The following is a 143,163-nucleotide window of genomic DNA, read 5'->3' as shown; positions in this document are numbered from 1 at the left end:
CACCTTCTCACGTGAGCCCAAAGAGGACTATGTGACAATAGAATAAGCATGACCCAGTTGTTGTGGTAATACACTGCAGTAAAACCAAGTGAGAGGTCAGTCATTAAATAACATAAAAAGAGCAAATACTTTTGGCCTTAATGTGCTTTACTGAAATGCTGGAATCACAAGCAGGACAGGACAAAGAGGATGCCTGCTGTAGGTGTGAAAAGAACGAGAACGACTGAGCAATGAGGGACTGTCCTAGTGTCTGACCTGATAAAGTAATGACAGACAGCTAGGGTGGAATTACCATCATAGTCTGGCATGTTTCCCCAGCAGAAGGCAGGAGCGTCTGTGCTGTAAATCTTTTACGAGAGAGAGAGAGGGAAGCCATATCTGGGACATTTAGAAAGCTTCAGGGAGCAGACACTGCAAAGGAATTTTCTAGAGCACACAAACAGACACGTTTTTCTGTGTTGGTGCTTCGACTGTAAAAAAAAAATGTACACAGGGAAAAAAAGGACAGTTCTTTAACATCAATCATGTTGGCCATCATTTTGTTTAAAATGAGGAGATTCTGATTACGGATGGATATTTGAAGTATTCCTGGGGCAGCTTGGTCCACCCATGTAATCATCTAGTCATTCCTCCCCCTTTGCTATACGATTAATTATAGAATACAGATGGGGTCGATTATCGTGCTTGAATTATAATTCCAACACCGAAGGCTTCGCATTGACTCAGGATTTAGTCAAAGATCTTAATCAGATTCAACTAATCTCACTTCCTGGACTAATTGCTGATTCATTCACCGGCAGTCATATATTATATTATATTATATTATATTAATATTTGTTGTTTTTGAGGAGGGGGTTTTTGCTTCATAAAAGAATAGTAGAGACAGAGAAGAAAGGTGGGCAAAGAGAATAAATAAACTGGTTAACCTTAGTTCAATGACAAAATAAAGTCATGAAAATGGCTCTATCATTACCATAATAATAATAAATATTACTATTATTCATTTGAACTGTACTGTATGTCAATGTATTTATAAGTTATTCTGTCATAGAGCTGTTGCAGCACAATATGACTAATTTTATGGGGTCAGATTCAGTCTTACTAAAGTGAACCAAAAAACAGGAAACTTGCATGTTGCCGTGTCCAGTGATGATACACTACTAGACTTCCTTTGGCATTTTGTACAAAGATAACTATGAGCTTATGCATCAGCCATAAAATTTTGCCCTTTGCTCACCTTACCAGTTACATTGGAGAACCTTATGAGTTCCTCTCCTGGTAGAGTGCACATGGTAATAACATGTGCCCACAGTCTGCCATTTTTGTTATCTGCAGAAACACAAGAGTACCTTGTATGTTTTCTAGATTTGTTTTAATTCTTACTGATACCTCATATAAATTCATAGAACCCTGGTTACATTTATAACCCTCGTTTCTCTGCCATGGACTCTTCAACACTGTAGATGGGATTGTGACACAGTTGTTGTTGTAATAAAACGAAGCGTTTTTTGAGAAGAAGAAAAAAAGAGCAAATACTATAGGCCTTTGTGTACTTGGCATCATCTAAAGACTTTCTTGCTTGGATGTTTTGTAAATTTTATTTCATTGATACCTGATACCATGTAAATTCACAGAACCTTAGTTACATTCATAACCACTTTTTTTCTGCCAGTTGCTCTACAACACTCCTTGCTAACGCACGTTACTGTCTCAGTCGCTCTTCAGATAAATATATAAAACTAATCACTGTAAATTTTGTCACTACCAGTGTTCTAGCAAAGGAGTGTTGCCAGAGAAAGCAGGTTTAAAACTCTGGGATACTGAAAACAGAGTAGCTTAATCAGCATTGTACAAACTGTGAGACATCACTTTAATACCTGAACTTACCTGACTGATATTTTCAGCGAGGACTCACTGTGCCTTTCCCTCTGTGGACCTCATCCTCCACAGCACGGCAGCTAGCTTGAGGGCGGCGGCGGTAATGGATTGTAGGAGGGCCTTCATCGACCCTGCCTCACATCCATTTACACACACACACACACACACACACACACACACACACACACACACACACACTAACGCACGACGTGCCCTGAGGAGAGGTCAGACTCAGCTAAGTTTGATTCATTATGGTCATTCTCGCTGCAGCCGCTGCCCATCACAGTCCAGAGGAGTACATTGATCGGCCATAATGACTATTTAACCTGGCACATACGTACTCACAACAGATGGCACCCTTAGCTAGAAGACACACAGAGAGACGCTGAGCTAAATCTGTCTATTAAGTAGAATTATTATTATAATATATTTAGAGGGTTGGGGAACTCAAACAAATACGGATGTTATGATTGTGAAACTATATGTAATGCTAAGGTTTACCCCACCATGTCTCAGTGGGTATGTTCCAAATGTAAAACATCTCCATGTGATGCATTAACATTACAGCATCATGAGCATTAGTTGTGATTTGTGTCTGCGCACTCAGTCTTTATGTATAATTTATATTCCCTTGCTATCACAGACGCTTCCATGTCAAAGCATCCAGCGGTTTATCATCGTATTATACAGTATATGCTGGAGGGCCGATCTAGAGTGCACATACTGCGTATGAAGACATGTTTTACGGCATGACGACTATTGCTGTCTGTGCAGAATGGCAGCACTTTACAGTCATGGTACATTTGCTGCAAATTAGTGTTCAGGTTCCAGTCTGGGGATTAAGCTTTTATATAGGCTGCATGTAACCTGGTACATGGAACATCGGGGTTATTTATGTGCCGTCGTACCCTGGTCGGTGCGCGTGCGTGGCATATCTAGGTTTCTCTGCTAAGTGGTTTCTGAGGACGTGTAGTTCAGGTGAACGACAACACACGTGCTCCGAAAGCCTCTGCAGTGAAAAAGGGTCCGTTGTTTACCTACGACCTTAGAGGCAGCGTTCGAAAAGTGCTGAACAAACACAGAACACGTCCATCTGAAAACATCGCCCTTGAAAAGTTCCCCGTTCCCCATCTGCGGGTCGGCCGACTTGTCTTTTAATAGCGCTTCATTAAAATTCATTAATTGCTTCCTTTCTCCTGGGCGCCAGCAGAATCAAAACTGGAACTGTCAGAAATTAGAGCGAGCGTCCTGCGCTCCAGATACACAACCCGTGATGACGCCACGCTGCTGCCGCCGCCGCAAACACCGACACACCCACCACCCGTCCGAACAGAGGCGACGCGGGAGAGAGCCACTTAAAGAAGTAGACGTAAATTTTATTTACTTGTTCTGTACATAAAGGGTCAATACCAGCAGAGGTGTTAACCATGAGAAATATTAACACATGTAAATGGTATAAGAAAAATAAAAGGCACAATTTTCAGTTCTTAAGTAAAAGACACGCTTTTCTAGAATATGAGAGAGAGCACAGTAATACTGTTAATGCCATTACAAAATAACTCAAGCATGAGGAAAGCAAGTTCACCTCAAGAAAGGAAATAACCGGGGCGTATTGCTTAATTAGTAAAATTCATTAAGCTCGACAAGGAAAGCCCGCTCCGGTCTGGTTCCGCAGACAGCAGCGGGGTTAAAATAAAGAGTGACCTTTATTGAATGAAATAAATGACATTAAGCAGCATTTGGCCAAGTTATACCATCTCCCTGGCCAAGAGGTCATGCACAGAGGCAACCAGCAGGCATTTTTCCCTTTTGTAAATGTCACCGTAGGTAATTCTGTTCAACAATATCACTCATTGCACAGAAAAAAAAGAGAAACTAATTGGCTTGAATCAATAGCTGACTACGACTGACCAAAAGAAAAAAGAAAAAAAAAAAAAGAGTAAAAAGAAAGGGATACTGCTAAATACTGAGTGAATGGCTGAGCAATGACATGAACAGAAAGCACTGAGAGGAGGAGAGATCGGTTTAGTTCTACAGCAGAAAGCTCGGGTTCTGCGCAGTTTCGCGCGACCGTTAATGAAATGGCAGCGGCGCAATGTAGCCAAGATTCTTTCCACTCCTTTTGAGTCTTGTTTGCATAAAAACAGACCAGAAATATTGTGCACGGACCAGATACTTGAGGAATAAAGCTGGTTTAAAAACCTACATGGACAGGAGTAACGTCACATTGAAGACATGTTAGAGATGGGATTGCATGCGCTGACAGTAAGACTCGTCTTACTCGGAAAAGGCATTGATGGGATTTCATTGGCTTGCTCAGACATTCATCTCTCCCTGACCTATGCCACCGATTTTCACATCAGTGGAAAAGGCTTCAAAGTTTTTAAGCTGGCCTTGTAGTCAGATCCTTGTGGGTGGGAAGTGCTGGCCGGGGCTACTGCCGTCGCTACTGCTTTTGTCTTTTGAAAAACCCGTTCGAAGCTTGGCGCGCCAATGCAAGAACAAGAAAGAAGTTTTAATATCTTTTTTTTTTTGTTTTTTTTTGTTTTTAGTACTTGGTGCTGTTAGCACTAGAAACCTGCTAATCTCTATGCAATGTCTTTTTTAGTTCAAAATAATGACAGGTACCAAGTGGACACGCAGGCTTTCCCTCCAACATACATCCTCTCCACATCACACACAAAAAAAAAACATTTTGTTCATGTGGCACAAAATAAGAAAAAAAAAAATAATTATCACATATGGCCGTGTCACGTCTTCTAAACACAAGATAAATAAGTCTCCTCAGCCAGCCAGGATGTAGAATAGATGGGACGATGGCACCCGCTACGTCGATTTACGGCCTAGCTCGTCCACAGACCCATCTCTTCCGCTCAATTCAGACGCATACCACACAAAAAAAAAATCTGTCACTCTCGTAGGCAAAGTGTGTGCGCGTGTGTGCTTGTGTACTGGTTAAGGTACGACAGTGACTTGATTGTTTGGAGACATAACATTTGACCGGCTGGTTAGCTTCTCGTTCGCCTCAGTGCTCTCCCAAGTCCGCAGGGATATTGCTCGTCCCTATATCATACGAAAAATCCTCACATCGACGACACAAACGCACACCGGAAGTCTCCGAGACTTCAAGCATGACAAATATTCTGAGAAAACAAAAAGACAATGTAATGTGGTAAATAACACACACACACACGCACACACATGCACCTATACAGACACACACATATACACACACACACACACTCACACTGATGCCCAGTGATCTGGAAATGAAAAGGACACTAATGCAAAAAAACAAACAAACAAAAAAAAAAACACTGCCCAGCCTGGAACCAAGACTTGGGGTAAAGGGGAACTGGGAGAAGGAGGGTCAGGTTTTGTCCAAAGCTGTAAACAGTCAGAAAGCCTTGCAACGGTTGGCAAACAACGGAGGGGTCGCTATCGTGGTACAGCCCCAAGCAGGCAAGCACATAACCGTGACACCGGCGGCTAAGGGTGGAGGCAGCCAGCAGATTCAGGTTCGGCGAGAGGCTCCGGTCCAACTCCGGGGTCAGTCACTCTCGTCCGGATTCTGGGGGTCTAAGATTTTGACGTGGGTGAAGGGGAAGAGACCCCTCCGTCCGTTCACCTCTCCCTCCCACTGGCCGCTGATGTTCATCCTCGTGACCTTGACGATGTCGCCGACCTGCGGAGGAGGAGGAGGAGGAGGAGAAGACGGCGTTAGGGCACGAGCGAACTACTTTCACAACAACACACACGACACGCGCAGGCTTTCAGTGCGCCATAAATAAGGATGACCTCAGTTCTTCAGCACGTCAGGCACACGCATAATAATAGGAGCGACACTTTTTCGTAGCCCGGAGGGAAAAGGCTGATGTTTATTTTAAAACCTGTTCTAAACAACTAACAACTCAGCTGTGAGGTTACACAACATCCAGGCTGATTTCCTCATCCGCGCTTTTTAAAACAAAACCCGAAATGTCAAAACATCTCCGCTTCGACACGCGCAGTTTAAAGAGAAGGCGGAGGAGCTGTCACTTAACGTGACCCCAATCTGTTAAAGCCACGTGTCCTTTATCGGGATTAGAAGGGAAAGTGATTGAAACTTCAGCGTGAGGGAACACGATTTGTAGCATTAACATGAACGAGGCTTCAAGGACGTCCAGTCCGAGGCATTATCTGTAACAATAATCCCTGATGCCACTCTGGAATGATGAGAATGCCATGTAGACGTAAAAAAAATAAATAAATTTAAAAAAAGCTTCCGTGTAATCCGCCTTTCGAAGGAATCACCACAGTCCAATCTGGCAAGATTTTCCCATTACAGCCTCATGAATGTTAAACTGCGCCTCAGTATATTTCAGGGATCTCATCTTCATTCAGAAAAGGCTCTTTGTCAGACAGGAGCAGCATTAAAAAGCAAGTAAGTTTCTGCAAAACAGCAAAGACCAAAAATAACGAGGACGTAACCTGGTTTAATTGGTGAATAAATAATGAGTCATAGCTTCTGCTTCTTGAACCCCAGAGGCCCCGAAATAGCCACAGCGCAAAACTAACCCGACGCATTCGGAGCCAAAAGACAGGCAGAGGAGACATGACGGGACGAGAAACGGTATGTGCTTCACAGCGAGCGCTAGACCAGTAAATCAAAAGTATCCGAGGTCCTTGAAAACGCTTTCGACTAGTTTTCAAACAAGACTTTTATCACTTACTCTGCTTGCTTCTTCATTTCAAACAAAGCGACCGTGAAACTGAATGCTGCATTTTGTCCTTAGTATCAATTTAATCAAGTGAGACGGTTTCTCTTTAGGCCTAACGTCTTGCAGCTCTATAGGACATTTCCAGAGCCGGAGCCAAGGCTGAATTCAGCTACTTAAACACAGTATACAATTAAGCAAAGCTTTGGTGAGCAAGCCAATGTCTCAAGCAGAGGTTTGTCAAAGCCCTGACAAATACAGGAGGTGCTGCAATGCACAAATGATTAATCCTGGTTACGACTTTTCCTTTTTACTTCTGTTTTAGGACAGGTGAACAGAAGCGAGGAACAAATGCCAGAAAAGCAGAAATTGCACCTGCCTCTAGTTGGTGGTTTACAGAGGACCACAGACACCATCTTGATTTCACAACTGAGAGAAAGAGCATCATGTTGAGGATGGTTCTAATTTAAATTTAACTAACGATCTCAGCCTGGCAAAAGTTGTGTCCACCTTTGAGAACCACTACTGACACGCGAGCAAGCGCCGCTCATGGCGGAGAGAAGGATGACAGAGAAGCATACGCAGAGTAAACATCAACACCAAAGACTTGGACACACATTGTCACTTGTTACTTGTGTCCAGTTCACACAAAGTGACACTGTGTGCTGGGTTAAAACTGGCCGCTGCCACAATTTGCAAATTTGCAGCAATTCGCAAAATATGATATGACGACAACTGGAATGAATCAGGGCAACGCAACACTAGACCAAAAACAAAAACAAGGCCCGTCACACTGCACACATGCAGTTATCCTGTGAATCCAGAAAGGTACATTCAGATTCAGGGTTTCTTGAAATTTACTTCCAAACTGAAATGCAGGATTCTTTCTAAACGGATGCCTGGCAGAAAACTGTGATCCAAGATCATATCCTGATTAATGCCCTGATTGGAAAAGCTACTACGAGATCTGAACAGTAGTTTTGTTCACTTGACCCAATATTCTGTATCTGATTTAGAGACTGATAAAAGGTTCAGGAGAACTGAGGACTTTCTGCAAGTGTAGAAGTGCAAGAACAAGCCTGAACTGATTGGTTGAAGTGTTCAAGTACGGGTGATCCGTCAGATCAAACCAAGTTACTGGTTGTAAAGAAAAATAACCAGAACTAATACTGAAACCAAAACTAGATATCATCAAGAGAATGACATCAAAACACGGTTTCATAAATACATGTCTCTGTGATAGGGCTGAGTGGTAAACTGGTTCATACCGGTATTTTTTCTGTTATGATATGAATTTTTAATATAACAGCATACTGGTGTGTTTGATTACACAGTGTTTCAGAGCGGACCATTTTTATTGTGGCGCTTCTTAAAATGCATGGCGAGGCGTGGTGAACGTGGAAAAGTCCGAAAATTTAGTGGAAGAACGAGAAGACCATGAAGACACGGATGAAGCCAAAACAGACACTGTGATGGTTGTTTAGGGTTCTTTTGCTTTTTTAAATAAATAAATAAATAAATAAAATCAGACATCAACCAAAAAAAAGACATTTTTTGCAAGTGTTGTGGGGCTAAAGTTGCAGTGCTAACACAGGGTTTTATTACTAGTGGGGATTCTACAGTATTTACTCATCATGAGAGTAAGATCTACTGCGTTAATTCCTCTCTCAACAAGTAGAAAACGTTGTCGACTTGTGCTTATGCATGAATAACCACCCAGCCCTACTCTGTGATGGAGGATGTACACAAATGAGGTGCCTGAAGCAGGGTTATAAATATTTTTTTTATATGCAGATGCGTTAAGTAAATCCCTACATTTGACTGCTTCACCGTGCGACCGGCGCGCTCAGAACAACGCAAATGTCCTACAACGTTACACTGCGGTTTCAGTTCTTGTGTGCGCTGCCCTTTTCCCCACTTTCCTCTGTCTCGTCTTTTCTCGCGGTGTGAGTCAAATGAACTTTCTTTCTATTAAATGGCAGCTACCGTCTCTTACTCAGTGCTGCTGCTGCTGCTGCCGCCGCCGCTGACAAAAGATGGGGTATGATGAAGGGCACAGACGCTGGAAAGCCAGTGTGTCTTGTTAACCCATTCGACTTGCGGCGGAGTGTCACTTTGAATAAGCTATTCAGTTATTAGCTGTCAAATGTGTCAAAAAGAAGAAGAAGAAGAAGGTGAGAGAGAAAGCAGAAAATACAGAACTGATGTTAGAAAGCACTGCCTAATCTTTCCCATGAATACCATTCACCAGGTTTGGTCATGTTTCAGATTTACAGCCCTTTTCTGAACAGTCACATGGACACAGTGCATTTTCGTAGCTGTCACTTGTGGCCTAGTTTACTTCCTGCAGTGGCCGACAAACTCAGTAACGTCAGTGAATGGCAGCAGGGCTAAGCTAACATGCCTTCCATTTTCATCTCTCCGTTTCTCTCGGGGGGGGGGGGGGGAATCGCTACAGCTCAATTTGCCATCAGAGCGGCGTGTTCCGGAGCCCCATTATATTCCTCAAGCGCGCACCGAGCATTACGCTGCATGTTTCAACAAGTTTGCAGCAGTCGGAGCAGATCTGTATTAGCCAGAGTGAGCCGCGGAGAAATGCAACGCAGCTGTGAAACGCTACCGGGTTGTGGTCAGAGATGCCGCCAGTTCAGCAGCTAGGTGGTTCGGGGGGGGGGGGGAGTGAAACGGAGCCAGCGTGAACTGGAGCTTCAGCCTCCCACCGGTGACAACAACACTGCGGTCGGTCTCACCACAGCGCCCACCTAACCTCAATTTACACGCATCTTGCTTTAATCATTTCCAGAAAAAACACACACTTAAAACGAAACGCAACGCCGACAAATGACCCCCCCCCCCCCCCCCCCCAACCCCGACACTGACGTCCAATCAGATAACATGCGGTCCGTTCACGTTCTGCCGATACTGACGAGAACCACCACCACCATCACCTTGCAGCCGAACGTCAGGGTCCAGAACAACGTGCTGAAGTGAACTAATTCAATAGAAATTAACAAAACACTCGTAGCCTGTGTCTGAGTTCTCCTGACGTAAAAAACGCAACAATACTCCTCTGTACACTAAAAAGTAAACAGCCATGACCGGGCTAACAGCGGGCAGCGAGCGACCAGAGCTGCTGCCATTTGGTTTGAAGTGCTCTGGTGTGACCACACCACAAGTCTTTAATGTTAGAAAATGGAGAGGAGATGCAAGTTATCTTATGACACTTTCACACGTTGAGCTAGCAAAAGGGCTGTGGTAACTGTGTAGGCAGGACTGGTGTTTTTCCCTCGCTGTCATTACCAGATACCGAGTACCACAACTATAGTGTGTAAACGCAAAGCATTACCAGGACTGAGAGAAATACTCCATTTTAAAAACGAAAAACGTTTCTAACGTTTCCATTTATTCTCAGTCGGGTGCCAATTTCCAAAAATAAAAAAAACAAATTGTGCTTTGAGCTTCTGATCCTTAGAGAGTTCTGACAGGAGGTGAACTCATCTGAATAAATGTCTAGTCACGGTTGAGCTGCGTTGCATTTATTTTAAGCACGTTGATAGAAACGTTGAGTCAAAGGATAAGGCAGCTCTCAGCTGAGCAGCCTGTGTTTAGTATACAAAGTGAGTTACCACGCACGGGGATTTACTGCAAAATGCTGCATTAGAAATCTGAGGTGCAGCTGAATTATTCTTATTTAATTGCGTGTGTATGTTTTACAAAATGGCCAGATTTAAACGTAACCTCCTGATGATCAGTCGTGTCCTGTGCGACCCCCTGAACAACCTGAGTCACACGAGAATAAGGAGGAGATGATGATAATAATAATAATAATAGAAAAGGAAACAGACACAGATAAAACAGGAGACAAAGTGAAATCCTATGTCACAATACCTCTAGAGCCAGAGCCGTCTTGTCATAGGCACAGGGAACTCGTTTCTGGATGGCCTTCGCCATGACAGGGCCGTTCTGTATGGACGGTAGAGGAGTGATGACCGCCCCGGGCGTTCCGGGGGGCAGCGGGGAAGGCGTCTGCGGCTGGGCGTAGGCGTGGACCAGGGCGTGGGAGGGCTCAGGGATGCCGTAGCTGTTGGAGTTGCGAGATCCGTGGGAAGGCTGGCCGGGGTGGGGCGAAGGTCGTACCAATTTCTCCACGTAGGGCACGGGGATCATCCCGACGCGTCCCTCTTTGCTCTTGGCGCTCCACCACTGCTCCTCCGGCTTCTCCAGGATGATGAGGATTTCTCCTTTCTTGAAGGGAAGGTCCTCGGCGTCGCTGCCGGTGAAGTCGTATAGAGTCCGCACGTACTCCAGGTTCTCGTCCGGGCCGACCGCGGGCTGGATGGGCCCGCCCACTGTGCTTGGATACCTGGAAAGATCATAAAGATGAGGCGATGGGGACACAAAATGTGGCTGTCAGTCAAAGTAGGCTAGTGTCACTAGTAACACAAAACAGCGATAGGTTACTTAGATTCTATTGGTCACATAATATGATCTAGATGTGCCTTTCCAGTGAATGCAAACTTGGGATGAAAAATTCCAAATATAAACGCTGTGCTCAAGTATGTAAATGCAATATCATGTTAGGGTTGGGCTTCCTACAAGTCCAGCATCTTGGCTGATGTTTATGTTCCCAATAACCTGGTGACTTAGCTCACAACACTTAAAAAAAAAAAAAAAAAAAAAAAAGCAGATGGATGGATGTGAGCGGCGATGGTGCCAGCGAGTCCCACAATCTCAAACTGGTTGCATTATGACATAACTGTCTGAAAGTGGGTTAGCTGCGATAAAAATAGACAGTCCGCCTAAATAATTGGTGCAGAGGTATTGGCTGACTTCCCTACCTGGGGGCCGGCTCTATGAGCGTGGTGGTGTCCAGGTAGTGGATTTTGTAGAAGTCCAGGAGGGCAGGGAGGTGATCAAACTCTTGGTCGCCTATCTTAAACCTCTTGCTGGGCAAAGAGTTGATGATATAGTGAGACACTTTGGAGTTTTCCGACACCGACAGCACGTAGTCGCCGGGACAGGTCGACGAGTCCCGGACCAGAAACATGCCGTGTCTCTGTCCTTGTAACCTGTTCTGTGCCTCTTGTCGCGACACGGGTCCAAAATACCAGGCGGACCGATCCGACGATTCAAACCGTGCAGTTGACATTTCTATTCAAAAATAAGTTAATATAAGTCTACGAATAAAAATTAGAAGAAAAAAAAAAGAAGAAACAGACTAGATAATAAGTTAAAAGAGGTGTATGTGTGGTTGGAATCGGCCAATCACAGCAAACTGGAGGGTTTGGAAGATGCAGGGCAGGGCATTCGAGTGATTTCTGCACAAACGCTGCAGGCTCCGATTCAATTTTTTTTTTCAAACCCCAAAAAAACAAAAACAACCTGACGTTTTCAGAAGCAGACTGCGACCGACTTCATCCAACTTTGGAGCATAATGTGGTTCCCGTGTTCAGCAGTCGGTGGCTGAGCAATGGTCGAGAACGACCAAAGTAGAAACAAAAAACAAGCTTACGAGTGTGAAAACATCGACCGAGGCCGAAGCAACAAATGATCAATGAAGCTTCCCCTTTTCGTTCCGCCTTCCGAGAAAACACCAGGCTTCTCTTCTAATAATTCATCTCCTCCAGTCACTGTCAGTTATGAGAACGGAAAAGGTGGCCTCGGCTTTACATCTGATAAATCCTCATGCCTGCACAAAAAGGCAGCCCGGTACTAACGGGTAGGAGAATAAATGATTAGTTTCTTGGTCTTACGGTAAGGCACACGTCATGGAAATGCGCTTCTGAGTCTCCTTTCTCGAGTCGGAGCAGACTTTTTGAGGCAACACAGCAAAAAAATGGCGGCCCGCAACACGTCTTCACACAGGAGATGATTTCAAGGCAGCGGCTCGTGTCCTGCGCGTGCATCTCAGGGTCTGGGACCGTGCGCTGGCGCTGTCGCGTGCATTCCCGGCCACTCACGAGGGATCCTGCCGCAAAGATTGTATGTGTTATACTTTCCCTTCTTTTTGCTCGTCCCCCCCTCACCCGAGCCACCAGAAGTGCGAGTACGAGACCGAAAAATGGCGACGGGAGGGCAGGTCCCGCTTTCTATCCGCACGTCACTGACGCCCGGAGGGGGAGGAGGAGGAAGGGAGTAGGCGGGTGACGAGGACCCGGACAGCCCCTCAGCGCCGTGCTGAGAGCTAGGTGTCAGTCATGTTTCCACCGTGCAGCTACAGAACATGATGACAGGAGATAAAGAAGTGATGCCATAAGATGCAGGCCTCCATTTAAAACGACGTCTCTGTTTCCTGCTCTCTCTCTCTCTTTCTCTCTCGCTCTCTCTTTTGTTTCACAAAAAAAAAAAAAAAAAAAAAAAAAAAAAAAAGCTTTAGAAAACTGCAATGAATGAATTTGAATTCCCTTTCTTAAAATACCGCATTTTCCTGTTGTAACTGTAATTTCACAGAACTTAGTTCGACCTTCCGTGTCTTAAAAGTATGTTCAGACTTTGGATACATATAATAAAAATAATGTATGTATAAAAAAATGCAAAAAAAAACTGCATTAGAATAAAATATCCACATCTATCTACATATTATGGGCTGTATGTTACGGAGGAAAATGAATACCCTACAGGTACAGTATTATTTGATAATTTATAACATTTCTATGACTTAGTTCAGTTCAATTAAATTTTATTTATATACCGTCAATAAAAATACAAACTGGCCTGAAACCTCCAGAGCAAGCCTGAAGGTGGCATTTAAAAACCTTGTCCCTGACTATGTAAGACCAGCCAGGTAGAAACAAAGAAGAGGAGGAGAACAGTTGCACCTTGTAGTTAGTTCTGTTAAACCCACTTTTAACTACGTCATACTCCCATTCCAAAACAGCATGTATATATATTCAACTGTACGATGAAGGGGTGGAGGGTGAAGTCTGTGCATAGTAGAATACGAACATGTCAGTCAAACACAATTCAAATCAATAGTGTTACAAGCCACAGCCTCCGAGACGAAAACACTGTCGAATCAACAGCTCTATTTAAAGCAAATGCTGACGACTGTTGTATTTATAATCCATTTGTTTTCACTAGTGTACCTCGTAAACTGACAAGTGAGTGTCTGGCTGTGGCTTAGTTCAGCTCATCTAAAATGCGAGTGACCCCATGTCAGTTTAGACATACCGTACACTGACTCAGTCGACAACTCTTTCAAGCCGCCAGTAGAGACTTTTACATATTTCCCTATTTTCATTTCCTGTTGTTCTTCAACTTCCCCTTCATTCAATCGTATGATAAGTATAATCTGGCGCAGCGCTCGCTGTGGCACATCGATTTAGAGCTCCCCAGCCTACTCAACACATAACACAATATGCTGAAAGGGAGAGAGTGAATTTGAATGCAGGAGGCTGTGCCTCCAAAGCAAACCTAATAAAATACAAACAAAACACTGCGGTGGAATACGCTAGCTGAGCGCGGCAAGCTATTTAATGTAGCGGGCCTACTTCTGCTCTGTGATGAAAGTAAAATATATAAAGAAGTAGCTCTGTTCCTGTGGGGACTGAGGTTTCACTGACCAAGTCTTGTTAGTCTACAGCTGGCACAGAGCAGCTCTCATCACCGCAACACTGCCTGAATGTTAATAGATATGCACCAAGCCTTAACGGCCGAAGCCTGCCAATTTCCACAAAGCTGCAGTGATGCAACAAACTGCGAAATAAAAAACAACAACAACAATAATGACGATAAAACATATTGTTACCAAAAAGGTGATGACAGAAATTCATAAGAGTTTCTAATTTTGACATGTAGTGACGGTCTCCATCTTGCATGAAAAAGTTTCATCCGGAGCAAAAAAAAAAACAAAAAAAAACATTTCTTTAGAATTCATGAAATGAAGCTGTGGTGAGTCATAACATACATGTGTAGGGCTGTCAAACTATTTAACTGGGTAGGTGATCGCTGATGGGTTTCTTCAGAAACACCTCCATCTAGTGGATGCACACAACAGGCAATGTTTGTTGAGGCAACAGTCAAAGGGTCAGCGTGAAGGACTCATGAGTCTCTCTGAGCAGAAATAGTATAATGATTATATAATGCGTGCAATTGTACAATATGTATTTACCTTAGCCCACAATGAGTCCTTCACATCCACAGAGACCGCCATGCCGTGTCGCCATGTTTCTACAGCCGACTGAGACTTTTTAAATCTCTGTGATCCTGCGGTGTGGTTTTAAAGCTAAGCGCGGTGTCTACAACCATTGACATCTCGGCAGACTCCACCTGGCTAAAGAGAAAATGGGCTAACAGGGTGGATACTGAGCGGAGCCGAGGTAGATGGGCGATGCCTTCAGGCGGAGAGGTGGTGACCTGTGACAGCACCCAGCTGTCACTCAAAGCAGCCACAAATTTAATTATTCATATTTTTTTATATTATTTTGTTCCCTTTATTGATAACTGATGAGCAAATTCTTTCTCACACAGAGACTGACTTGCATCTACAGCCAGCCTCAAGTAGCCATTTGAACAGTTCTGCGTTGGCTTCATTTCTCAGCCCCAGACGTGGGCGCTTGGGGACCCCGCGCCCCCAGGTGCAAAAAAGAGAGGTTTGCAGTCTCAGGTACTGATCCTTTAAGTGTGACATTAATTTTACACTCAGATTCAGACAGTTACCGGGAGATGAGCTATTTGACACACCGACGGACAGAGGAGCTGTCGAGCCCTGCTGCAGCCTTGACTGCATCTGCCTGAGCACAAATGACAGTTCCTGCCAAGAGTCATAAGCTCACTCCCACTGTACACGGTCCCTATAGCAGCAAAATCAGAGCCTGAGCTCAGGCTGAGGATTGCGTTTCTAATCATCACCCCCTGGCTGTCATTAAGAACGCGCCTTCTGGCCTGAGTTACATGAGGTCACTAACTACCATCAGTAATTACACGACCTCTCCAGGAATACAGCGATGCATTTATCCGCATTTAAAACCGCTTTCTTGGAAGGAGTAGACCATTAGCGTCACAACTATTCTCTTATCTATGATTGTGTTATAGCGCATTGCTTTGTTCACAATCTTAGAGCTATTCTGCATTTTTCCGAAGGGACTAGCAGTGGCAGCGAACGTGACAGATGTAGGGTCTTTAACGCTACGACCATCCCTCGCTGATGTAAAAGCAGCTAAACTTGAACAGGCCACGTAAGGAATGGGATTAGAAATGTAGCCAGAGCTGGGCATTAATGCTAGGCTTGCACCTTGTGGGGGCTTGGTGATATAGATTTGTATAATGTGTTTGGAAGCCGAGCATTGAACAGTGCTGCTGAGTGGTCATTTTTAAGCCTGCTGGTTCAGCCGTCCTCTGAATCTATTGTTGTGAAGGCCGACGCTCACAGTTGCCGCATGAGATGCTGCCGGCAAAAGTGTGAACGCATTCTCAGGTTAGGGCGAGCATTTTAATATCTGGGCCTTGCATGAAGCAGCACTCATTCAAGTAAACGGATAGGAGGATTAGCCCACCAACTTACAATGTAACAATTTGATTATGAATATTTTAAGCCGTGTGCTAAGCCCTGTTCGTGCTGGGAATTGCCCGCCCTGCGCGGTTGCGTGCAGTTCTTAACCTGCCCCACGCTGTTGCACAATTACAGTGTAGGTTTTGAATCGTGTTGTGAAATTGCTCTTAAATGTTTTGACTTACACACACCTGGCTCCACATTAGTGGAATGGTAATCAATTAATTTGATTAAATTATCGACTGGATTTTAATCTGGTTTCTGACATGTCAAAACTATATGATATGTTGTCGGTCCAGATTATTATGTAATGTATGTAACGATCTTTAATTTTAGTGGTTCATGAGCCACGGTAACATAAATAGGTGTCGGCAATTAGAATAGCAGGCAAACATTTTATTCATCTGTCACAACGGATGTTTTTCAAAGGGCCTTCGCCCTCTTCATTTCTTCCTCGTATTACAGCTCATCATGTCTGCTGTTTACCACTTCCCCAAAGTTGTAGCTGCAAACCTTAAGAAACCTATAAGGGTTTAGACTTGTTCGGTAGCATGTAGCACTTTCTGTAGCACATGTGATTGTGTGTTCACAGGTCTTCACCAGGCTTGTATTATAGCTATTATAATTAACTATTCTGAAACTCTATGGCTGAGAGTTAACACAGGGTTACGAGGAAGAAGGGACAGTTCACTTTCATTTTTTATCTTTTTGCCATTAAAACACTCATGCGACGTGCTGGTTTAAGAAGGATTTATCTGTGAGTTCTGTGAAATTCACGTTCTAGTCAAGGTTGTGCAGTATTTGTGCCACGCAGAGCATGTGCGCAACATGTACGAGATGACCGCAACACGCGCCGCACGAGTCCTCCTCAAAGGGACGGAACAGAGCGTGAGTCAAAAAATACTGACTCACATGATGCCATATAAGCACGAGCAGAATTAGCCTCAGATAAACAGACGCGTATGCGTCAAATGCTCATAAATAAAACGAGCAGCTCATGTTGTTTTCGCTAATTATCACAGTGAAGGGCATGGCCCTGTTTAAAGATGTAGAGAGAGATGTTTTCACTTCCCTGAACCCCAGTGGCAGACGAACTAAGACAAACTTCTAACTTAAACTGGCACACATACTTGAGTTACTTAAGGGAGGGTAAGCTGCCATTTCGTGTCATGTTTTGGTAGGCTATATATTACACACAGCCTCACATAGACTAATAATAAAACATGCACATCATTTGCTTGCTAAAAACAAATGAAGTGTGCTCTGTGAAGCGAAAAGAACAGGAAGAGGCGCTCCCCGCCCTGACACAAAATAACAACACAAAAACAGCGCTGCTTTAAGTTCAGACAATTTATTCATTTTGTATTAATCTTGATTTCCACTTAAACTGCAAGTTCGTGTAACAAGCATGAATCTGCTCCACAGTGCTTGGGAAATAAGTTTCTCCTGTGTCAATATATGCAAATGGGTTGTTTCTTTTCCACTTTAAACGGCCTGAATACTGATTTGTGACTGACAATTTGTCTTATATAGTTGTATGGAATGCAACAATTCCATGTCGTCTTGGCAGGATTACAACAACTGTGCAGTGAAAATTAGTTTACATGTCGTAATCTATAGTGTTTGATAAAAATATAAAATAAATTTACCATCGTCATTATAAAGATAGAATAGTGTGCAAAGATTCCAGACTAATTTATTTCCTATATATATATATTACATTTACAGCTTGTAGGTCATTAGCAACAGGCACTTTGACAAGGTCATAGCAGGATGAGGACACGTTTATCTATGATGGCAGCTCCATTCAAACCTTCAGTGCAGTGACCAGCTTCCAACAGAATGCTGTGGCAGAAAGTTGGCAGAAACCGTCTGTTGGCAAATGATTAAGCTCCAGGAAAGATCTGCCCGGCCGATCAAATAGCTCACATGAGGGCTTTATGCAGCGATCAAAAGAAGAGCGACAGCGATGTGGTCGTACACATCGTCCGAGCGCCATGAAATCCAATTTGTTTACAGCAAAGTAGCTGCTGTCAGGGGAATGAGCTGTTTAAAGTCCACTATCAGGTCTGTTTTAAAAATATACTGACAGTGAAATAAGTCTGAAAGACTAATGTTTAACAGGCATTTGTCAAGAATGTCACATAGACAGATACGTTCACTATATTAAAGCCCTGGTCATAGAAGTTCACACAGTTCTGATTATATGGGGGTTTTAAATGTGGACTCTGTGGCAACATTCCCCTGCTGTTGATGGGTAACAATGTCCTTATCGTCAGAAAAAGCTGAGTATGACTGTGAGCATGGTGGCCTTCTAGCAGACAAACCTACGAAATGTGCAAGAAAGTTATCCAGGTAAGTAAAAAAAGAATAAAAAAAATCTATCTAAGAGAGAACAGATGCTACATAACTCTACTAGTACTACTAGCTCTGGAAAGCTCAGGCTTGTACCCAGACCCAGTTACAGGTAGAGTACTCCAAATATATTACCAACATGTCCAAGAGTGGCAAGAACGCAACAACGTCTGACTTGATACGCTAGTTGGGTTGTTCCAAAAAACCATTTGAGTCAGCTGATTGGATTGGACAGAGATACAAATCACACTTTGAAAGCTAGCGAGCAGCAGTCAGTGTAGTTACTAATTACTTTACTGCATATGTCACCAGTTCATTTTCAAACGGACATGACAACAATCAGAAGGTGCTCGTCAACACTTGAACTGGCTGACAGTGTAGCTTGTAATGTGTTAGCGAGTGTCATTTGTTGTTTTTTAAGGAAAGATGATGGTTACACAAAGACTCTGGGGTATAGACCGATCATGCATCCCTCTCAGTAGTCCTCTTATGTCCAAGCTGCGTTAGCTTTGCTCTTAGTTCACGGGCTGAGCCACGGACTGTCCTGACTTCACACCATATTCCCCTGCATACACTGCACGCATGTGCTCACAGTGTTTGTGTAATTACTGTCACTACCAGAAGAGGAAAACATTCTTCGCTGTCATGCTTACTGTGACACTTTTCTACACAGTCTATGGATGGAACTGAGCCGTCATAAATGTTTTTCATTCCGTCTGCTGTGTGACATGTCAAAATGTCTGCTGCAAAGGTCTATCATGGTCATCTTTAAAACACCACAAAACATCTAATTATAGACCTGAAACTCTTCGCATTGATATCCATTGCTGAGGATTTATTTTACAGAGCACATTTAGTCGTTCGTGACTGAGGTTTGTTGGGTTTTGATTCTGTCACTGCACCGTCCTTTTGAAGCGGTCTCTCTGAACAGCACGGGTCCGCCTCTGTCTTTCTGCAATGGTGGAGCTGAGGCTCTGCTTGAGGGCTGGGAGGACGACCCCGGACTGAGAGGGTCCAGACCTGAAAGTATATGAGCATTTTACTTGATTCAAAAGACTCTGGCTTGGTTACAAATTGTCGACTTTTATGGCTATTATGCAACCAACTTTTGTAAAAAGTAGTATTATGGCGGTTTGATTAATCTGATGCACACACAGAAGATCATATAGATTCATATAAAATCACATAGCAGCATAGCTACACAGCATTACATACGTTTTTTCTGGAAACGACTGAAGACCAAGTTTTGGAAATTTCCTTTCTTCTAAAGATTTGCTAAAATATATAAATGGAACAAATCATTAACGCAACATGTGCAGTTTCTTCACAGGATTATATGTTGTTGATTATGAATATGATAATGGTGATTTACCGAGTTCCGTCAACAAGGTAGGCCTTGGTCAGAATGTAGTTTTCTGGGGTGATTTTCTTGCTCAAAACAATATCTCTCAGCAGAGCCTTCACGCGTAGAATCTACAGGACACGGAGTCGTAAATACTGTGGTCATCAGATATATGTACTGTATATATTTTCACATTCCACAACACTGGATAGCGGATGCGTTTAAGGATGGGTACTTACTTCCTGAGACTGTAAACTGTTAGCATTGTAAAGCTGCCGGATGATGACCTCACACTCGTGCAGGGTGGGAGCGCGCGGTGGACGGGAGGGGCTGCTGTGAATTCGTAGCGGCTGTAGCGAAGTGATGAGACCCCCCTTCATCTCTGTGCCGTGGTCCTGCCTGGCTGAGCGCGCCGTTTCGCTACTTTCTCCAAAGCTTCACCCAAATCAGATAATATAAATGAACAGCATGACATCAGCAACATACAGCCTAGACAGTTTTTGTTCAGGTAAAAAAAAAAAAAAAGCTCAAGGTGAGAGCTGAAACCACCGATGCTGGGGGGAGGATCATTTATTAGGTGCAAAACGATAATAGGTGCAGGATGAGTCATCGAGGGCTTTTTAAATAGCTTTCAAAGATTATAATCCACTAGGTTATTAGCAAGGTAGGGGACGTACTGAATGAGGACTATGTGTAGCTGGATGGAAATTCACCTATGAGCCTGGTCTTGGACGGGTCGTGTGTCTTGCAGCGGCTCCTCGAGGTAGAGGCTGGTATGGGCTTCACTGCCCTGAGTGGGAGGTCTAACGCCCGGTCGACTCTGTGTGTATCCTAGAAGAAACACATTGGGATGCTTAAATGAAACCACCATCAGTCTAGCATGAGATTAGAAGTACAAGAAATTAAACCCTGCATTCATAAGTACTAGGGCTGAGCTGTCATGATATAAAGGGATTTCAGAGAAATTTGTTACATGACATTGTTTTTTTCCCATGGTTTGGTTGTGTTAAGTAATTGCAGTTACTCAACAGTCAGCACAGAGGAGCTTTGAATAATTGTGATTAGATATTCAAGGCGATGGTATTCAACAGATAGGCCAATCCCACAGTGACTGACATGGTCGTGATATAGCTTTTCTACATCTCAGCATACACATCAGTACTGTATGGTCTCCCTACACCCTGCAGGAACATTGGCTGTGCACGGCGGGGCACAGTGAAAACAAGAATAAATCACAAACACATCTTACCTTTCCTACTGGACTTGTGCGGCTCCATTATCAGCTTATACTGCAACTCTGCAACATCCACAACAAAAGAACTTGAGCGCACTAAAACTCTGCAGGGGAGGCTCGGTCCCAGCAAACAGCACATGGGTTGACGGGGGTCTGACATGCTCTGATGGCGCAACGACAGACGACTACAGAGTCTCCTGGTGGGTGGCGAGATACCGTTATGTGGAACAGCTTGCTGCCTGCTCCGCGCAGTGACACCGGATCTCTGTCCGCCTCCCACTGAGCAACCATCAAAAACCCCAGAGTTGCTATGCGACCACCGTACCTGGATTGAATGTCTCTCCTGTCAGGGCGCTATCGTTACATAAAGAGTAACAGACTTCACCTGTTGTCAGTGGTAAATATTTTTAGGAATAAATTGCTTCCCCTTCTGGGTGTTGAAGTCACCTGATTCCCTGATGGATGCTGCAACACTGAATCTTTCCACTAGACATAAGCTCTCTATCTGTCTAGGAATCTGTCCCTGAGAGGCTAAACATACTATCTTTTATACAAAACTTATTATATGCATATTTTTTCTCAGTATTCCTACTGTGCACTGAGACGAAATTTCATTTTGATGTAAATCTTAATGACAAATAAAGCCTAAGTCTAAATCAGAGCGTTATTTAAAAACATCTCAAAACTAACTTTTTACTTTTTCGTGATGTTGCAACTTAATATGTCGTACACACATACCATAAAGCACAATCCGTCTAAACTGTTTAATCTGACTCATCTACAATCATTAAAGGTTTTACCTGAGTATGGTTTACTCATTCTGTCACTCTAATTTGACAAATAAATATAAAGGTTACGCATTCAAGCAACCTCCTTGACAAACAGTGCACCTGACACCGGTTCCTTCACCTTTGTTCTCCCGTCTGAGGGTCTCTATCTCCGCATGGAGCTTCTCCAGAGTGCCCTTGTGCTGCTGCTGCAGGAACTGGATGTTCCTCTGCAGGGATGCGACGCGGGGGTCCGTGTGGCTCTGACCGGGCGCCCCCGTCGGTGCCCCCGCCGCTGCCCTGTCCGTCGGCGGGGCGGCGGGAAGAGGCTGCAGGCGGTTCGCCGGTAAGCGTCGAGGTGAGCAGGGCTTCCCGAGGCCGCCGACTCTGGTCCAGTGTGGCAAATGGCGCACAGGTGGGAGGTTGCTGCTTGACATTGCTTTGGTTCACTCGACTTACAAACCGTCTAGGAGCCCTCTTTTACTACACGACAGCGGCGACTTTTTTTCCACACGAACTAGCTTGCAACATAGCAACATTAGCTGGCTATATCTTTTCTTCTCATTATATTCCAATTATTCAACGCTGTTGTCCTGCAACAGCGAACTACTTAGCTTAAGTGTGGTGTTGTAAACAGCTCCTGTGAGAAGGCCTTCCCTGAGTTACTGTAACACTCACTTGACATGCGCTGCCTCACTCATACACAACGTTGCCGTAGCAACTAACCACTTTTTTTTTTACCCTCACGAGGGGGACGGCTTCCAGGTAAGGCCCGCCCCCTTCTAGTTAGAATTGACAGACCCAACCTCCAATCAAAATCGTGCAAACGTTTAAAAAAATAAATAGCATTTGATAGGTGGATGTTGTCGGGGGCGGGACCGAACGGTTCAAAGGCTTTAAAACCACAGTCTATGATTAAAACGAGCTGCCATCAAGGCAACTTGTTCCTGTAAATGAGTTGCTTACCTATTTTAAAGAACGGAACTGTTTTCTATATATTAAAGGAGAAATAAAACAGTCCCATCTATCCTTCAAAAAGGGCCAAAGGTATAGTAATACTACAAAATTAAATTATGTTGTTGGGCAATGAAATGAATGGAAGCCACTCTCTTTATGGAATATGAACAAATATTTTAAAACTGTTGTGGAAAATAATGATTGATCACAATGATCAGCTGTAATGTTAAGCCAATGTGACTAATTATTAATTTGTCATGCCAAAATACTGGTATGTTTTTGGACAGTGTTAATGTATAATCACTAATATCCACTTTAATTGAATCTTAGCAGGGACCTGATTAGAATGAAACAGGGGGGAAAAAAGTTATTAAACTTTAATCTAGGGGAAAGATTTATGACAAAGGAGAATTTTTGAAAATGATTGGTCGTATGCAAAACTGAACCTCCATATCAAAGTGAGACAACAGCAGAAGAAACATCTCGAGACCAACGACCTTTCCTTTTACTTTTATTCTTGGTGCAGCTCCCCAACAGTAAAGGTTACATCACACATGGGGGGGACATTGAGATAGTGTGTGCTATGAATATGACGGCATTAAAATGCATTTGCAACAGTAAGAGACAATATGGAAGCTGAAGGCCTAGTCTTTGGAAATACATAGATGGTATGTTACTGTTCTCTCCATGCCTGCAGTGTCATATATACAATAACAATAACTTAATTTACAATATTTACAGGGAATACAGAATTAGTGATGTGAAAATGAAATGTTTTTTTTTTTAATCTCTGTGTTAAATTTAAAACAGCAGATGATCTCAGCTTACATACAAACTGTGTTTGACTCTAAGTATAACCTTAATTAGGATGGCCTTTAACGATGATTGTGTGGAACAATTAAAAAGTGACACTTTTCTAAAGAGATCTTCTGCTACCTGTTTCCTTTGAGACATCGTCATCGTACACTGACTGAGCAGAGCAGCGTAGAGCCAGAGAGCCTGTTGGTGAACTGACATTAGGAATGTACACTCAAACACAAATATACACACACTAAGAAAAATTCAGTTGTCTGACAAAAGACAAAAGGCAACAAAGCAAAAACACACAAACTATATTTAGATACATATTTCCTCCATTCGGTTCTGCTGACAGTGCTACTGTACTGGCTTCATTGTAAACTATCTTCGGTTGTGACCACACACCAGTGCAGTATTATAAAAACATGCACTTTTTCCACCATCTTAATTAATGGGAAAATTACACCTTCGGAAAAATAAAGTGGGCCTGACAGCGGAGGAGCCCTACATCGTCAGTGGGCGTTTCAGTTTCATACGTTAAAGAGGAATCCGATCACACACTGCATTAACATCTCAAACAGCACCACTTCCTACATGCATGCACACGAACTCCTCTTTTTTAAAATGCCAAATTGGCCCACGCAGATCATTTTTGGATGCATCAACATCAACTATTACGCAAATGTTTCATTTAAAATGCACACTCCAAATCAACATGGTCACTTTACAAAGTCGAACACAATTGTCACCCACTGATTACTCTAATGTAAAACACAAAACCACCAAATCGTTTTTTTTTTTTTTGTTGTTTTTTTGTTTTCAGTGTATAGAAATCTTTCTAAGGTCTCCTAGCTTATACCATCTCTTTGTCAACATTCTCGCATCTAACACACGTCACCTTTTGACAGTGACTGTAACACAGCAAAAAGTCCACTACAAGTACGCAAGCAAAACTCTCTCTCTAAGAAAAAAGAAACAAAAAAAAAGAATCTATGTATGTACAGAAACTGGGCGTGTTCAGTTCGTTCCATTCACGATCTTTCTATACAGTACTTCAAACAGTGCAAAATCATTCAGACTTAAGCCCCAAGAACAGCCCAAATGTTGAACGCGAAGTCGAGTACAAAGGCTGTTTCTCTCAGCGCAGCCCTACATTCAAATTTGATTATACTTGCTAAACACCGACATGATTGATAGATAAAATATAAAAAGAGTGAATGTGGAATGAAGGAATTACCAGCGGACGCAGCACCGAAGCTTCTGTATACCCGATGAATCAAACATCAAGTTATTGCAGCATTGTGATCGAAGACGCTAACAGATCGTGTTCAGGCTACTTTGAAATAAAAGCTATATGCCACGTGTAGCGGTGGGCTGGAAAATGGACCCAACGTCTTCCTGGTGCTTTAATACCAGCCACCACTTAGGACACGACAAATGAATCCATTCGACACTACATGGACACAGTCTTTGATATTAAGCAAGTATAGAATCAATAAAGTGTCAAACTAGTATAGCCTAAAACTGAAATATACCATAAAACAGAACCACCTTACTTTGGCAACAGGTTTGTAATAGTGCTTGTGTGCACAACTGGCCACCGACTGTAGCAATGCTGTAGACTTCCCGTCAGCAAGCAAGAACTAACCCGGGGTCAAGCACGAGGAGCAAAACCAACATTTAAGAATGAACCTTGCCCTTTCTCTGCCGTTATCAGTCCATGTGTGCACTCAAATTCCAACTTGGTAAAAGAAATCATATTTTATCTGCAGAGTTGACTGTTGCAGTTGAATGTTAAAAAGCTGTGTTTTATGTGTAGATAATCACTATATGTGGCTACTTGGCTATGATTGCTCCTGCACATATTCGTGACCTGACCCCTAACACCAGTCCAGGTTTAGTGTCGGGGGTCCTAAAAACCGATGAAAGGACAGCGAAGACTCCTCAGTGGAAACAGATTCGTTGCGGTTTTCTAGTGAGAACCAATTGAAAACCATGATGCACGGATGGATGATTTCCTTTTGTTAGTAATGTGTGAATGACTGACATCGTGTCCACACTTCCAAGACAAAGTGAAGGGCTTTTCAGACACAGAGCCCAGACTGCAAAGCTGTGAGGCGCCGTTCAATGCACTCCTTACCTGCAGACACAGAGTGAAAGGGAAAGAGGAAAAAAAAAGAAAAAGGAAGCAGGGGGTGGTTCAGTGTAGCAAGTCCATGCTGTGTTAGGGTTTCCCTTTAGGTGCTCTGGTCTAGTCTGGACACATGCAGCTTAGTCATATCATTACTACACACTAGCCCTGTGATTAATAGGCTAAACATCCAGACTTTTCTTTTAACTGTAACATCACATTATAGGTTCAAATGAAGGTGCTAGGCGCTAGTGCTGAGCAGAGACATTACCTTTTTTTTTTTTTTTCGTGAGCTGAGCTGACACATATACTTACATTTACTAACGCTGAGGATGTCGTCCTGCTCAGTGAGCAGCTGAGACAAGCCCTCCATCAGCAGCAGAGCCTTGTGGTAGCGCAGGGCCGATGCTTCCCCCTGGTGGAACATCTCGTCCAGCGCAGCATCCTTAACCTGAGACCGAATCATGACGTTAACGCAGGTCATGCGTGCATCGTTAACAAATAGAGTTACATTTTATCCATTTAAAGAGCACTATTCTGCAGCCTTAACAACGAGCAAGTTCTAGAACATTTGCTTAAAAAGGAACCGCATTCAAATGCCAGTCTTACACGAAGTAGTTTAGACAAATTGTAACAAATGCTACGACCTGCCAGTCTCTGCCCCTTGACTCATTCTCTACTCTACAGTTTTCTTTCGGTTTACCATCTGCACAGTGTGGCTGAACAGCAGCCGCTCCGCCGTGATGGAGCTGATTTGGTCCATTAGACGGTGCTTCCTGGAAAAGAAGTGCTCCAGGCGGGTGCTGAGCGACCGGCAGGACGCCACACACGACTTGTACAGCTCATTCAGCTTCTTCACTACTGTGTGTGGACAAGAAAAAAAAGTAATCAATATCATCACTAGGAAACACGGCACTTCCTCCATTAACATGTTTCCAGTTTTAGTTATTTTCCAATGAAACGGCTTAAATGGACTGTGCGTCTTGAGATGGCCACTACCTTGTTTGACAGTAGCAGATGGGTAGAGTTTGCCCTGTTTAACTCGCTCCATTGCCGTGTGTAAGGAAGTGGACAAGAGCTCTGCAGTCTTCAGGTAGAGAACCAGCTGTTCTGCGTAACTGAGGAGACAACAACACGCAAAAACTGCAATTAAGAAGAATTACGCAGCAAAACAGTCAACGAGAATCTCGAGAAAACAATTTAAGGCGCTGGCAGGTGGTTAGCTACAGGAGTGTTAAACTTATGTCTTTTTGTCTTTCAGTTTTCAGAAATCACAATCAAATGTATTTTCAGCCTGTGCTCCCGAACGCCAGTTAAGAGTGTCAGAAATCTCACCCTGTGGTGTGGCTCTGTGCACACAACAACATAATTAACTTCCACACACGAGCGCAGAAAACACAACGAGTGATTCTGTTTGCTCTGTTGCATAAATGCAATCCAACTTTCCTATTGTGTTGTACCAAGCTTCATAAATTTCCATTGACACAGTTCAGTCAATACTCCTGATAAGGGAAGACTCAAACTTGAAAAAGTACAGGTACAAATAGAAGTCTAACTAGATGGATCTTTATTTTTCACACACACAAAAAAGTGAGTATTTGTATTAGTCCTCAACAGAACGAATAGAAGAGCATTTAACTGAGATCTCTGTTTGCTACCCGGAGCCTTGGACTTGAGGTTTGAGGAAACAGAAATATATGGAGTTAAAAAAATGAATAATATTTTATTTATCTCAAATTCTGTTTTTCTTTTTAATTATTCACGCCACTTGGCATCAAAGCAGCGCAGACAAACAGCCAAGGTTATGTTGAAAACAAGTATCGGTTACTTTTGCTGCATTGCAATGATTCATTTGTTAAATACTTTAAAATAGTAGGAGATAAAATGAGAGAGAGGCCAGCACCCTCGAGAGGTAATCACCACACGCGGTAAAAAAACAAAAACAAAACAGGGATAAACGGTATCACTGCCATCAGCAAAGACACACACACAGCCACGGTGGACCTGAGCCTACCTCCACTCGCGGCTCAGTGAGCTTATCTGATCTGCTACCAGACTCTGGTGCTGAAGGAAGGGGGGATGAGATACGTCCCCCTGCGCCCCAGCCACTGCAGCACCCCGGGCGCTAGCCACCTCCATTAGACACCGGGCGAAATCCAAAGTGAAGCGCAGGCTTTGCACGGTGTCTGTGTGCTCCTGCTGAACTCCGGACAGGAAGACAAAAGACAAGAGAAGAGTTTGATGGTTCAGAGATAGAATTTGAGACAGTGGACGCCACAATGTGATTTTGGATTCAGCCTACGTTGACCAATGATTGAAATAAGGCATTTCATTATTACATTCTCAGATTACGCCTTAGGCTGTTTTACAAAGGCGTCTCGAGCTACTGACACTTCCATGACATGGAGCTTTCTTCCATCTTTCCCAACAGTTCACACTCTCTGGAGACACAAGTGTTCTCCCTTTCAAGACCCTGTTAGGATGAACTCCTGACTGATGCACAACACCATCTAAAGGATGACCCTGTTTTCCAGAGCTGTCTGTAAAACCCGCTTCTCACCTCCATCAGCGTCTCCTCAGGAAGCTCGGGAGCCTCAAAGGTCACATGACCACCCATGTTGGCCGTGATGGGATCAGTGAAACTGTAACGAGGACTGGGCGGAGCCTCAAAGCCGTCCAGGTAGGTGCCCATCTGAGGGTAGCGGCTGGTGTACGAGGCTGCAGGGCTGACAGAAGTGAATGAGCCTGCACGGCGCCGAAGAAGAGGAGGCCAGTCAGATCAAATGTCAGATAACAGATAGGAATGACGTTGTGAAAGACTGTAGATAACTGTGTTAACTACCTGAGTATTTCCTCTGTCTGGAGGTCTGAGGTGGGGTGCTGCCACTGGGTGGAGAGCCCACAGTGAAAACCACCTGTGCCGGGCTGATGGAGCCAGGCGCAAAGCCTCCCCCACCACTGGAAGGCCCTAAACGACAAAAAGATAAAAAATAAATCCAATAAATAACACAATTAAAAAAAGCTAGACTAGTTTCCACAAATGGCAAATGCCAAAAACTGCAGTTCCTCAAGGGGCCACTTGAGACAAGCTCCAAAAGTGAGTCAATCCCTATAGACCTTCAAATTAAAATGACTTTTTTATTTTGTTTGGGGTTGATCAGGCAGGGACTTGCCATCCCTGTTGCTGGACAGTAGGTAGGACAAACCCATGGAGCTGTTGGGAACGGTGAGAGGGAGTTAAATAGCTCACCTATTTAAATTATACCAAGGCTTGTAATTATGTTTAACAAGTGTCAAGACGGCAACAATCACTAGAATCTGCTTGAAAACCACTCTTCAGGATTCCTATGGGTGTCGTCCATGATATACTTTGTTATTTTTAACTGACATATGAACCTACCTGTTATATCTATGGCTTTTTCAGAGGTCAGGTTCTCTGCACTGCCTCGATCACCCACATTTCCACCAGGTCCAAACGCAGCCATCAGCAGCATGTCAGACAGACGTCCGGCACTATGAGACCTGCACCAAAAAGAAATGAGACAGGGAACAAATCCTCGTTCAGTACGTCCTGTTTAATACAGTACATATATTTTTTTTAGTGCTGCTAAGTTCATAATCCACATGTATTTCTCCATATGCACGAAAGGGGATATCCATTCTCTAAAGGTTTTGTCATTTATTGCAAATAAACTGCACATACAATAAATAAAAAAACAGTAAACTATACAATGAAATTAATTCAAATACTCTAATAAAAAATTTAAGGCCCCTTTTGTTTGTCCTATGTCCAAATACTTGTGCAGCAGTGATGTAAACAAAACAAACAGAACAGCAAAACTTTGACCTGACCTTCCAAAGCCCTTGGTATCATCAGTTAGTCTATGGATGCAGTGGGCAGGATGTGTGAGTGGTGTGGGTGCTTGCTGTCCCAGGTCTCTGAGCTCTGTTGGGGCAGTCCTGCTGCCGGGGGAGCCGATGACCAAACCCTGCTGTGTCAGGAAAGTCATGAGGTTTGGAGAGCTGGGGGGCTTGGGGAACTCAAACGGAGGGATGGCCTGAGGAGGGGGAGAAGAGGAAGACAACATCGAATGCTATTTTCTTCTTTTTCTTGTCCAGTGGGTTTAAAGAAAATTAATCACTCTCCTGACACACACAAAGCAAACGTACCCTGGAAGGGGAGCCGAGGATGGTGGGAAGGGGGTTCCGCTGCATCAGCTCACTCAGCCTGGGGGAAGAGTGCAGAGGGCGGACGGTCATGAGCCCGGCTGAGGGGGCAACCACGGGGTCCGAATGCTGCTTCCTGATTTTCTGCCTGCCGCCACCAGTGGCGCACTCCAACAGACAGGGGGCACTGTGGAGACGGGTGCCGAGCCCTGCCACCTGCGGCTGCGGCTGAGAAACCAGCCTGGGTTCAGCGTGCTGCTGAGCTGTAAAGTAAAGTAGGACAGGAGGAGGTCAGAAAGTTCCCTACTTTTAAATGACAGGGGGGATTATAAAATATAGCGTCAGACAGCAATATAAAAAAAACAACTATAAAAAGAACTGCTATCAAAAGATATCCAAAAACGGAGAGTCCTGCCAGTCAAAACTCTGCTGGCATGCAGGTCCAGACACGAGGCACAGGGAATATGAGAGGTGGTGACAGGAGAATATGTGGATCTACTTTCTCAACTTTTAAAAGAAAGCCTAGAAAATTCTAACTTTGATCTGATTTACCATTTGGTCTATTATAATAAACTTCCATCAAAAGGTCCCAGAGCCCCCAGTTATGTTTTTAAATTGCTTATCACTGAGTCATCACATTGTAAGATATTCATATTCATATTGATTACTATTTCATAAAATATATAAAGCATCTGTGATATCAGTACAAAAAAAAGAAAAAACAGGGTATACGTTATGTTTTTAATCAGCGAATCCAGTCATTACCAGTCTGCTAGTCAGTGTTAACAAAGGGGTCCCAAGCTAAATCGTAAAAAAAAATTAAATATAGAAAAATAACTCTTTGATTGGTATGCAATCCACTGCATACATCTACTAGCTGTACTTTCGACACTACCCCTTTCACACTGCTGCAACTCACCACCCAATTACCCCCAGTTAACTCCCATGCTACCTCGCCTGTGATGTGCACCTGTCAGAGTGAAGACTCTAAACTACCTTGAGGAGAGAGCTGGAGAGTTCTGGCTCCTCCCAGAGAGAGTCTGCGGGTGGTGGTGACTGCTCCCTGGCCGTAGGGCGGCGAGGGGCCGGCCCTAGCGAAGCCCAGCAAGCTCCCACTGCTGCAGCGGCGCACCGGCGTCGACAGCCTGATAAAGTGGAGTTAATGAGTCACTGCAGCTTAATCAGGAAATGTAAATGCTGACACACAAATGCACTTCTTTTTTAAATGCGCTGCACGTGTGAGTGTCTTTGTGCGGTACGCTTTGTGCGTTTGTGGACACACACCGTGGTGAGCCATCCTGTTTGGGAGAATATAGGTTCTGCTCCATGCGCTGGTAGTTCTGGACCTGAGTGGGGACTGGGATAGGCAATGAGTGACCGTGGTTTCCATAGTTACTTCCCAAGAACTCGCTGGGCCTGTGAGCAACAATGTGACGAACAGAGAGTGCCAGAGGAACCGTTAGATAAGAGAAGTGTGTTTGTGTTAAATACTATCCGCGGTAATGAGGTCGCCAGTTATTTTCAAGACGCGTTTCTGACAGTACGTCACATTTATACAACATTCCTGCACAGACACTTTGTCCTACTGTAATATAACAGTAAGTGGGGTTATTAAAACTCTGCCGAGTTCTTAATTCCTCTACACACACTGTACTTGATCTTAAAAATGGCACACACATTTAAGAACATAGCTGACATGATATCTCTACACAGATAAAGTTACATGACACATGGGACTTTTGAGTTGTCTCTACATACAGTGTATTCAAAGCCCCTCATTGCAGCTAAATATGTAAATGTTTTGTCTGAGCGCCACAACCAAACATACCTGACAGGACTTGGAGACCCACTGTAGGAAGGAGAGTGAGGTGGTGTTTTGGCTTGGCTACACAGACCAGCAGAAGCCAAAAGAGATCTAATTAAAGTGGATAAAAACAAAAAAACAAGGGAATCAGTAATCTACCATGTTATATAAAAAAAAAAATACCGTTACTTTTAAAGTAAGAGTATTCACTAAGAAATGTATCCCTCAAAAGCAGCCGTTCGCATCAACGCTGTCACATAAGTGCATTTAATTGGCATAGCACAGGTGCTGGTAGCTGATGAGTGACTAGGCCCTGAGTCTTACCCGCTGTTCATCAGGCTGTCTTGCAGCACTTTACTCTCACATGTCAGCTCACCTGCTAAAAAAACAGGAATATCAATGTCAGTTAAAAGAGCAGCTAGTGCACATTACACTACGCTTTCTATAATTCATTATAAAATGAATAATTAACAGTAAGAAGAACAAAGCCTCAAAAGAAGCGATGTCCAGAAAGACAGAGCTTCTGAAATGGCATAAATGCAAGAGTCAGTTTATGAATTTATAAATAATTTGAAGAGATCCTTCGGATGCACCGACAGTTTGTCAACAGAAGTAGAGTTACGACAGGGAGACTGGGGTGAAATGATGTTTTCTTACTGGTGAAGTGAGCAGGCACTATGACAAAGTCATCTGTATCACAGGAGGAGGAGTTCTTGCTGCTGCCGCCGCCTCCGGAAGAGTCCTTCAAGAGAAAGCCGGCGACCTCCTGGGTCGGGGATGCCAGAGCTTTGGCACGCAAATGCTGAATCTCAGCAAGAGACTGCTGTAGAGACGGGGAAACGGGAAGTTCCAGGTAAACAAATAAAGGAAATATTAAATAGTAAGAAGAGAGGAAAGGGTGAAAGCGGTATTGACTTTTTCACCTTCTGTGATTGGACATAAATGCAGCCTAATAAAGCTGGTGATGACGGCAAAACAGGGAGGAGCGCATAAATAATAAATACAAACCGGTGGTGAGGCGAGGTGAGAGGTGGAGGAGCTGCTACAGGAGCTGGCTGATGCAGAGCTGGGCAAACAGGTCATGGTCACAGTCGGAGTTGCTGTAAAAAAAACACACTAATAATTCCTGAAGCTTATGTAGATGAGAAAAAATAAACTATACGGTTTGTTCCTACTTACTCTTTTTCATGGATGAGCTAGCCTCCAGGAACGGGTGCCTAAAAAACTCATCTACCAACAACACAAGAATTAAACCGTTAGGCGGTAGTGAAACAGAGATTCAGAATCCACACACAACTACAAGAAGCAATACGGTTAGTTTCACTACTGATACACACAACGGTCAATGTCTTCTTCTCCGTGAGTTTCTAAAACTACATTCAGGAGGATGTGCTGTATGGATAATATGACTGAGTAGTCATCAATAAATGCTATCAAACAATGTGATGATACGTCCACTGACCGAAGTCCATGCGGTCCTTGTGGTTGCGCTGCAGCAGACCCAGCAGCAGGTGCCTCAGATGGCTGGAAGTCTCTCTGGGGATGCTGTAAACAAATGAAACAACAATCAGTCTGCGCTGCCAAGCAGCAAAATAACAGACACAGCGACACTTTCAGCCGCTCGCTGGGACCCAACATTTCCAACAGAAAACCGAATAAATGATAACTACTGACGGCCTGAAACGTGCTGCATGGCATCTTTACAAATAATGTACTTTAAACATGAGATTGTTTGCACTTCAACTTCACTTTCATTTCTTAAAATAAAACTGCATCTGAGTAAAGACTCCGCCTCAGAACAGACCTCCACGAGTGTCTCCCAAAAGAAAAGGTATTTGCATGTTTCGCAGCTTTTCACAATGAAACCTGTGGACTGTGTAAATGCAGAGGTGCTGTCATTTCGGTGCAGGTCCTTACTTTGGGCTCAGGCTCTTGTTTTTTTCGTAGAACATCCGGAGGTCCTGGGGACTGCTGGCCTAAAGACGACAGAAGGTCACAGAAGTGGTGGAAAACATGCAAATGTAAGTGTGTGAACCGTTTCAGTCGGCATCTGTTTTTACTGAGGTCTGCCACTGCAATGTTAAATACGCCGTAGAGTATAAGAACATTTGATTCTTTTTTTTTCATTGTGTGTTTTCTGTTGCTTTAATTAATTACTTTAAAAATGCATTATCTTGTGAACTGGGTGTGAGCCACATATTGACTTCATAGCACGAAACTGACCTAAGGCACAGCTGACACACGGGTGTAACTTGGTTATGAAAAGTCAGAGGAGTGATAAGGAAGCCAGTGGAGAGGAAGTAGTGCTGTGGCTGCCAGAGACACAGAAGAAAATGTATTCGCCGAGCTGAGGCTGTTGTGTCCCTGCTGGTCTGCACTGCTGTGACTAATGAAAAGGCGTTTCTAATTAACACGTTCGGTCTCAGAAAAGAAGAAAACCCTCATTGGAGTTAAATATACAGTGCAGCAGTGCGGCGTAAATGTTCGTAGTGCTTTTTTTTTTTTATGCATTACACAATATCACTGGGAATGAGCCAACCTGGTCCCTGTTTAATTATGCAGCGTGACAATGACCGCGCACATTCAGTCAGAGTGCTACAGAATGAAACGGAAAGAGAAAAAGAAGGAGTCCTGAAGCAGGTGGCAGGGCCCCGTGTGGCTTCCCCTCCAAGAACCACCTGACATCTACCTTGAGTTATGGGGAGCAAGGGCACTTTGGAGAGCTGGTGCTTTTTAAGAGGCTTGATTTTATTTTCAGATTCTTATGAAAATATTAATTTCTTCAAGTAGCAACTACAGCCTTTGCACAGTTTTGTGTTTATGTATCAGGCATAACATTATGATGTTATGCCTCCTGAGAGAGTCTGGTAATAGAACGTTGTTAGTGGGGGCGTTTGGGTCATGTAGATTTAAAATGAGTGGATCATCCCACAGATACTTGATCAGTGTGGGATCTGGTGAATTTTTTCATGTTTTAGGAGTTACTGCTAAACTGTTTTTGTGTCTGTGATGCTGCCATCAAGGAGTGTCATTGCTATGGGGTGGGGGTGTCTGGTCAGTGCTTTTAATGTGGTGGCTGTTCGGTGTACAGCAAATATATACATACTTTTCCTACATGCTCTCCAATGTTTCCTTGGATCACTCTTGATAGTGTATTTACCTGAAAAGGAGCCTTCCCAGTCAGACACTGAAACACGATGGTCCCTATGCTCCACAGGTCGGCCTTGGCATCATAGTTCTGGGACATGATCACTTCAGGAGCCTGGCGAGGAAAACAGTGTCAGCGCAGCACATATTTTAAAATGGATGCAAGGACAATTTCACATTCTAAACAATGCGCTTATGTTCACAAAGGAATGTGACATAATGTGACATAAGCAGTTAATTCCTCTATGAGTCAATGTGACCTAACACTGATGATCTAAGGAGCCATTTTTAGAAAAACTACTTTATTGGAAAGGATTACAAATACATATAAACAAATAATGACAGAACTGTCTCTAGGCCTAATGGACTAAGATTAACTTTGGCCTGAGAAGAAATACACAAGTCATAAAATCTGCCTGGACTTAATGACCACTTAAATTTGTGAACTTCTAACAAAATGTGTTTACCATGTACATAGGGGAGCCGCAGAGCGTCGCCGCCATCATGTTGTTCTGAAGGTGCCTGGCAAAGCCAAAGTCCGCTGGAGAGAGGGAAAGGAAAGGGAGGGAAGGAAGGAAGGAAGGAAGGAAGGAAGCAAGGAAGGAAAATGAGGAAGCGGGGATGAGTAAATATTTGGTTCAAGAATGGAATCAAGTTGTATCTTTTTCCTGCAAATATGCAAATCCTGAGGAAGGTCATAAACTGATTATATATATTGAAGTTTTTATTATGAAGCAGCTCCAGGTAGCCTGGAACCCAGACCACATTCCCTGCCCTCTCATTTTTTCCGAATGACGTGTGCATGAATGTATGAGTGAGACCATTCTGATAAGAGGCTACGCCCAGCTCAAACCACTGAGAAAAAGACACACGAGATCTTAGTAAAACTGTTTTCATTCCCGTATTTTTCTGTTTACGTTAAAAAACAGAGAAACTCTGTTAAATACTGAGAGAAACACAGACACTCAGATACATTCATCCATTTCCAAGCAACTGCACTCTTGAAACCCTGACTTTACATCCTGCAGCATCATTTGACACCAACACACAAATGGGATAAAGACAACTGCTGTTCTGTGACTTCTAGTGTATGTGCATGTAAAATGATCACTGGCGTCTGTGTCAGCTGCAGTGCGCTTCGGCTGAATGTGCTACTCACTGAACAAAATAAACAGAGAGTCTTCATCTGGAAAGAGGGCCGGGAAGCAGACACGCACGCGCTGGAACTGCCCGTTTGGAAAAAAGGGCTTAAAAACAGGGATCCGCAGGCGACGCAGCGAGAAGCACAAAAGCACTTCCTAAAGAAAAACTGCAGACGCTCGCACAAAAACTTCAGCGCTCTGAAAAAGTCAGTTTTATCTGCGGCGGGTTCCCGGTGGAACGGTGCGTTTCATTTCAATTCCAACAGAATCTTTATACGACAGTAATGCAGCACGATGACAATAAACCGTAGCGGAGTTCACCCGCCCTTATCACGTTACGGCTTAAAAAAATAAATAAATAAAAAAACACACGGCTGATTCTAATCACTACGGTATATTAAGTTTGAAAGCCTGAACTCTATCCAATCTCCTTGAGCACACAGCTAATTAAACAAGTCGAATCATTTCAGATAATCCCTGTACCCATGTAATGTGTTAACAGTCAGTCTGTTTGTGTGTGTGACCGAGTTGGTTTTCCCAGAGTCATGAGGATTATAACATTTAGCTGCGACTGGCTCAGACTTCGCTCCCAGTGCACAACCAGTCCGTCTCCAGGGGGAGAAGAATTAACAGGCTTAAGGACCGGCAGAGTTTAAACACACGTACACCTTCTCCCTCTGCTCAGTCAGGATCCTCTTCATTACAGGGATTGTTGCACCAACATCACATGTTAAAACTGAAGTGGCATAAACTATACATGCACCTGGAGACAAGTTTTCTCTTTCCTTCACTGGCAAGTACCAACGCTGCAGAGGGAAATTCTACATATAATGTTATTTATTTCCCCTTACAAATTTAGTCTTGGATCTTAGCATAATAATTGGGAAATCATCATTAGGCCCTGCTGCAATAAAACTGCCTGTAAAAGTTTTATTACACTGCAAGAATTTCCATAGAAGGCTCCATGAGATTCAATTAGTTTTTCCTACTGTAAAGGGATCTGGCGCACCAGCCAGCCCTGATCTATTTAAAGTGTTATTTATGACAGCCTTCATATACTTGGTTGCCTGTATTAATCAATAGATTGGATTACAATCGACATTTTAAAACCAGTTTGTATTAAACGTCTCAAGAATCAGCAGCAGAAAACTGACGAAGGAAACGGGCGCCAGCTCCCGGACTCCGGCGCCTCGCGTCGGACTCACCGATCTTGATGCAGGTGTTGTTGGACTGCGACTTGCGCCCCGGTGGGTAGGAGAGCAGGATGTTTTGGGGCTTGAGGTCCCTGTGGATGATTCCTTTGGCCTGTAAGACCCGCATGGCCCCTGCGATCTGCTGCAGGAAAACCCGGATAGTGTCCTCACTCAGTGTGCCTTTGGCTGCAGAAAAAAAACAAAACAAAATAGTAAATGCTTATTAAATACTAGTTCATTTTTGTATTGTGCGATTCTTATGTGCTACATGCACGTCTAACCAGGACAGTGTGATGGTTCACTAGGCAGATAAGGCTGTCCATCTCGTTTTATCTTTGAAAGTATCTGCAGCCTGAGCTTCACTCCCCTCTGTCTCCTGTGTCACCTCACCGCTACCTCCCGCTACCCTTTAATAGTTTTCTCCTGAACGGCTCTCTCACTTTCCTCCTGGCAGAGTCTCAAGCTTGACTTGAAAAGAGTTTAGGTCACTGCCCACGATGGGTTGAGAATCCTAAACCACCATTATTGGTATGCGGCTTCTATTCAGAGTGCGTCTGCATGGTAGATAAAGCCATCGTTTCCCAGCAAATAGCCAGCGACTGACGCCAGACCATTCCCACATTATCATCACAGATGAGCGGAGCACACCGGCTCGTTCGGACCACGGCGACGCGCGAGACGTGACAAGGCTGAACTCGTTGATGACTCATCCAGTTTTCCAGCATAAAAAGCCATTTGTGCAAAAGACGGCCGACGCTTTATTGTGCGGAGACGGAACAGGGCAGAGCAGGAAGCTCTGTGGTTTAGTTACACTTCAGGTCAATGTCTATTTCAAGCCTCGGGTCCTCCGCTGTTATCTGAAGCCGTTACTGAACCGCCAAATCTGTCTCTGCCTCCAGAGCTGCAGATAAAGGGCTGCTTCCTGACCTGAAGTTATATGGGAAGCCGAACACAAAACGGAGACGACCTGGGTGACTGTGTTAGAGTGGCAAACAACTAAAAATAACTGTACCTTAGCAAACGGTTGACAAGTCTTTAACAAATCACCATCCTAGGAATACAGAAAGATTTTTCTACTGGTGGCTTCTAGTATTTCCAGTCTCTAATCAGAGATGCACTTCTACAGCATAAAACAAAACTGAACCTACAATTGAACCATAAAGTTTCATAAAGGTTGAGAGTTTTGAAATATAAGGTATAAGCACACATTTTTTTCTCAACCCTAATCTTATTTTCTGCTGACTTCACAAATTCATCTTCCTCCCTCTGCACGGCTTCAGTTTTCCTTTTGTTTTTCAGGCTGTCTTTTAAAGCTACCGATCCAAACATGATCGAAATATACGACTGCTCTTCTCTTCGCTTTTCTATCTAAACCGTTAAACCTGCTCAGAGGACTTAAATGCGATGAGAAAGCCACTTCTTTCTTTTCTCTGATAAGTTTATGCCAGTAAATAAGACATCACAATAACAAGAACCGCCACGCAAAATCTGCTCGACTTGTTTCTTTAATGGATTCCTTTCTTCAGCAGACACTCCTAAAATAATCCAAATGCCTAGAAAACAGGGACACTCCCTCTGTTGTCATCAAGCAACACTACGAAGTATGTCATCATGCATTCGAGAAACACAGAAACACTTGGAGCAGAGGACACAGTTGTCAGTTGTTGCACTTACAGTGTAAGTAGTCAGCCAGATCGCCGCCATTGCAGTACTGAAATTAGAAAAAAAAGAAAGAAAGAAAAGAGAAAGACAGGTCGTGAGGGACGGGGGAGAGATGAAAAGGAATAACATTAGGAAACACAGGTAACACAGAGGGCTGGTGTGTGGGACTCTGACATCGACCGCCTCTGAAGTGACTAGAAAGCAGAGGAGATCAGAGGAGTGATTTGCTGAAGAGTGATGTGCTCACAGATTTGTACCCTTGTTCCCACTTCCAGCATTAATATGAATGAGCCCGGGAAAGGACGGGCTGTGGCAGGTGAGGCTGTGAAATGCTGCCTTGCAAGTCGTTTCCTTTGGGAAGCCCAAGAGACAACGTGACCTGTGTCTAGAATAGAGTTTTTTTAAGTGATCTTTTTATTTATTTCTTAGCTTTTCAGCAACGTAGCCAACAAACAAGTGACAGACTCAACTGAATGATGATAAATCAAATCAGTCCATGATCACAGTTCATCATTTGTATATAGTATCGAGGCTACGATGGTGTCAGATGCCCATAAATGGTCATATCCTTTCTTTTTTAAAGTGTATTTATGCTTGTGTGCAAATTTCATTTAAGATTTGTTAAAACTAAATAAGTGATGTGTGTTTTTGATGATTCTAGATGAGTAGGATGCATTTCTTTGCTACGTAGGATATTATGTTGATCCTCTTCCTGTGTTCATTCAGTGTTTTGTGCAATTTCGTACCAAATAGGTACCGTATCCTAGAGTATTTTTTAACCAGAAACCATATTATACGACCTTTGGAGCTCAATGACAAATACTAAACAGATGCATGTCTGCTTGCCGCTGAATGTATTGCCCATTTTAATGTCAACATAACGATCTATCTGGGAGAAAGAAACAAAAAAATCCAACAACATTTAGATGTTGGCAGCCGGCCGTTTACCCCCGTGATGCCTGAGGACACGGCTAATTTTAGCCCGGGTCATGTCAGAGTTAAGACAATACAGCGCTGAGCAAACAAAGGGCAAACCTCGCCGCTGCGAGCTTACCTCCATTACCAGGTACACCGAACTGGCAGTTTCCTAAAGAGAGGGAGTAAACAAACACGTGTCAGTGACAGACACAGGAAAGAACAGGTGGTCCCTGCACACACCGATCGTGTTCGACAAACACCTTTAACAGCTGCAGAAAATGTGGAATTAGCACAAAAATGTTTGTGGAAAGGAAAAGCACGGAGACGTGGGTTCAAAGAGTGCAAGGGCGCGTGTGAATCAAAGCCGTGCACGGCGACAGTGGGTTGAAGATACTAGTTCTGTAAAGATTCTGCACCACTTTCTTTGACAAGTAATGTGGAAAACGGATCAACTTTAAATAGCACAACCAGCAAATAAACAGGAACGCCACCAATTAGGGAAAATGAAGTTACAACGTCCATATGGCACATTTTAGTGATTTGCAGTCGCACAAACTGCTAACTGCTACTTCTAACATCCATTCTGCACATTCACAATCTTGTGTTTGTTGTCGAAAAGTTTACGGGGAAAAAAACATAGCGCAGCCAAGTCTTATCACATGGCAACAGATGACTGCCATCTCTCGCTCTGACCTCAACCCAGTATATCAGTCAACTCATCCACCAGTCAGAGGCCAGACTGTTTTTCTAGAGTTCAGCTGAGTCAGGCGCTCTGAAGTTAGTTGTCTTTGGCTTTATTGAAGACAGAAATGCACCGGGGCTGCCAGATAGTTTCAGCAAAGGGAGCCAACAATCCAGCCTCCGCGGGCTAACTGAGAGTGTGGCAGCGCTACACATCTGTAAAAGATTTCGCGTCGTGTTGACGGTTCGTCACGATGAAGATTTCATCATTAACTCAGTTATGACTTGCAGAAAATAGTGTGTTGTTTAAACTCTAACAACGTCCATCAACATTAATATGATTTAAACGGAATGATTCAAATTTTTTTTCAAGTCTGATCTACATTTGAAGTCTTACTTGCTCGAAATAGTCATTATTAACACAGTTATTCATCTCACAAACACGGTTTGCGTCTCTTTGGAAACAGTAATCAGACACTAAGTGAAAGTGGTGGGGAGCATTCGGTTCGGTGTCAGCTTCTTCCTGACCTACTTAAATGGGTGGACGGTGGGATCATCTGCACTGTCTGCTGCTGTGCCACAACAAACACGTAATCTTAGAGCCCAGCTTGGACTCTCCTCCGTACCCACAAAGAGACCCGCGGTGAGACTGGGGCGTTTTTGAGCCCCGTGTGCACAGGGACTCCTCAAGCTCCCGATAACGAGCTGTCAAATCTATACTTTTTCCACCAACGCAACAAGGAGCCTGTGCTGCAATGTTTGAGCGGCTAGCAGCTCGTACGAAAGCACGCAACACTGGTTTTTGTGGCGTGATGACTAAGCTGTCTGACAGAAAAAGATATGGGAAGAATAGGAAAGGTCAAATCAATAAAACGAATCTCCAAGTCCAGGAGCAAAACAGACAGGATTCATCTTGACTTTGTTTTGCAACATTTTCTAGTGTTATTTTGCCGTATTGTAGATGTAAATTTGCATTATTTTTAAAAACAGATGGCAGGCTGTTAATCATGGATCAAAAAGACAAAAGAAAAAACTGGCGAGTTAAGATAAGAATTTGTGTGTGTACGTGATGTCCAGTTATCTAGCAGGTGTTGCCTCAGTGGGCTTCGGGCTACATGGTAACTAGGCTACAGACAGGAACATAGCTTTGTAGCATGACGCTGTGGTAAGTGGTTAATACTTTTATTTATGCATGTGTGTACACAGGCGCAGGTTGTAGAAAGAGACGACAGCTGATTTGTGACACTACACTCCCTGGTAAAGGCAGTAAAACGACACCATGTGACCGCGCACAGGATGTAAACATGGGAAACGATGACTGAGCTCAACAGGACACAAAGCCAGTTTACAAGGATTCGCTGTGAACGGAGGACCAGAAAACAACATGCCTGAACGGAATGAAATGAACGGAAAGCAAAATATGTAAAGCCTCATTTAACAAGCAGGGAAAAGAGTGTTCAAACTGCATCAGACAGAAGTGGGTCACGCAGAATTGACTCGTCCAACAACACATCTGCTCCAGTTTGAAAGCACATACCAATAAGAAAAATGGGACATTAATTATAGGATGAAAACAGAAACCTTAACACGTGACACAGATGCAATTTCTGATTGCGCGACTACATACCTGAAAGTCCAGTAATGCAACAATGTTCTCGTGTTTGAGTTCCTACAGAAAAGACAAAGGAATGTTTGGATCGTATATCATTACTTTTTGTGTAACTTGTAATTTGCACAGGCAGGTGTTGTATACACAAGTGCTATTTTTTCGTCCCGGTTACCATTCTCAACACCACATGTAGTGCAGTGTGCACACTGGAACCCAATGACTTACTTACCTTCAGTATTTTGATCTCCTTCCCCAATAGTGTTTGAGATTTGGCCAGGTTCTTCTTGTTTATGCATTTTACCGCCACCTCCCAGTCATGTTTCTAGAGGGACACATTGCACGGAAGCCAACAGTACGTGTTACGCCTCGGCTTAATAGACACTACAGCACAAGTATGCAGAGCATATTTCCAAACAGTGACAGCACAATGTGATGAGCACATGTATCAGCAGACATTCTGACTTGTCAGAATAGGGAGTGCGGCAGGTGTGTGAATGATTACTCGGCTCCATTATGCCATGATGAATCAGACTGTATAAAAACCAATGCAGCCTTCAAATGGAATGCATGAGCATGAGGTTAAGACACGTGAAGTTGTGTACACCACTATAGCGAACTCAGAGAATTACTGACAATTTCCACTTACGATCGCCACAAGAGGCCTCCCTTAAGTGGAATGCAATCATAATTGGCTTTCTGATTGGTCTCCTGACCACCACCCAGAAGGCTCTTTGGCCGGCCCTGACTTCCTGTGTTACTGTTGCTAGGTTGGACAAACCTTCTTTTCCAAAATAAAACGGTGAAGCCCTGTAATAACAGAGCCTGGAGGTCGTGTGGCACTAACAACCGTGCTAACGTTGGCAGAAGCTAAAAAGATTATAAGCCTCTTAACCAGATTTTATGTGTGGTTATTTCCCCGTCTGTACCCACACCAGTTACTGCATGTTAATTACATCTCAGAAGAATCACAGTTATAAGATTTAATGTGAACTACTCCACAGGTTTTCAACATATTTATCAAGACTATTGCTTGTCTAATCTAGCAACAGTAAGGAAGTTGGATGAAGGGTAGGAGCCCTCTGATTGGAGGACAGCCAACCAATCCGAAGGCTAACAAGGGGTCAATTAAGCAAAACGTCTTACGTGAAATTAATGTTAGTGCTGAAGCAATAAATGTACCATCACCTTTTGTTTGGTGGCTTGTGTGCAACATCTGGTGACATTATTACATTTTTTGTTCAGCCTTTTATATGGTATGGTTGTATGTGGTACATGTTCTAACATGTCTATTACAGAGCTTTACAACGGAGGAATAATACGTTTCCGCCGTCCTACATTTAAAACTGTAACGCTGATGTCCACTCCACTCGTGCCGAATAATAAAAGCGGTCTTTAAACAAACCTGTCGCCACTGTTTTTAAAGTATTTCTTCGTTTTATACGAGAGCTACATGCTATTTTCAGGAACATCCTGTATGAGCTCCCAGGCCTCTTAAGGCCGTACAATGAAAACAAATTAACCACATGGCTAACAAAAGGCGATTCAAGTCGAAAAATATAAGGAATGTGTTGAAAATTATGTTTTGTTGAATTATTATTTGACGGTGTACATAAAAGGCGATATAGAAGGTCAATGTTTACCTCTCGATGTCTGCCTTTGAAGACGACAGCAAATGCGCCATGTCCTATCAGGTCCTTCCGACTGAACTCAAATTTCCCCACCGTCTCCATATCGTGCCAGAGTGAGGTTTTAAAACTACTAAGACCTGGACAAATGACCAGGAGGCCTCAGGCCAGCCTTCTCGTTAGCAAGTCCTTTTACCTCCTCTGTCAAGTGGTGGCAGCTGCAGGGATGTTCACCCCCTCTGTCACTTGCCATGGGCTGCCTTCCTAACAACACACTGTCCTCTTCTCTCATGTTCGATGCGTTTCGGAGTTTAACTCCTAACAAAGCTGTAAGACGCGTCCCATCTCTAACGGCGAGGTCAACGCGAAGTTAGCCAACTTAACGAGCAGGGATCGGACGAGTGTTGTTTGTTTGGTCGGGCTGTCTCTGAGGTGCCACCTTAAAACGCAGCTCGCTGCGTTTTGTTTATATACAGGAGGTCCCGACTTCTGTCGCCTGAAGCGTCCGAACGGCGAAAAAAGCGCAAATAGTGAGCTTAAAACAGTTTACACGAGTATAACAAACAGCAGACGCTGCAAATATCCCCAGAAATGTCTTGCGTTTAGCAGCTGACGCTCCGAAAGTGACAGCAGCGATGCTTCCAACAAAGCAGACGCCGTCTAGCTTCTGCAACAGGGCGCATGCGCACTGCAATTACAGCTGTAGCTTGACGTCACGGATCAGTTTACCTCCACAGCCACGAAATTGAAAGTGTTTAATGTTTGTTTTGGTGTGTGCGCATGCGTGCCTATGTAAAGGCGGAAGAACTAGTTATAACAAGACATCTATATGCCGTTTTCTGAATCAAAATTCTTTAAATATATAAAACTGCGAAACAAATATTCAATATGAACTTGTATTTTATTGGGCCTTTCTTTCCGGATGATGTGTGTACAAATATAAATAAATATAATGGGATAATGTACACTACCCTACTGCATAATACTGCAATTACATCATTCAGTACCAACACTAGTTGAAAATTAACTTGATTTGTTATGACCAGTACTTTGTACGACCTAATTTCAGTCCTGTTATATCACAGTTGTTACCTCATTTAACTAGGTACTGTTAGATAGCTGTGAAGTGGAGATATAAAGTCCCCTGTTATTGTATTTAATTGTCAGCATGTTATTGCTTCCATGAGTCATATCAGATCACACAGGCCACTCTTTGGCTACACAAGTCTTAGATATGTCAAACTTATTATTCATATTTAGGTGCATAAACTGATGAAATGTTAAAGTTTTCCACGTGCAACACTTTCATATTAAACATGGCAAAGGCTGCGGCATATGAATTTATAACACCAAATTGTCAGTTGTGCAGCGCATGGGTGTCATGAGGGAACAAAGCTGCTGTTAAGCTCCTTTCTTGCACCATAATTGTGCGATATTACAAACGCGGATGTTGACAGTGGGTTTGACAGGTCCCCGAAATCACACAATGATACATGTGTGGGAGTTAATGGATGAATATTAACTCATGCTGTCCCACTACCAGAGGAGGGCAGTAGAGGACTGCGAAGAGACCAGCTCAACAAGCTAACAATACTAAAACTCATATGAAACCAGCAATGGGAAGTTATTATTTGATCTCATGATTGGGACATTAATTTAACACTAAAACGTTGGAAATGTTCACTCAAGCCAACAGTGGGAAATAAAATAAATCAGAAACATACCGAGGGTGTCGAGAACAGTAGAGTTGGAGAAAAAATGTCAAATTATTTACAAGACGATGTTTAAAATTTCATTTCGTTTTAAAATTTCAGCTGTTTCGGTTCCCATTGGAACTCCCTGTAAAGATTACCCTGAGCTCTTCCCACTCCTTGTCCTCTCTGTCAAGCTTATATCCGAGGCCGTTATTGTATAATACTGCTGCAGTACTGTCCAACAATACCGCTGCATGCTATCATTAATTAGTCATAGGTCTTCCTGAACCAAAAAAGAAAAAGTAAACAAAAAACTGCCCACATTCACAGAGCCGTGCCTTTCTGCATAATGTTGCCTCACAGCTGCAGTTACTCTGTGTCCGTGCAGTGAGTCGTTCACGTACATAAAGAAACGCTAATTCACCTTTTACTCCTACTACTTCCCGTCGGCGTGTTTCACGGTGTGAGAAAGTTTGACCTTACGGGACAGTTGGAACGTTCTGCTGTGAGTGGTCGAGGAGTCACGGGTGCAGGTGTCCACTCTGCGGGGCTCTGCCCTGGTTTGGAATATTTTAGCCGCTCTGTGGTTCCCGCAGAATGATTGATTGGTTCTTCCTAGCCCCCATTAAGTTTCTGCTCAGTCGGTGCGAAGGCCTTCAGGTGTTCTGTAACTATACTAGTACAGTTTGCAGCTTCGGTAATAAACTGAATGAAGGGCCAGTCATGCGTGTTGGCCGAAAGTTTTATGGGGGATTTATTTCTTAGCTGGTGACTTAACTGCACCATAAAGACAAAATCTAAGGCCCACAAGCTTAAACATTTAGAGCAGCGGTAGCCAACCCTACCCTCCGGCTCGCTTGAGAAGAGCTGCTCTCTCAGACAAGTCTGTACTCCAGTTTGAACAGTAAAGGCATCAAGTTTACCATTCTCCCTGCCACAAATGTCAGAGATCCCATCAGCTCCGGTTCTGTCCTTTAACTGAACCAAACTTAAGGCAACTCCCATGATGCAGCCTTCGTTTTTGACGCCGATGAGTCATCTTTTCCGTATCATTCATAAAATAGTGATGCGCCGGCTGCAGGGAAACCCGGGACGAGCGAGAGCCTGTGAGCTAGGGGCCAGCTGACGTGATGAAACTGCAGGCGGAGAGCTGGAACACAGATGCGGGGAGGTCAAGCTAAATGTCCGACTAGCTTAGACGCAGAGCTCAGAACAGAGTGATGGAGCGACGTCTGGAAAGCCGATGTGAGCCTGTCGAGGTCGGCTGCAGAGGCTTCGCTGGCCATTCACTTCTGCGAACACTCAAACTCCTTTGAGTGTACGGGCTGCAGTCAAAGAAAGACGTCAGAAACATCCTAGAGAGGGCCTCGTATGACTGTGGATCCGTAGAGGAGAGACTGATCGTTCCCAGTTGGGTCCAGGTGTGGGTGTCTAAATATTAAAGACACTATGACTTTCAGGTTCTGCACTGATGAAGTGTCCAAGTATCATGTTAGTAGTATGTTATCTGAGACTAAATATATATTTTTATGCTGACTGAACTAATATTTTTTAAGTACATGCAAATTAGTTATATCAGTAATTGCTCCTCAATTGCTTTCAGTACATTTTAATCAAATTTCCTCAGTAAGTCCAATTATATCCCATTTAGAATTGGTTGAGTTTATGGATGTAACCTTTAATTCGGTTCATTCTAAAGAAATATTTTAGCATCATACACAATGCAGAACTACATGATGTGTTTAGGCACTCATTTAGGCACTCAAATACTGAAATTCTAAATTTTAACCCTAAATTGTGTTGTCATCGTCATCATCAGAAAACTGTTTGATTTTTGTGAAATTTTTCAAACTTTTTCCTTTTCATGGAAAGAAAAAAAAATCAAGATTACTAAAGTTAATGTCCCATTAAGAGTAGGTCTTCAACATTGTTCCGCGACCCCTAGGTGGTCGCAGAGGTACTGCAGGGGAGTCGCAAAATCTTTGGTTGATTAGACATTTTTATATATATATATATTTTTTTATTAAATCCCCCACAGTTTTAAATTACTTTAAATACACATTAATCAAAGAGTATAAACATATTTTAGTAAGGGGATTAATGGAGGTTGCACAGCCTACTGTTGCACATCTTTGAAAAAAAAAAAATCTATTAGCTTAATATAGCTTAACACTGAATGTAAATTGATAATAGTAAGGTATATTTATAAATAGCACTAGCCCGAGTTAAATATAGAAAACACATAGTAGGTAGGGGGTCCCTATTTAATCTCTCCATCAGTTCGGGGGTCTTTGGCCTGAAACACGTTGAAGACCCCTGTCATAACGGGTTAAACAAGTGAGAAAAGTGCAAGTGTGATGGTATGTTGCCACGCGCAACATTCTCTCCACACTTTACAGCTGCATTACCTTCTATATTCAGTGTATTTTTTTTATTAGTCATGTTTATTATGACAACTTGTACCTTCTTGACGGAAGGCCAGAGGACAGCCACCACCACCACCTCCTCCTCCTCCTCCTCCAAGGCCACTCTTCCCTTCGCTAACATCAGGTGGTGTGGCGCTGTGCCCCGCTCATGCTTTCAGCCTTTCATGCAGATGGATAGCTACTAATCTTGCCGTGAAGGTCACTGCTTTTCCAGGCGCACTTCTGCACTAAAATGCACAAGACCTGATCAGCACAATACTTTTGTCTGCCGGCTGCAATGCTATGCTCAAGCCTGTGATCCCCACCGATAGGTCGTGCCAGATAATTAAACTGAGAATCAGAGGGAAACTCAATAGACTCTATTATAACGGAGGGAGCCTTAGACCCAGGGGAGACTTTGATATTCATAGACTGACTGTACAGCCTTCCTGAAGCGCAGAGTAGCCCCAAGTCCTGCTGAAAACACGAGTCATTAACTGTATCAGTGTTGATGCCACAATCCCCAGAGGACGGCTGATCACACACACATTTTTTTTCCCGTATTAGTTTTGGCTCATCAAAGCAGGAGAAGCACAGGCTTCAGTAATAATAGTAATTCATGCATTCTATTCAGGTGAGCCAGTTTCAGCCTCCTGCAGCAACAGAAATCACTGTGGAGGCTCCCCCTTGTGGTGAGGAAAGATAAAGCACGGACCGATCATGTCAAACATGCGGCTCGCGGGCCAAAAGCAGCCCGCCACAGGGTGTAATCCGGCCCGCAGCATGAATTTGGGAAGTGCGAAAATTACATGGAAGATTTTTCATTTAAAATAATTCCTAATTCCTAATGCTGTCCACTATTTTAGAAAGAGAAGTGGACACAGAGACTCAGGACTAATCAGCAGACATCAGTGCGCCCAAATTGCGCTTACTTTTCCTCTTTCAGTTTAGTTTGAAGGATAGTTTACTGTAGCCAGTTTAATATTGACAATATTGCTTGCAGATGCATGTTTTCTTATCTACTCTTCAGTGTGCTGACCTCTTCTCTTGTTCGCTATTATCTCCTGTGATAAAGTGGTCGAGGACATTTGGCGTTCTGGGATGGAAGTGAGTCCTATTTCCTAAAATCATTCATTTATCGGCGTCCACTTACTCAGAGATGTGGACCGGCTGAACGGAACTAAAGAGCTGCTTAAATGTCACGTGCAGAGAGCTTATCTGGTCTACAGGCCACAGTGTGCTCAACAGAGAACTGGAGATGTAACAAATAAAAGTTGCTTCCCGTCTTCACAATTTTAGAAATGGCTGTTATCAATCGACGAGCTAGAACGTTGTTAATGTGCACATCTTTGACTGTCTTAGTGGGTCACCTTTGGATCCCGTCTTGCCTCAGGTATGAGGTCATATGCATGCCACCTGATAAAATGTTTCCAAGTTTGTCAACTTTAGACTGACAGCTCAGAGAAATCTGGAGAGTCTTTTACAAAAATTGTGTGTTGTCCTCTTTAGCATAACCGTGACAGAACATCAATAGAATTGCTGACAAAAGCTGTACGCCGGAACTTTCAAAAGCCATTATACAGTAGATAAAAAGTGGCGGTGTTACTTACGGATGTGAGCTCGCGGTATGACATGGTAACTTTGTGCGCGTGTCTATTTTTATAAAACATGTTCCACTCAGATGCCGTGTGCCAAGTCCGGCGCTGTCACTTTGTCATACCAGCCATCAGCAGAGGAGGCTTCTGCTCAAACTCTGGACCGAGTGCCAGTGAAGGGGAGCAGCCTTCCTTCTTTCCTGCCACGTCCCCCCAGCAAGAGTTAAGTTCAATATGACCTATAGTGAAATGTGACAGCGAAGGGCTGCCAAAGTCCGGGCTGACAGCTCTGCCAAATGATTCTCTCACTGTGCAGTCTTGAACCAGCTCCTTCTGCAGATCTTTTACTGAACAGCGCTGCTCAACGTCACCCAGGGGCCAAGCCTGTTGACAGCATTGCTTCTTAACGGTGTGGTGACTGTGGGAACCACTGCTGGTATGTGTGCAATCTACATATACACAGTGTTAAGAAGAGGACTCCCCAGGTGAGTTGCATTTAAAATGACTGTGGTACTGTGTTTGATTGTGAGTTTGACATCTTGTCTGAACAAATATCTTTTTGTGTACCTGTTTCTAATTGTTTCATGTTGTTATTAAACACATTGTATTGTTCCAAATGGTATAGTATAGTGTTGTATCCTTCCTAATTGTATCACATCACATTGTTCCTCATATCATATATGTTGAATTGTATGGCATTGGATTGTATCGGTCCTAGCTGGGTTGCTGGTTATCATATTGCAATGTTCCTAAGCATATTAAATCATAACGTATTGTAATCACTTTGCTCTTTCTAATTTCATTGTATCGAATCTTAAACAATATCTATTGTATTGTATGGTATTGTGTGTGCATTCCTAATTCATAGCTTATTTTTCTTAATCGTATTTTATCGTATCATATATTATATCGTATCGTTCCTTATCTCATCGTATTGTCCACAATTGTATTACAACATGTTGTTTTTCATAATCTTGTTGTTCCCAATTGTATTCTATTGTATTGTATTGTATGCGTATTGTGTCATTTGTAATCATATCTTATAGTTCTTAATCATATCATATTGCATCACATCGTATCTCATATCATAATGTATTGTTTCTAATTGTGTCTTATTTTTCTTAATCGTATTGTATCGCATATCATAATGTATGGTTCCTAATTGTATCCTATTTTTCTTAATCGTATCGTATCGTATTGTATCGTATCGTATCATATTTCCTATCATAATGTTTTGTTCCTAGTGGTATCTTGTCTTTCTTAATTGTATCGTATCGTATTTCATATCATAATGTATTGTTCTGAATCGTACCTTAACATATTGTTACCAATAGTTATGGTGTTCCCAATTGTAATTTATTATACAACATTTGTTGTATGGTACCAAATTTATCGTCTGTAATGCGTCATTCTAAAATACACCTTATTGCTCTTAATCATATCATAACACATCGCATCTCATGCGATGTTATACTGTATCATTCCCGATCTTAACGTATTGGGAATAGTTGTATCGTATTGACGTATTGTTACAAATAGTCTTGTGGTTCATATCGTACTTTATCTCTTGCATGGCATTGTATTACATTATATTCCTCCTAACTGTACAGCTGTTATTCGCATTGTATTGTTCCTAATTGTATTGCCTTGTCTATGGTATTGTATGTTGTATTGTATCATATCCTGCTTCAATAGTATCGTATTGTTTCTAAAAGCCATGCGTCATTGCATATTGTACCATTTCTAACAGTACCACATTGTGTTGCTCCCAAGTGTATGGCATCACAGCGCGTTGTACCGTCCCTAATTGTTTTCTCTTTCTCCTCCCAGATGGATGTTTAATAAATGAAACCATTTCTTTAAAATACCACACGACGTCGTGCTTATCGCGCTCGCCCGTTCGACCGCCAAAGACCGAAGCTCTGAGCGCTGGGTTCCAGCTCGAATTCGATCAGCTTGACAAACTCCTGAAAAGTGACCCATCCTGCTGCTGCATTTGCTCCTGGGAGCAGGTGCCTCTGATGGTGGCCGCCGAGCCTCACCAGTTAATTAACACCACTCAAGTGTGTCAAGAGGGGGGAAGAAAAATGACCGCCCTTAGTGGTGCCACGGCTCGGCCCGCAAGGCGTGACAAAAGGGGAACGCCGGGGGAATAACAATGAATCTAAGCTAACATGATAATAAATTATGAGGAGTGTATTGAAAAGCATGGCAGAAGCACAGGAACGCAATGGAAGTCGGGTTTGTGGACGTCATGTTGGGACACGGCACAGAAACACACGCTTGTGAATGGAATGACGGGCAACGTCAAGTCAGATGAACGTCTTCACCTGCAAATTTTGTAACACAAAGTAGGTCTGGAAGCCCTCTGTTGGGAAATGATTACGCTCCGGCAAAAATCTTCCTGGCCAATGGAATGACTTGGGCAGTGTTTATGTGGTGATGGACAGAAGAGGTTTTGCTTTTTAGAACTATCCAATACTATGGCTTCAATTCAAATCACACCCCATAATAAGGTCATATGCTCTATGTAAGGCCTCGGCTCATTTGATTTCTATTGACAGTTATAATTATGTGCTTGCTTGAAAAAACAAAAAAGTGCAGGTCTATGTAATCATAAACCACACTTGGATGAGCGTCTTGTGTGACTGACACGATGCGGTTTACGTTCCCGCTGAACAGCAGAGAGAACATGCCCAAGAACATCGGCGAGATAAGGTGCAGCTACCAGATGGTGTCTGAAAGCTGCCGTGTTACCATCATCTGTCTTCAAGCCCGGGCTCCCTTTCAATGACACTAAATAATTACACGCTCAGCCCACACAGTCACAAGACGGAGCACCATCCCAAATAATCCGTCTGAGCGGGAATTGATGTGACCACAGTTCGCCAGTCAAGTCTTTCGGATTCTTTAATTTTTCTACAAAAATATTTTACATTAGAAAACACAGCTTGAAATATACACAGTCCACTTGGTTTGCAGTAACCATGGAACAGCTCAGCTCAAATATATGTGTCTATATTTAAATTGTAGGTAAATATATCAGCAACGATAAATCTGGTTGCCGTCTCAGAAAGTCTGCCACGGACTTCGCCAGCAGGGGGTCGGGCTGCTTTAGGAAACACTCCGTGAGCTGTGAATCTGATCAAAGCGATATGGACTCACAATCTATCCATATTTATTACAAAAAATAAAAAAGAAGAAATACAACAAACCAATACTAGCGCTGATAACGGCGGGGAATGCTTCTAGTGAAAACGGATTTCTGTGGAGATGTGGGAAACATTTCTTCAAAGAGTATAGCGAAGGATGTAAGCAAAGGTGACGCGTTAAGCATCACGGAGAGTTTCGGATTTTAGCTTTCTCTTCAACATTCGTTTGTCTGGCTTCCCAAATCCCACAGAGCTCTTTTCTTCTTGTAGCTGCGCTGGGTGGTATTTACCTATCTTCCTCCGGATGCCATTCATCTATCTGCAGACACACCATTCATATGTCAACATCCCATGGGGCCACTCATCTGTAAACCCATCTATCTACACCGCACCCCAGGGTACTTTATACCTGTCTGCCTAGATACATGTCAGGGTGTCAGTCAGCTGTCTAACAGCATCTTCATCCCAGGATGCCATTATTTGCTCTGGCTTCCTTTCCTCTAGGACCTGTGGACTGAAACCAGGACCATGACGGGCATCATGTTATTAACTGTCTACTGTCTGTGGATTAGGAACATTGGGAGACAGTTAGAAGGCTGTTGTTTAAAGCAACAGGAAATACATCTCTTCATCTTCCTGCTGAGAACTAGGTAAGAAGATCGATGCTCACTGATTTCCAACAAAGTCTGATTACTGGTACCAGTTTCTGTAATGATTAAACAAACATGATAATGTGGTAAGTAGTGCACTTTAGAAGTTGATGATGGGTGGGTATCCTTGTTTTTGACCAGCAACCACCTACCTGTACCCCGTTTTGTCCAGCCCCTAAGCTAAGCTAAGCTAAGCTAAGCTAAGCTAAGCTAAGCTAAGCTAAGCTAAGCTAAGCTAAGCAACTACTTGCTTGATTTACAGGACAGATATGAGCATCATCAATGTTCTCATCTAATTCTCAGCAACCACACTAGAACCCATGAAATGTCTACTGCTAGTATTCATTTAAAGAGGCAATCGCAAAGATTTCCATTGACATGAACATCTGTTGAGTCTACTTACCGCCAGATCAGGTAACACAGTGGTCACTGAGATAACGAACAAATGATATAACAAGCAATTATCACAAATCTGTACGATTATGAGCTGAGTGTCTTACATTCCCAGACAAAACGCTGCGTCGAGTGATTGATAATGCAATTAACAGATATCTGGATGTAAACGCGGGAGGCTTAATGCTCAACAGCTGGCGGGTCCAGACTCTGCTGCAGCTTTAAAAACCTTTCACGAAAAAACACAGGAAATGTGATGTGTTTTGTTTGTTTTATGGGACAGTGACAATGTTTCTGTCATTTCGTATGCACATCGGGCAAATCTGAGGGGAGTAATGGAATATGACGGTGCAGTCGCAGTGAGCCGTTAGATGAAGAGCTGCAGACTCCTATTTCTTTCTTAAAACAATAATAGTTTGCTTCGCGGACCCTGGAGAATAGTATAAACCACAGCAGCAGTCACCACCAGTGTCGCCAAATCAACACGGACTTAAATCTTTGACACTGCCACTTTAAGGATGCTGCACAACTTCCTCCCTACATCCATTGTTGCCGTAATCGTTTTTACACGTAAACTGCCTTAACCATTGGTTCTGTTTGTTTACCGCTGTCTTTCGTGTGAACATGTGTTTGATGAGTTCCACTGAGTTAGCCGTCCGATAGGATATGATGCAGTTTAGCTATTCAGAAAGAAAAAAAAAAGTAAGAGATATAAACTTGTGGTTCTGTGTAACTGAACTTGTATGGTGCACCCATTTCTTCCAGATGTATCCTAAATTGACCGGATGACAAGGGTACATGTGCTACCCATACTGCAAGGCGCTTAAGATGACCATCAGATGGCATGTGAAATAAATAGCAGAAAAATAATAGCAAAAACATACCAATTGATATTTATATGAACAAAACTTTCCAGTTTGTATTTAGGCTGAGCGTCCTCTGACCCTCCAGCAAGGAGTCTCTGTCTCTCTCGCACTCAGCTCGAGAACTTTGCTTTAGCATCATAGCAGTTCGGAGCGGAGGGTCAGCGTGAGCGTCCAGAGAGGAGGCAGCAGCCAAACGGGAGACGGAGAGAGGCGGGCGCCCAAGGGCGAGGCCGTGTCAGAGGTGCAGGAGCACACCTCGTACCCGTTCTCCGCGTGGTCCGGGTGATGGTGCACGTTGACTCGCGTCTCTGTGCTTTTCTGATCCGTGTCCGGAGAGTCCGACTGCATCTCGGTGCACAGCAGCCAGTCCTTGGCGATGAGGCGGGGGTATCCCGCCTCCGCCTCCATGTCGCTGCCCGGCACTCGCCAGTACTCCTTTCCCTTGAAGAAATAGGACGAGCCTTTGGAGAGAAGAAGAAGAAGGAAAAAAAAAGTGTTAAAGAGGATGTATTTTAGCGTAGCGTGAAATATTACTACAGAACAACAGGGAGCAAAAAACAATGAACAATACTAAGCTGCACATTAAAGGGGGGGACTTTGTTTGGGGCCTGCAGGCTGACAAGAAACAAAACTTTTTGTATAAAAATGATTCAAACAGAAATATATTAGCAAGATAATAGACGAGTTTCCGATGTGTGCCATTAGTGAGATTCAAGGAAATGGCCCAAAATGATTAAGAGTTTTACGAGGAAACCAAAATGAAAAGTTGTTTTCGTGCCTAAAACTGCATAATCCACTAAAGTAATGAGTGGAAAATGTTCATTACCCCGAGAATAATATGTGCCCGTTAGCCCATAGTACATAATGGGTTATTTTCTCCAGTGATCTGGTCAGAAGGCTGGGTTTTTAGAAAGGCAGAGAGGTTTTGCATTGAGCCGGAATAAACACCCGTTTTTAGTCCAGGCAGCTCGCACGTTTGCGTGTGTTTTTAAGACCGTATAATGAATGCTGGTAATGAAATCAGGCTCTGTATTTGACGTGTGTGTGGAGCTCCAGTGTGGGAATGACGCGGTGACAGCTGACGGAGGAGCAGCCTGATCACTTTGGTTGTGAAATAACACGTTGTCACAGCCAGAATACGCAAGGAGAAAAAAAAAATTCTCCTAATCATATTCTGTGATTGATCGATAATAGTGAGTAAATGTTATATTAACAGTTAGCTGGCTAAATAAACTACCATCATTTCTTATTTTTTAATATATATTTTGAGCTTTTAGCCTTTAATGGAAGGCAAGTGAAGACAGACAGGAAATGAGAGGCAGAGAGGGGGCAAACAACACACAGGAAAGATCACCCAGTGCAGGACTCAAAACAGGGAACTAGCAGCTTCAACACATGGGGGCGGGTGCTCTACTCAGTGAGCCAAACACCACCAGATTTACACAATATTAGGAAGGGAGTCGTAATGTTATGCCTGACCGGTGTAAGTCTTTATGACATTGCTGAAACTTGTTTGTATTTTTTTTTTACCCCTGGCAAGCTTCCTTACCCGTCTTCTGAAAAAGACAAATGTATAACTGAAAATATGGATGTTCCTCTGCCGGTTCCTCACATTTGGTTCCCCTCCAGGTTTGCACTATCCACCCCAGTTCTCTCCTCCTCCCACCACGGGTTTATCCATCTGTTAAACCTGTGATTTTTCTTTGGCCTATCCTCACCGCTGTTCACCCCGAGTTGTAACCTTGCCGGCTTCGTTTTTCTCCGCTGCTTCTCTCTCGCCGTCCTCTTGTCATCCCGTAGAAGCAGCCTAGAGGCAGACCAAGGCTTTGATGTAGCTCCAGTTCCATTGCTCAAAGGTGAGCGCGCGACATATGTGAGAATCTGTGTTTTTGTTTATGTAAAACGCATGCATTTCTTTGTGTCTTTCCAAAAAATGTGGGATTTAGCTGGAAAGCTGTGTGGCGTATTTTGTGCATCCTTTCTTGTTTTTTTTTGGCCCGTTTCCACACATCACGGAGCTTGGAAACGGGACCCCCTAAGCTGGCGAAAACTCAAGACACAACAGAGACTTCTAAACACCTGACAGGGTAAAGAACCTCCGCGTATTCAGGTGGGAGCTGCTGCAGAGGAGAGGGGTGACGTGGCTTACTCCCGCTGAGACCAGCCTGAAATAAAGACTAAGTACCTCCGGCTAATTAGTTGTTTTTGTGCCAGTTTTAACAAGTACAAGTGCTTTATCAAAGCCTAACCTAGACAGCCAACTGATGGAAGGATCCTTTGGAGGAAATGTGCCTTTTGAGTCTTTCCAAAACAAGTTAAAGTAACTATTATCGATCACTTTGGAGCAGTCAAACAGCCTGACATCCGCATTCAGCCTGCCATAATTTGCTTGGGAACGGCAGCAACCGTCCTCCACTGGTGAAAAAGACTCCAGATTTGAAACCGTTACATGTCAGCATGACATTGATAAAATACTTGTGATTCTCTGGAAGACATGGCCACAATCAAAGCGTTTATTTCTACAGACATTCAAACAAAAACGAAAAGAAATTGATAAAAAGTCTCCATAAATGCACCAGAGGAGTGCCATTTGTGCTCCACACGTTTAAAAGCAGAGCTAAGGAGGCCACACCCTCCTGAAAAGCACAGTCTTCTCTGATTGGTCAAAATTAGTACACTCCCCCTCAGTGCAGGATGAGTCACTGAATCTTTTTCCAGGAAATTTGAACAAAAAAAGTCTTAAATCTTATCAAAATACATACAAAACCTATTAAAAACAACATTTCAGTGATGTATGGTATATCAGTACACATCATATTATACTTTATGGGTACTGCCAAGTATCTGCCTCGCATATGGATGTACCTCACCTTTTCTTTATTTTTAATGACTATTTGCAAATGCATCGATAGCTTAAATTAACAGCAGCATTCTTGATGTATTCAATATATCAGTTCATTTCGTGACTAATGACTGTAAGTGCTAATTACTGCTGACAACTGCCTTATTGATTCATCCAATATTTTTCACTTGTAAAGACTGGTAGCGCAATTCCCGTACGCCCCGTACGCCGCGCAGTGATTAAATCGAGTTACGGAGAAGTTCAAAACTTTGAATTTAGCCACAGTCTAAATCCCATTAATCTTATTAATGAAAGTTTGGAGTTTTAACGGTGAGAGAAGCATTAAAACTAATAAATTGCAGTCAGCAGTGTAGCGTAGATATTTGGTTTGTGAATAAAAGCGGTGAAAAGTGGAGGGGGGGCAGATGAATCAACTGTCAACATTGCATATAGTAATAAAAACCTACTCTGTGCATCTTAACAGGTCCTATAGTCAAATCCAATTCCTTTTGATTTATTTTCCAAGACGGCAATAACAATACCTCAATGGGTAATGCCATGCTAATGCCACACACCATCACAGAGGGCCAGCTGTGGGGCTGACACGCACATACATGCATATTTTCCTGCTCGAGTGAACAGTATGTGCAGGTTTTATAGAACGTACTCGACGCTTTATGGGATGTAAAAGACCAGAAGGTTTTATGGGCGCAGATGTACACAGTCTGTAAACATTACTGACATGGCACATTCGGGGCGTGACACGGCCCAGTAATGCCCACATTACCGCACCAGCTCCCCCCCACGAGGGGAGGTTAGGAGAAAGTTTATAGGGAGGTGAAGGAGAAGTAATCAGACACACTACATCCAACACACACACACTAATTGAATAGTACAAACGACGACTTGGAGCCCATGCATTTTATTAGCGTATCAGTTATTTTGTGTGTGAATATCACTGTGTACTTTTTTTTTTAATGACTAGGCCAACTAAACTAAACTTTGTCACCACATTAAAATTCTATTATTCGCACACAGACGACATTGAAAAAGCAAAATCCGTTCAAAAAGACTCACTCCTTCATAACTCCTGTGAATGTCCGTGTTCTTTTAAATGTTATTCTGACATTCAGGAATATTCAAAGAATGTGTCTTGTACCGGAGCAGCCTTTCCAAACACGTCAGCTTGTTAATTAGAAACTCTCAACAAAGGCAGGTGAAGCCCGCGTCACAGACGTCTGAGACCTGATATTAATATCCACTCCGTCTTTCACACAGCTTATAAGGTGTTTCGCGCGGGGTCTAGCAAAGCCCATTTGTCACAGACTTCCTCTGCATAAACAAGGAGCACTTCTGACTCGGTTACATATGAACGCTGCTGACTGATGAAAGATCACAATGGGCTGATTTATGTTTGACAAAGGTAATGAGCCACTGGTGATGACTTCTTCAAGTGTGCTCGGTCAGCGGTCGGCCATGTGCCACAAAAAAAAAAAAAAAAGAAAATACGAGCCAATTTGCAGCAGTTTGCAGAAAGCAACACTTATGCCGTCCATCTGTTTTCAGAAATGTCACAGACGTTAATCAGATTCTGGAACCAGACTGATTACACACAAACAGAAGTAACCATGCTGCCACAATGAAACATTGTTCACGCTTAGCAACTGGGTGACAACAGATGAGCACGCCGCTCTCGTGAAGAATGGAGTGTCTTGGCGGTGGTCAGCGTGAGAAACGCTATCAGCGGAAAACATGCCGGCTGTGGTCGGTGTGAGGTTGTTCATCACGCACGCAAGTTTAAGGAACAATTCTAATGTCCTAGCGTAGGTGCTGCACGGTAAAAAAGAATTCCTCAATGAATTAAATGGATTAAAAACTTGACGACTATGCCTATATGTCCAACGTATGGGATTTATCGCCAGAAATTGAATAAAATAAATATATAATAAATAAGCTTTTAATATCTATACAGTCTTTTTTTTTCTTTTTTTTACAGTAGTAGTTTAGAAAAACCCTGTTTTTTACAGGCGGCCTTTTATGCATTGATATCTGTTGTTCTTCACATTTGGAAATTCACTCATTCATTTTGTGTAACCACTTGGCCATGGGAAGGACATATTTTACATACTATTCTAAATAAATCATATAGATCATTAAATGCAGATATTTGTCATTTCTGCACATGGAAGTATAATGGCAAACTGTAAGCATGATGTTTTTCTGTAATGAAATCACTAAAAAACCTTAAAACTGCATTAACTGTTGAACCTTAAATTAGAAGTTAACAGAAGACTCAACCAACTTCACAAAGCAATTGTCACCTGTCATCTCAACCAACGAGTGAGAGCGAATTCAACTATAAAGCTGTTAAGATGCAGAAGAACATGCGCATAAAACATATGTTGCCAGACTAGAATATCTGCCTTTAGGGTACATCTATATGATTCAGTCAGTGCAGTATGTAGTATGTGGTGAGGATTGTGTGGCATGAGAAACAGTGAGACGCTGTGAAGCTTGTGCTGATAGAAGGAACGGCTAAAAAGGTTGATGTTGGCTGCGCTGAGAGCTGTGTGTAACGTCCACGAATCCCCAAAGGGCGGAAAATCAACAGCTGCTTTCATGTCCTTTTCCTTTTTAATGTTGCAGTGGACCGCTGACGCTGACTGGCTGCTCAAAAGACAAACTTTACTTTTATCTCTGAGCAGCAACAGGCAGAGCAGCGTCAGAAGATGGATTTGTAGAACCGGCTCAGGATCGACCGCGAGACACAGATTGTGCTGAGGTTAATGCAACAGGAGCATTCTCCTTCTGGACCTCCTTGATTAGATCGGAGATGTTGTCATCCCCTCTTAGTGCTTTTCAAATGCTGTGCTCCTTGTGTATCGGACCGAGTCCGCTGAGCTCACTGTGGCAGCCTGGATTAATTGAGGAGACCAGCTTGCGGATTTGTAACACCCAACACGGCTCTGCGCTGTGTTTGCAGTGTAAAGGTCAAAGCTGTTGTTGGCAAGCTGAGATGCCAGTCTTACAAGCTCTTTCTGGTAGACTGACTCAGTGTCTGTGATCTAAAAAGTTTGTTGTCTGGAAACTTGAGCAGCCAGCATCCAAAAGGTCCCTTGGCAAGGCGAACACGCAGTTGTGCATTTCGTTTTTCGTAACCACAATTCAATTTTATGGGTCACTGATTAGTTATTATCTTGTATGTGCACATCCTATCTTCCAAGAGCCTATACAACAACTAAGTGTCTGTATTTTTGTGTTTCAGTGTGTGCACAAGAGTGCAGCAAGTTCACTTGAATGATAAAACACATATGTTTCAAGAACTCTAAAAGCAGTTGCTGGGCCCCAGAATATCCTGAAAATGTTTACAAAATGTATCAGCAGGCATTAGAGTTGTTTTGAGAAGCCGATTTATCAGGCAGTGCTGAAGGTCTAAAATGTCCACTTACACCACAGCATGTTTTGATATCATAGTTTGCCGTCTTGGATCCTGAGCCAAATTCTTTTGAATGATCCACATACCGTCGTATGAATCTGCCTTTGCGTAAGGAAGTATGTTTACGGCTTGTTTTAAAGCTAATGTCATTACATACACAAAAGACATTCTGACCGTTCAGTGAATGACCTGCACAGTTACAGCTAACAGTTTCTACTACTCACCATCGGACCACCTCATGCCGTCATCCAGGTTTGTTGGCAGCCCTTTCCAAAGCGTGCTGTCTTTCGGGTAGCCCAGGTCCATGCGTCTCAAGTGGTCATCGTAGCGCCAGTAGTGGTTGTCCTTGAAGAAGTAGGTTTTGTCGTTGTGGAGCCAAACAAAGGCTGCATCCACCGCTTCCACCGGCAGGCCAAAGTCACTGATTGGACGAGGGTAACCCTCTTCGACGTTATTGTCTTTAAACACCCAGTACTTTAAACCTGGGTAACGGAGAGTCGGAGTCAATCAACAAGGTGAAATACACAGTGGTTATTTAGAGTAACTTCTTATCTAGTAATTTCAATTTACCTTTGAAAAAGACTATTTTGTGGTCCCCGGGCCTCTCATACACTGCGTCCACACTGTCCAGATTGGGGGGGAGGCCCCTCCAGAAACGATGAATCTGAGCCGGACGAAGAGACACCAGGTGCTTCTCTCGTGTTAGTCGCCAGAAGTACTTCCCTGTGAGAGACGGGGACAGGACTGAGGAGCTGTAGGAGCTCGAGGGAACCCATGTTTAGTTTGCATGCAGCGTTTGGTAAGCGCCCAGCATGCTGTGTCTTCATCAATCATATCCCCAGACAGAGCCCAACTCTACATCAGCAGGGCTGCTAGAATAAACTGAAGGTCAATGTAATTTTAATTTTGTACATAGTTTGTGTTGTTTTGTTACTCAGTTCTTCCTGTGATGAAAAGAGTAGGGGAAGGTCTGGTGGTTTTCGTGGACGAGCTTGAGGAAAGGTTAGAACCTTAGTTGGCAAACATCATGTACTCTTATATTATCTTAAAGTAATCCATATTATCAACGATGTTTTGGAGATTAAAACTCTTAATTTGTGCACATACTAAGCATACTGCTTAATAAGCCAGAAGGATCAACTGCATGATCTGCAGGGTTTACACAGGCCATTACAGAACCATTTCGTTTAGACTGCAGAATACGTGATAGTGTGGGAGTTTGTGTTGCGGCCCCTTAGAGCCACATGACTCGGCTTTTTATTGATCACTGGTGCCTCAACTCCGTGTCCCCCGTTCCTTAATCATTCTCCCTTTCTGCATTTCCTTCTTTTTCTCTCTTACTGTCACCGCCTATTTATCTGTCTGCCTCATTTAACCTCAGAATAAAGAGCAGACTTGTTAAACTTCTTCGGAGGTTCCCTGCGACATCTCTCTGAGACGCGAGAACACTGTGCATCCTTTGATCACTAAGTGGAAAACACGGATGAGCCAGTCACATCAAGCCGCGGTGGGGGAAACCAGCTGATTACCATCAGAAAATGCAAGTCATCGGTTTGTCATCCTAGGACAGGACGCTTCAATCAGGCCAAGAGGTTTTCAGCAAAACTTTCCACTGAATTAACCTTTATTGATTGTCCAGGAGAAGTGAGCTAAACAAAGCAGTATAACCATTATCTGTCAGAGTGCAGGATGAACTGATAGTTAAGAGAATAGGCATCAGAGACTGTATGGAGGTGATTAATATTATAATATAATATATAACTACAAAAAGACACAAAGAAAAAGCTCTTAAAGGCATACAAATTACACCCAATAGTCACAGAACAATGATGCGCATTAGCAGTGCGTGAGGTTGAGTTTTCAATCTATCTCTAAGTGTAATCCCGGGATTAGTCCTTGAACCATTTGTTGTTCTATGGTTTTACAAATTCTCTTGGTCAACATTTACCTCAGGCAAATGCACCCTTGTATGCAGACTATTTATTTTATTTATCGCAGGCTGATATAACCAGAGGTTTGCCTTATATAACCTCCGAGAAGAAATCATGACTAAACTCCATATGTACCAAAAATGAAGACGAAATAGTTTTTATCTTTGAAGCAAGGCTTGCTTCTCTTGCTTTTCTAGGCAAAGCCTTGATTCCAGTCCTTTCTCTCCTCATTTTGACTTCTCAGCACCTCCATTCCCTGGATACTGTATGTAATGGAGCTCTAGGATTCATTAGAAACAGTAAAGCTCTAATGATCCTCCCTAACCTCGTGTAAATTAAAACACTGAATTATAGTCATTGTTATAGCCACTCCTGGGTTACATCAACCTATTTATACAGTACAAAGTACACAGAACAAAAGAGTGAAAAGGCCTTTTGTGAAAATCTAAAGGATGTGTACCAGTTATTTATACAAGGTTAATTTGACTAATTCGTTTTTAGTAGGGCTATAACTTGGCCCAACTCGTAATCGGGGAAACAGGAAGTTCTTCTAGGTTTCTACTAGCCTCTGAATGTGGAAAGCGGCAACTGGGCATCAACCAAGAAAACACCTTTGAATGTGATGGTGTTTTGAATGTGACCAATGTGATTTCTATGTGACGAGTGTGACTGAACTCCAGTAAAAGCGCTTCTTTGTTGAAACCCTCCAGGGGTCTGTCCTGTAATCAGTCCACATTCCAGATTCAACCAACCTCAGCTGCAGGTGTTTCCACAAAGCACCTAAAAATTTTCTATAAAACCACAGTAGCTTTGACCAGCACTCGTATACCTTGCTACTTTGACTAAAAAATGGTAAACATGGTACTGGTACTAGTCAGCTTCCGATCTTGGATCCCCGTTATACATCACTGTGCATTTAGATCTCTGCTCTGTCTTTATTATTATAAATTCCAGTTTCTAACTATTAATCATTACATACCCCAACAGTATTAATAATAATAACGCCCAGTCCTAATCATGTCAAAGCTACCTTGTGTAGAGACCCCTCATGCATAGAGACTCTCTCGTTCGTTGTCTCCCTTTAGGTTTGAGTACCTTTGAAAAAGAAGGCCTCTCCTCGTATTTGGGCCACGGCATCAAAGTGCGTGGTACATCTGTCTGGGGCATCACGCGCCAGCCTGAGAGAGATGGAAGAGCCGAGAGGAAAGTTGGAGCAAGAATGAAAGAAAAGTTAAGAAGAACAGAAGACTGAGCTGGGAAAACTTGTTCAAACACCAAGAAGGATTTTACATTCAAACATTCATCATATTCTGAACGCTGAGCATCTGAGGCTGCATATATGTAACCGAACAACGCTAAAATAGTCCTTCGTCATGTACAGTATGCAGCCCAAGTACAAAGCCATCCGCATCCAGAACAAAACAACTCTTTTATAATTGCACTCACCCACCGGGAGATTGTGAATGTGTGCAGGCATGTGCATGTGTTTCCTTCAATTAAACAGGCTAAACCTTGGGTGAAACGTTGTCACGCTGACATGGTGAGGTCTTCCAGTGCATTTATCCCCAGGGCTAATAAGTGATTTAAAGCACTGACGTGGTCCGCCTGCCAATGATGAAGCCATTAGCACCACAGGCCTGCCACTGTGAGTGGGAGGCCAAGAGCTCTCTTATTATCAACAAAGATCTCTATTCAGAGCGCTATTAACCAGACACCGCTGCCTAGTGGTCAGCGTTTCTGACACTTGTCAAGCATAATGTAGCTTTTCTATGCATCGCGGCCAGATGGAGGTGGTGAAAAATGAGTAATGAAAACAGCAAAAGGCCAACACTGGTGATGGGAAGCTGGTTTGATATGGCTGCTGTGTTTTTAAACGTGCGTGTCTGACAGAAGGTCAAGGCAGGTCCTGTTGCTACTGTAGTTTGGAGTACAGTTTAGTCTCTCCCTGAGCAACCTGCACTTAACCCGTTTCATCAGTTTAAGAGGTGTTCAGGGGACCACCTACATGTCTTTATACGGTATAAAACAACCTATAAAGATACAGTGAAGGTAAAACTTTAGTATTATTGTATTGTGTTAAACTGGTTTCTTTGACCTGGTCTTGTTTGTGTTCCTTCCATAGACAAAAAATGGGCATACAAGGTTAGCCGGATAGACCGAGTACCGCCACAGATGGTGATAGCCAGCGGTTGACCTCCCACCTAATTTCACATCTTATATTCCCCCTGGCACGAGTGGCTCATCAGAATGGTTCTGGCTGCGAATGCAGGGACAGCTGTTACCATTTTTCCTGATGTCTGCAAAACCTTATTTCCACACAAGCCACCTGAATCTTCAGTGTCATTTCCACCAGCCTCACATTTCCACGACAAATTGGCGTCACAAACAGGATTTCAACAGGACAACGACTGGTCAGTGCAACATTGATTTCTTTTGCTACTGACTTGATGCAAATCTGAAACTAATAAAGTAATTGGAATCAACTATTCTCTAACCCACATTTAGCAGATGTTTTGCTTTTCAAACCACTTTAAAGGTCTTTCATAAGATTTCTCAAGTGCTCGTTTACAACTTGAGGGTCGATAGATCGCTTCTTCCAACTGTGGCTTTCAGTTCTTTACAAATCTTCAGTTGTAATAACACTGGGGAACGATCCACTGTCCATTCTCAGAGGTCAGCTTTTATCTACAATGAAGCTTTCACTGATTCTTATTCTTCTTCCATTTCAACTATCCTTATGTTCAAAATCACCTTTTTCTACTTCTGTGTCCAATGAGGTTGGCTATGGTCCCAAGGACCTTCCACTTTCTTATAATATTAGTAGCTGTAGTCACAGGAACAAGAGGTACTTGGTGCCGTAGCCTTGACCTTCACCATTCTTGACGTTTATTTTCTTTACCTCCTCGGATTATACTCCTCTTTCTCTTGCCCTGGCTTAATGCAGCTCACACAGTGACACAAACAGCAAAATGAGTACTCTTGTCTGTTCAAAAAGGCCGAATCCAGGCGTGTGAGATTAAACACAAGGAGCTGCTTGAAACGTCACAATAACCCATGAATCACCACTTTCAAAGCTTGTTGTAGCTTGTCAAATATCGCTTTAGTGGTGTGGTGGATGCTAACACAGAAGTCCCAGAAACACATTATAACAATAATATTACAAAGATGTTTCCTGGAACATGTGATGCAATAACAAGACCTTTGAATCCAGGCTGTCATTCAAAATTCACTTCGGCTTGATTTTCAGTTCTGTCTGGTTAACATGCAACATAGTAGGTCAGTGGGTCTGGAAAGCCTGAGCCAGATGCTGCCCTTCTTTTAAGAGTAGCCATGGAATGAAAATCGGCACCGATACCGATTGTCCTCAGAGGGATGGTTCTTAATGATGCTGATAAAGCTCATCTTTCCTGTAGTGCCACTGTCATGTCAGGGGGAGCATTTTAAAATCAACCACAGGGGACGACACTCGGCCATGCCACCCCCCTCCCAGTGCACATCCACAAATTGTGTTAACAAATTCACATTCATGTTCCAAGTGATTGCCTATCAAGCGTACCCATTCAACGCTTCCGCTTTATCAAGGTGGGGAACACATGGGAATATTGTGGAGTATCTCAACTAACTGGATTAAAACTGAGTTTACAAGTTTGATCAAGTCAACTGGAGCATCTGAGCACCTCACGGTGAGACTAAGAGTACAAGAAACTAGTAACAAGTAAACTGTTGAAAGTAAAGTGTTAAAATGAACACATTTTGAACATGACAAGTTGTTGACAAAAGGACCCAAAAGCCAGAGTTGCGGCCAGAGTCACATGCCAGAGTTTGCCTTTGTGTATTCATCTATAGGGGAAGGTTATTACACCTCCCGGTTCTTCGCCTATACCACTGCAGTGGACAGAAAGACCAGAGGGATACGAGTGTGTGTGTGTGTGTGTGTGTGTGTGCTTGAGCTGGCCAGAAAGAGAAAACACAGAAGATGAAGCATTGTTTGTACCCAGGTTGAGGAGGATTAAATCAGTTGTTTGCAACTACCACAGATTTACTACTCACAGGAGTGTGGACCTGTTGTCAGGAAGGTCCAGCAGGACAGGAGGCTCAGCTGTCTGGGATGTGTCGCCCGGTGGATTTGTGTGGGACACAGAGTCTCTGACACCTGGGAGGATAAATGTGAATACATCTCAAGAGAACATCCAGAGTGGTTTCTTATTGTACCCATTCAAATGAGCGTGTTTTCCCCCAGGTAAATATGATGATCGGTCAGGTCCTTTCATTGTGTCTTCCTCCTTTGCTGCCCCGTCCTTCAGCATTCTTTCCCCTTTTTTTTATCATTAGTGCCTCCCTCCACACTGCTGTTCTCTATCAGGTAACAGTGTGATAAGGTCATGTGCCATAAAGAGGTCCAATTAACTCCACCCATGTTTTCATTAATCAATACCCTTAGTCTGCAGAACTCATTAATTCCTGCCTCTCTCCATCCCACACACACACACACACACACACAGAGAATGGAAAATGAGGCATCCTCATACCATAGAGCTGCCACACACGGACTTTGTCCTCATAGGGCAGATCATATTTCAGAGGGTCTCCCACAGGACCCTGGTAGTACGGCCTCATGATGGACTCCATGGCCGACGTGTGGACCAGGCCGATGGCGTGACCGAACTCATGGACCGCAACTGCAAACAGATCCATCCCGTGAGACTCTGAAAGAAACGGAGAGAGCGAGAAGGAAACCGTCACTGCAGCTCTTTACATGCGATTTCATGCGTGTTACACGCACGCCCACGCAGAATGGATCGTCAATGGGAATATTTACAACTTGCATTTGATTCACTTTTTTAGTTTGAGCTGGAAATAAAATAGCCCCCCACCCCCCCATCCTGGAAGCAGCTCTCCTTCTTATTTGTGGGGTGAATTAGTTTAATCAAAGAAGCAGCTAGAGAATTATGCACACGGCATATTTTGCTTCTCTACAAGAAAATGCTGTCCACCATGGTATTAAATTACTTACCAAGAAAACTGCACACTCAAATCTCAGACCCAGCTTCTCTTACCGTGTTCTCAGAAATTTTTAAATTAACCTGCAGCCTGTTGGGGGCACTGAGAGAAAACAACAACTTTGAAAGCATGAAGCAGCGTTATTTCCCCGTTCTAAACATCAAATCCTTTTACTTCAGTTTAACCTTCGCTACATCACCTTCAGCTTTGATGATCGCCTGCCTCAAGTTTGTGATTTATAGAACGGCTTTAGTTTGCGCGTTTATCCCCTTTTATGCGAGAACTCTATAGGTTGCAAGTTAAGAGGCGTGACACACCGCTCTGGTGGCTGTGAGTGTTGTTGGGAATGTGGTGTGGTGAGATAACTATGGTAATACAGCCTGAGCCTCTGGGCTGCCAATCAAAACCTAAGTGAGGGAAGACAACTACAGAGGCTGCCGGGCTATTAAAGCACATTTCCCTGGATGTTTGGCTAAAAAGAAAGGGCGAAGCTTCCAAAAACTCTTCGCCTGGCTCCGCTAAGCGAGACAAAACCTGGGGTTCCCAGATTTAGATTTTACAAAAACCGTGAGTGCTAGCGCGTCAAGCCAAGCTAGCTTAGAGTTCCTCGGTGGCTCGGATCAAGTCCGCATCCTGCGAACCTTACGCTGGCCTCGACTCGGGAACATCTCGGCGCCGCGCTCCGTCGAAAGACAAAGGACGGCTGCAGACGTGCGCCCGGGCTCACAGCACCTGGGATATTCAGGAGCCGAACGCGGCTCTCATCTACAAGAGCACGAGGCACAGAGAGAGGGAATAAAAGGAGGGATCGACGGAGAGGACAGGGATTCAGAACAAAGTAAGCACCATGTCATCGTATTTGCAGTCCATCTGAGGTTGACAGAAAAAAAAAAAAAAAAACTAGCAGCGCCTGCGGACAAAGTCGGAGCTGAGAGATTTGGCTGGATGAAAGAGATTCACTGAGTCAAACACCCATGGCATAAAGATAGAGAGGGGGGGAAGGTGCGGGAAAAAGAGAGTTTACAAAAATCATTACTGGCATGACGTCTGGGTAATATTTTCAACTAATGGAACTATTTCGAAGGTATCATAATAATTTAATATACAACACAGTCTCATTACTTTTGGCGCAGTAAATATACGGCGTATTAAGGGGCACTCCTTCTTCGGATATAGGATGACGCATTCGGAATGCTACAAACAGAGCCTCGCAGCCTCTGGTTAAAACTTTAATAAGGACGGTGTGCCATAAGGTAGATGGGGGGGAGAAAAAAAAAATCAGGAACACAACTTGCCAAGGGCTATTCTTTTCATCTGATGTGAATCCACGCAGTGTGACCCTGCATTACCTCGCGTCAAAATGAATCTGGGATCAATAGTTTTTATCCGAAAATGGATTTTAAAGTTTAAAACAGGTTGAGGCGCTGGGATGGAGCAACACTTTAATTTAAGAGATGGGGGGGGGGGGGGGGCACGACAATCATTGATTTTGAGTTTAACATTGGACGAACCGTCAAGGAGAAACAACCTCCCATTAGATATCCAACCCAGAAGTCATGCAGAGTGGCTTAATGTGGCCCGTGTTTAAGATTCGTGCCACTACGTAGGGAGATTGTCGGGGTGGTGTTTTGGAGTGGACGCTCATAGCGGAGACGACTGAAGCATCGCAACTGTCGATAGAGACCATGTTGTGGCACGACCTGTAAAACTGGCAGCGAAGCGCAAACGGCGAAATATTTGAAGCAGTTTTATCAGAAGATCGCTAAAGCTGCAACGGTCAGTGGGTGGTGTTCTCACTACAAACGAATCGCTACGAGGAGCGATTGCGTGAGGGCTCTAACCTGTCTCAGCTCGGGTTGATTTGGCCTTGAACAGAGCGCGATTGCCGTGTTCACACCAGCCAAAATGGACCGACCTGGAGGGGAAGCGCTTACGATCTCCATAAACGACAAAATAAGTGTGAAAGTACCCTCAGTTTGGGAATGTTTACAAAAATTACAACCTGTTCTGGGGATATCTGAAGCCACCGTCGACACAGTAGTTTCAACTATTACCCATATATCGTATCCTAAGTCTCATATCCTAAGTTTTTTTTTTCTGTTTTTAACAAATTCTAGCAAGCACTTTGGTATTTTTATTCATACACTGTAACAGTCAGTCCAAAAAATAAGTTAGTCAATTACGCTAGGCTAACGATATGTAGATTATTGGAGGGAAGCCTTTGTTTTAGCCCATGCTTCAGAACCTCAGACTCAAAAAGAAAACTGGCCATGATACCAATATTACTAACGAGGAATGAACTTGAATCTTTTTTATTTATTTATTTATTTAAAAAAAAATAGAAAAAAAAGAAGCTCCCAGAGAAATTAAAATTAGACTTTGAAATATTAATCAAAGTTAACTGAACTCCTCGTGGCCTCTGAGGAAAGGAGTGAATCCTAAATAGAACTTGAATTCCTCATCCCTCATTCATAAGTTATGGGGAAGCATAAAAATCTAAACATGTACCGAGCGCGACATGTGACAAAATGTTTGTGGGAGCTCACTGGTGAACGTCTCCGGTGTATGTTGTGGTGACACTGTTTCAAAAAAAATCACTGGAATGACTGCGCTGCATTTTTTATGGAGGTGTCCACAGAGAAGGGAAGATAATCAGCTAATAATACGCTACCCAAAGTACTGGGTGTTAGTTTCCCTTTCCAGCTAGTCACAGTGCATTTATAGACAACTCTGTGCTCTATGATTTTGTGTTGCAAAGGGAAATTCTGCACAAAGAGCTATTATGGCAAATCAAAATGAACACAGGGGTGGAAAGTCTGCATCAGCACCATGGGAATATTTAAATCTGTTAGATTAGGCAACGTGCCGTCTCTAGAAAATTATCCTGCGTAAGCTACTAGCAGGCTGTGGGGCTACTGTACAAAATAGGATATGCGAAGCAAATTAAATGAATATGTTTTCATTTTCGTGTTGGCGGTGGTGGGGCAGTGTTTAGCACTAACACCCCACAGCCAGAAGGTTCTGGGTTTGAACCCACCGACCGGAGTTTGCATGTCCCTCCAGGTTTTCTCCAGGTACTCAGGCCTCTTCCCATAGTCCAAAGACATGGTTGTTAGGTTAACTGGTGTTTGGCGACCTGTCCAGGGTGTACCTCTCACCCAAGGACAGCTGGGATGTGATCCTGCGACCCTCTCCAGGACCAGCGGTTGCAGAAAATTTTTCATTGTGCAACATATGATGCAACCTGTTGTTTTTCCACACCAGCAGACACAGAAAACATTCCCATACAGTGTGTTCTGAAAAGGGAAAAGCTACCACCAACAAAAAATAAAGTCATTCGGACACTCGGATACAACTTGTAATGTACTAAATCACCTCTCTAAAGCTGTAAGAATCAGTATTTTGATACTAGGGTTTTTCCTGTAACAACTAGTCTGGAGAGAATTATTACCCGACTCTGCAGTTTCACAGATATCTAGTTGTGGCTTTATGTTGTGCAACAATCAAACAACTGTTTTGTGGAACTAAAAGAATCCAGGATCATGCCACACACAGCAAATGTAGCAAAACATATTGGACTTGATTTTGCCAGATGGCCAGATACATGGTTTTGGATCAGTTCCAGTGTCTGAGAGACGTGTAAACAGGTTAATGATACGTTAAAAATAACGCGCTCCTGACAAGTCTCACTTTATCATAAAACGGTTAAGTGTTTCATCTGTTAAAGCCGGTTTAAGAACTCGAGAAAAAAGCTAAATACAAGCGTGCCGAGACAGAAGCATACGCAGAGGGTCTTTAGCGTGTCAGGCTGAAACTTTGAATGCCAAATTACTTCGGAGTTACACACTAAATTGAAAAGCCATCATTCTTTTCAGTGCATTAGAAAGAAAGAGATGATTTGAATTTCTATAATTAGTGAGCGCCCCGGCCTCGAGGTAAAACCGCTCGAGGCATTTGAGCAGACGGTTTCAAATTACACGAGTACGCGAGAGATAGCAAGGACACGGACAAACCTATATATTTTGTAGAGCGCACATATAGATTTTTGTTGTTAGCATACCTATATATATTTAAAGTAACAGAGTCTGTGTGCTAAAAGGCTTCACTGACAGCAATAAACACGGTCGCTTTTACTGGCGCCGACCGCCGATAAAAAAAGCCCCTTTTAAGGTGCACGTAGAGAGGAAGAGGCATGTGTCTGATCTAGAAATGAAAAAGTCTGATGTGTTTTATATTACGTACAATTCACCCTTTATCACAAAGAGTAAACATGTCTCCTTGGAAGCCGGATAATTCACAGTCAGCATCTTTTCACTCCTTCTCCTCTTTAAGACTATGGCTGTTTCCCATCAGGCTGCCAAAACTGTCAAATAATTTGTGGCTGGAGAGCTAACAGAAAAGCGTGCGTGTTTTAAATCCCTCGTTTTAAATTAACATTTGTCTACACAAGACCGTTGTGTGGTTAAGAAGAGATAAATAGAGAGGGATCACGAAGTTCGGAAAACTCCTCTGATCCCCTCCCACTTTTACTACCACGCTCCCATTAATCAAAAGCCATGCGATGCGGAGGATGCCGTAAACTATTAAAGCGTGTCATAAAACCAGCGGAGCCTGCTGAGGGGTTTAATTGGAGCAAATCCAACATATGTTTCTCAGCTTCACCCGCGAAAAAAAAAAGAATGGAAATGAACACAAGCCCTGGTGGTATCGCTGCCTCATCTATATCCCATTGTGAGCTTTAGGTTCCATCTCCCTGAGGAAGCAGCACAGTAAACCTACAATATAAATCAAGTGAGCATCATCGTGGCATATTTTATGGAAGTCACCGGTATATAGGAGTATATAGGTTCTTCACATAAACAAAGGATTTGTATTTTAAGGCAAATGTTCATTCGGCTTTCTTGCTGGCAGCTACAGAGGGATATAAACAGACGATGTAGCTCTGTACAAAGGTAACAAAATCCACTAAGGGTATTTAATCCATACCAAAGAGAAGGTAAACTGAGCTGAGTGGACTATTTTCAGTCCGTAGCTGCTGGTGGTGGCATAATATTTAGCAACTCCCACACATTTACAGCCTTTTAAAAACGTACACCATTACAAGTCCTGCATTAAAAAATGGCCCTCGGTTCAGTAAGGACTCAAGTTTAGTAGCAATGTAAAAAAAGGGATCGAAGGCAAACGCTGTGCGGCGTTTAAAATACATTTAAAATATTATTACTGATAACTAACCCCAACACTTCGATCGATAGGATGAATACAGGGCCATCATTTGAAACTGAAAGAAATCTAATAATGATTTGCATGATGTTTTATATTTGAGTTGTCCTTTTTCTCAGCAGCGTCTATAGAGTTACAATCATGCCAAAACCTCACAAACACACCAACGAACAAACTGTGTGGTTTGCAAACACATCTTTCACAAACTAATTGTTTTTTTTTTTTTTTTGCAAATGAGAAACTATGGTTTGACTATGCTGATGACTATATGGAAGTAGCACCGGAAGTAAAATAGCTGTGAAATTTGGTGTGTCCATAGACATATATATACAAATAAAAAAAATCAGTGCACATTTACCGGCATTTGTATATTTGTGGATCTGCAAGGTGGAAAATAAGGGACAAACGTCATGTGACAGTGGTCAGATTGTTCCAAAAGTCGTAGCTGTAGAACTGTATTTTGTACTTGAAGGATAATTTTCTTGTGTACTTGGAAGATTTTAGTCTGAAATTTAGAACTTTACTACTTGAAATGTTTCTTTGTTATGTGTAAAACATGCTGTATTTGTTTCTAAAGCACAATGCATTTGTGTGATAGATACATTTCTTATGATTCATTTTGTTTTGTGTGTTTGTGAGGTTTTGGCACGATTTTAACTCCATAGAAAGCACTTTTTTTTTTTTTTGTTAGGGTTTCAGGACATTTCCAAACTTCACAGATATTTGACCCCACAATTGCGAGAAAAGTTTTTTTTTTTTTTTCCAGGCAACTGTACATTACAATCACATCTCATATTTTGGACTTTATGAGGGAAAAATGCAATTTCAAGCTATGGCATGCTTAGTATTTTACGAGACGTCATGTTTTGGTAACGGCCTTTGTGTTGAAACCTTGTAGCTAGCAACCATGCACAAAATAAAAAATGTTCTGTAGTAATAGGTAGGTTATATTTCTCAGAAATCCAACAAATAACAGAAATACTCTGGTTGAGAAAGTACTTAGCAAATGAACTTTCCGCCACAGTCCCTGTGCTATAAAGACAGACTGATACTTCTGCACAGAACAGTATGACCGCAACCCTGAAAATCTCATCACAGTGTCATTGTGTCCAAATGACTCTTTTATCGATTGTCATTGGCGACGCTGTTAGTTGACATCACAAATTATAGTGCTGCCTCCAGGTCTGGTGGAGACAAATTCCTCTTGGCGTATGGTTGGCATAAATCAAAGGAAACATTCCGCTGTCAGGTAAAAGACTTTAATCACTTTAAATATGGTGTTTCATCATCTCCAATCGGCCTCATACAGAAGAGTCAGTTCTTGTGGGAATCCTATGGCACAACAAAGTGGGATCGATGAAAGTTACCAGAGAACTTCTATTTCTTTCGCTAATTACAAAAGCACCAAATTACATGGGTGTCAGTGGCACATTAAAGTGGACTGTTTGTTTGTGGCTGTGGCAGGAAATGAAAGGACGTCCTTTATGCATCCTAATGAGGCTCTGATAACAATCAACACTGCTTTATGCACTGCTCTGCTGCCATTATGTTATATTCGCAGTTCTAACAAATGAAATATTAATTATAGAATCTGGAACGTAGGAGCCCAGCGTTCCTAGTGTTCTAGCTTTTACATAAGATCCTCAGTGAGTGTGGAAGTTCAAAACCGTTTTGAAGGACTTTTTAATTAACTTTTCGAGAGATTTACTATTTCATTATCCTCATTTTACAGTACTCTGGGAGTTTCTCGCAAATGTTTTGAAAGCCAGTCAGAACGAAAAGCAGCATAGAAAATGGAGAGAGGCTGTAAAGTCAGTATTCTGGGAAACATCTTTAACACACTTTTAGAAGAGATTTTCCCCACCTGGAGATCTGAAGGTCCAGGCCTCGTCGTCATCAAAGTGCGTGTCTCCCGCTGTGAACCTCTCCCCGGGGAAAAAGGCGTGCGCCACCGTTCCCCCCGGCCCGTCGAAGGGATACCCGTCGTTGTGGTCGGCCTTGGTGAAGTCGATTTGAATGTCGGCGTCACTGCCGGCCACCTCGTGGAAGTTCAGCGGCGCGATGTCGCTCCAGACCTTCAGGGCGTAGTACATCAGGGCTCGGACGGTGTCCCTGCCCAGTAGAGCCGAATCCTTGGGAAAGGTCCTCACCCTGAGAGAGGGAAGGGAAAACACAAACATGTTGAATAAAAGAGTAAAGAATAAGGAAAGAATATGGATTTTTAGGTGGTAGACACAAGATTAAATTTCTTTTATATATTGTGAGTGAAAACATCTTTTTACTAAAAACAGAAATAATTAAAAGCAACCTCAAGTCTTGCACTTGATCTTGAATTTGACAGTTTTACCAAGTTACAAAAATCCTGTCCTCTTTTTAGATAGCATCTTTGGTGATTTGTGCTGACATTCTCTGATGTTGTAATGTGGCTCAGCTAGGCTTTGTAAAAAGGACCATAGTTATGAACAGTCTGTATTCATTTATTCATTTGCTCCGAATAAAGGTGACTGTTTCTGCTTGATTTTCAGTGCAGCCTTGATGTAATTGATTAAAACATATTGCCTGAGCAGGTATCAAATGAGGCACACAATTTGGCAGATAGGCCTGTCAGTTTCAGTCAATGTTATATACATATATATGTATATTCTTACACACACACACACACACTGTGACAGTGGCAATTACTTTGCTCTCTGTGTCGGCATCTAAAGGAAGATGCAGTTGTAGTTTACTTATTTGTGCATATTTAATTGATATAAATAATTAATTTCCCACCTTGGAAGCTGCTTTGTAGGTAGGAACCAGTGGATTAATGGAGTGTTTCACTTATAGTATTTTATATGTCCGCACCACACTGTAATGGATGATAAAACACCAGAGTAAAATGTTATGAATACTAAAATAAGACTACAGCAATTCAAGGATATGGTAAATCACTGCTTTTTAAATTATTTTTCAGTTTTAATATGTATTTAAAATCATATCATGTCCATCAGGCCCCATGAATATTGACCTGGACACCGTTCTGTTATTATCTACTACTACTACTACTACTACTAATTTCTTATGTATAGTAGTTGAAATGACCTCCCAATGCTGGATTTTTTACCTTGTAGGTATTTTTTTTTCCTTTGGTGTGTTCAATAGCTAAATAAACCATCAGTGTGGCAGGTCTGCTGTTACCCGAACCTCACTTAAAGAAGAACAGAACGCCCTATGCACCCCGGCAGGCACTACCACCAACATACATCAATATGAGCAACTTATCCAGCGACGTTGCGAGCTGTATTTAGTCCTCCTAACAGGTCCGCTCAACCATGAAATCCTTGGCTCTCCTGACGACCTGCTGAATGTTTTTTTAACAGCCAAGGATGTCAAAGTTTAAATTACTGACAACTCCTGAGTCACACCAGCTTTCTACATTTCAGCCCTTTCATCCCCACACGAGGTGGAGCAGCAGCTGTTCCAACGACCCAGTTTGTATCTCAGGGTCACTGGACCTTCACAGTCAATGCCAGACGTCTGAACACCTGCCAGCGAAGCTCATACAAGAGGGATTCCTTTAATCTTTTAAATCACTATTTGCGTCTTGTATTATGTCTGTTTCAGTTTGTTCCCAGTTATCACTGCTTACTTTTAATCTACTCTTCAATTACCTGTTGGCATTTTGTTATACAGCATAAACTTAATTCGATGAAACCTGTTTTGTTCTTTGAAGCCAGGGTTTGTTACTGTTTGGTTGACTCTCTTGGTTCTCATGGTGTCGTTTTGGTGTTCGGCTGAACACGTACTTACTCTGATCTACATACTCAACAACAAACAGTCGCAGATGTGACCTAATCACACTGCTACTAGATTTAGATGAACAGTGAATCAGCTACAAAGTCAGATGTTTTTGCTGGTGAAAACCAAAACAGAGATACAAATGTGAGTGGGTATTGGTGTTACATCTGTCAAGTTCATTAAAAACGCCCCAACTGAATCATAATTTGGGGCCTAACTTAATGAAACACTGACGAAGGGAAGTGTGCCCACTTGAAAACCCAGATAATGTGCTGCATACTGCCTACTGCTGTTGGCTAGGCTAGTTAGCTGGTGTCTCCTTGTTGGTTGCTAATGGTAACTGACGGCTAGCCTGCTGGTCAGGTTCTTTTTTGTCTTTCAGCTGGACTGGACTGGGTTGCAAAGGGGAGATGTGTTGGTTGACATAGTCGCATATCCCATCATTTCTTACGTATTGCTGGTGGCTAGGCTAGTTAGCTGGTGTCTTCTTGTTGGTTGCTAGTGGTAACTGCTAGCCTGTTGTTCGTTTTTTTCAGTTGGACTGGGCATCTAAATGTGTTTTGTGCCCTCACGTCTTGGCACAAAGGGATTGTAACATCTCATCCTGTGTAATAATGGCTGCTTCACTCAATAAACGTGTAACGTAACGTAAATCCTCAGTTTATACCTGAAAGTGTTGAAAAATAATGTTATGGACACTCTTTCATGATTTGTTTCCATTGAGATATAATTGTGTTTTTATGATAAAAGAAAGTGTCCCCAGCCACACCGCATACTACATTTCAGATAAAATCCTGTCAAGGCCATGACAGCTTGCTAACATCCATAATTTAAGATGCTATTAGTTGATATTTACTCCTCCTCGTCACTGCATTACACTGCTCCTGTTGTTCTGCTGTTAACTCAACATCTTTGACACATCCAGTGATGCAAATGGCTTAATTATTGCTGCTAATTAATCTATTGATTAGCCAATATGTCTTTATCAACACATTGTCAAAGAACACATGGATGCCGTTGGCATTTTTGGGCTAAAGCAATAAGGAGTATGGAAAATGGAGTACTGAGCATTAATATGCAAATTTATGCAGCAAGTCACTTCATAATCTAATCGGATCATCTATTCTGTGGGAACCTCGTGGCGAACATTAAGACTGGATTTGCCTTGCCTTGCTTTGATTTGTTTGCGAGAGCGCGGAGCCCACTCTTTCATACCGCCTGAGCATCCGACCCTCACCGCTAACCACAGTTAGCCAAGGTCACCGCAAATGGCTCACCCACCACACACAGTCCACCCGCTTATTAGTCTTAATTCAAACAGACGAGGCGAAGGTGTGAGAATGTCTCTGTGTGTTTGAGGGAAGGTTTGTGAGGGAGAAAGACGGAGAGGCAGAATGCGCGGTTTTGTCAGTGCGTAAGCATGCGTGTGCATCCAAAGGGTGAGCGCATCGACTTGCGAGTGTGTGTTGTGTAATTGCAGGTAAGTCCGCCAAGGTCAGAGCATCCCTGACCTGCATCTCAGATGAACCGAGGAATATCTGGGAACATGTTGTATTTATATAAGGAGACTATAGGCGCATGGAAAATGAGGGGGCAGTGTTCGCAGATGTGACTTTGTTGGGTTGTCAGTCTTACACCTTGATTTTAACAACCTCATTGATTAGATTTGATGTTTATTCAACAGTTTGTCCTCTCCTCATTAAATCTACACTGCTGTAGGGTTTTGTTTTTTTTAGCATCTCTGTGCTTTACTGCTAAACTTTGAATTGATTATGAAATAGAAAATAACCCCTATGACTACATCAAACATCACTTTATTCCACTCCACTGAAAAAAATTACAGCATATTTTTATATAACATGCGATTATAAAACCTGCTTGAATATTTCAGTTATTTTTATTTCATCATGTAGGCATAACTACAGGCAAATCGTTTTCTACTTTTTATTGTATGATAAAAAATTGAAATAGCAAATAAAAAAGTTATTACAGGAGATGTGGTATTATTTATATTTATTTGTATTTCACAGATTAACTTGGCACATGCAGTGAATTTGACTAATATCAGACTTAATGAACTACTTCACATGCTGGAAATAGGGGATGAACTAATTTTGGCTCTGTTCACACCATTGACCATACATATGTCATACCTATATATGTCTGTTTGATGCGGAAGCACTGAAGAGATCTGGTCACATATGGAGGAGGTTTGTGCTGCATATGGCCACACTTGCCACACTTTTCCTAGCAGCATGAACCTTAATATGACAATGTGTCATATTAAGTGCTGCCTACTCATCTGACCATCGTCTGCGTAAGTGGAGCTCACCCTCATTCATTTTGCTCCTCAGCATCTTGTTAATGAGTTATCCCCAAAAGAAAAGGCTGCTTGTACTCCAGCCAACACCTGAAGAGAAATCTTTTGAATCCCTTTTGTCCTTGTAGCTGGTAACTAATTACACTAATAATTTGTGCAGGACAGTGAGAATGATAGCGATCATCCATTTATCTGAGACAACAGCCGAACCCTCTTCTGCTGTCCACGTAACTCAAACCCTCGATTCTTCCCATATGACATATTTATTTGAACTCGGAGCATAAAACTGAGATCCTATCACCAACGGCTCCTCGAGACACAGTGGAGACACATTTCGAGTGTGAGCCGATGTGCTCCGAGCTGTGCTGAGCTTGAATATATCGCAATTCATATCATTATTATTGTGAAGAGAGCTCAAATAAATTATCCTTAGAAAACAGTTCATCTAAATAAAATTTGGACATGTTAAAAACAGTGTTCGGCTTCAATTTTACATACTTGACGTTTTCACAGTCTGGTGAAGTAAAATCTATAAGCCAGTTAGCGGATCAAGTCGAGTCTGCTGATAAGCTCACACGCCCCTCTCACCGTTTCCTTTATCCAGCTCAACATTTCTATCAAGGTAGTTAATACTTAAGTTGTTACAGTCGTTCACTTTCTGGCTCGTCTCGGCAGGTTGCCTGACCTCACCTTAGGTCTCCAGAAAGTCTGTGTATATGGGCAAAAAGAGTAAAATAAAAAACGGTTCCAGCACTGTACAATCGCAATTTGTAGTCTTCACACTTCTATAAAGTGTTTTTGTACAGATTAAACAAACCAGATATAATGAGTCAGCTTTAGAAGGGCTGGGAGCCTGTGTTTGTTGAGAGTCGGTGGAGCGGTTTCTCTTTGCTTCTGGTCACAATTTCAAATTAATCTAATTGCATACTGGTTTTGTCTTGTAATTAGTGTGCAGTGACGACAGCGTTATTGACCTTCTGTTATTACTATTGAAAATAAGATGAATGACCCGAAATGTCAGAATAGTATTTTAAGCTGCCAAAGATCTGCTTAGTGTTTTTTTTTCGCTTGCCGCAAACACAATGTGAAACCTATGCTAACGCCTGCTACTGCCGCTCATTAAACCCCACTTCAATTCTCACATCCACCTATGAAGAGCCTGCTCTCCCCATGGGGAGTGATATTATCATCACTCCCCGCTCCCTGCAGCGGGGGAGCTCAGTACTTAATCTTACCGGCGAGGAGAGAAAAGGTCAACAACTAGATGCCAAATATTGTGTGCGCTCATATCCACATGACACACCCTTCCCAGAGAGCTGCCCAAAGGATATGTAATGTACGTTAAAATCAGAGGTGGCTGGTGAATTTATTTAATATGAAGAAAAACCCATGAGGTCCAATGATAAAACAAATATTATATATTCAGCGCAAACCTGTGTGAACTCCACTGGTGGATGATTGCACGTGAGCGATGGTGGTCAGAGAGGCCGTTGCCTCAGAGATTGACAGCCCCGTTTCCGTCAGTCTGTCCCAGAGCAGCTGTGACTACTGAGGTAGTTTACAACCACCAGGGACTGTGTGAGCAAATGAATAATGTATCCAGTGTAAGGTGTCTTGGAGTGTCTACAATAAAGCGCTTTATAGAAATGATGCATCATTATTATTTTTATTATGAAAATTCATTGTCATTGTCGCTAGTCTGCCTGCTTCTATATTTTGATTGTTACCAAAATAACCAGAGAAGTCACGCTCTATATGATGAATTTGCGTTGAAAGGTCAGCGCGATCTATGACTTGCGTTCAGTGTCTTGTCCAAGTATACTTCAGCATGCGGGGGATGGAACGTCAACCCTGTGATTAGAGTATCCCTCCTCTACCACCTGAGCCACAGCTGATAATAAATAATGTCATCAAGGCAAATACACCAAAGTAATAATGTCTGTGTCAGGCTCCATCCTGCTGGGGGCTGCTACTATCAAGGAGTGTCATTGCTATGGAGTGGATGTGCCTGGTCTGGTCTGGTCTGGTCTGGTCTGGTCTGGTCTGGTCTAGGTGGGTGGTACATGTCTAAGTATCATCCACATGAATGCCCCGTCCAAAAGCTTCCCAGCAGGACATTGTTTGGTCACAAGATGGTCAATGCCACTTCTCCTGACAGTGGTTTTAATGTTGTGGCTGATTAGTGTGTATACGTGAAATACAAATAAATGTACCGGCGGAGCAAGTCGCTCATTCCAAAAACATGAGAGACGGCAACCTTAATATTACTTTTACATGCTCACTTACGTGGGAAAAAAATCATGGAAGCATTTCAGGATGGTAAAGGAACCGCAAGCACGGCACTGTGAGCTCTGTTCAGGCATCTCTGTGTGATCACAGCATAAACGTCTATTTTCTCTGCAGTTTTATGAGCGCTTGAGCCAGCAGAGTTTGGAGAGCGAAAAAGTGCAGATGCAGGACATTTTGGCTGCAGCCTACAGCGCCTCGGCGACTGAAGAGCTGTTTAGCAGCAACAGAGCGTCTGAGAGAGCGCCATTGACTCACAAATAAATGTCTGAGAACAGAGTGTGCTGTCAGACGCTGGCACATCAATCAAATATAATACCTACATAAAGAAGTGCTTACATCAAAGACCAGCCTGGACATGACTGAGCGGGCAGCGCCGGGACAGGCAGTGGATCTTTTGCCATGGTGCTTAACTGGCAAAAGGAAGGATGGAAGAGGAGGAAGAAAGAAAATGAAGGAGGGGTGGGACGAGGCAAAGCAAAGAGATGAAATATGAAAGTCAATGTCACAGTGCTCTTGATGATTAAACAGATATTCAAGCTTTTATTCAAACATTGCATTTAAATTTGAGCATGAATGTCCTTGACGGCGATCTAGTTTTCGTGTCAGATACTTCTTCTGTTCTGGACACGAGTTTATTGTTTTTTTGTTTTTTTTTTACTGACTTTTTTCACTGAATATGATGAAGTTCCCATCTGTGTTTGATAACATAAACGGCAAATGAACAGATTTTTGGCAGACACTGAAAGCCTGTCAACAACTGGTACCACGCTGCATTATTTCTTCTCGTGCTTGTTTCTGAGAAATCGGATTTACGGAAGAGTCTCTTAATGGCTCTTGTATGAGAAGGTAATCTTCAATTTGTGTCATGACAAAAAAGAAAAGCCATTAAATGAACAGGAGCACACGTTTTGGGGAAAAACTCTAAAAGCGGTTTGCCTTTAAATCAATAAGAAGATGTCAAAGTTTTATGCATTATTTGAGCAAATTGATGCCTGGCCACCGCAACAGAAAACTGCTCTAACTCCATAAAAATGCAGCGCTGCACGAGGAACGGTTCAAGAATGTCAAACAGCGACACAGACGTGTTTTAATAACGCTCAGTATATTCTTTAAAATTGGGGATAATGGAAATAATGACAGGATGCAATACACCTTCGAGTTACCCTGTAAATAAAACGACTGCGGGGATCTTTCCACCGCGTGCTCCTAAAACCTTTCACATCTTATCCGACAAATGGAAAACTGCGAATGCCTATGAAACCATATCCTCGCAGAGTCTTTAGCCAAACCAAGTCATAAATATGTAATGGGGAGGGAAATTAGTTTTGCCATTACGGACTTATTACAGATTACGCAATGTTGTCTCAAAGTAATACCGGTCTTGGAAAATCTGACAGTTCAATTACAATATATTAGTTTTTTCATTTTGAGATACGGCTTCGACACGCGCCTAGAAAATACATAAACGCGACTGTTTTCAGACCAAGTCTAGGTGGGTGTTCAGGTAACTGTGATGCAACAGCGTCTGAGCGTAATGTCACTGATTCTCCTCCACTTATTTTATTTTTTGCTGGTAATGAAACGAAATTGTAGTGAATGTTCCCTGCGTGGCGTCAACAAAACAGAGACCTTGGAAAGGATGAGAGACGGCGAAATTTGCAAGTGTTCGGTGTATTAACAGCGTAAGCCTCAAACATCAGTGAATCACCAAAAAAAATATGGTTCACAATAGAAGCTGAATAAATCTTTTTTTTTTACGCAAGTGGTACAAACCAATCAGGCATGAGATTTTGACCACCTTCCTAATATTGTGTAGGTCTATCAAAGTCACGGATTTTGTGGGACTGTAGGTGCAGTGGTCGGACAAGGAAACTTGAAAAACACATGAAGCTTATTTCCCTTCGAAATCCGAAGATGTCAGGCACTGCCATCATCTCAAAGCTCGTAGAAACCAGTGGGACCCAGGTACACCCATCTACTGTCCACAGAAGTCTGACCAGAAGTGGTCTGGATTGCAGAAAAAAAAACAATGAAGAGTCAAAATGTGAAATATCTGGCTGTAGCAGAAGGCAGTTTGTTCACCGCAGGGCTGGAGAGTGGCAAAATAATGAGTGGCTGCAGGCAACAGTGAAGCATGGTGGAGGTTCCTTGCAAGTTTGCTGAGAAATACAGGCAGAATGTTATTCATCATGCAGTGCCATCAGGGAGGCGTATGACTGGCCCCAAGTTTATTCTGCAGCATGACAAATGCTCCATACAGACATACAGCCAAGGTCATTAAGAACAATCTTCAGCGTGAAGAAGAACAAGACGTCCTGGAAGTGATGGCATGGCCCCCACAGAGCCCTGATCTCAACATCATTGGGTGTGTCTGGGGTTACGTGAAGATACAGAAGGATCTGAGGAAGCCACAGAAGATCTGTGGTTAATTCTCCAAATGTTTGGAACAACCTACCGGCCGAGTTCCTTCAAAAACTGTGTGCAAGTGTACATAGAAGAACTGATGCTGTCTTGAAGGCAAAGGGTGGTCCCACCAAATATTGATTTGATTTAAATGTCTCTTCTGTTCGGTCACTGCATTTTGTTAATTGATGAAAATAAACTATTAACACTTCCATTTTTGAAAGCATTCCCAGTTTACAGCATTTTTCCACACCTGCCTGAAACTTTTGTACAGTACTGTACACACACACACACACACATATATATATATATAATGGTGGCTTCGGTGGACTGGAAAGAGAGGCTGCCTTATTTTAAAGAGGCGAGCGGGGCCACGCTGAAGGCAGTATAAGACGTGTGATTGGCAGCAGTGGGTTGGCGGTAGTTGCATGGAGAGAAGCAGGGAGAACGAGAGCGTGATGAGAAAAAGCAAAATGTTAGTCATAAAGCGGCAGCTCCTCGCAGCGGTGCCCATGCTGGTCCCCTGAAGCAGATGTTGACGCCATAGTTTCAGAGCAGTGTGATGCTGGATGGCTGCCACCTGCTTTTTCCAGGTCAGGTGAGACCGTATGAGCAATCATATTCTGACCCTCCCCAACAATGCCTGTATCTCTGGCTGAAAGCCTCCAGTGAGGTGCAGGATTACTTCAACAAGGTACCAGGTAATTTGTTTTCAATAAGCCATAACCATCCTGCCCCCAAGTGACAAGCGAATCATCTCTCTGAACTCATCCCTCTTGCAGTCTGAGCAGTTGCTTTCGCTGCTGCAAACCGATGTGCTGCAGCGGCTCACTCTGCTCGGCTAATCCTGGCTGGATGAGCCAGACCTGTATCCCAGTGAAGCAATTTTGGGTGATGTGCCATCATTTATGTCTGATGCCAACGTTCAGTAATAATGTAGCATTAATGTACCCAAGTGGAAAGGCAGAGAGACAGGGGAGACGTCTGAGATCATGACCTGTCAAAAAGAGAACCTCAACTGGAAAAATAAATGAAGACACTACAAATTTCATTTCAGCTCGACTAACTGAACCCGATTCCCTGGTAATTCATGAAGTATAAGAAAAAATCCCATTCAAAACCACAAATGTCCACCTCACTTTGAGCCTCAGTCAGGGGATCGACAATGTCCAGCCCAGTCTCTTAAGAGTCCATGAATAAAAATGCAGTTTACGAGATTTCTGTCCACAGACATATACATAAGTTGGTTGTTGACAGAGAGCAAATGTAATGTTTTCCAGCATCTTTCATGTCTGCACCACATCTTCAAAAGCGCCTGGACATACCAACAGAAAAGAACTAGCAGCAACAAAGGAGGACTTCGGTGTCTCAAAGAGTTGCTCTGCAAAGAGCCCAAAGACTGCAGCTAATGACCAGCTGGCATAGTGAAATCTGCTTCAGTGGAAGAGGAGCATCTTCATACCAGCAGATGGCAGTAGTCTGTATTTGTTGTTTAAAAGGGGAAACTGGAGAGGCTACTTCTAGCTGGGAGGATAGGACGCGCCAGGAATATCATGCAAAGCTGACCTCCCCCTGGTCTACGGTTTAGTTATTCCATCTAGATGATCATGTCATTGTGGAATCATTGTTATGTTTGAAATTTCAGATGACAGCATGACGAATGACATGAGGGGCCCTACGTTACTCTTGTTGCTCCGTTGCTAAGCTGAGCAATCTCCTGACTCACTCTGCCCTCAATTCACCGTGAGTCAGCTGAAAACCAACCAAGAGCGAAAGGAGCGACGGAAAACAAAGGAAAAGACAGAGGGAAAACCAAACTGAACAATGTATTTAAAAAAAAAAAAGGTATGGTTAAGGTGAAACACTGGGAGAGAGCTTCATGAGGGAGTCAAAACACCACCCTTCTAACATCCTATGGCTGACTTCGGTTGCCGTTTCTAATGAAATGTTCGTATTTGCGGAGCATTGTCCAATCATCTTTCTCCTGCTACGACATGACGATTTGTCAGCTTTACTCCGTGTTCTCTCTGCCTTCTAGTACCACAGCCTCCTCACAACCTCTTGCTAGCACGGCCGTCCCGTCTGCTGAGAGTTCTTGCTTATCGACCCATTTCTTCAATCCTCCAGTGCCCTGATGTCCTGCTTTCCCGCCGCATCTTGTTTTCACTTTTCTTCCCTTCTGTCCTACAGTACCTTAGATCCCGTTTCATCACTCCTCCGCAGGCTTCTGGCCTGCGTGTCGCCTTAACTGCAGTTTGGTCTGGCCCAAATAAAACTTTCCTCGAGCACACAAATACTTGTTTAACCAGTTGTTCTCCACTAAACAATACATCTGTTACTGTAATAAACACACACTGATAAGCATATTGTAGTCTGTTTTAATTTAAAAATTAGGTTCCGGCGGCTTGTTTTCCTTTGAAGAATGTGTCAGATAAGAGGAGGAATTTCTATGTTTTATCTGTCTCGTCTGCCCAACAGCTGCCGAAACAGCTCGGCATCCTCTTCTCGCCGCCACCACTGCTGCAGCAGAAAAACGGCCTTCCATCAGAGCGCATCATCACAAATGTGGAGACAGCTGGCACTAACGGCTCTTCCACTCACCCAGCAACAAAACAGCGAAACCCAACCGCAGCCTGTCGCTAAGCTTTTAGGCGTGGAGCGAGTTTATGTATCCTGATAAATGACGATCAAACCTTTAAAAGGCTTCACGCGTGAGCTCGGTTTTAAACTGAGCCCACTTTACTTGCAGACAGTATCCCAGCACCGTGCGCTTTGAGGACAGCCTACATGTTGCCAGTCGCACCGTGTTCCAGCTGTCAGAGTGCACGCTGCAACTTCTGGCAAAGCACCACTTCATTAAATTAAGATGTCGGCTGACCTGTCAGCTGTACACGCCCTTCTCCAAGTAATTTAATCAGTCATGCTTGGCCAAAAAAAAAAATAAAAAATGTAAATGAGAGAAGAATCTAAAAATTTAGGATTAAATGAAACTAAAATTTCTAAATCCGGACCTGCTGTGTCGCGGAACAGTGTCTAATTTTGTTCGCGCTGCATAGAAGGCATAGGGAATACAAAGCGACAGTGAACAGGGTAACTGCACATCTTTTGAAGGTTTAATCTTTGTTTGTGCCAAAAAGTATTTATCTGACAGGAATACATTCTGCAAGAGTTAGATAAACAGTATCATGAAAGCTAATAAACCTTGAAACTTCAAATCTTCCTTCAAACAATGTAACACTTTCTGGCGGTGAGTCAGTGGGAATCGGTTGCAGGTATTCGTTCATTAGATTCACATTCCAGCTTGACGTTAGATCGAGATCGCTTGCGCTGATCAGCCACAACATTAGGACTGGCAGGAGAAGGAAATAACGTTATAAAAAACTATATTGTTACAACACAATGTTCTGCTGGGAAACATTTGGACCTGGCATTCATTCATGTGGATGTTCCTTAGACATGTACCACCCGCCTGGACCAGGCACTTTAATACTGCTTAATGGCAGTAGTCATCCGCAACAGGATGCAGCCTGACACACACTCAAAAAACATGAAGAAGAGTACAGGGTGTACCTGGCCACCAGATTCCAAACTAGGCCCCTCCCCTCAACCCACAGGACATAAGACCCCCACTAACAACATTTTGTTGCCAGACACCACAGGACGCCCTCAGAAGACCCATGTCCACAACTATTTTGGAGGCACAAGGTCGACATGCACAATATCAGGAAGGTGGTTTTAATATTTTGGCTGTAGTTTTTGGCCCATAGGTGGTTTTTCCTCACCTGGATCCTCCTGTGTGGGTCTATACAGTACGTGGGGTTGGGAGGGTTGGGATTTTATTATTTGTTGTAATGTTGTATGTGTTTATTTGTGTGAAGCACTTTGCTTTGCATTTTTGTTTGAAAAGTGCTATATGAATAAAGGTTGATATGATTTGATGACGTAAGTGCAGGAACCAAACTTCACAACCAAACCAACCAGCAGTTGTGACTGACTAGTTGTGAAATTGCAAAACACACGTCCCGTGACTGATCCTGGAACTTATCAGATGAGGTTAAAGCTGGACAGCTTTCAATCTCTCGGCACCGGAGCCGAAAGTAACCACTCCAGATAGAGCTCGTCGTTCAACCACTGTCCCAGATGTGTCTCTCTGCAACGTAAAGCTTAAAACATGCGCCTAGTTTTTATTCACGTTTCTATGTAAGCTGAGCCAAGTTGTACAGAGGAAACTCAGCAGAAATCTGACACGGAAAGGGTCAGCACTCCGGTCAAGCTTTAACTAAATAAAACCTTCTGTACAGTCTCAACTACATATCACACTCAAAATTCAAAACGAGTTTTAAACATTTCCAAATCAGCCCCGGCGAAGTCGGGCGCTGCGCGGTGGATGGAAAGACACCACGACGCGGACCCCTGTGGAATTCTGGGTTCTCCTCTCATCGGCAGCAACACAGCTGGAGTAAATCTGAGAGAGATCACTGCCCGTGAATTGAGAAAAAAAAATCAAAAGTTAGGGCTGACTGAGAAGCGCTGACCCGTTACGCAGACCTCTCACCGACGGGAACAGAGAGAAATCCAGGTTCGTGCGGGGAGGAGGAGAGTGGGCGTATAACTCCGTGAGCACACGTGAATGGGCGCTGCTGAAATGCGTTCGCTGCGCGTCCTGCGGGGCGTCCGTGTGCTCGCGTCTACTATATCACCGTGTAGGTTGCTGTGGGTTTTGTTGACACCACCTTACATCATCTCCTTGTTGAACTGACCTGATAGCGTGTGTGAATCAGCAGGCAAAGCCATATGTTCCACTGCCTCCTCCTCCTCCCTCCTCCTCCCCCCTCCTGTTTTACACTAAGCTGTGTGCCCGGCAGATGGTCCAGCTGCTTTTAACATGCCCACATTATTTTATCATGTACTGTGTAAACAGCGGAATGACTCCGTGACGCAGCCCTCACTCTCCAGGAATGGACTCTGGTTTCTGAGCAGAGCTGCGTCCACGAGATGTTCAACAACAACCTCTCTATACCACCTATTACACAGAAGTGAATAATAGCAAGAAGTCATTTTCACAGTTTATGCACAACGAGAATGATTTTGTTTGTGTATCATCTAAAAGAAGGTTACTCCATGCTCTTTATTTAAAACCATTCTTACCAGCGTGTCAATCCAAAATATCTCTTGCACACGATAGCACACATGACTCCGTTGCCAAATGCAAAGTGCTTATTATGAACTGGGTCAAAGATAATTCTACAGAACAATCGGGGAACCAGCGTGTGCTTCCACGGATGCTGCAGGTCACAGAAAGAGACTTTGCTTTGAATCTAAAATGCAACCAGATATATCTGACTTTAGGCTCGGCGCTGCCTTCGGTGGATCCACGCTGCGTCATCCGGGGCTCACCGTGACCAGATCTGGGTTCGTGCAAAAAAAAAAAACTTAAAGCTCGCATCGCCACGCTAAGCCTCTAGCTTCCACTGGAAACGGAACGTATTAAAGGATTTAATCCGGGGCGTTTACAAACTGCAATTAAATCATTGAGATGATCGATTTGAACTAAACGCAGCGGGGTTTTTTCTGGCTCGCCCGTTTGCACTGAAGTGGGTTGGTTAGATGTGAAATATGTAACTTAAATTCCCTTCTGATACAGATTGAAGTATAAAAACAAATACAGTAATGCAAATACTATAAAACATGTGGTGGAATTGTAACCTGGATTCCAGTGGTTTGTTCCCTCCAGCCAAAAGGATGAATTGGATGCATTTTCAGAAGCAGCAGGTCACTTTTGTAATTTGCTTTCAATGGTATTTAACTGTTTTACACATGCTTATATAGTATGTATGTAGAAATATACACATGCTGTATCCCATGGAGGAGAGCTCTGAGCACGCACAGATGAACAATGTTGAAATATGAGCTCAAAAAATCATACAAGAAAGTCTATTTTCAGGACTATGTATGTCTCTTCTGAGCAGATACGAGAAGCAGCTGATACAGAATCACAGCTGCTTAACAGAAAGATGCCTCTAACTAACTGCCAAGACTTTCTACAACGATGGAGAGAAGACTCTGTCCGTAGACTCAGGCGAAGGCCCCCTTAAGCAATCAGTGTTATCAGATACACAACTGTTGAATGATCTTGAGATTTTTGACACCGAACCGACTGATTTTGGCCCCCTACCTCCAGGACAGGTGCCTCTTATTCCATTTGTTCTGAGGGTTCAGGCTCCGTTTCCTGCGCCCCACTGTGGCCTCGGCCTCGGACACATCTGGCAGGGAACATCTGGGTGTTTTCATTAGGCCTAGCGTGGCTTGGTCTGAAGGAGGGGAGACAAAAAAAAAAGTGATGGAAACCAATAGAAACATTCAGGATGCTTATTTTATGAGAGCATAATCTCTAAAACACACAAACACATTGTGTGCAGAGTGCGTGTATAAATAAGAAGACTCTGATCCATCCCCCAACATCAGTTCGAAAACGCCTGCTTCAGCAGCTGTAAATCATATTACACAGCTTCATATCCACACGTACTCTATACGTGCATGTAGCGTAGGCCAGGAGAAGCCATTTGAACATCCTCTTATATGACACGCTCTCACACTCTCTCCTCTCTGGGCTATATATTATACTCGCTCGCAAACATGCACCACCTCTTAAATCCCTTCGTGCACACTGTCCTGCTTTCCGCCCTCCCGTAACGGCTGTATACGTGAGAGGGAACAGCGTTGTGCATAACAGCGAAGCGGGGAGGTGGGTGAGACTCCCAGCGTGTGTGTGTGTGTGTGTGTGTGTGTGGGAAACCACGAGCGCGGCGTGTGAGGGAGAGCGTTAGAATGCAAACTAATCAATACGCGGTCGGTTTCCACACGCGGCAGTGTTACCGGTTAGAGGGCGTTTCGCGGCGCTGTCGTTTTACCCTACGAGCGTGTGCGACATGATTTATGTGCGCGGGGCGCGCAGGAGGCAATCTAACGGTACGCAAGTGATAAGAGCTAAAATAAATATTAATTTTCTAATGTTAAGCGGTTGTTGACTCACGGCGCGAGTGATTCAGCTCGTTCTGATGACAAACTTTGTGGGATTGCATTGTATTAAAAGTCAGCGCTTACATACACACACCCACCCCCTCCGCCGAGCCACGTACCAAAGACGCCGGTCTCCTTGAGGCCTCCGAACTTCTGCATGGCTTTGATGGCCTTGGTCAGGGCCTCCTTGGTCTGGAGTTGGCCGGTCACAGGGTCAGGGGGCGGGAGGTAGCCGAACTTACTCAGCCAGTCCTGGAAAAGAAACAGTAGACACGTGAGTCCACGCACTACAAAGAACTCCGAGTGTCGGACACCTGCTGAAAAGGTCAGACACATGTTCGTGTTTACAGTCTGTGGAAGCGGCGTCTCCAGCGCGTCTCCTCAACACACAATAAATTCATGGCGGACGTTTATAGACGCGTCGACGTGGTCCAACAGATCGTCACGAACGCCATTAAGCGTTTTCTGCTCTGACACAGTAAAAGCAGGAAGCAGCTTTGACCGTTACCCAACGTGATATACACATTTAAAAAAAAAAAAAAAAGTGCCACAGGTGCAGAACTCCAGGCTATTAAGGGGGTAGTGAGGGTGGTGAAGAGGAGCTGGAAGAGTGATTGGAGTCTCCCTGCCCCCTGTTCAATAACTCTTCCGGAGCTGACGCAGGAACTGGGCACGGAGCGCAGTCAGAGACCCCTCTCACCCTCTCTATAAACTCTTCAAACTGCTGCCATCAGGCAAACGGTACGGGAGCGTTAAAAACCGACTGGAAAAAGTTTTCTTTCTCAAGCCGTCAGGCTGATGAACCGCTGATCTGATCCAGGACACTTTGCTACACACGTATACAGCGTAAAACACCATTTCATTCTGTCTGTGTTACAGTTTTGCGAAAAAAAAGAAAGAAAAAAAAAGGTCTGGACTCTATCTAAAATAAATAAAATCTAGTTTGAACTGTAACATCTGCTCTCCACGCGGTCCGAAACACAAAACCGAAGTTTGCCGAGTAAACCGGCAGCTCACAGTTAAAAGGTGACGCAGCAGCGAGGCACAACACCGGCTTGACACGCGGAACGTGCGAAGACAGATGCACTGATGAAGCCGAATCTCGACGTCCGACGGCTCTTCGCGGGCGGTGAAGTTAGCGTTCAGTCAGGAGATGAGGCTGAAAGGACGGCGCGAGGGGGCTGCAGCGCTCCCGGTAATATAAAGCTAATTTGGAGCCCTGCAGTGACACACACACCGAGCAGGCAGGTCATTACACACAGGTGAAACAAACAGAAACACTGATTTGTTATGGAAGTATATTTTTTAGCAAGTTATACCTCAAATGCAAACAGATGATGCAAACAGCACGCAAGGTCTAATTTCACAAACAATTACGCGGATTTGGGGAAACGCATGAGAAAGAAAAGTTGAGTTTGAGGTGGAAACTTTTGAATGTCTAAAGGCCTTTTTCCTTTTTCCACCGGAGACATTTTTGACCTGTCACAACAGGAAAGGCAAAGGTGAAACAAATGTCATTACCAAAGGCTCAGTTCCATCAGTTCTCCTTGGGAACCCCGGCGGTGAGCCAGCCTGGCGGGACACGAGGGATGCGCGGACCTTGCCGGCTTAAATAGAGCTGCCTTTAACGTTACCGGTCCTGAGTGGGCTTTTACGACAGGCTGTTAAAGAGGCCTCTGCCCGGATCCCTGTGGAAGCAACGCGGAGGTCAGCCACCATTAACATTTCTTGGGAAAGACCCTCGTCCGTTCACCTGTTTCGCCCCGGTATCAGTTACCGCGTTCTTGGAAATCACGTTCGTCAAGTCGTGGAATTTTGGATTGTACCGCGCGCACGGCCGATCAGCCACAACATTGCGACCGACGTCGGCAGACGTAAATATCGCCCGTTAGCCGGTTATCGTGGCAACCGTGAATGAGCGGGACATATTATAGGCAGCGAATTGAAAAATGGGCAGGTGGAACGGCTCTGCGAATGGGTTCAGAGCGTTGGGAAAACTGCAGCTCTCGTGTGGGGCGTTCCCGGTCTGCAGTGGTCTGTGCTTATCACAAGGAGCCAAAAAAGGAAGGAAAAGCAGTGAACTGGCAACGGGGTCATGGGCGGCCAAGGCTCACTGATGCGCGCAGGGAACAAAGGCCGGCTCGCGTGGTCCCGCCCAACACATGAGTTGAAGAAGTAAATATCGGCTCCGACGTAAATGTGACAGAACACAACTTACACAAAGCAAAGGTTTGAGGAACACATGTTAAATGAGGTGTTGGCTTGACCTCCAAATTCCCCATATTTCAGTCTTACGGGAGTTAAAGGAGGCGATCATCACGTTGTGAATGGAGCGTTATTGTGCGGACACGTTAAATAAATAGTAGAGAAGTTTTATTCACACAAGCTCTGCAAACTCGCCCATATTCCAGACTGTGAAAACCATTAATTTCCCAAAGGTTAATATCCACCTCGCGTCAGTTATCGTTGACCCACATTACAGCTAATTCTGACCCCTTTCTTGTTCTAATTGATTCGAGCCGTCTCCCTTTGTATCTCTCCATCTCTCTCTTCCGTCCTTCATCCATCACAGCTCCACCACCACGTGGTTTGACAGCCAGTCCGTTTTAAATGGGTTTTTGATCAGCACTCGTCTAGATGAGCCAAAAAAAAAAAAAAAAAAAAAAAAAAATCTACAGAAGGCCACAATTCTCTTACTGGGAAGAATTAATTGGCTTTGCTTCTCGCAAGTTATTTCTGATGTTTGCCCTCTCATTGTGCGCTTCGCCTGAGAAACAGGCGCCATGTCCAGACTCTAAAAGTGAGACAAAAAAATATTCAAAATATGAGAATAATAAATTAAATAACACTTAAGTTTAGTTGTTTTCACTTTTTTCCTGAGGAAATATGGTGAAATTAAGCGTAAATGAAAAGCTTTAAACAAGATGATGTGTGCATGTTTCTATGGTTATAGCACAGTTATAGTCACAGCTGCCTCCTTAGCAGGACATTAACATATAAGGCAGTGCATAAAAATGACCTTATATTTTAATATGCTGATAAATGTCAGGGAGACGTACCTCTTTCCATTTACTAATAAAAGTGAAGCGACTGTCTATGTGATGACGGTGCTTTTAGTGTCTGCACTTAAGATAGGCGATTGAAACCTGGCTAACTACGGGAATAAAAAGGCGAAGATTTATCATTGACCGTATCCCATCATCAAAAGGGTCGGAGAGCCGGAAACTAGAAAGAAAAACGCGAACAAAAAATGTCAGGAAAGCAGGGGCGGTAAACAGAAACAGCTGATTTAGGGGTCTGAACGGAGTCGACGCGTGGTTCACGTGCGGTCGGGGTGAAGGGGATTGAGATTCCGGGGGCCGGCGCTGCTCAGCAGAAGGCGCTTGATAAGCACTCTGCAGTTCGAACGTGAACCCTGCCCACCTCTCAGAGGCTGAGCGATATGTCAGCACACTGAAAGCTGAGCAGAAAATATAACGATTCCCGTTCCCTAGGTTTCTCCCCATCCCATTGTGAAACCGGAGTCCGAGTCAAGTGCGTAGCATCACCCCGGCAGCCGCTCAGGATTCAGCATCACGCTCAAGGTCCACCTCACTTCAACACTTCAACCCAATCCTTTTAGCGAAAGGACGACGCCACGCCGCTACTGCTAAATAGCATCTATTTACTTTTTATGTCGAACGCGATCTGGGGAAAGAAAGGCGTGGAAGTTAAAGTGAATCATCCCGCGCGCATTAGTGGACCTTTTGACTGCGAAACGAGCGCTTTCCGCAAACCGTTCGGCGGGCGAGCATCATTCACGAGGGTCGTCTTTCGTTTTTACGGCGTGAAAAGGCAGGGAAATCCATGCGGCACATTTCACACTGAGGCAATCCAGCGCGCTTTGGGTAATCACAGAAACGCATTACAGCATTTACAGATCTACTAAGGAGGAAAAATAATAACTAGAAATTAAATTTAAAAAAAAAAGAGCAAGAACAGAAAGAATAACAGGCAATTTGGAGTGAATGTAATTAGGTTTTATAATCTCCGTGACAGACTACAGTAAGGCGCTTTTTGTCCACGTACGTGTTTGGTAATTTGTTATATATAGCGGCAGCCAATCTAAAAACAATTGAGAAGAACGTGCAGCGAACAGTACGTAACGAGGCACATTTGCGACCGTCAGCAGCTTGTGTAAAACCGCTGGTATTTTCTCGAACTGAACGTGAGACGCTGCTGACGCTCAGGTGACAGGAAACAAAACAACCAGGCAATAAAAGCAATTACGCGCGGGGTCACGTGTAACCGGACTCCGACGGACGAGAGAACAGTGAGAACGCACTGTACGTGGCGAAAGAACTGAAACAACGCTTGTGAGTTTACTCTCTGTGATGAAAGACGGCTCGGCCTCCGGTTTTCATGAAAATGGCAACGCCAAACCACGTCCAACTTCACGTTCTTCCATCTCACATGTAGGAACAAGCTGAGCCGAGCCAGACGTCTTTTCAGCGAGCTCTTTGACCGAACGGTGTCTTTTCACCGCGTTCTCTGGTCCTTCAGCTGCTCTGCCGTGCTTTGCATAAATATGTATTTTCTTCACATTTCTTGTTGGAGTCGTAGAAGCAAAGCACTGCAAACACAAATGAACTAGCTCGGAAGGTCCTTACACTATTCAAAAGATTATATAATATATTCTTTTTAGCACGTCAACATGGCAGCAGTTGCGCTAAACTGGAGGACGATGTGTATCGACGCTGCCGTCCTTAGGGCTGTAACACACCAAGCCAAGTCGTTTTGTGGTGCCAGGCTGACAGTGAGGGTCTGTGGCCCTGTTTGTTTTGGGGGTGTCCTGCACCGTTCTCCCCTGTCAGCAGCTTTTAAACTGATTCAGCATTTTGAATTCGTAACAGAACGAGTTGACGTCAGAAATCCCTCTGACAGGCTGTTCATTTTAGAGAACCGGCGCGCTAAAAGGTAAACTGCAAAGTTAAAAGGGCACGCAGACGTCTTCTCTCATTTTATTATGTCTTTATTTCATGGGTAACTAACATGGGTAAGACTAACTCACCAGAATGATTCAGGAGAGGCTATCTATGTACCACTGTTTTCAGGTCTCTAGCCTGAAAGAGTGGCTGCATGTTGCCTGTAGCTCCGTGATGTAAACTTTTTTGAAGTTTTCTTAGAGTATTTTTGGTCACTTTTGTCTTTTCGTGCTGTTTTTATTCATTTATGTTTCAGAACATTTAGTTTTTGGCTGTGTCGTTGGCTGTGGTGTTCGGCGGAGCAGCTGTTGTGTCCGGTGGTGTGTTCCAGAGATCAGCTGCTGGCGCTGTCCGTGTCCCCTGAGCTGCCCGGAGTGAGGCCTGCGATCCCCGCTGAACTTCAGGAGATGTTTCTGAGGACGCCAGGCTGGAGATGGAGGTGGAGGAGCCGTCTGTACTCGGGGGGAATGTGAGGTCTTTGGCGGCAGAATGGATGGACTGTGTGTTTTGATGGGACCCAGAGGAAGTGCGTCATGAGAAGGGCTCTGGAGACCTGGTTCATACCGACCACAGTGCGTCTGTGCCCGGCTTCAGGACTCTATGGATGACGCACTCCGTGGGCGTTTTCATCCCTCCCTCAGTGACAAGGAAACACCATGTGACGGCACGATCCATGCCCTGTTGCTATGCAACTGGCCAAACAACCACATCACCTTGGACACTGTTTTTCCCAACTACTTGCTAATTCTGTAAATTTGTTTATTTTGCTAGATAATAATTTTAATCTAATCTTATTTTATTAGTTTTTTTTTCGTGTTCACAAATGAAGTTATGGCAACGAGGAAAAGCACTGACTCTTTTGACGGACACCATGGGTGTCCACTTATTTTGAAAACGAGTTGGACCTGTCAGAGGCAACTTTTAGTATTTAGTGACTCTATGGATCAATTTCAACGATAATTACAAGCTGAGTAAGTTGGAGTGCGTTGTAAAGAAAGTAAAGCAACATTTAGTTTTAAACGCATCGACATACATTGTCTTGGAAATATACGTCACCAACACCAACGTGGCCGACACCTGGGCAGAGGAGAAGAGCACCGCCACCTATTTACCTACTGCCACCAGCAGAGGCTCTGGGGAGCTTATGGGGAGACACAGTTACAGTGACATCAGTTACAAGACTTTCGGGGGTGTAGTTGTTCCATTATCATAGTCTTGTTTCAGACTGTCTTCTTTCTTTTGGACTTAATTCGATAGATATTAGTGGAGACACACAGGAAGCGATGGGTGAGGGCCGTAGCCCTTAGTTTCCAAGGTGCCAGAGCATCCCACAGACAAACATTATCTTCTAAATTGACACACACCACATATATATATACATATATATATATACAGTATACATACATATATATATACATATATATATACATATATATATATACATATATACATATATATATATATATATACATATATACATATATACATATATATATATATACATATATACATATATACATATATATATATATACATATATACATATATATATATACATATATACATATATATATACATATATACATATATATATACATATATACATATACACATATATACATATACACATATACATATATACATATACATATACACATATACATATACATATACACATATACATATATACATATACACATATATACATATACACATACATATACACATATATACATATACACATACATATACACATATATATATACATATATACATATACACATATACACATATATATATATATACATATATATATACATATATACATATACACATATATACATATATACATATACACATATATACATATATACATATACACATATATATATATACATACATATATATATATACATATATACACATGTATATATATACATATATATATATATATAAATATATATAATAATGGCACATTTCAAATTCAAGAATGATTAGTCATTGACTGTAAATAAGCCTGGTAAACAAAATGTTGTCTTGAGGTTCATTAATGATATATAAAGGACAGAGAAGGACTGAGAAATAATCTTTCTGTCAAACATTTCTGCAGCCAACATCTCTCCATTGCCAGCGTTTGTGCCGCGCATGAACCAGCGTGACCTTTTTTCCAAGTTTGAAGAAGTGAATAAAATCTAGAGAGTGTTGCAGCATTGTTCACTACGTGCAGCGCAATGAGGCCGTTAATTAGAAAGCTCTACAGCACTGTGCCGCGCGTTCGTGGACACGGAGCAAGGTCGTCGTACTCGACTGTCAAGAATCCCAAACTCCGTCATCAATCTAACTGTCAGGGCTGCCTACTGTTCACAAAGGTGACTGCGACTGACTCCGGAGTGTCAGCGCGCGTCTGCGAGCGAGAGAGCGTTCACCGAGGCGAAAATGCAGCAAGAGCCGTCCCTCAGCACGGGGAGCGGACAAAGAAAGGTGAAAGAAGACGGGCGAGACGCACAAAAAGAGGAGACGGGAAAGACGACGAGGGAAATAAAGGGAGACCTCCGATGGGGAGGACGTCTCGAGCCTTAAGATCCGCTCGTGCTCGAGGGAGCCTTCTGTTGCACTGCCTTGTAAACTTCAAACCGAACCGCCGACTGTGATTTCACACGCAACAAGAGAGGAGGGGAGTGTGCGAATGTGAGTCAAGCACGAGTTGCATCGGTAACGTGGAGCCAAAAGAAATGAGGAAGAACAACACAAGCACATATACAAACACACGAAGGGTATCCCACTAGAACAGCGGGTCAGTGTGCGCCCAGTAGCTGCACCTCCCGGTGTTTGTATTAACAATGAGCCTCCAATTCATAAAATGAGGATTTTGTCAGTAAAGTGGGCTCCAGTGTTTTTTTTTTGTTTTTTTTCTAAAGTTCCCGGGGCCATTTCAATGCTTTTCCATTGTTAAAACCCGTTTCCCATTTAATACCACGAACTCAAGCTCAAGACAACAGCCTGTTCTCAATAAAGCTATTCTCCATAAAACAGCCTTTTTTTTTTAACAACGTATTTCCACGCCAACAAAGGCCCGGCACTGGCACTGTAAAGGGCGGATTTAAACTTGAACTGTAAACCGTAAAAAAGGAGTCAACAACGTGGAGTTTTTCAAGGAGAAAGAAACGTAAAATAAGTAATAAGATTTTTAAATGAAAAACGGGGTAGCCCGGAGGCTCCAATCATCTTAACAGGATTTTTTTAATCAAAATATGGATGGATTCCTGGACGGAAACATATTGAAGGAGTCATCCATCATGCAAAAGGATAGAGTAACAGGTCGTGTGCTACGTGAGGACATGCTCTGTGAGTGATAAGAATTAAGAATGTCCTTTCTTTTCCTCAGCAGAGAAAAGAGAGATCAAACGGCATCACGTATAAAGGTTAAGTGGGATGTTTTGGCGAGCGAGGGAGCGGCGTTATTTGGCAGCTGTAAGGCTGTGGGACACACTTCTCACGTGTTCATGACGTTAAATTATTCCTCATCCACTGATTCGCATTCTGAGCTGCTCATTGTCTTTTCTCTTTCTTCTGATCATTACTTAGTTTTTCTTATAGCGCTCGGCTGATTACTAAAATATCGGCTGAATGAAGTTTTATATTTCTCAATAAAAAAAAAAAAAGACGAAATACCTGCTTTTGAATATAGTTCCAAGTCACAAAGATATAAACTGAAGGGAGAACATTTTACTTTCAAATACTAGAACAAGCAGCGAACATTTTGAACATAAAATAAATCAAGCACATGATAAATACTAACTTTGACCAGTTTCTTTTCCCCCTCAGAGTTAAAAAAACACAGTCACTGCTGTGTAAAAAATAAACATAGCCCACAATGGTTTTTGGGCGGCAGCAGCGGCGCCTCGTGCTAATGTGTTCCAGTCTAATCTAGTTTGGTAGCAAGCAGCTGCCTGAGTGAGTGTAGCATTACTTTTAGGCAGAGCAACGCTACCGTTACGCTCATTGTGCTGGTACTGACTCAGTTAAAGTCTTTAGCAGGGTAATATTTAAGCTAGGTTAGCTTAGCTTGCCGACATATCAGTCAAACGTGACAGATATGATGAGTCACATCACTGAAATAGTTATAAACTTAATAATGAGGCAAATAATGTAATGTGCTTATGAAGTACATGCGCTGTCCTCTCTTCAGTGGTCCTTCCCCCTGCCGTGGGCCGTGACTGTGGAGCGACTGTGGAGCGTGACATGAAAGGCGTGGGAGCGTCTTCTACTGGATGCGCAACTCCAGGACATCATGTGTAAGAAAAACACCATATTACCTGCATTTTTTTGGTGAAAAATAAGTGTTAACATTGGCAAATTGCCCAGCCGATTTATCATTTGGGCCCTAGAAAAAAAACACTTTTGGTTGCAAAGAAAAACTGAATTCATCTTTCCATTTCAACCCGATCCTTATACCCATTTTGTCCTCAGCTTCTTCCCTCATCTCATCTCTCTTCCCCTCCCACACTGACTCGGCGCTGCTCCGGCACGTCCCGACATGAGGTCAGCCAGTCAACACGGTTTCGAATCTGTCTCTTACGAAATACTGGCACAGGGGAAAGAAAGGAAACAGGGTAGAGAAAGGGGGTAAGACTGACGCGAACACAGCAGCGAGTTAGCGACAGCAGTTGAGAGACAGCGACATGAAGCGGATCTTGTCAGCGGGTCCTTGTTATCGCTCCCATGTCATGATGGAGAAAAGGAAGGGAAGATCTTAGATAAGGGTGGAGGCGAGCTGTCCGATGGACGAAAAAGGTTGAGATGGATGTGATTATGTAAAGTCTGCAAGAAAAAAAAAGAACATGTGCTGGACAGGAAATCTAAAAGCGCATTTAGAGGTAGACTATGACGAAACTGGTTGAACTTAGGGATTAAAAAAAAAGTCCTTTCGGGCTGATCCACAAACAAAGCTACAAAACAAATTCTGGATATACCCAGTCTCCTCCCAGTTGACTGTGTTTGGTAAACCTCAAGAGGTAAGCATCCTCACCAGATGCTGAAACCACCTCAACTGACCCACGAGGCTCTTTTCTGAGCCTCATGACCAACAAACGTGCTCTTGAAATGCTCTATGGATGCGTTAACTTAAAATCATCACCAATTACTGATCAACACGATTGGCCAAAAAGTTGTAGCGGGATGGCCACTTGAGACTGAATCAATCCACATAGATCTCTGTGTTAAAATGCCAAGTTTCACAGCCTTAGTGAAAATAGGTTTTTATTCCATTTTCTTAAATTCTTAAAACAATGCGCAATTAAGGGTTGGCAGCTTTGAGTGACGGGGGCAGGCCATCCGGTCACCTTCCCGCCTCACGCTCCATCTCTTTGACCATTTTTTAATTAGCTGGAAGTTAGGTGGAATCAGGGTACTGCCAAGATGGCGACATGCGGAGCAACCACACTAAGCTTCAAAACCAGTCTTCATGAAAACTACAGGTGACAAAAACAAAAAAACTGGCCTCCAAATTCACTAGATCCCAAACCGATCAAGTATCCGTGGGATGATCAACAGAGGCCCCTCCCCTCAAGCCATAGGACCCAAAGGCCCCCACTAACAACATTGTGTTTCCAATCACCACATGTCCATGTCCGTTCTCTGATGAGTCACAGCGGTTTTGGAGACACGGTGAGACCTCCACAGTAGAAGGAAGGTAGTCATAATGTTATGTCTGATCGGTGTATACGCCTCATGCAGACGATTTACTTTTCGCGGTGAGGGGAGGGGTACGTTTTTTGAGCACTGGCACCTATGAAGTCATGGAATTTTCCCATTCATTTGTGTTTACTGCTCTTTAAGTGGCTTCTCTCTGTCTAATTAAGTCTGCGACCACAGCCAGGACAGGGCCACTAACAAGCCTTTGTTGCTCACAATGAAACGAGCTACATAAACTTGCTATTCGTTTGCAGGATACAGCAGTGGGTAAACATTCGGTCTGCTTTTTTTTTTATTTTGTGCGATGCGTTGCGTTGCCTGACATCCAGTGTAGCCCCTTTTTGTGGGATTAGTATCGGCCTCTTAATGGCACACTTTGATCTCCCGCGGTAGTTTAGAATTTAGAAATGCGGCGGCACCGAGAAATTCATGCAGTGGCAGGGTAAAGATGAAAGAAGAAATGCATAACTGTACACACATGCATTCAAACTGCACTTGGGGAAAAAAAATATAATGTTTTTTTTTCTTGTGTCATTGTCTCTTCCTTCCAACAATTTACATCTTTATCTCTTAAAGTAGATGGGCTGAAAACGTTAGATGTGGTCATGTATTTGATCAATAAAATAAAAATAAAAGTCACGTAGAATCCAAAAGGATTAGTGAAAGCAGCGGATGTAAAAAAAAAGAGAGGGGTGGAAAAAAACACTGATAATGACAGTGATTATGTAACATAATTATCTCTTCCATCTGTACGCGTAGAGCACTCTGCTTCACTAAGATGGTCCACTTTTAATTATATACGGCTCTCACAGTTGTAAAACACCCCGCTACAATATTGCAGGGAGCTATGGATTGTGTTACGCTTTTCCTGAGCCGTGCCCCAGATTGCATACATTACGCTGCAAAGCTGTATCTTGGTCGTATACTGGACAAATGCAGAAGCCTTAACGGGTAATGTCACGGTCATTCAGCATGTAATTGCTCGTTTATCATGCTCTGAGGAAATGTGCCTGTGTGGGTACGCCTGACTGCATTTTTAGTGTTGCTGCTGCCGTGTCTTGGTTAAAATGTCAGCTTCCACGAAACAAAACAAAACAAAACAAAAAAAAAAAAAAAAGAAAGCTCCTACATGAACCTCTGTAATAACCACACAAAGCAGGACAAAGACTACGCTTCACTTTCATGTCAAGCTTGAAGCTTTTGAAAATAACTGCACAGCGTATACGTTCAGACACTGACGCGGGTTTTGCTACAGACTGATGATACAATAACTTCACATCCAAATTGGAGTAATGATTTAGGAATTACAGCTCTTTAATGTGTAGCCACCTCTTCTTCAAGGGACCAAAGGTAATTGCCGACAAGACACAGAACCTATTTCATGGGCTGCACGGGCTCATTCCCTCATTATTCCTTCGTCATTCTAGCATTTAAAAGACCTGGAGTTGATTCCAGGTGTGACATTTTTATATTTGGAAGCTGTTGCTGTGAACTCGCAACATGCGACCGCATCTCAGTGGAAGTGAAACAGACCACCCTTAGACTGAAAAACAAACAAACAAACAAATCCATTAGAGAGATTGCAGAAATGTTAGGAGTGGCCAAAACAACAGTGTACACTGGTGAGCTCAGGAACTGATAAGGGTGGTGGATGAACGTAGGAGCCTTTCCGTGGTGAACAAAAACCCTCCACAACATCCACCCAAGTGAACAACACTCTCCAGGAAGTAGGTGTATCATCGACATCTAAGTCGACCATGTAGAGAAAACTTCAGTAAATACAGAGGGTTCAAAACTTGAAAGGCCAGATTAGACTTTGCCAAAAAAAAAAAACATCAGAAGAAGCCAGCCCATTCTGGAAGAGCCTTCTTTAGACGGATGAAACCTAGAGCAACCTGTACCAGAATGATGGGAAGAGGAGCATGCAGAAGGCTTGGGACAGACCACATCTTCTGTAAAACATGGTGGACACAGTGTGACGGCTTGGGCATGAAGAGCTTCCACTGGGTCACCGGTTTCACTGATGATGTGACAGAAGACAGAAGCGACCGGATGAATTCTGAAGTGTAGAGGGATGTGGTTTCAGCTCAGATTCGGTCAAATGCGGCAGAGTTAATTGGACGGTGCTTCACAGTACGGACGGAAAATGACCCAAAACATCAAACATCAGATCTCAACCCGATCGAGCATGAATTTCACTTGAAACTTAGGGCAAAAAAAAAAACCAGGAACTACAGGAACAGCAACAAAAGAGGAACAACTGAAAACAGACGCAGCTAAGGCATCACAAAGGAGGAAAGCCAACGTTTGGTAATGTCCATGGGTTCCAGAGATTAAAAATCAACAGTTTATTCATGATAAAGTTAATATGTCCAATTAGTTGTGAGACCCCGAAATGAGGAAGCTTTGTATAAACGTTGTTGCAATTCCTAAATGTTTCCTAGGATAATTTTGGATTAACTCTGAAAGTCTGCTCTTCAGTTGCATCTCAATAACTTCATTTCATATACAGTGTGGTGGCATGTAGAACCCAAAACATGAAGATCATATCACTGTCCAAATATTTCTGGGCCTAACTGTAGATCTCATGTTGGATATAGATCCGCATACAGATGGAAATAAAGCTACTTACTGATTGACAATCAGTCACACATGACTCTGTCATTTAGGTAAATTGTGCACTTTAATTATGTGCAGGCCAGTTACTTAGTTTGAAATGCTTGGATTAGTTACCAGGGACTGTCAAGTTCTACGCAAAGTTGCAATATACATTATACATTTTAAGAGTTTGCATTTAACTTTAACAGCCTTTCTTAATTTTCAGCCAAAGTGGGTCTGTTGCCATCATGTATTGTTAAATATTCTTCTATTAAATTCAGAGACACTGAATAATGCATTTCTACTTTTTGAGTAGCAAGAAAAAAAAAATAGAGGTCACACGATGATTATGAAGAAGTAGGAAATAGGGGGGGAAAAAAATCCCTGCTTATTCTGAAATAATGGATTCTTTGACCTTTTCTAGCCCCCAAAAACTACTCTAATGAAACAATACGAGACAAGAGCATCACATTATACACCCTGTGACAGTGTGTTGCGCGCAGACATCTTTTGGCTTTAAAGCGAAGCCAAAAGGGCTGATTATTTATGCTTCATAGAGGACGCTGCCACTTATCCTGTGTACTTAGGAACATAACTGGAACTAATGTAGTCAGTCCAGGTTTCACCTCTTAAAACATACGGAAATGCAAAGCAACAAGTAAGTCGCCGCCGCGTGTGAAAGAGTTCAGTATCTGAAGCGGCTCCGTTCCGGAAAAACAACAGCTCCAGTTTGTATTTCATGCACACTTCTTCATAATGAGAGCCGAAAATCAATTCATTCCATATTCTCACTTTTGTGCTGGTGTAATTTAATAGCTTACACAGACACATGCACACATTCCGTATTCTACTTACGCAGCCTTACAAATTGTCAGTGGGTATTAAAGTGGGTGTTAAATGATCGGGTTTTGTTTGTTTCTGTTTCGAGCAGTGTTATCCGTGAAGTAGAATTTGGATTTGCCGTGGAATGCCGAGCCTTGGTCACTGCAGTCCAATTATACAGAAAAGGCCGAGGCAGGTAAACTCTACACGAGGCATTTCTTGTTCAGTTTCATCTTTCCACCTTTTCCTCTGTTTAATTTTCCGATTCTGCGTTGGGATTCGTTTTTTCTTTCTACCCTGCGTCCGTTGGGGCAGTTCTTTGCATGTTCTGATGAAAATAAAAAATGAGACTTCCCGCGGAGATGAAAGCAAAAGAAGGTACATAAAGAAGGGCCGAGTGGCCGATGGGACAAATTCAGACGTTCTGTATTTATCTCCGCTGCATTCCCTCATCGTCCTGTTTTAGATTAAAGTCATTCCAACCTCGTTCAGCACATCCTGTCAGATGCGATGAATTCTCCTCCTGATTCGCCTAAAGGTCAACGTTCACCCTGCCATCCTCTCCGCGTCTATACAAAGCTCAGTCTGTTTCATCCTCCTGTTTGTGAGCCCCTCCATCTGACAAAACCTCCCTCTGTTTTTTTTCCCCAGCGAACAGATGGTGAGCCCCTTCGAACTCAGCCTTATTGACAAGTAACGAGTCACTGTGAGACGTTTAACCTCGTGACCCCACTGTCTCTGAACATTCAGCGGAGAACCAGTGGCTGCTTAAGTGTTTACATTTTTCTGTAATGCCTCAGGGACAAGAGCAGACCTTTACTTTCCTATTTGTTAAAAGGTTTTGAAGCATTAAGCTTTGTGTCAAGTACAGTTTCACGGAAAAGTTTTGCTAGGCGACTGCAGTCTTCATCCACTACATTATTACATTCCTATTCTATACTAACACACAAAATGATTTAGGGAATTCTCTCAAGATCCATCTTGGGAATAAAGAAGTTCTCTGCTAATTTATCAACTTTCTCCTTAATGGGCAGCACCAACATTTATGAGCAGCTCCCAAAAGCCCCATTTTCCCTTTTTAAAATGTTGAATCAAAACTATTTTTTTTTTTTAACAATGATATAACATTTCTATTATTCCATAAAGCAATTAAACTGCTAAAACTATGGCCCTTTAAATTATAGATTTTGCTTTAAATGGTGACTGGATCATTTGGAGCCATTTTGGTGTGTACTTTTATTTTTAGATTTTAAGTACTTTATATGTTATTTTGGCTTTTTTTCTGATAATGTAAAAGATCTTTCATTCTCAGTATCTTTAACTTAGGTTAAGCTACATTCAGCTACATAAACAGAAGCTGCATTAGACATTGTCACATTTCACTGAAAAATGTGTTTCTCGCAGTTATATCCAGGTAGGAATACAGTTCATCAAGCAACTACTTCAATATGAATGAAAAATAAATCGACTACTCTCAATCATCAGATTCATTGCCTCATATAATTTAATTTGCAGAGTGAAGAGCAGTGGCACTGAGGATGTCAATGGGCAATAAATTCAGACATTTACAATTCAACTTTCACTTAATATATATATATATTGCAATCACATAACTCACCATTAAAATGGCATTCCTCAGTTGTTTTCAAGTTTTAGTCGTCCTTGTTTCGAAGCAGCAATGTCAACACTGGAAATTGGGCATGTTCGTGACTAGTTCCCTCTCCATGGAAAGCTTGGTTAGTGAGTGCATTCAGAATAACAAGACTCTTTGCATTTAGCAGGAATGTCTTGAAAGAGATTTTACTTTCACTGCTGCAAAGAGCACAGCAGTGAGATTGCTGAGTATGGAAGATTCTGTAGTTTGAGTTAGAATCTCAGGGTCTCTAAAATAACCTGCTTTCAGGGAGCAAAAGAGAGACGTTGAAGGTTGGGTTCAAAATGTGTGTCATCTCCCCAAGTCTCCGTGTCATGACACACGCAACAAAGAGTACATGGTTATGAAACAGTGGTAGGTAGGTCGGTGGATTGGTGAGTTTGAGTAGGTAGGTGGGTAGGTAGGTGGGTGGATTGGTGGGTTAGTGATTAGGTGATTAGGTAGGTAGGTTGGTAGATAAGTAGGTCGGTAAGTTGGTAGGTGGGTCGGTGGTTTGGTGGGCTTGGGTAGGTAGGTAGGTGGGTGGTTCCTGGCTAGGTTGGTGGGTTGGTGGGTAGGTGGGTAGGTGGGTGGGTGATTAGGTAGATAGGTAGGAAGGAATCTGGTTCCAATATTCTGCTGCATCATAAGTGATGTCAGTGTTTATTTGCATACAGAGCACAACAATGTGATCGTATCTTGAGACGGCAGATTTAAAATCTCAGCCATGAACAGAGTGTTTATTTGTTATCTAATCACTCAGAGCTCTTTCAACGAATGTCGGTCTGAACGGCCCTGATAAAAAGCTATCTGTGTGATTGTGATGCAACTTTCTTTCTCCCTTTTCACAGGAGAAACCTCACACGGTTATATTAATATGCTTAACAAAAATGGTGCACCAAAGACTCCAAAATACCCAGTTTGATTTCTCCGTCCCATCAAGGCAGCGATTGTACAATTCTCCAAAGCAGTTGGAGCAGCTTTCAATTTTATATCACCAGCTTATTCTGTGAAATCGTTTACTTAAAGCATTAGACGGGGATGATATAACAGGCAGGCAATGACAGCTTCTGCGCTTGACTAAGGAGCTCATAAAAATCGGAACCAACGGCGGAGTTTTGAAGCAAATACCCTTTTCCTGGAGAAATGAAGGATTTAGTCTCACCTGTGCAAACGGCGGAGGTGAAAGGAGCGGGATATAAGAAATAGCAGGAGAGAGATATTGCTGGTGACAAACAGGGACGGTTGCACAGCCCCAGAAACATGTTTGATCACAAACAAAAACACCGCTACCAGACGGCCAGGCGACGAGAAGTGAGAATTAAACTGAGCCCAGACATTATCCGTTTTCTGTGATGCATTTTCCTCACCTGTTGTGTCATGTCTCACAAACAAGCAAGGCTTCCTCCTGAGCCGCATTTCTGGAGATGCCTGGTCTGGCATGTGGCAGGAATGCTCGCAGGCTAAAATCAATAGCCACATTTACACAATGAATTTTGCACTTTAATAAAAAAAAAAAAAAAAAAAAGTGTAGCGAGCATGGCCTTATGTGGAAAAAAAAATGTTGTCAAGTGAGGTTTTTAGAGTTAATGTGCTTAGCGGGAGTGGAAACAAATGGCATCATTTAACCTGTGTGTGATCAGCATCGAGAGATGAAGATGAATCCCATGGAACCACTGTTGGATGCTCCTTGCAGCATTTTGTTTTTTTATTTTGTCTTATTCCCATTCTTCATTTTTTTCTTACAGGTGACTCTTCACCTTTTGAGTTTTTTTCCTGTTCATTAACAAGTTGTTTTCCTTCTATTGTTACATGCATCACTTACCTCGTACTCCTGACAACGTTGAACCAGCCAGTAAATACCAAACCCATCAACAGCAGTGTTGACAGCACATATTCTGTGTATTTTATGTTATGTTGTATTTCTTTTTTTTTTTATGACAAACATTGAAGGGCAGCAATGTCATCATAATTAGTAGTACCATTAAGAATGTCGAATGATTTCTTGTCTTAGAGAGTGAAAAGGAGCTTTTCCAACTTAATGTGCATCCAAATTAAAATCAATATGTGAATGCAGTATTTTGACAGGGAATTGCTCGCACATCTGAGTTTTAAATCACCCCTACTAGATCTAAAGGCAAAGTAGGTAAAGTAGACAAAGGATGAGGAAAAACTAACATGGTGAAGTAGGGATGGGTTAGAATAGGTTAAATTGTCCCCCAAAATGACATTTGAGTACAAAATGAGAAAGATCGTCACATATCCCTTGGCTAAAGCCGAGGGATGAAAGAACAAGAAAGTGTGGCACACAGGAAGATGTATTTCATGCTACAGTAAAATATTTAAGACCACCATGTTGTAACTACTGTGTATGTATGTATGTACAGATAAACCAACACATCCCCAATGGTTAACTCACGGTGGACGAAAAAGCTGTTCTCATCTATGACATGACATGATGTGTATTTTTAAACACAACTTAATGTATAATGTTACAGCCTCTAGTAAGGATTACATATGGAGCCATGGGGTGACAGAGAGTCTATTTTTGTATATTCTAATGTACACCACGCTCTTCATTTGTATTTTGCCCTTGGTCGTGGCTTGGGCACAATATTACACTGTTTTAAATTTACTGCTATAACTGTGATGCAGATGGTGTAAATCACCCAAACTTTAACTTAAGCCCTCGTCTCCATTTTTCTCGCACTCTCATTTCTCGTCTCAGCGACAAGGTCACTTTTAAAGCCAACTCTGAGAGTAAGGACAGGTCGGAGACTCACAAAGGCCCTTAAATCTTTAAATGTACAGCAGGGGAACAAACCGGCTTTTTATTTATTTAAATACTTATCCTCCATAGTAATCTCTCAAAATGACTTCTGCGCTCATTTATTCTCCATATACTACATTTTTCATTTTTCCATTACCAAAAAGCATTTCGAAATTAAAAATATCCTCCCCGCGAATCCCAGGACATGAGTGAAATGTAAATGAACGGCCCGAGTCCCAGAGGGCACCTCGCACAGTGGGGCTGAGTGAGAAACTGAAACAGTAGTCCGCTGTGTGCGCGTCACCGGCAGCATATGTTGACCCCCGGGTCGGGCTTAATCCGCGATGTTCCTACAGCGCGCCCGTACATGTGTGCGACATTCACACTCGTGAGCATGATGTCAGCGGCGGCGAGGACGAGCTGAATGCCAGCTCATTGGAACTCGTCGCTTCATCTCTCATTTACATTTTCAGCTTTTATGTACCAGTTCGGTTCGTTAAAAAATTTAAGGCTCGAGCAAACAGCGTTCGATGACAGCGGCATCAGAAAATGCTCAGTTCAGGAAAATTCCACGTGTGGTACTTTTTAGCCTCTTATCTTCCACGAGCAGGATTGAATGTGTGATTTACATTCATCTTGAGGCCAGAGGCGCAGCTCTGCACGAATGCTAATGCAGGCCTTTGTTTGCTGTACGCGTAAACAGTTTGACACTTTCGGCGCAACTTTATAAAGATGGTGGATATGTATTGAGTTCGCCGCTGCGTTTTTCTACCTCCAAGGAGGCAAATAAAAAAAAAAAAAATCAATTATTACAACATTTCCCATTGGTTTAATTACTTTCTACGTCTCCAGCCGTGGAGCCCTATTTCACTTGTTACCTGGCAGTGCGAAGGAATACAGTCAAGGGTGGAATAGAAAAGAAAAGGTGTGAAAGCAAGACCGCTACGGTATACGGGAGTGTACGTCAAGCAAAACGGGGAAGAGCAGGAAAGACGGAGGAGGTGGAGGGGTGTTCCGCCTTGGGCAGGACACAATGGGTTTATCGGCAAAGCAGTTTTATGTGCTTCAGGAAACGACTCGAGGAGAGTTCAACAGGTGTGAAAAGACGGCGTTCGTATTACAAGAACTGTGTTGTATTCATCTCTTTTCAGGCGTTTTTTTTTTTCCTCCATCTAAGTATTTGCTGCCAGATCACAGGCACAACTTCCTCTCCAGTAGATCTGCAGCCTCCTGGTGGATTGAGCGGTCGATTCGCTCCTGTTCAACTAAATTTGCACCGGTGGGCCCGTTGCCGGTGTCAATGCTACATGAGAGAAATACAAAATCGCTAGCTTCATAGGAATAACACCTTCTTTTCATGGGGACAAACTGTCTGTGAGAACAGAGTCAATTGATTCCTTTGTGTTTCCTCAGCCCAATGGAGACTGGCTTTAAGAGGTTAATGAAAGTGTTCTCTAAGAAAAGAGTCTACACCAGATTGATTGGCAAGGTGTCAAAGAGGTTGTTGGTGTGGCTTAAATTTTCTTAAAAAATGGGTGACAAAAAAGCGGAAGGTAAATTCATTCCAGTTCACTTATATAGCATCAAGAATAATCCAAACTGTCTCTAAATTCTTTACAGAACCTCAAGTGCAAGTCCTAAGGCGACAGCTTGATGTTACTAAAACCTTTAAAACATGCAAACACCAGCCCCAAATATTATAATGCTGAGTATAACGATTCGACTCCAATCACACAGTGTCTAAAACCAATTAACTTAGTTGAAGATGATGGCTCTGCAGTGCTTCAGGAAAACAAACACCTGCCTTCAAGGCCTTAAAGAATTATACTATTTTACACATCAACAACAGCAGAGACATCTTCATGTAGCATCTACTGTCAATACTTTGTTCAAGTACTAATACGTCAAGAAACATCTAAAATGCACAAACGCTCATCAGTTCTCAGATAGATTCACAGCTTTGTCCTTGGCCACCGTTGCCTCACTTGTTGCTGGTCGAGACAAAACTCACAGCGATGAGGGAAAAAGAGGGAAGAAGACAGGGTCAAACGTTTAAGAAACAAGCCCTCTATTGCCTGATAGTAACATAGAACAATGTCTCAACTTTTCGCAGAGACAGCAGACCTGTCTTTTTTTGTTTTGTTTTGTTTAGACAAGCTCTTAGAAGTAGTTACATAGCATCTTGTGTGCGACACACCCAAAGACCACTTTCCTTAAAGACTTGTCTTGTAAGTACTTCCACACAGCTGACATGTTCAAGTTTGGTTTAGGCTCGGGGTAGCCATAAGACAAAAAGAAATGTTTCAGCTGCATGGACAGTCCAGTCTGATCATCTCTAAAATACCTAGATCGACCCACGTACAGATCCCTAAACTTAGCACACAATCTAAAAAAGACGCAGCATGTATGATGTTTTGGGTTTAACGTCTGAGTGTGAACATTTCAGGAACCTGGACGGGCGATTGCTGAGTGGTTCTGGTTACTAAGTATAAAACTAAGTATAAATACAGTTAGAGAGCACTTAGTGCACTGTGCTCGATTTAGCTCATCTAGCGATAACATGCAGATTTCGTCGCTGTGACTAATCAATTAGCTGAAGAGTCGGTAGGATCTTGACTACAGCTCTATCTTCCACTAACCCCAATTATTCGCCCACTTCTTCTCTCCAAATAACACAGAATGAGAGCAATTTAAAAAAAAGTACACAAAAGGGCAAACAATAGTGTATTATGGATTCGATTGCTGACTGAGTAAATCTGTTTTGTCAGATAAAGACCGGGGGATTAGGGAGTTGATGAGTTTGAATCCACTATAAAGGAAGCTGCCGTGCAACCGTGTGCCGTGTTCAAGGTAAATATAGCCTTGTAATGTAGGGCATAACACAGAACTCTTCTCCTGGCAACTGCTACCGTATCAGCTGCTCCTCGTCCTCGTCACATTCGCAGAAAAGTGACACAACCACCTGAACTGTGCCGTTCTTCTGTATTACAGAGGAAGATTCAGCAGATGTCTGTTGAACATTTGGGAATTTTAAACTTGTCGCGTCGGTCCACTCATAAGCAGGTTGACATCGCTGAAGTGCAGAGACAAAACGGCAGTTTCTCACGTCGGAAATGTGGCCCGAGTGCTGCCGTGGAGACGCATCAAACTCCGCATGAAGCTGGAGCAGCCAGCTGAAAGTATTTATGGGGGTCTAGACATTATTTGTTTTTCTGCTCAGAAACACTGAGGCTGTCTCTCGATGCCTCACAGGCACATTTTCGGAGGATGCAGGTGATGCGCGGGATTAAAATAGAATAAGGGACCACTCGAAAGCACTCTTTGGTCACCGATGATGGTGGAGTGGTTCAATTCACATCTATCCTCCCGTTCCAAGATATGAGAGCGAGTGAGTCACACTCACTCGCCACTGGCATTCATGGCGGCGTATAGTATAGCACAGCGCACGTTCCATATCATTGCTATGATGTTTTTATGCTGTTTCTGAAGCTGCAGTAGTGCATTAAACCGCTTCCAAATACAAAAAAACTCCTTTTCAAATTCTGTTGTCTGGAAAAGTGTCGCCGAAATCTCTGCACCCTCGATTGTATCCACACAACCGGTCCAAGCAAATATATAAAATGACAACAGCCGACAAACTGAATGGGAATTGGGGTTAACGCACAGGATACGCTGAGGCGCGCGAATCTCTTTGAGGCCACGCCGACTTCCACGTCTCAAACTGCGGTTTAAGAAAGATGCTTTTTCAAAAGCGCTCCATGGCGGAGGGACATGATAAAAGAACGGTATCTGCAAAGCTCTGTACAGATAAAACAAAATAAAAAATAAAAAACTGATACGAAATAAAAAAAAAAGGGAACGGAACACAAAGACGTGACACCGCTTGTGGGCCACAGATTGAGGGCAAAGCACTTCTGGCACTGAAAGGGATCGACACAATGGAGGAATTACGAGCAGTGGTTGGATTGCAGTGTCAGGCGTTCGTTCAGGGAAGGATTTGAAACTCGGCCTGATTTGAAGATCATCTCCATTTCACATAAATATTAAGTCCATTTATAGTGTGCGTGATAGCAATCATATTTAGAGACCAAAGCACTTGCGAGATGAATACAGACTTATCTTAATACATTTAAGACTCCCCCCCCCCCCCCCAAAATGAAAATGGGCTGGTGTCCAATTAGTTTTCTGCCGCAGGAGGCTGGCTGTCAGATCCATGCGAAGCGCAGAAATCTTCAAATTAAAGGAGGCCGTATTATGTTCATTTCCAGCTCTGTGTGTTTATTCTGGAAGTCCACTAGAGTAAGTTTGCATAATTCGCTCTTATTTATCATGCTGCTTGTTATGTGGCCCTCTCAGTTCAGCCTCTGTCTGAAAACAAACAGTATTAGCTCCTGTCTCTTTAGGTGCCTCCTCAATATAAGTCAGTTTTTGTCTGGTTGGAAAGTTTCATGGATAAATAAAGTATCTATCTATGCATCTGTCCGGGGCTGCAAGATAAAGTGCACGCAGGAGTGGAAAAGCTGCAGTACCTCAAATGACCACTTGATGCAGGCTTTGTGTTAAAATGCTTTAACATTTGTTGGTGTCTAATTACCTAATTCATAACTGTAAACGGAGCAGGACTACAAAAACTCTACCAAGACTTCCAGTCATGTATAATGTAGGGCAAGGCCACTGAGAAGCAGGGTGTTCGCCCTATATCTGCCTCAGCTCCACATATTTGCCAGCGCTGCCATTTGACAAGTGAAATACGGCTCCGTGGTCGGAGACGTAGAAAAACAATCAACCTGGAAAGCAATTACGCTGAATTAGCCAGGAGTTAAGTGGAATCAGCCACTTCCACGATGTTGACGGCCGCAGAGAACGCTTCAAAAAGGACTCTTTAGAAATCCCGCGGATGACACCAGCGGGGTTCATTTGTTATATTACGGTCATTAACGCCACTTCATCCTCTCGTCATTGTGGAGGTTCCTAAAGAAACCTGTTAGGCTATGAAGACGCAGAGGTTCTATTTTTTGATCCGAAGTGACAGCTCCTCAGATGCATCCGGGCACGTTCGAGCCTGCTCCGAATAAGAGTGGACAACAAAAAACCTACACAGCAACAGAGACTGCAGCGGGATTTTTCTTCTTGGTGAATAATAAAACTCATTACCTGCTCATTGTGTGAAATTACAGTGGATTTAGGCCTTTCAGACGCAGCCTCTATATAGGCATACATGCGGGAAAAAGTGCTAAATTGCTGAATAATATCTCCCTGATGACGACCGAATAAAGAAATCCATCGGGAGGTGACGGCCGCCTGTCACAAAGCTGGAACAAGAAAACAAACAGGCGATTTCATTCAGACTGGATTATCTTCCCACTTAAATAATCAAGCTGCATTCACCGAGACGCATTTCTCATTTGATCACGGACGAGAAACTCGCCGCTCGAAAATGCTCCGGGTTTCAGTAACTGAGGTATTTAAGTCATCATCTAAGACATCAATGTGAGCAAAGCTTTAAAAAAAAGCTGCTTTACATTATTTATGGACAACACATGCGAGTCTCTCTCTTTCATTAACTTTTAATGGGACGTAATAACGATATAAAAAAGTTGTTTGCTCTGTGACGGTAGTTTTGATTGCTCCTCGGAACTCCTTTAAACCGCTTTTTTTTTCTTATTTTGGAGCTGTTGTGCACTCCAGAAAGTTCAGTGTAGGAGGCAACCAGAGTTCGCACCCATCAATAGTGCCTCTCTGAATACGCATCATCCATTTCTAATACGCTGACCTGCTCCCTTGGCTCCCAGACATGTACATAAAATTTTAAATCCCCCCATTTCTTTATTCATCAGTTCATTTCTTTGTGTCGTTTCCAGCTGATGCAGCATTAAAAGCGCGAGGGTTTCTCTCCACGGTTTGTGCTTATCTGGAGCTTTTAATGCCTCTTCTTAAAATCAAAACTTTTTCCTTCCTCTCGGATCCAAACTTTGGATAATACGATCGCTATCGCGCACGGAAAAAAAAAGTTTCGATTTCACGGAGAGAACACTGTGTTTCGGGGACAAAAGGTTTCGTTTTTTTTTTTGACGCTTCCCCGCGAAAGTTTCGTGGCCAGGTTTGTTGACGACCACGTGAAATTAACATCTGTTCCCATTATTTGCGCTTACCGGGGTGTTAAGTGATGTTAAGTGGAAAATTGTTTGGCACGCTCCTGGAACATCAGATGAAATGTGGAGTTTTTTCGCTCGTGAGAGAGGGCGGGCGCGCCGTTCGCCCTTTTATTTTTCACCTCTTTCATTTCGCGTTATGCAAATGCGTGAGGGACCACTTTGTGTTTTTGAGCTGCCGCGCTGCAGTTCGTATCAGTTAAAAAATCGGCAAAGTGCAGACGTAGAGAGAAATTAAAATGAAAATCATCAACCAATTATGTTGCAAATTTACATAAAAAGCCTTGTGATGTGTTCGCTGGAACATGAAACAAGAACAACAAAAAAGATTGAGACTGAGGGAATACTTTTTTACCCACACGGACCAAACACTGGGGTGAATGTGTAGGGGAAGCAGGCTATGAACGCTCGTACAATGCTTCCACCAGCCATAGTGTTCTTGCGGTCCGATTTTGATGTATTGCAGTCATTATCTAATAAAATGCCAGCATCAGAGATGATGCATATGGGCTCTTATGCGCCTTTAAAAGTGGTCGCCGGGGAGTAAATAATGACTAACAGTGCGGCAGGAATCTGCACTGTATCAGCCTTCCAGCGAGTTAAATGGAAAACAAAGGTGGGATGCAATTATCTGTGTGTGCTGGGCCGGCTGCGTAGCGTTCAGACCGGCTACTACACCACAGAGAAAAAGACTTTACTTAAGCTGGTCGATACGGTGAGTTTTTATGTCTTAAATGTGCTTTCAGGTGGTCAGGACAAATACAGTCTCTAAGATACAAACATTCAATCCATGAACCACATTTGCAGGTCAGCGTTTGTATTGAAATTAACATAATCCAAAAGGTACGGTCACTCTAAACCAGAGGTGTCAAACATAAGGCCCGGGGGCCAAAACTGGCCCGCCAGAGGGTCCAATCTGGCCCGTCGGATAAATTTGCAAAAATTACACTGAAGATATCAGCTGAAAATATTTGATAAAATAAGAAACTGCACTCGCACCTTGCACTTCTTAAGAAATTCATGGTTGTTCATTACATGTAGCTGTACTTTTTTGCACTAAAGCAAACGGAAACATTTGGAGTTGTCGTTATTTACCAGTTAATAAGCTATTGTGTTACTGGTCTGGCCCCATTGAGATCAAATTGGGCTAAATGTGGCCCCTGAACTAAAATGAGTTTGACACGCCTGCTGTAAACCGACATCCAAACACTGCTGATGATGAAGGCAGACAGGTTTACCTTTAAGGTTTTACCTAATACTTTTGAAATGGTGCCGGTGCTTAGAAGGTCCCCGAACCAGTGCTTAACCCTCTGGGGTCGACAGATGCGCCGGTGCGTTTAAATAACATGAGCAATTTACGACGACGCAGCAAGATGCTCTGCAAGAGCCTCTGTTTCAACTTTTGTGGAAAGTGCTAACTTCAAACTATATACCATTTTTTAAATTGTGTTGATAGGCCAAGTAAAACTATACTTATTAGATAAATAATAATGTTGTCGTCATGTTTGGTGTGCGGAGAAACGGTGAAAAGCGCAACGTTAGCGAGCCGAGATCGCTAGCTAGCTTCAAATACTCAAAACAAAGAATAAATAGACACCTCCCTTTTCCTATGGCAGAAAATCAACCCATCAACCAATCAGGAAATGATGCGTCACTGGTTGCTAAGGACAGTCTGGTTACTACCGCCTGCGTTACCATTAGCCATCATGGTACCAATTATTAGCACCCATCCCTCACGTCACCTCACGTTGTTTGTGTCTGTCGAAAAACTGCTTGAACCCAGTTTGATCTGAGACTACAACGAACAGCTGGTAGATTCTGCGTGATACCTTTTCATACCAACAGGTGGCAGGAGTATGTGTTAAAAAGGGGAAACCGGAAGCGATAGGTAGAGATACGAAACAGTCATACAGAGCTGGCCTTTCCTGACTCAGCCCGATCAGCTACTCCACAGTTTATCTGTTCCAGATGATCGCGTCGTCGTGGGAATATCGCTTCCTTTGAACTTTATCGTTCTGACTCCGACACGTCCGACATCCATTGTGCGGCGTGTCACAGAATTTCATTGGAGAGGACTTCATTTAATCTCGGATGCCTTGCTGAGCTCAGAGACCACATTAGATAAGGAGCTGTTGATGTGGTAGATATTGCTGGCTGAGATAGAAGAGTATCGTATTCCTGAGGGGGGCTTCGGAAACAGATGGCTCCTGGCCTAGAAAAGTTCAGCCAGACACTTTCTCGACGATTTCTTCGCCTTCATCCAGATTCTCAGCCGAGCGCAGCTAGCGACCGCTCAGCCTCTCTGCCTTGAGCAGCACAATATACGCAGTGCTACGTCCTCGGTGCACATTATGAGAAGACTAAAATTTAAACTATACGGAGGCTCGTCTTTCTCCGGTGGAAGAAACAGCTAGATGCAGTGGAGGAACAGGAAGGAAGAGAGGATGTCACATTCACAGCCTTGCTGCTGATTTGTAGGAACAGATGATGTGAGAGGTTTTCACACAAGTCTGTCCTCAGCTCGAGTGCTTTAAGTGACTTAAGCAGCATGTTGTTTTCAAAGCACAAGAACGCCAAGTGGGCCTCGCATCCGTGAGGTCGGTGGAGTTGTGTCACGTGAAAACTTTGCCACACATACATACAGTACAGACAGTATGTAATACTGAAATCTGTGTTTTCTCCAGCGGAGAAGAGCTTTCACTCCGTTTCTTTCTGCATCTCCCATTCCGACTCGCTCCACGCCGGGTTTAGTGATATAATATCCTTGGGACATCACGGAAAAAAAAGAGAAAAGAAAGAAAATCAAGAGCCGTGCGCACACAAAGGCTCATAAAGAATGAGCGAAGAGCGCGCGGCGCGGAGTTAAAACCAACACAGGGAGAAACGATGAATAAGCACGAGGACCAGAAACGCAGCGGTTGGCCGAGGTTGGCGGCAGAATCGCGGTGAGTCAGTTTTCAAAATGTTTATCTTCTTGCCTCGCCGTGAGTAGCTATTTTCAAGAGACCATTGTGAAAAATCCCGATATGGTAATGCACTGCGTTAATACACGCGCTACAATAAAAAGAGATAATATAACTGCGGCTTCATTTCTGTTGTTTTAAGGCTACTACTAATTATTCTAATTACTGATCTCGGTCTGCAAAACACCCTCCTCGCTTCCTAAACCTCGTTGTTTTAAATGTTTACTGATAAACACGCTGGGAAGCAGCCAATCTCGCATTTAAGGAGCTAGAACAATTGACTTAGTGCTTTTTTTTTTTCTCCTAAAACAATTAATTGATTATCAAAACTGTCTTGGCGCCGCAGTACAGTACTGACAGAGGACTAAAACCGTAAAGACAGCCAAGGGGCGACATATATAATAGTCGTCTGCCGGATTCAACGCCACTACGTTGCAAGCAGATGGCACACACCCCGGCCTGCTGAAGCACTCAATCACCTCATTAGACACGTACTTCCATGTAATGTGCTTATAATTGAGCACATGGCCGACTCGTTGCAAGGATGCGTTCTGCCGGGCGCGCGCGCTTCGACACCCGGCTTTCACTCGCAGCCGTTTGTCAACGCTTAATTACATACATGCGACTCCGGACTCTAATTCAAACATAATTCAATTTAGCGGGAACCCACGTGAGGCGACAAAGAGCGCGCGCGACAGTGAGAGTTTGACAGCGGGGATTAAAACGCGGCCGGTAAGTGAATCATTTAATCCGCGGCTTAAAGACAGCTGGTTGTGCGGAGAGCTGTCTGCCGGCCGAGGCGGCGGCGGAGGAGGAGAGGAAATGAGTGACAGTTAGCGGGAGAGGAGAGGAGAGAGATTTAAAAAGCAGCCCCCCCTCTCCTCTCCTCTCCCCTCCCGGATCTTCAACACTAAGCGACCCAGACGTGCCTGGCTAATGGGGGCTGCCATTTGTTCAATCCTGTTAAATATGGAGCAGTGAAGGAGGGAAGGGTGGAGAGACTGAAGGAGAGCTGGTAATAGAGGGGATTGATCTGAAAAGCGGCCGCGCTCGAGGTAACTGACAGAGACGCTGGTGTAATGTAATGCATTTAATTCTGGACTGACCTACCGGCCGCAGAGACAAAGAGACTGATAGCGGTTCAGCCGAACAGCCCGAGCGAGTCCGGACGCCTTTGTTCCAGCTTTGTTTCTGGGATACGCCGCGACCTGGACGACTTTCACAATCTCATTTACGGTCGCATCTGCGTCTCCCCATAGGGCCTGCGAGGCAGGTCCGCCGGAGTAAATATATACTGCATTGTTTCGCAGATATTGACTTACATATTCACCCGGCATCGCGGTGCTAGCCTGCTCTCGGGAAGCAATTTGTAGCGGAGCGTCCTGCTCACTGACTCTTCAACCCCACCACATTACATCCACCCCCAACCACCTTCTGATCATGTTTCTACTCTCAGGCCTGTACAGTGCGACAATTTTCGTCGCATTTGCCATTAAAAATCATTCTGTGCAAAGAGAAATATATATCTACAAGCACACCTTCGAAGGAGTTGCGCTGGGCAAAAACTGCAATGCATTGTGGGGTTAGCAGGCAATTGGAAAGTCTGCTTACATTGCACGATGCTGCACTTTTGTTTTTTTCTTGTCTGTTAGCGTGTTAACATTACTGTTAGCGATATAAAATGGTGCAACGAGTCTGAACGAGATGGTCTTCTCTTCGGCTCAGACAACAAACAGCTGCGTCCAATCATCTTTCACTTTTTAACAGTTTTTGAGTCCAACCGACACAAGTAACGCTCCCTTCTCCAGCGCCGGAACCAGCGCGGTGATGGTCTGTGATCTTCGACCCCAAAAATGTGTGACCCACAGAATGTTTGACATGAATATATCAACCAGTGTATCATTTGAATAGCTTAATAATGAATGCACGATGATGATAATAATGATGTATATTTATAATTAGCCGAGTAGGCTGAATGTGGGGGTCCCTGGCCTGAAAAACGTTGCAGACCCCTGTCCTAGAAACAAGGGAGCTAATGAATGCAGCCAAATGATCAGTGCTGTTCAAGGAGCTCCTTTTGGCCTTTTTTCTAGTTGTCTTATTTTTGTTCTGAAAGTTGTAAATAAAATTGTTTATTTGGTTTAAAGGAATTTGTCCTATACTAATACATTTTCTTGAAACGCACTTCACCCTCGGCCCCCTAGAAAAAAAAACTACTTGAGAGTCCTGTGTATTTAAACATGATGTTTTGATAGTTAAACAGTGTTTCTGAATTAATTATCAGTATCAAATTACATTTGCCAATAAACATGTTAACTGTCCACCTTTTACCAGGACTGGGCGGGGCTGCAAACTGACAGCGCACCCTGTTGGTGAGGACGAGCTACACATCAAAATAAGCTGACTCCAACTTTTTTCTGCGCTCCAGTGACGTAGTGAAGTCTCGGCCGATCATGTGTGTTTGTTTCTCAGTTAATTTTTAAATATATGATGAGACTACAGCAACTCGACAACAATGTGGCTGACCACAGTTGGGTGTTTTATAACTTAGCTGCTCGTAGTGTGACGATGAGAGAGAAGAACAACGAGGAGGCTGGGACTAGTTTTCATCTGAGATTGTCAACAAAGTAAAAGCTCTTCATTAAATGACATTGATAAATAAAAAAAGCCATCTCCTGGAGTTTTCTTATCTTACTTGTAACCTCCTAGTTCATGTGTGTATCTTGCAACTGTGTTAAATACAATAAACAGCAGTGTCAAAGCTAATGTGGCATTGAGAGGGTAGTTTGTACTTTACTTTCTCCCAAAGGTCCAGAAATGGGCTGGTCATCCAGTGCCAGAAACGGCACAGTCCTCTCTGGAATATTTCGTTTTCATTTCTAGGAACTTTTTTTTAAACTTAGTGTTAAGCGTTTGCTGCTGTTTCAATGCCACGTTTGCCGGAGTGTACTTAGCCTTTTCAGTTTTATGCTTATTTTTTGGTCGCATTAAATAACAATGTCCTGCTACCACCTCGCCAAACATCCACACTGCATAATTTACTAATTGCTGTATAACTCACTTCATTTTCCGCACTTTTAGTTCTTCAATTTCTGGCAACATTGATGCCAGCCAACAGTCACTACTGAAGAAGAAGAAGAAGAAGAAGAAGAATTATTCATCTTCTTTGTTGTCTTTTTCGCTACTGTGGCACTAGCCAACCACCATTAAAGAGCAAAAAAGAGTTTTAGTCTCTACAATGATGTGGTTTTGGTTTATGGCAGGCCCAAAATAATTAACAGCAAAAGATCGTTTAAAAAAATACCTGGATGGACCTGATACCAATCTTCCGATACAGATGCAGAGCTCCCTAAAAGAAATGCAGGTTAAGAGAATGAAAAGCTGGGCCAGGCTGGATGTTGTCAGTAATAAGGCATCAGTGTGTTTGATGTGTTAGCTTCTACCAAATGTTTGAATGCCACCTTAGTAAACTACCATGACGTCCACCACAAATCATCTTTAGCACTGACAAAGGTCAGCTCTTAATCATCTTTGAAACAAACATCTTACAATACAAACGCTATGTGTAGATTTATGCTTCCAAAACAACATTCATCTTTTTCTTCCGAAAACTGTTGTGCTCGTGTCCTTCTATAATGCATCGACGCATTTGCATGTTACTAAAAGCAGAGAAAGAAAGAAAGAAACCAAGCTAACTATAAGTGCATCCACTTCTGTTTAAAGGCCTGCGAATGCTTCCTGTGGTCCCTTGGAAGCGTAGAAAACAACACTGCGGAGGTGCGGGCCTTCCCACAGCTGTCAGAGTCCCGCGCACGCCTGACGAACACTGGACAAAATGATCCGCCAAACTGTATATTTTATGTTACCCCCAGAGGGGATTCACGCGGAGGGTTAGCGCGTAGTAAAAATAAATCGGCCTAGGGTTTTAGGATAAACAAACTGATGGCTTTTGGAGCCAATTAGGACGTGCCCCCGTAACTGGAGTCTTATTTTAACGGGCAGAAGATTCAGTGGCTCCACTCAGGGAAAAAAAAAAGCCCCCAAACCTTCTTTGAAGTTCCTCTCTCTGTGGGCGGTAATGTGGCATGGCACCCGGCCAAAACCCACAAACACAGGGATTGAATAACGCCTGCCCACTGTCCCCGCTGTGGCATTCATCCCGAATGCCACAATAACAAATATTCAAAGGCACACACTTACAGATATGCAGATAAACACGTACGCACGCACACACACACTTGATTTTTTTGACAGGTCTCCTCAACTGTCAACATATTCAGCTCCCTGCCAGGAATAATCTATAACTTTTAAGTGTGGACCCGAGAGGGTGAATGCGTGAGTGGATTTGAGTCTGCACAGTGTTTACGCGTGACAGTCAAAATAAACTCCATGAATGGAGACAGATGTGTCTCTTTTCTGTTCAGACGTGTTTGCGGGTTTTTTCGGGCTCCAGCAGCATTCATGTGAAGTTACGAGAGATCTCCGTCGCCCCCCCCCCCCCGAGTTCGAGTGAGCTGCAGGAATACGCGCCGGTGTATTTATGGATGCTCCGTGTAATTCATAGGCCTGAAGGGTTTAGCTACGCGGCTGGTTCATGACAACGCGCTCTGAGAACTGGCGGCAACTGGTCATAATCCCGCAGACACGCACATCGTATAGATCTCATCCTATGTTGGATTTTCCTTTCCCCGAAAACCCGCAGGACGTTCAAACCAAAAATACCACGTCTCGAGTTACGAGTCAGAAACGTCTCGCTTTTAAGGGACGCGAAGTTAAAATAGGAAAATGTAAAATTACGTTGGTTCTCCTCCAAATGTGCAACATATAGATGCGCAAGTTTGAGCTGAATGCGAATCTTACAGTTCTGTCGTAGAATTGTTCTGTCTCTGAAGCAGCTCGTCCCTTCAGTGAGCTGATATGCTGGTGTCGTGGGAGCGTTCCTCACAAGTACTTTGTACCCTAATGTCAGTTCATAATGGCGCTGGAAATACATTACCCAAGGGGCACTACGTGTCGCTCGCCTCTTTGTTATTTATTTTCGCGAAAGTGTAACGTGATGCCTTCACTGCGCCGCACACACCAGAGTCAGTTTAAACAGTCTGAGGCTCCACTATTCAGCACCGCATTTAAAAGGCATCAGAATTTCACTCCTTTTTCTATCCAATCAATTTTTGTTTTCACTTCAATTTCAGTCGTGTGCATCGTTCTGTTATTGATATTATTGACTTTACTGTGCATAATGTTGTACTTGTGGCTTCTGTGAAACAAGTCCTACGTTCCCTTCAAACAGGATCTTAAGTCTTAATGAGCCTCGAAAGCTATAAATGCAGCAATAATTACACAACAACTAGTGCAATGCTCCGCGGATATCAACTAACAGAGTAATGTAGGAGCTGAAAATTACAGCTGTATGTATTATCCCAGAGAACTGACACAACGTGAAAAGTTATTTACAGCGTGGAGGCTCTTTCACTGTGCACTCTGAGGCTACGTTCACCGGAAAATCTAGATCCGCCACGACGGTCGGTCTATACTTACGCAGTTTCACCCAAAAATTGTATTCGTGCGGACGTGGCCTGAGTGTTGAGCCTGTTCGTCGCAATTGTGTATGTGTGTACACGCGTGCTGTCTGTGTGCTGGTGTCAGACGATAAAAGAAAGACGACTCGCACCAAGGATTCTAACTTTAGCTGGACCAAAAGTGTTTCGCCCTCCAAGACACTAAATCGTCATCACCTGTTACAACGAATAGCAAAATAATAATCATAAAAAATCTAACAAAGAACAACTAAAGAACTGTATTTAGAAAGCCCAGAGGCGCCCAGCTGTGAGAGCAAAACCAACCGTACTTGGTGAGGAGCCGTTTTTGTGACGCCAGCGAAAGGTTATCTGAGAAGTACCAGAAGGTACAAGTACAGAAGGAAGAGGAGTGGGTGTTGCTGCGTGTTTGCTGCGTGTGAATCTGTGCTACACCTGCGGAAAGACGCCGACCGTCTGGGTACGCGCGGCTTCATTAGGAAAGAGCTGTGGGTACGGGAAAAAAAAAACACACTGCTGCAAAGAAATGACAGCCTCGCTGTGAATCAGCTGATCCCTCCGCAGCCAGACGCCCACAGTAGCGAGTTCCCACCAGAAGAAAGTCGAACTTCAAGGTTGAGGAATGGAGAGCTGAATTGGAGAAAATGAGGAGCGCAGGGAGCTTCCTGGCTCTGCAATCTGAGACATATGCAGCCCGGTAAACGGGGTCAAAGTTCAAACTCCAGCTATATTTCTAGCCTTGAGTTCTTGTGACGTGTCCACGGCCCCAGAGTGATCGCAGACAGCCCGTCCGTGGATCCGAGCGCATGGAGTCGTTTATTTCCCCGCCGTTTTTCACGGCGTATCTGCTTTGGACGACGTCGTGATGCTATAGAGTAATAAGATGCTCGTTAGGTGGAGCAGAGCACAGCTGCAGAGCTATGAAACGGTGCAGGCGAGAAATCCGAGCGGAGCTCACGTTACACTCACGGCAATGTGGGGGGAAAGGAATGATACATTTTAGTTCAGTGGCTGTTGTTCTTTTTTTTTCCTTTTTTCAACATCCGACTGCCATCATCACCTTAGGCAGAAATTCCTTATCCATCCAGATCTACTTGGACACCGAAAAAGAAAAAAAAAAAAAGATTCATGCCGAGCCTGTGCAGATGGAACGAAGATAGAGAGGGGGAAATAAGGAACAGGAGAGGCCTTATAGTCGTGGAATACAATGAATATTATGTGTTTTTCATCATGTCAACGGAATCTGATAAGACCACCAGACACGAGATGGCAGAGAGATCGAAATCTGAGCGAGTTCACGGAGCTCCAGCGTCCCCGTTTACCCCAGCGGTGATTCAAACAGCGGAGGAGGTTCTGCAGTGATGTCAAAACGCACCTTCGTTTTACATTACATGCGTTAAAAACGTGTTGGAAATTGCAATGCCCTTCAGCCACTCCCCCCCCCCCCCCCCCCCCTCCCGTCCCATCCCGTCCCTTTCTTTGATTTAGACAGGAACACGGGGTACAGAAAGTTCTCTTTGAAATCACTGCTCGATTAGGCTGTCTGAGGGAACGAGCGGCGTATCGTTTAAAACGTCCAACATTTATAGCCACGCGCCTCTAGGATGACAACAGTGTCATTTTGGAATTCATTTCTGGGCTCTTAGTGTAATAGTGGTCGGATGAAGCAGGTGAAGCGGCGCTGTAGGTTTTCGGGAACGTGCGGCGGCTGAATTGACATTTTAATTTAGTGGTGGAATGAATAAAGACATATTATTCAACGATTAAATGTGTGTGGTGTGCGAACGTACATTTAGATTTTGAAGGTGTGCGGGGGCATCTGGACAGGCAATTCTGGTTAAATTATTATGTGTGTGTGAATTGGTGGCTGTATAATAATATGTTTTTATTCAGTTGTTTTCAGGGAGAAAGAACTGAAGTGAGGGTCAAGATGAAAACCTCTATTTTTTAAATTTTTTTTACATGCCACAAGCGATGAAGCTGCATTTTTGTGCTGTGACCGCTTTAAAAGACGAGTGCGGACGCAGGGCGGCCATTGTTTTAGCGCTTTAAAGGTAAAGAATTAAATAAACTCGCCTGTTGAAATGTTGCCCAGCGTTGCGTCTTTGAAGCTGTGGAATCTTAAGCTTAGAAATATGAAACGGGGATTAAACCGAGCGTTCGATTCAGGCACAGGTTTTGTTTAAATCGGATTTAAAGTCTGTTTGATTCAGCGCTCATAGAGGAGCCTTAACAGGCAAACTCTCAAGATCATTACACGTGTAGTGTATTTCTGGCTAGCAGGTGCAAAAATCTCCTCTTCGCAGACAATATGTTGTAGGCATACATATGCTTACATTTGTATTCGTGTCACTTCTATCGCCTGGCTACAGAGACTCTATACAGGGAACTCTATAGTTTTTGCCCAGCGAGGATAACATTGTTTCTATACTGTCCAAGACAAATCAGCCGTGATTTATAGACAGACAGACAGATGTTTTCCCACGTTAAATAAATGTCATCTTTTAAAATAAAACCAATACACCAGCAAATATTTGAATGTCTGTGTACCTCAGGGTTTGATTACAATTCACAGTTCTCAGTAGCTGCGTTTCCATTACAGTTGTTCGCAAAGTAAAAGCCGCATTTATGAAATTTTGCTTAAATTCGCTTGCGCTTTCTACATGTTTTCAATGAAAGGTGTTTTGCGAATGAGCTGTAACTCATAATGTGTCTTCATCATCTCTGGTGACGGGGAAATGAGAAAAAAAGTGTTCACATTGCAACCGTGCGATACACTTTTATATCGATAAGTTGGAAAAAAAACACCTCATGATACAATAAAAGCGTTTTAGTGATGTTTGAGAGCTTTTCTGAAAAGTAGGCGTTCTCATTACCATGCATGTCTTTTGTGTGACCGCATTCAGAATAAGTCACAAGACTGAACTTTTAGCATTCAGGTTTTCAGTGCTGCCTGTGTGAGAGGCCGAGCATATTCTCCAGCAGCATGAATATTGAACAAGACCAAAAAAAAAAAAAAAAAAAAAAAAACTGTGCTCTGCTTTGACACTCGCTTGAGGGTTCTCTGCTCAAATCTATTAACAAATCTTCCAGCTCCAGGTAGGAATGCGCAACGCTGTGATGTGAATGATAGTCGTGCCGAATATTTGATCTCCCAAAAAATCCAGTTCGCATCCTGCACGACTCCATCTTCATTTTCGTCTTTAATTCGTCTCAAACGCATCCATTTTTATTGCTGGAAAATCCAAAAAGACAGTTCGCAGTCAGACCGTTTTACAGTCGGCTCAAAGTTGAATTTAGCGACGCAGCAGAAGCTTTTTGAGCTCAGCGTGTGAGAGTCCAGCTCTATAAAATGAAAAACAAAGAATAAAGTCTTTGAAAGAGCCACAGAAGAATGATGAAGATCAGTTAATTAAACTCGGTTGAACTGAATAAGATCAAGGAGCAGAATGGCACTCTTTGATTAATCTGACATTCATCCTGTTATATCAGTTAATGGCTTTATTAGACTCCCTCCGCCACGATATGATTTCATCACGGCGCACAAGAAAGAAACGGACAGTCTGAGGTGCGTAGTCCGCCGGCAGCTGGTGCTCGGGGAACTTTCTGAATTCGGTTTGAAGAGTTTTCTCCACCAGTCGATACTTAACAGAATCACAACAACGATTCTATCATTTTTCCCACTAAGAACACAATGGTTGGTTTATATTTTGCTCTTGTGTCAGTGACCTGTACATAACCTTGCATTCCATTTCATGAGGTGGGCAGGTGTGTGATTATATGTGTAACACCTCAGTGCAGCATAGCTGGCCCAAAACCATCAGCAGTTTATTTGTGTATTTATAATTTGGCAAGGGACGGACGGTGTAGATTGCCAACTGTGTTTCCTCTGTGTTTGGCTCTGCATTTAGAATGAAATGGATGGGCCCAATTATCTGTCAGTCTGATGGTCTGGTATTACTTTTCTCAAGATCACTTCCAGCGTTTCTGTCTCATTTATTGACAACATTTAACTGATTGACATTTGATTAATTGGTCCAGATCAAGGATCTGTAGTTGTTTTCACACACTGCAGATCTGAACTTTAGTCGACATAACTCGGTGGAGCTGTATGTGAGAGCCCAAGACTCTAGTAACCAGACAGTTAAACTTTATTTTGACAGCTCCTAAGTCGAAAGTCCTGAGCTCATGATGTTTTGTCCCCTGCACACTCTACCCAGGGACCCAGCTGACACCTAGGGCAGCCTTGAATGTGACAGTTGAATGATCACTTGAGACTGATCCCCCCTCGAGTCCCCATAGACCTCAATGTTGAAATGTCCAATTTTACAGTCCAACTGATAAATCGCCAGGCTGTCCGGCACCGATCGACGCTGACGTCAACACTTATCTGTCACTAATAAAATGCGGGTAATATGGTATTACCTTGCTAAAGACTTTAACCGAGTCAGTAATGGCTAAAGTTAGGATAACGCTAGGATAACTAGCTTAAATGTTACCTTGCTAAAGACTTCAGTCAGTATTGGCACCATAAACATAACGGTAGCCTCAAAGTAATTTTACACTCACTCAGGCAGCTGCATGCCATAGCAGCGCAGGACTGTGAAGTGTCGGGAGCCGTCCGTCAAAGAGTCATGTGCCAGTTTTTGACATTGCTGGAGTCAGGCACAACCAAGATGGCGAAATCTAGAGTCATTCACACTGAGCTTCAGAGCTTCTCTTGGGGGAACCCATGTCGTCACAGACTTACAGTCCATAATCTGACACAGACAATCTCCTGCTGTCTGCCACATGTGTGCAACCAGCTTTCTGTGTTCATGGCGTCTGTTCTTAAGATTTCATCTTACAGGGGGGAAAAAAAAAAAACAGTCTGATTGTCAAATTCTTTTTTGTGGAGGACATGTAATTAGTTTAATTGTTATTTAGGGAAAGACACACTGAGAAATAACTCTTTTAGTTTGTCTCCCATGAGCTGGAGAGAGAGAAAGAGAGAAGGAGAGAGAGAGAGAGAGAGAGAGAGAAAAAAATCATTGCCAATATCTAATTAGCCAATGAATAATTGCTGAGCTAATAGGCACCTCAAGATGCAATCTTGAACATAACAGTCACTCTCCAAATTAATGTGGCTGTGTACCACGCTGTGGGACGAGGCACTTCTACTCTCAGTGGCAGTGAGTTTTACACCCTGTTGCTTACCGCGTACAATAGGAATTATTATTATAACTCTAATAAACACACTGCTCACAGACGCCAGCCAAAGACTCCATGTCTCCCAATAGTGCCGTTTATTCCTCTGTCTTTCTCTCTCCCCCTTTGTTCAGATCGCTCAGATCACACGGAGGCAAAACGAGCCCTCGATCTGACGGCATCAAAGTCGATTCCGAAAGCGCACGTGAAGCATCCCTCCGAACTTCCTCTCCTTCTTTTCTTCCTCCCTTTCGCGCAACCTGTCCCGCAGTTTGATAGGAAACAAACAAAAACCCAGCTGCGCCAATCACTCCTTTGTCAGCGTCGGGAGATGAAAATCGGGAAAAGCGTTTTTTTGCACCAGAAAAGCAGCAGCTCTCGCATGCATGCAAACACGTTTATTACAATCCTGCCAGTTTTTTTCCACAGCGAACGTCAGAGGAGCAGCTCTGTTGTTGCTTTGGGGTTTCCTCCAGTTCGGTTGTTGGGGATTCTTTTCCCTTCAACGTGCAAGCAGCACAGCTCCAGAAACCGCTGTAATTACAGGACGCGGCTTCTAGAGTCTTTGTGAATAGCATTGGCAACTCAAACTTTGATCTGGTGCGAGGCTAGAAGACATGGGGCGCTGGGGTTAAAATAGAGAACCACACGGAGTTCATTTGGGGGTTTTCTACAGTCGAAGGAGAGACGGAGCCAGGTCGCCTTTAACCCACAGTCACAGTTAAGCCATGAAACCAGTGGAGAGGGGGGATCATGTTCAGCTGAGGAAAACAGTCATTCCTGTTAAATTGCTTACACAGATCGGTCCGTTACTTATGTGGACTCGCACATTTGGTGGTGCCAAAACCCATTTGAGGATTTTGGTCGAACTAAATATTTGCAGAAAAATCGCAGAGAATTGCTCAAATGAAAGTAGCTGTGATTTAATGAAAAACTATGTGTGGTTTAAGCGGCAACATTTTTGCATCAGTCCGCATTCAATCCACAATTTCGTAAGTGACTCTCAGCCTGTCGGTCGTACGCGTCTGCTTCGCGCTTTTTACGTCCGTGTGTCTGAAACGGGTTCACTGAATCCCCGCAGTCATCCGGAGCCGGCAAGACAAATATGCTGATAAATCTACGGCCTCCAATTTGAGAGGGGCCGCGACAGAGAACAGCGCCATTATGCACAACCATTTACTTTGATTGAATCACAATGCAAACGACAGCAGGCCGCTGCGGCGCAACAACACGTCTTTCTTAGAACTCTGCATTCTGCTCATTCATGTGCCAGACGCTGCGTTGCGGGGACTCATCAGTTGTGTGCGTCGTTGCCTTTGTTTTTTTAACGCGCCGCCATGCAAGTGCTGGTGTATCACGTCAAGTGCGATGCGAGGTTCAGATCTAGACTGCGAGATATAGCGGCATTATTACAGAAATGGAATTGAACTGATGCAATCAATTATTTATTTCCACAGCCCTTTTGCTCTTTGCGTAGCTGCACATGCATTAATCAGAATATCTGGTGCGCTCGGAGACACACACAATGCTTGTGAGCACTTTTTAACCTCTCACCGTTGCAGCCTTTTTGCAAAAAAATGCCTATTTAGGACATACCTAAAGTATACTGAGTGCTGTTTATGAACACTTTGGAGCTCGTGCATGGTCTCGGTGTCTTTTGAAAGCCAATGTTCTATCAGTCAGAACCAGTGATACTGTTCTTGAGTAAGTTGGCACACAGTTAAAAAAAAATAAGTTGTGGGGTTGAGTTTTTTTGTTTGGAAATATTGTGCTGGTTGAAACATGTTGCATGCAGCATTTACTCAAAAACAAGGCCTATGGCATCATTAACTCACTGCGCATCCATCAGTAAACTGTATTGTATGTTGTATTCTCAGTTTGTTAGTCAGCATGTTACTGGCTCCTTGGTGTGTTGCACCTGATAACTCTAACCACTTCAGTTAGCGTAGTGAAAATGAGCATAAACCCAAATCAAATCCTTTCCAACAAAGTATTATGAACAATGTCAAAGGCTTCACTGGTGTGAAGAGCTAAAAACGTACACAAGAAATTCATAGCATAAACACAGATGAAGACAGTCAGACAGGTAGAATCAACAAGAGCTGAGTTTTAGATTTGCTCATATTCTGGAAAACAAAGTGCCCCCAGTCAACTATTAACAGAGTCATTTTGCTGTGTGCAATCGTATTGGATTGGATTGGAAGTGGATTACTTTGATACGGGAGAAAGCTCGGGGGAACGTGTGGATGATTCTCAGTGTCTGGTTTTTTTTTTATTTGCCTATTTTTGATTCCTGAGGAGGGGAACACAAGCTACTGTTTGTCAAACACGACACATTCAAAATATCAAATGATTTTTGTCACTTCTGTTTTTTTTTTCTTTTTTTTTCTTCCCTGGAGTCCAGAACTAGTCCAACACAGAAAGAAACAAACCAGCTTTCAAAAAAAAAAATCAAAAAAAAAGAAACGAATAATTGAGCACACAATGGCTTAAATAAGAAACGGTTGGCTAATTGCTAAATACGTGTAGTCAGACACACAAACTGATACTGTGTGCATGCTCTCTTAGTCTCTCGCATTGTAACTCTTCTCCTTTACCATACAATGGAACAAACATGGTCTGACGTTAAGCCTCATCTACCCAGGAGGCGCGGTGTGAGCAGCATGTTAGCAGAGGAGTGAAGTGTTCACATAGGGGGTCCGCATGGGGAGCAGTACTGAGCTGCAGGTCACTGGTGTTTTGAATCCTTTCGAGCCCAACACACATTCACGGTAGATCTCTCTGTCATTCAGCTTTCAGATATTCCTCTTTTACGTGCGGTACGGATGTGTACCGAGTGTTTTTGTGCGTAAACATCTTCCTGCTGCACAAACTCCCTCGCTTCAAATAAGCCGGCAATATGCATGAGCGTGCGACCGCTCTCCGCGCGAGTCAACGCGGAATCGCCTCCAGTGAATCAAGTTGCGGGTACGTGCTGTCAAACTCCATCAGGAAGTTGGCGTTATCCCCGTCTGAACGCGCGTCGCGCAGAAGTCTCGCAGCTGCCACACATCAGTCCCACGCCGACCGCGACACGGTGGCAGCCACTGAGGTGTCAGGGCTCCCGAGACTCCTTTTTGAACCGGTTTTCTGAGGAAATCGTGAACTCCTCAATAATGCTGACAGTCTCCTCGGAAGCTCGCGCGTCTCTGGAGAGCCTTCACGCTTAACACGGCTGAGGTGGCAGATTGGATGGGAGTGGATTGAAGGACTGCCTTCCCTCTTCCTGAGTAGCTGAGAGAGCCGCTATATATTATACGCTGAACATTTGCTCTCTGTCAATCTTAATGGAGAAATATACTCTCGCCCAACATTAAAATCTTCTCCCGCATGACATTGTTCCTGAAATAATCTCCTCGCCCTCAATATGGGTCCCATGATGCATTTCTGCAGACCGGAGGTCACACTGGTTGATGGAAGTGGGACAGCGGTGCTAAAAGTGTCCTAATGATACTCAAGGCTGAGAGAGTAACAACAGATTTACCACTAACATCCACGGTATTCACCGCATACCTCACCACTCACCTAGGTATTTCTTAAAAACAGAAAAGTGTTATCCAGAGGTCTCTATAAATGATGCACAGTGATGGATCATGTGCTTTGCGGAAGAATTCTTATTCATGTAGCATACACACTTGCCAGTCCATTAGATACACTAGGGAAACACTTTGTGACGCAACAGTCCTGCACTAAGTCGCCCTTTATGACTGTGAGGATATTCTGATTATGTCGAAACAGCACCGGAGAGGAGGCGATTCAACTTTATGGTCATTTTGGGGGATCTGGTTTGTTGTGCTGTTAAAATGTGATGAATTAATGAACGCACATATTTTAATGTTCAGCAAACGGTGACAATACACCAAACTTATTTTTTCTCCCCCAAGTTAACCTGTAACGTGGACGCTATGATATTGGAAGTCTGAAGGTTTCGAGTTGGAATATAGAATTCCCTAGTTTTCATGAAGGCATCATCTGAGGCAGCATTCAAGTAAAGGGGAGTGCGGGAGTTTGGGAACTTCTGGGCTAGAATACTCAACAGTACTACAAACCACTGCCTCCAAAATGGAAATGCAGTCGAATCAACAGCTCTCTTAGTACTTTTAACTAAAAGCTGAATGTCAGAAACCTACATGAAGCTAAGATTTAGAGTGCACACTACTCAACCATGACATTATGACCACCTTCCTAATATTGTGTAGGTCTCCCTTGTGCCTCCAAAACAGTCGTGACTCATCAGAGAATAGACATGGGTCTACTGAAGGTGTCCTGTGGTGTCTAAGAACAGAATGTTTTTAGTGGGGGCCTCTGGGTCCTATGTATTGAGGGGAGGGGTACAAAAACTACTTGTCGTTCAATTCCCAACACCACTGCCAGGCAACTGTTGTCTTGAAGCCAGTTTACGGTTTAACGTGCTAACAATCAGTCTTCAGAAAAGTAGCCAAAGTACTTATAAAAAAAAAGTAAAAAAGTATTTTTTTGCCATTAATGAAACGATACATCGGTTGATCATTTTGCAAAACAGTTCTGACAGAATAATCTAGACTGAAGTGATCAGAGGTCTTGCATGAGCATCTGGATCATTTTCAGCAGCTTTGGTTTTAAGTCTCTTTTATTGAATGCGAGAAGCTCGTGGATTTCAGGTTGGCACAGGACAAAGCATTCCCCACGAATCCTTCTCGGAGTTGACAACATCCAACAGTTCTCTCAAACAAGACCGTGGATAGAGAAGGTCTCGCATTTCCAAATCTTCTGAAGTGTCACCGTCAGCAATTCATCCCGGTTCACTTCCTTCCTCCAAGCTGCTGCTGCAAGTTCTCTCTCTGACTCCCCACTTACTCGACATCACTCCACGGTTAACTGTCCCTCCTCTTCTTCTTCTTCGACTCTCCCTGTCCGATGCTCTAGTCATGCCCGATCATGTCACGTCTTTTCCGTCATGTCATACGTGGAGGTCAAATACGTATCAAGCCTGTTTTTCAAATGCAAGGAGGAGAAAGTGCAGATATTGGTGTAAAAATGTAGGGAGTGCAAGTAAAAGAAACGCAGATACCTGAAAGAATGAGGCAGCTCTCAGATCTCTACACAACCAAGTTTGACCAATTTCCATTGACAAGGTCATGAACACCACGAGAAGGGTCTTTCTCGCGAACACTGTAAAGGCAGCTCCGTTTGAAGGCAACAAATCACTGCATGCGCCTCTCGTCCATCCTCGAGTGCGGCACGAGGAAGCGTGAGAGGGTGAAGGGACTGGATATAAGATTGGGCGAAGAGGACACAAATTTCAGAAGAATTAGGGACTAATGATGGTGGTGTTGCTGTTGGTGGCCAGACCCAGTGGTATAAAAGAAAACCCTCTCTTAACAAAAACTGAATAATTAAAATTAGCATTTTCCATCTTGCACTTGATGCTAAAAGCCCTTGAATCACTGCTGGGTGGAAGATTAATGGTCCTTGAAGAAAATGAGTTGCGATTCAAAGCGAGCGAATATTCTCGCATAAGTATGTTTGAAGCTAGGACTTCATTTTGGTGCAGGATGCTCTTTGAGCCACTGTTATGATTCTCTTAAGAACACAAGCTACAAATTACTGACTTAATTACAAAGCACATTATGGGTATAAGAAAAGAAAAAAGAAAAATCAAAAGACTTCATTCAACAAAGGCCACTACAGGCTGCTTCTCGGTTGTAATGATGCCACAAAAAAAATAAAAAATAAAAAAGACTAACCTTGTTTTTTTGTCTCCTAGATGCAATTTCGAGACTTGATGGGATTATTTAGATTTTTATTGTGAAGGCGGAGAAAGTCGGGAAGGTACGGGAGCAGAAAGAGGGCACCGACCGCTCCAGAGGAATTGATGCCAGATGGTGTTCTCATTTAAGGAATTAAACTGCAAAATGAAAGTGAGAAATGGACTTGGCGGGGCGTGGTTGCTCTTTCAAGGCACACGCACGCGCACACACACACACGCGCACACACAAACACCGGCCCGGCCTTAAGGCTCTGGAATCATTACTCAAAGGCGTAATGGTCGGGTTTTCTTAATGAATAAAATTCCACAGTTAGCCGAATATACAGTGATTTAGGTAATTTATCAGCCGCTAATCTGGTAAAGCTCGCGCCCGCTTATCAGCGGGGAAGCCCTGTACGCTCAGGTGAACGGCTCTTCTGGGGAGCCTGCGGTTTCGTTTCGATGGAGGAAACACTCCTCACGAGGACTGTAACACGATGAGCGGAAAAACATGGAGCAGATTACATTTTAGTTGTTATGACTCAGTTCCCTCGAGTGCTGAAATTGCAAATTGAAGCTAACCAGCAATATATCAGACCGGATAGTAGGGAAGCTATAACCTGAATACTTCTGATCTGCGTTTGAATTTGCAGCTGAGGAGTGTTTGTTTTTTATTCTTATAAAAAGAAAAAAAAAAAAAAAAAAAAAGGCATAAAACTCATAATCTCAATGAAATGCCAAACATAATGGGAGTGGACAGAAGCGGCGGCAGCAATCAGAGGATTGACTTGTGGTTAAAAAGTTGTTTTTGTGTTTCAGGTCCTGAGGAGATAAATGCCTCTGACATAACTAATGCTGGCACACACCCACGTGTGCACGGACACACACGTGCAATTATATACCCACTGTCATTGAAAGAATTATGTCGACAATCATTTGATAATATCTGAACTTTTCAACCCTTCCAGTGCAGCAGAGTGACGCTCCCTGTGTGTCCTATCCGCTGATAAGAAATCAGTCAACGGAAAACTAATAATCATCTCCGCTGTCTACAATAGCATCCTCTCTTTTATGAGAGGAGCTGTAGTTAGATTGCATTGTTTAAAGCGGCTTTGAGGTCTGCAATCAAACATCCCACCTGCAGCGAATGCAGCAGGAACCTTTTGGTTCGGGTCGGTGAATAAACTATATCCTTCTGTTTTATACGGTGTATCCTCCTTTCCAGAGAACGATCCGGCTGCGAGCTCTGTTTCACACAGGCTCTCACCTCTAACAGGGCTTCGCAGGATTAACACTCAACTATGAACTCTTTCCATCTCCCCTCACTGATCTCCAGAGCGAGGGAATCGCATGTGGTCTCTGAAGCAGGAGGACGCTCTTTCCCCGGAGCCTCGAGAGTTTCTACAAAGGCTTCGCTCGAGACGGAAGAAAGAGACTATTTCTTAGCAGCCCAAAAAAAAAATTAAAAAAAAAAAAGTAAATAAGAAGCCCGTCCTGGACGTGCAGGGGAAGACCACGAGAGACGGTCAAGCTCGGTTCAAAACAGTAAACTTGAAAGGCGCTTTCAAGTCTTTGTGGTTTTCTGAGCACAGGACGTTCCCACATTAGGCTTTTCAGGGTGGACAAATAAGAGCGGAGCAAGCTACCTTTCAGGTGTCCCCATTTTTCAAAGTCTGTGGACACGGTGAGAAATGTGCCGCGGTGCTGCTGGGGAATATGTTTTTCCTCAGCCTGCACAATCTCTATCTCTAATGGTCCACGCCTCGCTGGTAGAAGCTCCGACAGAAGCAGCGTATGCAAATTTTCGGCGAAACAATGCTTTTTTTTCGGAGCGTATGCGACAACAAAGAATGTGCGGCACGAGGGGGATTGATAAGTTCACGGGGATGTTTTCGCATGTATTTTTCACAATGAGAACTTGCCTCTGTGTCTGCTGCTCTTTTAGAAAGAGAAGCTAAAAACTCACTTTGATCCAAGCGAAAAAAGAAAATATGGAAGACTAAAAAAAAAAATGAAAAAAATGGAAAAAGCCAAGGGAATGAGTTCCATCGCCTTCAGCACATGACGACATCAGGGCTTGACTTAACGGAGAAAAAATTTCATAAAAAAGGGAACTATTGCGGGAATTGAGTTGGATCAAATGAAGCGGTCCATTTTTTTGTAAGCCCGGGTGAGTGTTTGATGCCCAAAAGTGGAGTATGTACTATAAACAGCCATTTGAAGACCTTAAAATTCGAGGCAATACAGGGGGTTTAGCCTTGTTTAGGACTTTACTTCCTAGAGTGAAATAAATAAAGATAAACTGAGAAGACGATGTGCTTGGAAATTAGGGGAAATGTCTACCCTGTGAATTGACTCACCTCCATTTACTCCTGGCCTGTTAAATAAACGTGGATATACTTGAGACCCATGGCTGCACTGGCAATGTTGCTTTTCACTCGCTGGCACATGAAGCGGAGAGAAGAACCCAGATATCGCTGCAAGAGTCAGAGTCTGAGTGTATCACACAGCTCTGTCTGAAAGTGGAGGAGAGCGTCCACCTTGAATATTTACTTTCTCTGCCATGGCAAACTGAAGAAATAGAGGGAAATTGCTTAGGCTGTCAGCGCTTTCTGCCCAAAGCTACAGCGGTGTCACAGTTCAACCAGTTCTCTAGACAGGATTTTTTCAAAGAAAACTGGCGCTATTTTAGGTCTTTCTTTAGTCGACAACACTTGAAGAAGAAAGATGGAGCGGCGCAGATGAGCTAATGATGAATCCTTTTTACATTAGTCAAAAACCGTACTCTCTTTTGATTCAAAGATTATACGTTTTAGCAAAATAGCATCCAGCTGCAGTGCACAACGCGGCTCCCCGGACGTGTCAGGCTCGCGACATTCTATTGTGTTCACTCTGTATGGATGAGTGGCACCGCGCCATGTGTGTGTCTGACAAAGTGCAGCGGGGAACAAAAGAGAGAGCTGAAATTAAGAGAATTTTACTCCAGCGTACGACAACTCATTACGTTAAAAGCATCCCGACGAGCGTCAATTTGTCTCGAAACCAAAACTTGGACAGACGTCGACCTCCGGTGACTGAAAGTCGGTGAAATATGTCTGTGTTTTTAAAGCCACCCAAGCTGAATCCGGTGACGGTGAGCTCCGCTACCGACGGTCCTTGTCCAGATTAGTAGCAGCTCTTTCGCTGATGATGTTCCACTTTACATGTAGAGAACAATAAAGGAACGGGCACATGGGAAATGTGCAATCAGAGATCTGTTGTGTGTTGTGTAGTTTGTAAAAGTTAAACACATGTCATTTCATTTCATTGGTGAAGTTATGCTTCATAGTCGACATTTGCACGCTGGATATTCTCAATATCTAGATTTTAGCTGCGTTTACCCAGTCTTTTGAATCTCGAGAACTAATTTTTGGACCACAATCTAAAGGGTGCACCAGGATTAGACAAATTAGTCCGCCAACCAAGGGTTGTCATGATCATCCGCAACTATACAACAACCCGCCCAATTCCAGTCTGGCAGGGCAGTGACGCATAACACTATAAAACAACGTTACCACCCTGCAACGCTACAGACAGGCATCAGTCAACTCAGAAAAATCAGAGTGCCACAAATGGTAGCCTTTAAGTCAGCAGATGGATCTTTGTTGGAACACTTGATCAATCCGATCATCTGAAAAGTATTACACACCGAGCAGGAACTTTTAGAGTTAAAATAATTTCTCTGGAAGCTCATTTTGACCCTGGTCCCTGCAAAGGAAGTGCACAGACAAAATCAAAAGGTTCCTAGTCCCCGGACAAAGTTCCACAGGTGGAAAACGTGGCTTCAATGATAATTCTCTGATACGACGCTCCGTCTTTCTGCTATACTGAACACTCATTCAGTTTCATGTAAAGTTATGTGCGCCTCTAATAGAAAGAAATGAAAATAAGAAGTGACCTGACAGAAAGCATATTGTTGAGGAGTTCATTTCTGCCATATTACTTTTCCTTACCGCCTCCAAAAAAAGTCAAATGATGAACGTTAATGCTCGGAGGCAGCAGCAACGGCTTTATGTTGCGGCCAGAAAAAAATGAAACGAGCCAAGAAGTTAAAGAGTGAGGTTAAGAGAGCCGTTCTGTTAATGTAATAGGCTGCCTCGAGGCTTCGGTAATTTGTAGCCAAAGCTGCACGTCAAGGTAGGGAGCGCCGGTCCCGGCGAAAACCCCCGTCAGACGGGTCCTAATTGACCTTTCGGAAGAACACAAGAAAACAGACAAACAGACAAACAGCTAAGGTGCAGCAGACCATGTCTCCATCTCAGGTCATCTGCCTCAGCGGCGAGCCCGAGCCTTTCAGACCGACAAGTTCGCAGAAAATGGAAACTTCGAGCGCTGCAAGTTCGAATTTGCTCCACACCGCGTGGGACGTCTCAGAACACAGGAATAAGCGAAAGATCTGAAAACTGATCCGTTTCAGTGCTGCTGTTCTTTAAACCTAATCCCAACCGTAGGTTTCTGAAAGAAGAGTTTGAGGGCTGAAGGGAAAGCGAGGCGGAGAGACTCAAGTTGGCAAGAAAAACCGTTGATGCCTTCAGGAGCAGAACTGAAGAGGAATGCATCTTCGGCGCGGGTGAAAATACAAAGGCAATAATCTGCTTTGACAAAGCAAAGAGCTAACACAAATTTAAAGGAAATGTTGCACGGTTTGTGTCAGCTGTATCCTTCACCACATGGATGAGCTCACACACTAACAAATCATTACAGGTGGAATCAGAACACATCATCAACGCCAAACATTCAGGAGCAAAACCCCAGCATTGAGATCAGTAGTAACGAGTTTTGGGAACGATCTAAAAAATAAAAAAAAATCCTCACTGGAGGACGCTAATAAAGGTTTCCATTTCTTTTGAGAAGCAGTCACAGAGCTCATCGATTTGTTTGCATCCTCCATCAGTGCCACTGGGCTGTTTATTTATTTACTTATTTCATTTCATGTAATTTCATTTAGTCCAGCAGCAGCGCGCTGATCCACCACAGCACCGAGTTGTTTATTTTTAACAGAGAGAAAAGAAAATTAAAAACGGTTCGTGGATTTCAAGTGGGAAAGGGGTGGAAGCGAACTCCCCCCTTCACGTCACGTGCAATTATTTATTTATTTAAAACTTGATTTTTTTTTTTTTTTTTTTATGTGATGCTTTCCGTTCAGTAAAACGAGGAGGCTTTTTTTTATTATTTATTTATTTGTTAATTATTTTTAATCGTGCACTGCGCGTGCTACTCGCCTGGTGAACTGGATGGGCTGCAGGGCGCTGTTAAAATTCAGATCAAGTATTTGGAAGAAGGTAGCTCTTACCCTTCTCTGCACGTTTAAGAATAGTAAAAAAATAATAAAATATAGGGGGAACAAAACCGCCTATAGTTAGGCTGACATGCCCTGCTGGGAGGTAAGAAAAAAAAACTTCAGAGCTCCCTGTTAAGTAAAAAGGTGCAAAACTTACCACCCCCATGTCCAGCTGCTCGGTAGTCACAGAAGGAGCCGCTCCAGTCAGAGGCAAGAAGCACAATATCGGCACCAGCAGCAGCATCTCAGGAGAAATATTCCTCGTACCCTCGTGAAGAAGAAGCGCAGAAACCATGATGCCCTATGACAGGCTGATCCTGCAGGGCTCAGACATCGACCCCCGACGGCCGCATCCACCGGATAAATCACACGCCGAGAAAATACCTCCAAAAAATAAAAAAAATAATAAGTCTACCTCACTGTTGAGCGCAAACACATAAAACACATTAAAGCCGGTGCAGGTGAAACAGTTATCACTGGAGCAGCTTGAACTTGTAACTGTCACCAGAGAGGAGATAAACTGCGCTGTCTTGTTTGAAGTCCAACAGAGGTGAAATAAATAAATAAATTAATAAAAACCGGATAAATCCCCGAAGCGAGACGCGCGAGCTCCTCGCTCAGTCGCTGCGTCTCGAGCTCTGGAAAATGAGAGCAGCTGCCAGCTGCGCGCGGTGGTGTCGCGAGCGGCAGAGATCAGACTTCAAGACAGGCACGTGAACACATCTGACTTCCGGTCGGAATCCCAAAATAAAAGCCCTCACAGAAGGCTTAAACCGGCAGGCGATACATTGAAAAAAGCGTAATTTTACCTCCAATTTGAAGTCACCAAAGTTAATACTAAGCTTTCAAGGATCGCTGACATAGGTTACAGGAAGACCATATCATAACCTTCGTCAAAAATGGTCACACGGTGGTCATAGTGTTTCATTTACTGATTTTGGATGAATAAAAAAGTTTTAAGAGTGAATTTTGTCACGCATCAGGATCGCATATCAACAAATATTAGAAATTGCCGCGTTATATAGTTTACACAGTTATTATAGTTTTGAATAGCTAACTAGTTTTGGTTCTTTCTTTTGTTCCCCCTCAATTCTCAAGTTTAGTCTCAATTATTTTCCTTACTTTACGTCTCTATTTTATGTATTTTTATTCATTATTTTCTGTTTAATTTTCCAACATCTACTTTTATTCATTTACATTTTGAAATGTTTTGTGGATAATCGTCAGAGGCAAGATTTGAGAAGGTCTACCATACAAACAAAGTACAACACTGAAATCATTTGACTCACACTACAAACCCAGTATTCTAGTCTGAACAAGCATATGGCTCAATATGGATCTATGCCTCCCTGTGATTGTTGTGTTTCAGAATATTTTTTCTTTTTATTTTATTTTGGCTTTTGTTTTTGTTCTAAAGCCTCTCTGTATATTTTTTAATTATTTCTTACCCAAATCAAACATTTGTGTTCCATGCTTAGCTTTAGTTTTGGTTACTTAAACAATCTTGACCATTTCACATCTATATTAGCGTCACAATAACTCCGTTGATCAATGACCACAACTACATTTTATCAGCTAGATAATTGTCAATAAAAACAAATAAGATGAATTTTATAATCTAAATTAATGATATAATTAATCGGAAATATATATATATAAAAAATGTTATGGCTTGTTTGACTTTTTTCACGTTTTGATAGAGACTGGCACATTTTGTATATTGATTAAGTATTTATTCACCTACAAACAACAAAGTCCCATCCTACAATGCATAGCCTAATAAGCAAACCCATGGTGTTATTTCACCAAACCTGTCAGAACCTCCACCATCAGTTTTAACCGTACATGCTTTTATTTTGAACTTTCGTCTTCACAGTTCTGTCGGCCTCCCATTGCTATTATTTCTGACTTTATTTAAACAGCTGTGAGAGAATTTGAATTCGCCTTGATGCACCTTTTTTTTTTCTTTTTTTTTTCTTTCATTTCTTTAGGACTTTTATCATGATTCTTGATGGCATCTCCCAGTGGAAATGTTAGACAGCTATCCTGTCAGAAAATAGACCACACACATCACTGATTGATGCTTTGTTGCTGAATAATGTAATGAATATTCAAAAGATACAATTTTAATTTACTTCGGACCCAAATTGTTTTGAAGAGAATACTTGAAGTTCAGGTTATGACTCACTGACAAGGGTGAACGTCAGTGCAAGGCGAAATCATTCAGGAAATCCCTCAACATCAATGAATAAATCCTGGTGTCTTAAAAGTCTTGCGCTGTGTGTGTGTTTGTCATGGTAGCTAAGTGACAATTTGAGATTTGAGGAGTTCAAGACCCCAACATAGCAATTATCCCCCCACGTGAAATGTCCTCAAGCCATTCTCTAAGTCATTATTAGATCTAGCAGTCGACCTGGAGATGACCCAGAGCGCTCACACCTCCAGTTTGATTCTTAAGCTGTAAAACGTAATTGTTATGGCGATGACATTGCTGTGAATCTGCGTCAGCTTCTTTAACATCAAGGTGAATGATCCATTTAAAACTTGAATCATAATGCAGATGCACTCGTGCACCACTGTGCCCACCCACACACAGCCACCCACTGGCAAGCATCTCAACTATTCTGTGTATTCTTTGATCGACAGCAGTCGCGGCAGCCCAAGCAAACTGTCATTAATGAATCACAGTCTCACTCACTCTTCTTTAGTGTCGGCAAAGAGATGCATAATGAGTGACTGCATGGGTGCAAGCACCCGCATGCACAGATAATTCTTATCAAGTCAATCTGCCTCATTTCAAATCCTCTTCTTTTGTAATATTTAATAGAGGTATCATTATTTTCTACCAGCAGGTCTACACACAGTTGTGTGTTGGTGAGCACTGATACCTCACAGCAAGAAGGTTCTGGGTTCAAAACCGGCTGGGGCCTTTCTGTGTGGAGATTGTATGTTCTTGCTGTGTCCGGTACCCCGTCCAAAGACATGCTTGTTAGGTTCATTGGAAGAAGATGAGAATGAATGTCATTATAGTCTGGGAACCCTAGTTAACAGTTACAGTAAGTGACGTCCAATTAAATTCACGTATCAGTGCAAGATTGTTCCTTGAAGTGCTGAAAGTTCACATCTGTGGCAGGCGTTTTCAGTTCCCCTCATTACACTAAT

The 143,163-nt window shown here is 43.2% G+C and overlaps 4 protein-coding genes across 8 annotated transcripts; all 4 read right to left on the bottom strand.

The window, feature by feature from the left end:
- Positions 1–3,233: 3,233 nt before the first annotated feature.
- Positions 3,234–12,809, bottom strand: crkl (v-crk avian sarcoma virus CT10 oncogene homolog-like). Its single transcript, XM_047569913.1, has 3 exons — positions 11,414–12,809; positions 10,464–10,938; positions 3,234–5,563 (listed from the first exon to the last, which is right to left on the bottom strand). Exons 1-3 carry the CDS (start codon positions 11,722–11,724, stop codon positions 5,429–5,431), a joined length of 921 nt encoding a protein of 306 aa, XP_047425869.1. The 5' UTR covers positions 11,725–12,809; the 3' UTR covers positions 3,234–5,428.
- A 6,405-nt stretch (positions 12,810–19,214) lies between these two features.
- On the bottom strand, positions 19,215–22,471 carry si:ch211-222n4.2 (uncharacterized protein LOC101885505 homolog). 2 transcript variants are annotated; one of them, XM_047569038.1, is made up of 7 exons: positions 21,906–22,471; positions 21,012–21,059; positions 20,476–20,593; positions 20,002–20,197; positions 19,793–19,893; positions 19,636–19,695; positions 19,215–19,440 (listed from the first exon to the last, which is right to left on the bottom strand). In XM_047569038.1, exons 1-7 carry the CDS (start codon positions 22,198–22,200, stop codon positions 19,314–19,316), a joined length of 945 nt encoding a protein of 314 aa, XP_047424994.1. In that variant the 5' UTR covers positions 22,201–22,471; the 3' UTR covers positions 19,215–19,313. The 2 variants fall into 2 exon arrangements, with proteins under 2 accessions (XP_047424994.1, XP_047424995.1); XM_047569039.1 differs by lacking the exon at positions 19,636–19,695.
- Positions 22,472–23,214: 743 nt separating this feature from the next.
- Positions 23,215–44,283, bottom strand: ulk1b (unc-51 like autophagy activating kinase 1). 4 transcript variants are annotated; one of them, XM_047569850.1, is made up of 27 exons: positions 43,613–44,283; positions 42,202–42,294; positions 41,991–42,032; positions 39,819–39,851; positions 38,777–38,813; positions 37,115–37,288; positions 35,235–35,308; positions 34,781–34,882; positions 33,538–33,596; positions 33,083–33,165; positions 32,800–32,850; positions 32,629–32,720; positions 32,278–32,443; positions 31,945–31,999; positions 31,645–31,731; positions 31,101–31,232; positions 30,813–30,961; positions 29,820–30,079; positions 29,502–29,707; positions 29,050–29,171; positions 28,492–28,617; positions 28,210–28,394; positions 27,664–27,848; positions 26,649–26,767; positions 26,353–26,510; positions 25,965–26,100; positions 23,215–25,658 (listed from the first exon to the last, which is right to left on the bottom strand). In XM_047569850.1, exons 1-27 carry the CDS (start codon positions 43,700–43,702, stop codon positions 25,603–25,605), a joined length of 3,072 nt encoding a protein of 1,023 aa, XP_047425806.1. In that variant the 5' UTR covers positions 43,703–44,283; the 3' UTR covers positions 23,215–25,602. The 4 variants fall into 4 exon arrangements, with proteins under 4 accessions (XP_047425806.1, XP_047425807.1, XP_047425808.1 ...); XM_047569851.1 differs by having other exon boundaries at positions 32,278–32,440; XM_047569852.1 differs by lacking the exon at positions 39,819–39,851.
- Positions 44,284–52,183: 7,900 nt separating this feature from the next.
- On the bottom strand, positions 52,184–140,637 carry mmp17a (matrix metallopeptidase 17a). The gene is made up of 10 exons (XM_047570622.1): positions 140,159–140,637; positions 90,714–90,846; positions 89,750–89,885; positions 74,647–74,933; positions 67,091–67,267; positions 66,612–66,714; positions 63,657–63,739; positions 61,201–61,353; positions 60,855–61,112; positions 52,184–54,813 (listed from the first exon to the last, which is right to left on the bottom strand). The coding sequence occupies exons 1-10, from the start codon at positions 140,294–140,296 to the stop codon at positions 54,488–54,490; spliced, it is 1,794 nt and encodes a 597-aa protein (XP_047426578.1). The 5' UTR covers positions 140,297–140,637; the 3' UTR covers positions 52,184–54,487.
- Between the last annotated feature and the right edge of the window lie 2,526 nt (positions 140,638–143,163).

The sequence above is a fragment of the Mugil cephalus genome, chromosome 19 (assembly GCF_022458985.1).
Source record: "Mugil cephalus isolate CIBA_MC_2020 chromosome 19, CIBA_Mcephalus_1.1, whole genome shotgun sequence".
Classification (NCBI taxonomy): Eukaryota; Metazoa; Chordata; class Actinopteri; order Mugiliformes; family Mugilidae; genus Mugil; species Mugil cephalus.
The sequence above is the reverse complement of the archived record's forward strand: the minus strand, read 5'-3'. Positions and strand labels throughout refer to the sequence as shown.

What these genes read in the sequence shown, in the direction of transcription:
- crkl (XM_047569913.1), bottom strand. Translation starts at nt 11,724, where the DNA reads ATGTCAACTGCACGGTTTGAATCGTCGGATCGGTCCGCCTGGTATTTT. An exon ending in CTCATAGAGCCGGCCCCCAG is followed by an intron (nt 10,939 to 11,413) that starts GTAGGGAAGTCA and finishes TGATCTTTCCAG; the next exon opens with GTATCCAAGCACAGTGGGCG. An exon ending in AGACGGCTCTGGCTCTAGAG is followed by an intron (nt 5,564 to 10,463) that starts GTATTGTGACAT and finishes CCTCCTCCGCAG; the next exon opens with GTCGGCGACATCGTCAAGGT.
- si:ch211-222n4.2 (XM_047569038.1), bottom strand. Translation starts at nt 22,200, where the DNA reads ATGTCAAGCAGCAACCTCCCACCTGTGCGCCATTTGCCACACTGGACC. An exon ending in ACAGTTTACAGTCTCAGGAA is followed by an intron (nt 19,894 to 20,001) that starts GTAAGTACCCAT and finishes CGTGTCCTGTAG; the next exon opens with ATTCTACGCGTGAAGGCTCT. An exon ending in CAGTCGTTTCCAGAAAAAAC is followed by an intron (nt 19,441 to 19,635) that starts GTATGTAATGCT and finishes ATATACTTTCAG; the next exon opens with GTCTGGACCCTCTCAGTCCG.
- ulk1b (XM_047569850.1), bottom strand. Translation starts at nt 43,702, where the DNA reads ATGGAGACGGTGGGGAAATTTGAGTTCAGTCGGAAGGACCTGATAGGA. An exon ending in CGGTGTACCTGGTAATGGAG is followed by an intron (nt 38,814 to 39,818) that starts GTAAGCTCGCAG and finishes TTCTAATTTCAG; the next exon opens with TACTGCAATGGCGGCGATCT. An exon ending in CAAGGACCGCATGGACTTCG is followed by an intron (nt 32,851 to 33,082) that starts GTCAGTGGACGT and finishes TGTTGTTGGTAG; the next exon opens with ATGAGTTTTTTAGGCACCCG.
- mmp17a (XM_047570622.1), bottom strand. Translation starts at nt 140,296, where the DNA reads ATGGTTTCTGCGCTTCTTCTTCACGAGGGTACGAGGAATATTTCTCCT. An exon ending in CTGGACCTTCAGATCTCCAG is followed by an intron (nt 67,268 to 74,646) that starts GTGGGGAAAATC and finishes CGTTTCTTTCAG; the next exon opens with AGTCTCACGGGATGGATCTG. An exon ending in CGGCATGAGGTGGTCCGATG is followed by an intron (nt 54,814 to 60,854) that starts GTGAGTAGTAGA and finishes TTCTCTCCAAAG; the next exon opens with GCTCGTCCTATTTCTTCAAG.